Source organism: Strigops habroptila, chromosome 8, assembly GCF_004027225.2.
Source record: "Strigops habroptila isolate Jane chromosome 8, bStrHab1.2.pri, whole genome shotgun sequence".
Lineage (NCBI taxonomy): Eukaryota > Metazoa > Chordata > Aves > Psittaciformes > Psittacidae > Strigops > Strigops habroptila.
Genome location: NC_044284.2, coordinates 63076952 through 63217731, shown reverse-complemented (window position 1 = coordinate 63217731; position 140780 = coordinate 63076952). Strand labels below are relative to the sequence as shown.

The following is a 140780-nucleotide window of genomic DNA, read 5'->3' as shown; positions in this document are numbered from 1 at the left end:
ATTGAAAGGGAATAAAGCCGTTCTCGCCTGGAGAGCTATGACAGTGATATATAGCCAAACGAAGGATGGGTTAAAGCCATAGGCTGTCTTCTGCCTTTGTCCTACCTTGGTATTTCACAGAGCAGTCCTATGCAGGTCACATACAGACCCTCTCCCTGCCGCTGTCCCGGCACTGCCCTAGGGGAAGGTGCCTGTTGGTGCTCTGCAGGAACATGCTGTAAATACAGCTTTAAGAAAGCCAGTGAAGCCAGTCACTGCATTTTGGCTTCACTGAGCATTCCCTCTGAGTCCAACATGGGGTTTTCTCTGAATAATGCTGAAATAGAGTCTTCCCTTTTCCAGAGTAATTCCTTTCTTTGAGTCGTCCATTACCTCATTCACTTAAGTTGCTAATTGGGCTGAGGCATGAGCTGCTCGTGTAGCTAATTTTCCCCTTGATATCCTGGACCCTCCAAAATAATGGCTTTGGAAAAAAAATGACTGCTAAATAGAGAGTTACAGATCTGTGCTAAAATACCCGCTCTGCTGCATTTGCAGCCTCTAGCAGCAGAAGACATTAGTTCTGTTATTTTTACTCTTCCTGCCTTTACACACAGTAGCAAGTACCACCTTTCTAACGCAGCATTACATTGCATAGCACACGCTGGGTAGTGCACTGCCAGGGCTTGTCTCACTGTTGCACTTGTGGATTTAGGAGCGTTTCAGTGCTAAACTGCTGGGTTTAGGGATCTACCGGTGGACCATGGAAGTATGGTTTATTTGGTTAGTTGACATTTCTGCCTGCAAATGTACAAAAACCACAGCAGGGGGTTGGAACCAGGTGATCTTTCAGGTCCCTCCCAACCCAAACCATCCTGCGATTTTATGATTCTATAAATACAAGTTATTGGCTTGAATCTTCAAACAAAGCTCAAGCCTCAAGCACCCAGACAGCAGCCAGTGCTTTGGGTGGACTTCAGCCATTGGTGCAAGTCACTTCACCCCTGTTCCTCATGTAACTGCAGGTTTGTCCTGTCTGGATGACACCCAGCTTCAGCTTCAGCTGCCTCCTTCCAGCTTCAGTTTAGAATTAAAGTTCACACAATGTTTCTTCCCACCGTCCAAAAAAAGGATGGAAAGAGAAAAAAAAAAAAAGAGAGAAGGAAAAGGTGAGGAAGGAAACGGGGGGGGGGGGGAGACAAATACAAAGTGCAGCTCACTTAGAATATCTCTCCTTGATGGAGGCTAAAAGGTGGCAGCTGTGCCAAAGTAGTGGACCCTGAATTGCTGAGCAAAGAAGGAGCTGGGAGTGCTGTGATTGCTCGGTGCCGGCGTGAATGTGGCTGAGGCACAAATCAAGCAGGCTTAAAAAACAGGCGAAGAAAAAAAAAGACTCAATCAAGGCAATAATGGCTCCACTTCACAATCAGACAAGTGCTTCTACTTCAGAAATCCGACCATTTATGGCTGATTGCTAACCCCGGCCTCATTTCTAATCTAAAGGGCGAGTAATAATTTGGAAAAGGAATTATAACAACTTCCCAACCGTTTGGTAAATCGTCATTATTTTAAAGGGGTCTTGGGAGGCTGTTGCTGTTTGTCAGAGGTTTTTTTTCCTGCCGCTGCTCTGCCACTTCCGCCACATTGATTCTCACTGATGTCATTCCAGAAGGGAAGCAATGCACAGTGGAAAGATGTGGGAAAGAAAAGCCCAGAATGATGCTCTGATCGTGGGGCTTCGGTGTGATAGAAGTCTATAGGTAGGCACACACAGAGCAATGAAAAGGCTCTTCCCCTTTGCTGCTCTGCCTGGAGCCTGGTGTCAGAATGGGTGCCTGTGATGAGTAGGGATGCTGTTCCCTCCCTGGGAGCTCCTGCATGAATCGCCTCCAGTGGGAACATTCCTGCCCCAGAAACTTCTGGAACTCAAGTGTGAGAGGTGCGTGGTGCTGCTCTGGGGTGCTGGGGTGGCGAGGGGCTCACCACAGAGATGTGCACCCATGGCAGAACCGGTGCTGTGCTGTCCTCACCTTACCTGTGCTGCCTCGCTGCAGGCAGCAACATGAGAGGCAACATCAAGCATCCAAGACCGGGTTGGATGGGGCTTGGAGCAACTGCTCTAGTGGAAGGTGTCCCTGCCTGTGGCAGGGGGTTGAGACTGGATGAGATTTGAGGTCCCTTCCAACACAAACCATTCCATGAGTCTATGATTGATTGTTTAACCCACAGGTCATCATGATGGGAAATGTGTTAATCTAGAACCCCGATACCTTGACTGCAGTTATTTGTGCTTATTCTCCTGCCCCAAGCATGGAGAACTGCATATGTAAATATTTCAATCTCTATATAAATATTTGTTCCAACGTCTAATGCAAGGGTTTTTGTGATTTTTGCAGTGTTTTCTAGGGAGAAAACACTGAAGTGGAGGGCTCAGACAACATCCCTTCCCACTGGGAACTGGGAGAGCCACAGTTGCCCTGGGTCAGAACATGCGATTTTGCCTGATGTGTCTGTTCCAAATGACAAAGCATTTAAAACCAGATGCAGAGCAAAATAACCAAGCGGGGGGGCCCATGTGAGGCTTCACCCGGTTAGCTAGCCCTGCTGAAATCATGACAGTGTTTTGATGATAGCAGTCACTGGGATCAAAATACCTGTTATTTTAGTGAATCGAGGATAAAATGGGATGCCATCACTTCCCCAGGGGAATGTGCTGTGTGCTGTGAAGGGGATGATCAGTGTGTTTTGGAGGACAGCAAAATTCCATTCACTGCCTCGGGAGATAAATGCAGCGGCAGCTTCAGTGTGGTGTTATCTCCCTTGTTCCTGGGTGCGTGGTGGAGTATCTGGTGCCACAGTTATGGAAATCCATATTTTAAATACGGTGGGAAGAGAGACTGATTCAGAACTTTCTGATGACCCCATGAAATCTGAACTATTCGTTGCACGACAAAAAGAATAACGTTCAATCGGAGCAACAACTTGGAATGTGTTTTATTAAATGGAGTCCATTTAATGCTACCCTGGAGTGCTGTGGATTTGAAAGCACATTCTTGAGTTTGATCTTTCCTATCTCAGCAACAGGAATGAGGTAAAACCTACTGTAACAGAGCACATTTGGGGGCAAGTTCTGATCCTCATAGAGCTGCCCACGGCGTTTCTGCAGGTATTTTCCGAACGTGGCGTGTCCCTGGGTGCTGCCTGTTGTTCCGAGGTGCAGACGATGCAGGGAGAACAGCAGACCCTGCGCAGGACTCTACAAAACGCTGCTGTGTTCTGCTCTCCCGTCACTGCTCCATTTGTTTCTGAGGGGAGCGCGTGTTCAGTGAAACAAAACCGGGTTCAGCCTCAGTGGAATCAAAGATAATTCTGTCTAAAATAAGGATGTGAAGTAATGGCAAACAGTAGATGATGTGCACAAATTCTGAGTGCCTTTCATCTGCAAATATTCCTTGAGCTTTGTCAGCAGTGTTATGCAAAAACATTTACTTCAGCAGATTATAAAAGTGTTAACAAAAGATTCATTTATAAAACAGCATTTATTTATAAAATTTAGAACATTTATTTATGAGAGTACTGCCAGTTTAACACGGATCCAGAATTGATCACTTCTTAAGGGAATACTCCTTAGAAAGCAAAGGGATCCATTTGCATCTCTATTAGTGTGGTCATTCCAAGGAAAACAGGTTTTCCCAGACCAGCTGTTTGGTATTTCAGGAGTTCAGATGGCTCCTACTGTGGGAAAAGCGTGTGTGAGACCAATCACAAGCACTGATTTTTCGGGTGGGAGATGGCGGTGCGGGTGAAACCCGCTCGGACGGACAGCTGATAACGGTGGGGCTGCCCGGAACGGTGGCCGGGAAGCTGCGTGCTCGGGGGTGAGTGGCCCCGTGGTGCTGGGTCTATCTTCCTGGGCTCGCAGCTTCCCTCCCGAGCCCGGTGCCGCAACCGGGCTCAGCGACGCGGCTCGGCCCTGCCACGGGACGTCGGGCTCCGCATCCCGCCGGGCATCGCAGCGGTTCAGCGTGTTGTGCCAGGCACAGCCGTGCAGATTGTTTAGAGCTCGGTGAGTTACAAACCCCGGGAGCCTCCGTGTGCGGCTCCAGCGCCACTCCTGAGCCTGTTCAACGGAGAAACGTCGAGGGCACGTCCGGTACCGAAATGAGCCCCGCAGGGGCCACGGCTCCGTCTGGAGCCGCTCGCGCGTTACCGGTACCGTTTGTCACACACACACTGCAGCCTCCGCAGCGCTGCGACCCTGGGGGGGTACCGCGGCTCTGTGATACCGGGACGGAGAGGGATTGGCCGGGCAGAGGCGGCGAGCTTCCGCCTGCGGCCCGCGGCGGGGCCGAACACCGGCGTGAGGCGGCCGAAGACCCGCGGCGGATGCTCGCCCCGCGCAGCCCGGAGCGCTTCGCCGGCGGCCGCGGGACCGAGCGAAGGTCCCCGAGCCCGCGGCGGGGCCGCATCGCCGCGATGAGCGGGGCCGGACCGGCAGGACCCGGCGGAGCGAAGGGTTCGGCCGCTGCACGGGCGGCTGCGAGCTCCGGGCGCTCTCCTTCGGAAACCTCATGACAGCAACGCACAACCTGGCTACAGCCGCGCCTGAGCGGAGGAATGGCGCTCCTTTTGATGAAAAATCAGTTGGTTTTGACAGCAATGCTTCTCTTCCCACGGGGCAGTGCAGAAAAAGAAAACAAAATAAGGTTTATTTTTCCCCCCAGTATAAAATTGAGCAAAGCACCGTTTCTGCTCAGTTACACAAATAAACTGAGTGCAGAAAGCAGAGTAAAAGCGCGTGTGTAATTTCTGCATGGAATGTGGACGTTGCTCTCTGGTTTTAAAGCGGAGCTGAAGATGCTCTGGCCCTGATATCTGAATAGCTTCTGCTGTGCCAGAGCAGCGGGTGTGAGGCAGCGATTCCTACAGGCTGCACATTCCTCGTGTGAAGAAATTGCTCGGGTAGCCGGATGAATCCGGCACGTGAATGTTATCCATTTGTTTTGAAGGCTCAAATCTGCTCTCACGGGTTCTCTTAGAAAACACACCATGTGCTGCACGGGCGTTAGTTTCATCTGCTGGTACATCGGGAGTTAAACATTCTCCTTGATATCACAGAATGTAAAATCGAACTGACACAATATCGCAAAGTAACTGTGTATTTTTTAGTAACCAAAAGTACCAAAACCCTTCCCAAACTCCCGTGCATGGCCTATTTAATAGTACAAAGGTACTTATGAAAATGAGACTAAATTTTATACAGTTTCACATTGTTAAATGCACAGACTAGGGCAGAGTGAGGTGCAGCACGCACAGGAGCAGTGGTGGGAAATGATGATCTCTCCCTATTCTGAGGGTTTTAACTCCAGCAATTCCCACTGCAGCCTGATGCTGTTACTGCTCTGTTCTTGTGAACTAGTTGAAGTGCTCCAGGCCCAGGGGAAGAAGCTGTTCCAAGCAAGCGCTCATGCTTGTGGCCCACACTGTGGTCTGCACGTAGAGACTTGCCTGGGCGCCCCAGCCCAGGGCCCGTCCTGCTGCAGGGCCTCTGCGCGCTGATCGGAGCACGGCCGCCGGTGGCTGTGCTCCAGTGCGAGGAGGGAGGACCTGGAGTGACCTTCTGGTATGATGCTAAATGTTATGGCTGGGAAAGACCATCAGTCACCAGAGTGAACAAATGCAAAGGGAAGGAAACTGTGATTGTAAGCATTCCAATATTTCGACATAGAATCAACTCGGTTGGAAAAGACCTTTAAGATCATCAAACAGCAAAAGCAAGTATGAAAATTGTGCTGAAAATACCCTTTTGTGCCCAAACGAAGTGCCCAAACACACTTACAAAATGAAAAGCTTTGCCACTTCTAGGAATGTTGCTGCTTATCAGTACCTCTTTCCCTGCTGTGTAGCCCAGAGTTGCTTTTCCAGGGGCTGAAGCCTCCTGTTGCACGAAGCCTTTTCTGTCCCGGGGGCTCCTGCGGCCAAGTGCTGGAAGTGTAATAGAATTGGCTATAGGGGCTGGAAATAGGAGCTGGGCCTTCAGGAGGTGAAAAATCAGGAGAATCTTGTAAAACTGTTCCGTATTTTAGGCACTGCAGTAACACGATTCCCTGATCATGGAGAATCACGGGCTTCTTGCTCTTGTTGTAGGCTTTTGTTTTGTTTTCCTGTATGAGGTCCCCAGCAGTGTTCAGTAATTGGAGTTAGCAGGTATGAAGTAATGAGATGCAGTGCTCTGGGTCACCTTTCTGGGTCAAGACTGTCAAAAATTCTCCTTGAATTTGGCATCATTTTTAAGAGGAATGTGGGATTGTATCACACATCAGTTCCTGACAAACCCTATTTCTAAGGACGCAAATCCTGTGCGTGCTGTTACACACTGTAAGGGTTCAGGACATTATTGTAGTGCTTGGATTGCATTAAAAAAGAAAAAGGTAAAAGGAAAAAGCAGCTTCCCCCAAAAATGAAGTAGTTGCATTGAATACTCTTCCCTCCCAACATGTGGCCCCTTGAAAGCATCCCAAAGTCCCGGTTTCTACACAGAACCAGTGTCAGCGATCCCTCTCCCACCTCACACGGGTGCATTCATGACTGTACGGACCTGGGCGTTATCCCAGCCTGAACTCTGAAACAGGCTGCTGGGCTCAACAATACAGACTCTTTGGGCTGGGGTTGAAGTCTGATGCGGTTCCTTCGCACCTCAGCTTTTTCTGTGCTGAATTTTACCTTCCTGTGTGTGGTGGAAGAGCAGAGCACTGCGAAGAGTGTGGCAAGTGCTCATGTCCATTAACAGCATCTACAGCCTCCTGCAGCCATGTCTAACAGAGCAGAGCCTCACAGCATTCACCACCCTGCCCTTCACTTGACACCACTGCGAGGACCAACTGTTCCACAGCCAGTGGTTTGCTGCCTGGTACCAGAACTTGCTGGGGCTGCTTTAAATGCAGCAGAGAGGTCAGGCTGTTCTAAACTAGCTCTCTGAAATCCACCCCCTGCCTTTAAAAGCAACACCGGCCTCCTCTGCATGGAGCTGCCTGCTGGGTGGTGAGGAGGGGCCTGCGGGATGGTGGGACCCCACCAGTGGGGATGGGACAGGGACAGCCAGTGAGTCCCACCAGTAGGGATAGGGATGGGGACTGGGGTGGGAACAGCCAGTCATCAGCTCACCAGGGCTTTGCTGGGGTAGCAAAGATCCAGTGAGATCCACTCACCCCTCTGCAACAAAGCAGATGTTGCTGTTTGTTGCTGGAAGTTTTGGGGCATTGGTTCAAAGAAACATGGTTGTGCCTCAGAATGGAAAGGAAGGTCCATGAAAACCTACTGTTGTGAAGGTCTGAAGCAAATGCCTGCCCTGGCTCTGCTCTGCTAACGCAGGGGCAGCCATGTGTCCCAAGGACCCCTGGCTGCTCCCGCCTGCTGTAGCACAGGCTGTGGGATGGTTAGACTCAAACAAGGGTCAGTCCACCCAAATACATGAGGTTTGGGAACAGCTTATAGAGCGTATCACTGTTTCTTGTGGTATTTCAACATCTTATGTACTTGGTCACCTCACAACCTGATGCTCTTTAATCTTCCACATGTGCCACCAGTGTCTTGCCCCTCCATGAAGGAGGGAAATAGCAGAGCCCGCTCCTTCTCCCCTTTGCTTGACTGCAGTCTTCTTGCAGGGATGGAAATGTGTTGGCTGCTAACTTTCCCATGCCCCAACCAGGTCCTGAGCCCTTTCAAGCCACCAGAAATAGCGTGAAAGCAAGTGCACAGGGCTATTCAAGCTGCAAGTCACTAACATAGACAAGAACACAAAAGGCTCAAGTTTATTTTTTCTGGCATGCCTGCTACTGGACATGCAGCCCAACAGGTCTTCCAGAATCTATTTAAAGCCCCCAATCACTTTTCCCTTTGCCTGCCACCTCCTGTGCCAAGTTTTTACAGTGGAGTTTAAATGCCCCCAACACTTGGGCTCACGTAGTGGAAACAATGACGGCTCCCTCCCCCTGTGAACTGGGACTGCTGCACCAGAGACATTTCCTTCAGGCAGGGCCTTGCTCTGCAGTGTTAGCCATCACTCTGCCATACAAGGCTGGGCTCAGAATTCCCTGTTCTAAGGTTTACAAGTTCACCATTTTCCCCAAAAACACACTCTGAGTAGAGTGCCTTTTCCAGTGGTCCCATACAGGAACACACAGAGCATCACACTGTTTCACAGCTAACATTGCATGTCAGTGGTTCACAGTGGTACCAAAGCACACTGCTGTACACTTGACTTTCTGCCCAAGGGCTGGAACTGAAGCTGGGTGCTGGCCATGTAGGATACCATGTAAGTGAGGTAAGGAACTGCCAGCACAAAGGGCTGGCTAAAAGGTGCGAAGAAAAATAACAACCGCCACTGGCCAAGGGAAGCAGACACGAGCACAGCGGGGCTGGGGCCTGAAGCAGTGAGGAGCAGGAGAACAGCATCAACTGTGCTGCCCAGTGCACAGCTCAGGAAGGGTCCTGGATGCACCCACCATGGCCAGCACAGAGCAGGACACAGCTTCTGCTCTCCTTACCTCCACAGCACGTACTGCTCTTCCACTGACTGACACGTGGCTTTGTGCGGTCTGAAAGGGCCACCTGTATTGGTGCATGCTGCTCTGAAGAGGTCCTGCAGGGATTAAAAGCCTTCAAGGACAACCACCCAGTTTTCAGGGTTTCTCTGCTCTGCCAGACAGCCTAAACCCAGGATTTGGAAGTGAAATGCTTCCACGGAGAACATGACCAAAGGAGGCAGCAAACCAGTTATTTCTGTGATAACCGACAGAGTAAGAGATTGTTAGTTCAACAGTGCTGTTAAAACCCCCACAGCATTCTAAGGTTTTGTTCTCTGTGCTTCTGTGGCATTAATCCTGTTCACAATTCGGTTTAATTACCTTTCTTCCTGGTAAATGTCCACGAGGGTGTTACTACTTAGAACAGAGCAGTTTGTATGTCTTACAAAGAGCATTACAATGCTTATTCAGTTTGCCATTTGCTTTCAAATGTCTTAGTCTATATCATCAGTTCAGAAAAAATACCGAGATCGGTTTCTGCATCATCCTCAGGCTCTGGTTCTTCACTGTGATCCTTTGGGAAGGTGTGTGCACCTTGTTCCTGAATGGTCTTCCTCTTTCTCCTGTGAGTGTACACGGCATGGTTCTTCTCTGTCTCCTCAGGTGAGGTGTCAGCACTGGTGGCAGCTTCCAAAGCCAACTCCAAGCATTTGTAGAATCTAGAAACAAACAACTGTGTAGTTGTTATTTTTGTAGGTTTGCTCAGGATCTGCTCTGAGAAACTGATGCTTCTGTGCTATATCCAAACGTGCTACGAGAAGAAAATCTCAAATTTCAATGTTCCAGCCAACACTGGGAGAAAAATCAGAACTATCAGCACACGCCTTGTGTATGCTTTTTGTAATGCTGTGTTAGAAATCAGCCAGTGCATGTGCTCATGTGCCATTAAGTCCCTGTTAGTCTTACAGAAACCATACACTGGGACAAGGGTAAATGTCTGATGAATGATGACATTAATGATCAGACGGACTGCTGCTATTAGCAATTCCTTTTAACAACCAGAGGGATTTCAAACCTACACACAATGAAATACTTGTTTAATTCAGTATCAAGGCCATACAAAAAGAAACTGGTCTTAGGCCAGTAGGTGTTTCTCCTTTGGGCCCTCACACACTTTGGCTCTTCAGCTTGTTCTGTTCCTCAGCTGGAGACAAATGCAAAGAGCCGAAGCGCCTGTAACCTTCCACCGCCTTCATGAGACACCGGTTTGGAAACTACACAGAGGGTTTGGTGGATTAAAGTTTGTGTTGCAATCTGAATGCTTCTGAAACAGTTACTGTGTCAGAGTAACAGAGGCTGTTATCATTACACAAAGTAACTTAAACTACTACTACTCAGTAACAGACAGTCTACAAACACGTTGTTTGTGGGTTTTTGCTTAAGTGGTTTAGTCGGAGCTCAAAAAATCAACTGACCTTGCATTTGAGACTTCGGGAAGCTGTCTGGTTTGGTGGTTGGTTTTATCTTTTCACACCTGACAGACAGGACCAGTGTCATCTCACAAACCTGTCAATCCTCCGGGAGTTTTCTTCCATCTTCCGATTAGCAATGTCTATCAGAAATTCCATGTATTCCTCAGAGACCATCAATTTGCCCTTGTGGCTCAAGGGAACTTCCAAGCAGTGAGTGCTCCGGACGGCCTAAACACACACACAGAAGGAGTTATCTAGAGTAAAGGGTTTTATTTTCTGAAGGTCATTTAAATAATATGGGGAGTTCATTACAGGAAAGAGCCCACTTATCCACAGGATTGGTTAGTCTGCTGTCAACCAAAGCAGAAAGCTATTTCTTTGCTACAGCACGCCCTGTGACAGCTGTCTATCACTGTCCAGTTCATATCTTGGCTTTTATAAACCCAGGTTAACAGCAATGATACGATTTGGTTACATTCCTCACAGGGAAGTAGAAAAGTCCTTACCATCATAATTTTTCCTCCTCTGCCAACTGTAATACCAGAGTTCCTGAACCCAGAATTGACAGCCACTGAATGCTGCAGAACAAAAAAATGCTTTAAACAGGTCTTGCACACTTTCACAGCAAGAAATAATTATGATGGGTTGCAATCTCAGATTTGCAAAGACACTTATTCAATGCCATCTCCCACATGAGTACAATAATAGTTACACTAACGTGTTTTTAAGATCAAACCCACACAAATTGTGGCCGGTTTTCCAAGAACCACAGTCACTCCCGAGTGTCTAATCTTAATCCGTCAGCGCAGACGGGACATGAACGTCTCTCGGGAGCTCCACTGTTTCAGCATGAAGAGCTGGGAACCCCACAGACATCGGTGCAACACTTTTACAGCTAGAAGTGCAGCAGCACTATAAAAGAAGCTAATTAGCTCCCTTCTATGTTAATGAAGGAACAAACCCATCAAGCACCACTCTCCAGAGCCATTCTGGGGGAGCAGAAGGCAAAGGTACTGCTCAATTAGTTTAAAGACTGGAGACAAAACGCACGTAGAAGCCCATCACTTTCAGCCAGCCAAAGCGACTCAGGCTCGCTGGGGAAAATTTTGGAATAATTTTGTTTTCTAAAAGTTCAGCAAAATCTCTGCTAAGTTTAAAGCTGCGTTTTCTTCATCAGCTTGCTTTTCCTACCCTAGTTATGAAACATACAGCACATCTGGGACTACTCTCAAGTGCTGAAGCTTACTCGGGAGCAGATACTTTACGTTTACAGCCAGGAATAGAACAGAACAACAGTGCAAGGTTGTTACTGGTGTAGTTTTACCACAAGCTGAGCATCTTGCAGCTCTTGACATAGCACGTGAAGAACAAATGGTTCAAACTTGAGCACAACGTCACCAGTGGCTTTCTCTAGGGCTGTCATCTGGAAAAGACACCAAAATGTTTATATTAATACTGCAAGTGTGTACTGTTACTACAGAGAAAAGAAGAAAATAACAGCAAGTCAGTGTGTGAAACAAGCACTAAAAATGCAGCAAATGAATCCAAGTGATCAGGTTTGTTCAGCTGCTTTTGATTTTTGATTGCTCATAATACATAGAAATGTCATGGATTGCCAGTATTCTGTTTGCTAAACTGATGAGATTTGATAGATTTATCACGAGATAGACTTTAAAAACTTGGAAAAGTGTGTTTCCCTGTTTCTTTCTTTGTACATTCAAACAAATGGATACAGTCAGTCCAGCGTGGGAAGAGCAGAGCCTTACTGCAACCAGGGGAAACCTGAGCAGGGGTTCCTGCGGGCTTGTATAGATGTTTTTTAAACTGTTCTATAAACTGAGAGACATTGAGTTTCTGGTACATTCCTCAGGTTCAGAAAGCTTCTGGGGGTTCAGCAGATTAAATTCATGGCCTGACATACTTGATCACATTTTATTCCTAGTTTAAATAGCAATGCGTAGCCTGCTCTGTAAGGGTTACAAGTATAAAATAAATCAGAGGTTGAAATTAGAGGCAGAAACTCACCAGACAAGGAAAAAAAAAGGGAAGTAACTTCCCAATTGTAACATTCAATAGATCACCTTCAGAGCCCTCAGCTCCAGAGAGGACTGAGCTGCTAGAGGCAATTCTTCCTGGGTGTGAGAGTGTGCAGGCAGCTGGGTGACATCCCACATGGGTCACTATCACCGTTTCTCTACTGTTCTATGCCATCTTTATGCAGAGAAATCTTAAGAGAATATTACTTTCTTCCCCTCAGAAAGGTTGCTTTGAGGGAGGGAGTTATATTACTTATTTCTTTGTATGATTATTTAATCATAAGCACTATTTGCCTTCCCCCCCCCCCCCCCGCTTCTCATTTGCCTTCACTTGCTTTATTCACAACACTGAAACATTTGCTAAATTAACCTGAGGAATTCCAGCTTCTCCTTTCAGTTTTCTCATGCTTTGCTATTTTGAATAGTCTCTCTCATCTCTCTTGTAAAATGAAAATGTGCAATCAAATCCTCAGGAAATATAATCAAATTCATATACTTTTTTAAGACATGATAGCAGAAAACATGGAAAAGTATTTAAAGGTATTTAGGCAGCATCTCCTCCATAAATGTTCTCATTTTAAGTGGAAAGCAGCTCTCTGAATGGCCAAGTTTATCATTTGTGTGCCAGATTTAAAAAACGCCCCAGTAACCGCAGCTGTGCTGGAGCTGATGGGAAACAGGAACGGTCCACATCCCATAATGAGCGCTGTGCAAGGAATACCTGAGCTAGCCCCCGTAGCGCCTGCCTCCGCCTGGCAGCGAGCTGTTTGACACAGCGCTCCACGGAGGAGCACGGTCAGGCACTTGCTCAGGCAGAGCCGGGCTCGCAGCGGCAGTGCGGTGCCTCCCCCCCGGCACCAGGCAGCAGGACACGGGCACACGCAGCGGTGACGGTGCCCGGCACGGCGGGGACCTGCCACGGGCACCGCGATCCCAGCCCGCCTGTTCCGTGACCCCTTTTTCCCCGCGTCCAAGAACTCTGTTCCAGCGAGAGTGTCCCGCCTCAGCACCTCCGCACCCCGCTACGGCTGCAGGCCGGTCAGCGCCTCCGAGACACGGGTGGTAACAGGACACACCGTGAGCTGTGAGCAGTGTGTGTGACGGGGTGAGGGGGATCTGGAGGGTTTCTGCCCTCTGGAGTAATTCAGCAGATACTCCAGAGGCAGCTTTTCAGCGAGAATACAACTAAAGTCACACTGACCAAGATCTCTGTGTGCGGCACTGCACCCTGAGCTGCTCTACAGCACTTGTTTCCTCAAAAGGCTCATTAGTATTTTCAGTAAAGGTTTTTTATTACCTTACTGTGTCTAAATCATTAGTTTCCTGCAAACAAAATTTAATAGAGAACCACTGAAAGCAATTACCTCGCAAGGAGGTACTTTGTCAAACATGAGGCTCTTTCTCTAAGCAGTGGGAGGATAAAGGGATAAAAATAAATTCCCAAACAAATATCCTGTGTTCATATTGTTGAAGTTAATATGGGCAGTGAGGTCAAACGAGCTGACAGCCAAAAAGCACAATGAACAGCACACAGCATCCTGACTTCCCTTCTCACTTCCTAACTACTACACTAGCAAAGCTTTACCACACATGCGTACAGTAGCTTCAAAACTAACCACAGACATTTTTCTTACACTTGCAATTCATGCATTAAAAACAAAAGTCCCTTCTACCTGCTATGGGGGACAGGAAAACCCAGAGTGTTTTCTTTTGTAAGAGTCAGCAGGAACCAGCTGTGCCCTCCCCAGCCTGAGCTCTGCTCATGGCAATTTCACGGAGCTCTGCTCTGCTACAACAAACATTAACGAAGGCAAATACTCGGAGCAGATTTCTCTGTGCACGTGTGAGAATGTATGCATATGGCAAGGTGAGCTATGCATTGAGAGAGAATTCTGACCTTGTAACTGCTGCTTTTTGGGACAAGCCCCAGAGATGCTTGCAAAGAGAGGATCATTCTGAAGTCACACTAAAAAAAATACACTATATATATTTTTTTTTTTAAATTTGGGGAATTTAAAGATACGAAATTTAAAATGCAGTGTAAGAGCCACTGTTACTCTAGTTTCAGGTGTCTAACTGAAAGGCTGTCAGCACAGCAGGCTGGGCTCCAGGCAGCCTTAAATTCAAGTCAGTTTTGACTGTCTTGAAAGAGTTAGTTATTCCGTACAAAATGAACATGCTCCCTGGCACATGCTCACCTGAGCACATCTACCTTTAATGGAAACAAAGGAACTTGGTTCTTCTGGAATTGCTGACCAGAACAGCAAAGCAAGAGTGTCCCTCGCTTATGGACAGTTAATGAGGACAACACTGATATTTGTTAATCAGAGGTGACCCATTCTGAAAGAGGTATTGCAATTCCTGGAGGTTCTAACTGTTGAAGAATGGGATAAAGCGCACATTGCCCTGCCTCTCTCCTGCAGGAATGCTGCTGCTTGAGTAAGATTCATCCCAGATGCTGCCTGACACAGAACTCTTGCCAGGCAAACACCCAGCTCCACACAGTGACTGTTAATTACATGGGTATTAACAGGAAATAAATACATTTAGCCCAGGATGGTCTGCACTGTCAGCACTGTCCAAAGCCCTGCAAGCACGTTACAGGAATTAAGCTTGTTTTACTTTAGGATAGGAAGGCTTTCAAATTAAACCTAGTCTCCTGTTGACACCTTGCTGGCCATCCAGCAAAGAGGGAAAACAAAGAGCAGATAAAAAGAGCAGAAGTGAAAAATACAGTGTTATACTAAAAGTAATCCTCTGGGAAAGGAAGAACACACTTAGAAAAGTGTTATTCCTGCTTATTCTGATTAAGGTCTTGGAAAAAATAAGAATCACTGTACTAGAATTGTTTTTGGAAAGGCAGTCTCCTGCTACAGGAGCTACAGTAACCCCTGATTTCTTGTTGAGCAAGTGAGTGATGGTGAGATTATGTGGCTCCAGATAGTAAGAAATTATAAAGTTCCTTATTAGCTGCATTTATAACTATGCCAAGAATTTGGTATTGCACTTAAAAACATTCTGTTCAAAGCAGGGTTTGAGAAGAACACCTGGAGAAAAGCTTATTTGGAAATGAGAGTGCCAATTCACCTTAGGAACAGCACTAATAAATGTGAGAGTTTCTTTCTATTTCACATGACGTGGATTGTTCCCCCACGTGTTTTCCACGGCACCGGGAGCATCGATCGCACTGAATAAACACAAACGAGTGTCCTCTCACCACATCGTCCTTCGCGCACGCCTCGTGTGTCACCAGCAGCCACGTGCAGTTTGTCTTCTGGATCCCGCAGCTCTGCGTGTCCTGCGGATGGAGGGAAGGACTGAGCTGACCCGCGGGGAGCTGCGCCGGGCTCTTGTGCTGCACAAACCGGCTCCTTCAGAGCAAGCAAACCGCCCGTCCACGGGCACGGCGCACTCACAGCAGCGGTTCAGACCCGCCCGTGCCCGCCCCCCGCCGCAGGACCCCCGGGCTCACCGCGGCGCCGCCCTGCGCCAGGACCAGGCGGCCCGAGCAGGAGCTGGTGGTGCAGAACCGCGACCGCCCGTTGAGCAGCTGCACGACGGCGGCGGCGCGCTCGTCCAGGCCGCCCTTCCTGCTGGCGTCAGCCCGCGCCAGGCGCTGCGCCTTCCGCTGCATGAACGCCGCCATCGGCGGGAACGGGACCGGGAGCGCGGACGGGACCGGGATCGGGGACGGGACCGGGATCGGGGACGGGACCGGGATCGGGGACGGGGACAGCCCCACCCCGCGAAGCCGACGGGAGCCTGCTGGGGACAACCCGCACCACGCGGCGGCGACGGCGGGCGGGGCCTGCTGCTGAGGGGGCGAGTTAGGGGGCGGGGCCTGGCGGCGGAGGGCGGGCCTCGGCACGGTGGCGTATCAGGAGCGGGCCTTGCGATGATGGGCGCGCCCGGGGGGGGGGCCTGGCGCCGCTCCGGGCCCACTACCCGTAAAGCGGCCGGTGAGTTCCGGGAGCAGGGTTGAGCTCTTCATACCCGGCGCTGCCCCGGCTTGAGAAGAGCAAGGTTCCGCTTCCGGACAGCCCGGGGCCCGGGCTGCCGGCGGCTGCTCTGAGGTGGGGAGGCCCCGGGCACCTCCGGGCCGTCGCGGCCGCGCTCCTCAGCCCTGCCCTGCGCTCCTCAGCCCTGCCCTGCGCTCCTCAGCCCTGCCCTGCGCTCCTCAGCCCTGCCCTGCGCTCCTCAGCCCTGCCCTGCGCTCCTCAGCCCTGCCCTGCGCTCCTCAGCCCTGCCCTGCGCTCCTCAGCCCTGCCCTGCGCTCCTCAGCCCTGCCCTGCGCTCCTCAGCCCTGCCCTGCGCTCCTCAGCCCTGCCCTGCGCTCCTCAGCCCTGCCCTGCGCTCCTCAGCCCTGCCCTGCGCTCCTCAGCCCTGCCCTGCGCTCCTCAGCCCTGCCCTGCGCTGCGCTCCTCAGCCCTGCCCTGCGCTCCTCAGCCCTGCCCTGCGCTCCTCAGCCCTGCCCTGCGCTCCTCAGCCCTGCCCTGCGCTCCTCAGCCCTGCCCTGCGCTCCTCAGCCCTGCCCTGCGCTCCTCAGCCCTGCCCTGCGCTCCTCAGCCCTGCCCTGCGCTCCTCAGCCCTGCCCTGCGCTCCTCAGCCCTGCCCTGCGCTCCTCAGCCCTGCCCTGCGCTCCTCAGCCCTGCCCTGCGCTCCTCAGCCCTGCCCTGCGCTCCTCAGCCCTGCCCTGCGCTCCTCAGCCCTGCCCTGCGCTCCTCAGCCCTGCCCTGCGCTCCTCAGCCCTGCCCTGCGCTCCTCAGCCCTGCCCTGCGCTCCTCAGCCCTGCCCTGCCTTACCTCGCCCTGCCCTGGCTGCCGGGCTCTCGCAGAAGCCCGCCTCGGTGCGCTGCACTTCAGCCCCAGCTGCCCGCGGCCCTCCTGGCGCTGGGGGTGCCTCCCGCCTCGTCGCTGCCCGCCCGGTTCCTGCCCGGTGCTGCGCGTCCCGGGGAGCGCCGGGCCCGGGGAGAGGCGTCTGCGGCTCTGAACTAGCCCAGCTCTCAGCGCCGCTCAGCCCCGGCCCGCGGCCCTGCTGCTCGTCCGCTCCCTCCTCCCCGTCGCGGTAGCCGTGGCCGCCGCAGCCTCCGCCCTCCTCCCGTCCTTCCCAGCTCCGGGGTGCGAGGGCTCTTCTCCTCTCCTCCCGGCTCCTGGATCGCCCGTGCCGCTATGTGTCGCCGAGGCACTCGGGAGCCGCCGGGACGCTTGTGCTGCCGCTGCCCCTCCGGCAGGCACCGGCTTGTGCCCAGGTCTATGTAGCAGGCCTCTTCCTACCCGTCAAGTCACAGTGCAGGGTCACTTAGCAAAGCTTACGGGTCCAGCTGTCGGCCGAGCAGAATAGAAACCTTTTCATTTCGTTTGTTACTACGTATAGAAGTGACCTGAGCTTCAGGAGTTACTTCGCAGTGCAGGTTTTTGTCGTGTCTGAAGGGAAGTGTTAGTGTGTATCCTTGTGGCTGATACTGTCCCTGACTTGAACAGGTAACCACAGATGGGAAGACTGTATCAGTCAGGAGAAAACCAACAGTGATTAAGTCAGGTGCTTTTAAAAGCTGTGATCATCGCTGGGATAAAGCCTCCCTCTGGCTACAGCCCAGGAGTTCTTTGGCTGGAGTTGGCCAAAAGTGTGATCTCTTGGTATCTTTGAGGTTCCCGTGTGCCTTGTGATCATTTGCTGTGTACCCTGTAGGATCAGATCCCTGGAAGAATTGTGTATAACTTCTGTAGCAGGAGTAACTTGCTCCTGGTGTTCTGTGAGAATACTGCATGTTTGCAATTGGAATGGTGATAGCTTTGCATGTTGGTACATGGCATCGCTCCAGTGGGGCAGGCGAAGCTGTGAGCTGCAATGTGGTCCATATCACTGTTGCATGTGGCTGCAGTGGCAAAATCTAGCTGGAGTTAAGGATCGGGATCTCAGCTATCTGCTCTTTGTTTTAATGTCCTGTGATACCTTCTATTTCTGACAGCAGATAAGGAGGGCTTTTTGTTGCCTTTTTTAACGTGTAAATTTAATGGGAAGCAGGAGCAGCGACTGGCATGTCCCTGAGTTGCTGACCCTGTCAGGCAGTGTACCACAGGCTGTTTTGCCAGCATGGAACAGTAAATTGTCACAGCTTTTCCCCAAAGCACTGTACATATCTGCCCATGTAATAGCAGTGCAGTGGTCACAGCAGCTGCTGTAGAAAGGCTTCTGCGGATAAATTATTTGCACATGATTCTCTTCACACCCACAAAGTCCTGCAAATGGTAGAGTTGGTTTTCTGCCTTTTTCAAGGTTTGGGGAAAAAACAACCCAGCAAACAGAGCCCTACCTACCCCCATTGAAATGAGGAGTGAGGGTCTGTTTAATCAGGTGCTTAGTAGGTGGGGGTTGGATTTCTTTATTTTGAAGATGCAGAATGAATTATAAAGGCAATACAATACTATTGTGTCTTTTGTTTTTTCCCCAGGTACTCGGATCACTATGGCAGCCACGAGGAATGTGATGAGAGCTGTCAGAGTTTTTGAGTTTGGTGGCCCTGAGGTGCTTAAGCTCCAGTCAGATGTCCTAATTCCTGATCCAAAAGAAAATCAGGTAATAAGAGTTCTGTGATCTGAAACAATGATACTGAATGATAATGGGTACACTCAGAAGAGAATGAACAACACACAACTTTTCATCTTGCATACATAGGGTTTGATGAGTGTCTTTGTACTACCTGAGGCATCACGTTTAACAAATGGGGCTACATATTCCATATAAAGGATTTCCCGAAAATAGCCTCAGTTCAGCACTGGATTTTTGCTGACTCTGTTTAAGAATTTACTTAAAATGCCCTGGTACTGTGCTGTGAATTAGCATCCTGAATCCTTTCAATGATTGCTCAAGAAGCATCTTTTCTTTCAGGTGTTAATTAAAGTCCATGCCTGTGGGGTAAATCCTGTTGAGACATATATTCGTTCTGGAAATTATGCCAGAAAACCAGCTCTGCCCTACACTCCTGGCTCAGATGTGGCTGGGGTGGTGGAAAGTGTTGGGGAACATGTGACTGCGTTCAAGGTATTTACCCATCAGGTTTAACTCCCTGTTTAGTGTATCATCTTGGTGTGATTGCTCCTGTTTTATGTGTATGATCAGGTAATCTACTGAGGGGGGAAAACCTGGGCTGGTAAAAGCGAGCAGCGAGGTCATGCTGGCAGTCCAGCCTGCAGGGGGAACTGGAGGGAAGTCTCGAACGCTGTAACCCTCCCAGAGTTGAAAGATCTCAGAAGAGCCTTTGCTCTGCAGTTTGTCTGCTGGCAGCAATCCTGTCAGGTGCACAAAAGTTGTGGTTCAGAACTGTTTGATGGCATTGCAGAAGTTCACATTTTCATTGTCCTGTAAAATGGAGGAGACCAATGAATGGGAAATGTTTAAAACACTTTGGTTCAGTTTGTTATCCTGGTGGAATCCAGAATTGTAATCGTGATGATGCCTGTATTTTCTTCTAAAGTATACTTGTGTTTGAGGTAACGACTTCATATGGAACTGAAACCTTTTCTGCAAAGCTTTTTGGGAAATGGAAATTGCTTTCATTTTACTTACTTTTAAAGCCCCATAAATTCCACATTTGTTGTTAAAACTGTTCAAATACTTTATTACTCCAGTCTAGTAATTTTCCGTAGGTTTTCTCAGGGGAAAGCCTTGGGACAGGAGAAGGCAATTATCAGTTTGCTAAAAGATATCTGTGAAATGTATTTGGTTTTTAACTCTGTTTTTCCTTTCAAGTCACTAGACTGATGGTCTTGAGCAAACATAAGAATTGTAGTTAAAATTGTGTTGGAATCTCCTGACTTGGAATTTATGTAACTGTTTGGGGAGAGATGAGAGGTTCGGTTGTCTAGAGAGAAGAATCATGTTTATTCATCCTTTCTTACCAGTGTTTGCTGTACCTGCTGTGTGTGCTTTGTGTTTCTTATGGCAATGGTGCTGCTCTTTGCTCGAGCGAGCGTGGGCTGATGAGATCAGTGTGTGCCCTGGTCAGACCCCCTGGAGACGCTGATGATGGAGATGCTCACTCTGTGCGTGCTCCCAATGCTTGGGAGCCGCTGCGCTCCGTGCACCCCTCTGCAGTTAGTTAATAAACACCCAGTGTCCGCAAACCAAACCCATGCCCTCCACATGCTACCTATCACCGAGATCAATGTCCAAACAGGAGAGAAATTGGAGCTCGGGGGGAGAAATGCTGACGTGAGAGCAGCAGCAATACTGAGTTTCCTCAGAGTATATTAAAGGTGTATCTTTCTTGCCATGTTTAAACAAAAACAATTGAGAAATGACTCTCTTATGTTTGTAAAAGCTTTCGAGATTTTGCATTTGGCGTCTGTGGGTGGAATTCTTTAATGTTCAACTTCATTAAGGTTAATAAGTTAATTAATAAGACAGTAGGTTTGTGTTACACTGTAGAGTGGTTTATAATTATGACGCTTAAATACAAGTATATGAAATGATATGGTTTGTGGTGCATTGGTTGTAGGTATCAACACTTCTAAAAATCTTCTCTGTGACAAATGTAACTGGTTATTTTTAATAGGGGAGCTGTTAGAAATCACTTAAACTTCTGTGGGCTGGTTCTTAATGTATATTAAGGAAAAAACAAGAGAAGTGATTGATTTCTGTATTTTCTTTCCTTGTTTCTAGAAAGGTGACAGGGTTTTTACCATCGCTACGATCTCGGGAGGATACGCAGACTATGCGGTTGCTGCGGCTAATAAAGTCTTTCCTTTGTCGGATAAACTGGACTTCAGGCAAGGGGCAGCGATTGGAGTACCCTACTTCACTGCTTACCGTGCTCTTTTCCAAAAGTAAGGTGTCAGATCTACTTTTGTGCATTTTACTTTTGAGTGTTTAAAATCTTGAAATTCGTGTTTTCATTGTCCTGTGAAATGGGGGAGATCAATGAGTGGAAGATGTTTAAAACACCAGTTCCATTTGTTATCCTGATGGAACAGTCAGGTAACTGTTACCTAGAAGCTGTATTTTCCTATTTTAATATTTCTTCTTAAGAGAACAGACCTCAAAAGGCTTCTCTGGTAAGTACCATGTAACAAAAGGTGTAACTCTTCCATAGCTCATTGGTATTTTAGCTAGGGAAGATACAGAGGAACAGTTCTAATTTCTTAATTAAACGGTTTTCTGTAGGGCAGAGCCACATCTGCCCTTCACCAGAGACTTTGCACAGCCTGGGCTGTTGCCCTAGACTAGCATAAGGAGTAAAAGTCTTATGTGTCTGCTCAGTGAGAGCTTAGGACTGGAAACCTGGTTTGGTTTGACAGAACAAATGATTAGAACTAGTGGGGTTTGGTTTAAGATCTGTAACAGGCGAAGATCTTGTACTGATGTTCAGCACCAGCCTGTTCCCCCATGTTGACATTATTACCTAAATTCATAAATGATGCAGCGTATTTTGCCTCCTCATTTTCCCAAAGAGGCTGATGATACCTGTTTAGCCATAACATATATTGGAAATAATGCTGTGTGCAAGGTGAGATTTGATGTCAGTATGTGCAGTCTGATAATACTGGTCCCGTGCTGCAGTCACAATGCCAATATTTTCTCTTTTCCATGCAGAGGCTGTGCCAAAGCAGGGGAAAGTGTGCTAGTGCATGGTGCGAGTGGGGGAGTAAGTATTTTGAGACGGCAAGTTGTAAGAAATGCTGCTTTCTATCCTGAATCTGCTTTTGCCTGTGGTACCATGTGGTCACATTTGTATCAACAAATGGATTACCAAAATCAGGATTTTATACTCTAGATACATTTTTCTTAGAGCAAGCCCTGTTATTCCAAAGGAGTATGAAAGTGCAGGAGTGGTTGTGTAAGGTCCCGGCACAGAGGGCGCAGAGGAAGCACATTGCTGCAGTCAGAAGTTGGTCTGGAAGCTTCATACCCAGTCATGCTCAGGTGAAATGAAGAAGCAGGAAGCTGTGATTTTAATATCTGTGCACGTTTCAGGTTTCCTGTGCAATGTGTAACGCTGGTATCGTAGCAGGTGGTTCCTTGGGTTTGTATCAAATGTATGTGGCCCACCTGTAACAGACAGACAACGTTCCACATGGATTTATAGCAAATGCTGATAGCTACTAAAAAACCCTCAGAACTTTGCTATGCCTCTGCAAATATATATATATTTTAAAAGACTGGCTATTTTTAGTATCCAAATCACTTACTATGGCTAAAAAACTGTTACTAGGCCAACTTCTTAAAGGGGTAAGTTCCAAGTTGCTGGTAGAATCTGTAAAACTTAATATGCTAAGAAGAAAAGACTGATTTTTTGAAATGATTTTCTCTTTTCTCCTCCCTCAGGTGGGAATAGCAGCATGCCAGATTGCCAGAGCTTGTGGTTTAAAGGTTTTGGGTACAGCAGGAACCGAGGAAGGCATGAACATGGTCCTGAGAAACGGTGCTGACCAGGCATTTAATCACAGAGAGGCTAATTACATTGATAAAATTAAGGTAAGCCTGTACCAAGGCTAGGTGGTGCAGTGTGTGTGTTTCTAACTAACAAAATGTGAACAGTTGCTGGCAGAAGTTTTTTAAAGTAGATCTATGTGGGAGCAATCATGTGCTGCCTTCTTCATTTCTGCACAACTTTTCCAGGCTGGAAGAGCTGAGCTTTCTTCACAGGCAGTGGCATTCAGAAACTTGCATTCCAGCACATTCCAGTGTGGTAGCATGTCATGATTCAGCATACCAGAATATGCTGAAATTCAACTTTGCTGTTAGCCTTAGTACAAAGGTTGTATTCACAATTCAAACACTAATCCATGAAGTGTGTTATCTGTAGCGCACAGGATAAACAGTGGCACCCAACACTAGCTGGAGTGATTGAAATAACATCTGATGTCCTGCAGGAGTACACAGGGATGGGAGGAGTTGATATAATAATAGAAATGCTCTCCAATGTCAATCTTGCCGCTGACCTGCAACTGCTGAACTACAGAGGAAGGGTGATGGTGAGTGGGTTTTGTTCCTGACTTCAGTTTGTGCATCGTAGTTCGGCAGTTACAGCTTGAACCATCTTTTAACTCATTTGTAACAGATTGTGGGCTGCAGAGGTTCCATTGAGATAAATCCAAGAGACACTATGAGTAAGGAATCCAGCATAATTGGAGTTGGCCTCTTCCTTGCAACCGAGGTAAGAAACGCTTTTATTTTACAGCATGTTTTGTTGGCTTATTCCAACACCTCCTTCCAGTTGAATCGTGTGTAGGGATGAAAGCAGAGTCACTGTAACTGGTTTGTTCATTCCTTTACATCTAGATTTAATCTCAGAACATCACAAAATACATCTGGGTTGTGAAATGTGGTTTAACATTTGCATAAATAGTCAGTAATTTCCTGAAAAGTGAAGACCTTCTGGTAAATGCTGTTTTGTTGCACACAGGAGGAGAAGCATGAATGTGCAACAGCACTTCTTGATGGCATAGAAGCTGGCTGGCTGAAACCTGTTGTAGGCTCTGAATATCCACTAGAGAAAGTGGCGAAGGCCCATGAAGACATTATTCATGGTGGTGGTGCTCGGGGGAAGATGGTGCTCCTTCCATAGAGTCTTTTTCCAGTTCTGTTGTAGCTGTTCCAGCTGCACCTTTGCTTACCTGATTCATTGACTGTATGTTACAAAACATACTTTTGATCAGGTTTGCCAGTAACAGCAAAGGCTAACTTACATTAATGACATTAACGATCAGTCTATTTTCTTCTTGTAATAAGCAGAGTTTCCGATACTTTAATTTTTGTAGATTTTTTTGGCTAATGTGGAAATAATGGACTTCTGCTGCTGGTGTGGCCTTGTGGTGCGGGGGAACCTCACATCTAAAGCAGGATTTGATATCCTGCTCTGTGTAGATCAAGCAGATAAGCAAATGAACATAATTAACTCTATGTATACAGCTGGGACTCTGAAAATTCCTTAGCCACAAAATTTGTCGTCTTACTTATTTTTTGTCACATAATTTACATGGAATAAAAGCTTTTACTGCCAAAATAAGTTCACTTTCCAGCTTGAAAAATGGGCAAAGAACCTCTCAAATATGAACTCTTTGGAAGCAGAGGCAGTTTCATGTTGCTGCACCTGACTTCATATCCGAGGTCCCAAAGCATTACCCAAAGGGATGATGACTCTGGAGCTGCACGCTAATAGCTGCTGCTCTGCAGTAGCTATCCAGCCCTCACGGTGAATGGCTGGGTAGCAGGATTTCAATTCTGCCTGTGACCTTTGTCAAATTTAAAGTCCCCTGAATCCCTGGCTACAGTGAGGAGACAGGGGCTGCACTGGGTGCTGAGAAGTCATCTTACTTCATAAACGAATGTGTTTACATGGTTGACTTGTTCTAAATACAAACTGATTAAGGAAGGGCAATTTCTTTGCTATGTTGACAGTTCTTACCTAAGAGCTCATCTCAGTCTCCCCTCTGGCAGGTTAAAGCCATTCCCCTTGTCCTGTCCCTACAGGCCCTTGTCCAAAGCCCCTCTCCAGGTTTCCTGGAGCCCCTTTAGGCACTGGAGCTGCTCTAAGGTCTCCCCTTCAGGAGCCTTCTCTTCTCCAGGCTGCCCCAGCCCAGCTCTCTCAGCCTGGCTCCAGAGGTGGCTGTTGAGTACATCAGCTTTCTCCATGTCAGTTGTCACCAGCTCTCCTGTCTTATTTACGGGTGGTGGTACATTGTCTTTAATCTTCCTTCTCTGGCCAACATATCTGTAAAGGCTCTTGCCATTCTTTGCATCCCTCTCCAAATTCAGTGCCTTAGCTTTTCTAATCCATCCCTAAATGTCTGGGCAGCGTCCCTACATTCTTTCCTGGAGTTGTTCTTTGCCTGATTTGATGTTGTTATTTTCTGATTGGAGAGAATGTGAGATAAATAATAAACATTGATTTTTGGCTTTTTTTTTCATTAATAACTGAGTGTAGATATTGATCTTTTCCTACATTTTAAAATTAATTCCGATGCTCATGCTCACTCTTGGGTTAGCAGTTGATAGGAAAGGCTGATGTCAGACCTGTTTCTGGCATCTGTCCTTCTATTACACCTGGATCAGTGTTTTGGTTTTATTAAAGGCATTACCAAGGTCTCATGAGGTTTCATCACTTCTTTAAGTTGGGAACTGAGGCTCAGGCCCAGAACAGGTGGCATCCTGGAGGCAAATATTGTGCAAATTATAGTGTGTTGGGGAGGAAATGAGTGTGGATTTCAAGAGTATGAAATTGTGGGCAATAACTGGGCATGTATCACAAGAGAGGAAAGGAGGACTTTACAGTGGGGCTTGTGAAATGGATTCAGTTCATACTTAGAATGAAAGAGCAAGGTCTTGAATAGGGAAGGAATGTTTTTCTAGTGCAAGGTTGAGTCACGTATGGTCCCTGTGGCAGTGCATCTGCTGCGTTTGAAAGAAACTTACTGGGAGGCCACACTGAGTTCTAGATTCAGGTTTGCAACATCAGGCTCTTTCAAGGATGGGAAGGTCTCTCTTGATGCCACGTTCATTTTGTCTGGGACTGCTGCTCAGGCGGTAACTGGAACTTACAGGTAAACATTTTTTTTTAATATACCATAGAGACACATTTTACAAAGATAGATATATATATATAGAGATACTTTTCCTGATTTTATATATATACACACACACAATTTTTTTTCATTGCTATTAATCCTCTACAATCTAAGTATTTGTATTTCTGCTGGGGTGGATGGTGTTGAGATACTAAGCTTTTATTCTCATTACTGAACACAGGACTCTGTGGGACAGAGAAACATGCTGGATCACTGAGCTAAGCCCTCATTCCTTTCAAGCAGTTTATCTCATAACTGGCTTTGTGAACTTCTTACACTCCATCTTCTAAAGGAGGTGGACCACAGCACTACTTGTTCTGTGCACATGTACACGTGAGGTCATTTTGCTGTTATACCGAGTCATTTAATTGTTTTTTTTCTTACAAACCTTAAAACCATTGCACCAAATGGACTGCTTTGCCAGGGAAGAAGACTGAGTGTTTCTGGAGTCTGCGATCTCAAGCTGGTGTTTCAGTACAAACAGTTGCTGGGGTGGACAAGAGCGGGACGAGGCAGGCTGGGGGGGTGGTAACATCTCCATGGCACCGGGGCAGGGGATCCCTCATCCTGCATCCTTCCAGGCTGTGTGATGCCCCTGCGGGGGGCAGCTGGTGTCCTTGTAGCTGCCCTTTCCGTGGGAGCAGGGAGCTGCGTTTCTGTGGAAGGCTGAGGAATGGTTCACCTGGAGCAGGGATGGATGCGGGTCAGGAGCGTCTTGGCTGGTGGTTCAGGTGAAGGTGTGCTTTTTCCGGTTCACTCAGGCAGAATGTGGACTGAGGCAGGGGTGGTGTGGAGAGCATCGGCCATTCCGATTGGGAATGCTGTGAGGAAAAGCAAAACTTCGTCTAATATGAATGAGGTACAAGATTGCGGGTTGAGAGCAGTGGTTAACAGTGGGTATGATCATGGAGATGATGTGCATATAAAAGTATACATCTTCCTTATACTTTATGTGTCTTAAAATATTTAATGATTTGAACTTGGCCTTTGGTCAGGGATATTGTAGGGGTGAGAGGCTTATGATGTCCAGCAGCTCCTTTCCTGCTTGGTGCTGCCTCTTCCTTGTGGCTGATCAGCGACGGAATCCAGAGCAGCTTGTCTGTGCACCGGGGGTGTTTGTTACCAGAAGGTGTCAGGGTCGTTCTTCTGGTTTTATTACATATCAGCTTCTCTATAGCGGCAACCAGAGGGATAAGGCAGCAGGACTCGGGCCGCATTGTGAAGTGTAACATTTCATGTCCAGATGTGATGTACATACAAACGGAAGGGGTTGTTTTACTACAAGTAGGGTGAATAAAACAAGCGCTGGACATGAGGTGCAGGAGGGGCGAGGGGGCCGCGGTGGCGCCTTCAGGCTGCGGCAGGAGGCGGGTCTGGAGCCCCGGGCCGTGCGGCCGGTGCTGCTGCAGGGATGGGGTGGGGGCCGTGTGAAGTCCTGTAACTGCTGTGCTGAGGGCGAGGGCTCCGGCTTGCCCGTGCCCCGGTTACGGGGGTCCGGGCGCGCCCGGTACTGCGCACCCGGCTGTGGCGGGGAGAGGAGCGGTCGGGATGTTCCTGCCCGCAGCGGCCCCGCCCCGCGCAGCTGCCCCGCCCCGCGGGAGCCCCGCCCCCCGTGTCCTAGCGACGGGGACGCGGCGGCGCCGGGACCCTCGCCTGCCCCGAGCCGCGGCCCCCCGAGCCGCCGCCATGAGCGGCCCGCAGCCCGGGTGAGTGCGGCGGGCCGGGGCTGGGGCCGGGGCCGGGGCTGCGGCTGGGGCTGGGGGCGGCGCTCCCGGAGCGGGGGATGGCGGCGGGGGGGTCACCGGTGACCGCAGGGCTGGCTGTCCGCGTGCTGGGGGAGCGGCGGGTCCCTCGGCCCGGCACAGCGGGGCCCGGGCGCCCGGACCGCGGCCTGCGCGGGGGCACCGGGGAGGGACCCGCAGGGACCGGCCGCGGCTGTGCTCTGGCTCTGGTTCATGCCCCCAGCAGGAACCGTGCAAGGTTTCTGTGGCCCTCAACACCAGAGGGACGTGGAGCTGCTGGAGCGAGGCCAGAGGAGGCCCCGGAGCTGCTGCGAGGGCTGGAGCAGCTCTGCTCTGGAGCCAGGCTGAGAGAGCTGGGCTGGGGCAGCCTGGAGAAGAGAAGGCTCCTGAAGGGGACACCTTAGAGCAGCTCCAGTGCCTAAAGGGGCTCCAGGAAACCTGGAGAGGGGCTTTGGACAAGGGCCTGTAGGGACAGGACAAGGGGAATGGCTTTAACCTGCCAGATGGGAGATCTGAGTTCTTCTGCAGGCTGAACAAGCCTGGCGCTCTCAGCCTTCCTCGCAGGAGAGGTGCTCCAGCCCTCTGATCATTCCTGTGGCCTACTCTGGACCCTCTCGAACAGGTCCATGTCTTTTCTGTACTGAGGACTCCAGAGCTGGTCGCGGTACTCCATGGGGGGTTCTCACCAGAGCAGAGTAGAGGTGCAGAATCCTCCAGAGGGATGTGGGACAAGCCCATGCGTAGTACCAATATGGCACACTCCCAGAGTTCTTTCCAATGGTTTAATGGGTCTTAGTTCAGGCCCGGAACATTTTCTTGTTTCCTCCAATACCCTTTTGAACTTTAACTCAGCTTTTTTGAGGACCAGCCTGTTCATAATTCACATGAAAACAATGCATGTAAAGAGGCATCTTTGAATCTAAAGTTGCTGCATTGCTGTGCTCAGGTGGAAGCTGCATTTTAACTAGTTACATGGTCTGTGAAATATTATATGGAAGGCAGTAAATGAAGTGGAATTGAGTTGCGTTTCTCCTCTGCCTCCATATGTGATTGACGGTGATACTATAAATCAATACTTGGTACAATTGATGTGATCTGGTGGTTTCAAATGCAAATGCAAAGAGTGGATTAGAAAATTGACGTAGAACAGTTGCTACAGCACCAGTGTTGAACCAACATGTGCAACAGGGTAAGCTGGACTGTTTGTGTAAGGTTTAATTTAGTGCTGGTAGGCAACCTGTGAGATTACTGTGAAGCCCCAGGCAGAATTCCTGCAAACCCATGATCCCTTCTATTTATTTTTCAATTGTTCTTTCTCTCCTTGAGCACACTTGTTGAATTACCCCATTGGAAGGTACGTAACAGAGGCACAGTGGCATTAAAAGTAAAGCCAAAGGGAAGAAGAGATCAGCCCCTTGTTGTATGATTAAAACCTCATGCCTGGAGAGCCTGGGGCTCAGCTGAACGTGTCAAGCACCATGCATCTGAGTGCATACGTTTTACAAATGTGAATCGATTTAGAGTGTCAAAAACTTGACCTACTGCCACTTACTTCCACTTCTGGACACTTCTGGTCAAAACTAAATGTTCAAGGCCAGGTTGGAACCTGCTGTAGTGGAAGGTGTCCCTGCCTGTGGCAGGGGGTTGGAACTGGATGAGCTTTAAGGTCCCTTCCAACACAAACCATTCCACGATTCTACGATTCTCTGGCCTCTGGAGGTGCCTCCCAGCCCAAGTTATTCCTACAGGTCTCTGCAGAAGCCGCTGTGTCTGTCACCAGTGCGGAAGGGCAGAATGGAGCACTGGCCGTGTGCTGGGGCAGGGTGCCGGTGTGCTGGGACACTGCTCCTGCTGGCATGCTGTATACTCGGGTATCCTGCAGGGCCCGTGGCCAGGGAGCTGGGTCTGTGCCAGCTGGGGTCAGCCAGGACCTGTGTGGCATGATGGAGACCTGCCGAGGGCCAGCTTATTACCAGTCTCGGAGGAGACCTCCAGGGCCAGGCTCTCTGGACCCTGCGCCTTGGCAATGGTCGCTGTTTGATGCTGAGCTCCTGTATCTTATGTAGACATCGCTTGTTTCTGATATGAAGCTTCCAGATGCATAAGATGTTCCTTTTACATAATGCAATGGGCATTTATCTGACAAAGCACTGGGATTCATCAAGGCAGCATTTTGTGCAGCACACTTTTGGGTAGCTCTTTATAACTTCAGCAGTTGTAATTTGGCTGTCAAGGGCATTATATGCATCTGTATTGATTTTATTTCAGGTTTCTTGCAACCTACAACAGCCTTACAGACAAACACCTGGTTGGATATTTCAACAACACCAGGATAAGACGGCATCTTCAGAGATCAGGACTGGTGAGACTGAAAAGTTCCCTTTTCTGAGAAAAAAAAAGAATAGAATAAGGAAAAGCATGCTCTGCTTCTGTTACCATTGCACAGGTGAAACCACAGTGGTTCTGTTGTTCGTTTGTTAGAGGGATGTGTTGTCACTGGTGAGAGTTTGACCAGCCAGCTAAACACATGGCATTATGCTGTGCCAGACCAAAGCCACACGGTCACGATGGGACTGGGGCCGGGTTGGTTTAATCGTAGCGTTTCCCAGTGCACCATCACCGGGGCTGCAGTGCTTGTTGGAGTTTGCCTCTGCAACGTGTTTCCATTTGCAGATACACAGAATCATCTTGATTCTCTCAGTTTCTTTAAACTGTGGAATCAATCTAAACACCTTTGGCTCTATTAGTTCTTTAAAGAGCTTCAGTGTTATTTTCCAAAAGTGTTTAATGGAAAGCTGAAGGATTTGGTAAAGGTGAACCATTCCTAACAATAGCTGTGCACTCCTGGATGTGACTGTTCAGCCCAGGCAGCGCAACCCGTGCACAGCAGGGAGGCAAGCATCCAGTTCCCCTCCACCGACTTGGGCAATGGCCCATGAGGAGTAAGGCTGAGCCCTCCACTGTCAGGAAATGTGCCTGCTGCTGCCGCTCTCTTCATGTGGCTGCTGGAGTCCATGGGGTCAGGGAAAGCCCAGCTCTGTGCTGGGAGGTGAGTTCCAGAGGTGGTGGCTACCTGGGAAGAGAAAGCTGTCTTTGTGGGGAATTGCACTGTGTTAAAAACATTCTTTATTCCGTCCTCTCCCTTTTAGTTACATTATATTTGTTTGTGGCAGATCTCAAGGAGTGGAAGAATAATACCTGAGAAGGAATACCGGCTAAATGCTCTGAGGAAGGATCACCAGAGATACGTACAGGAGTGCCTGGCTCGCGCCATATTTCACAAGGTCCTTGACATAGAGGTTTGTGTTTGCCAGGCATGCATCAGCCTCCACCTGCTTCACTGCTGACAGCCAGTGGCTGTTAACTCATACTGGACTGTTTGCCATAGCTGGGTCCTTGTGCTTCCCCGAAAGGCTCTTTCCTGCTGGGAATAAGGACAGGCTTTGTGCTTGACGTCCCCCACGTGAAACCTTCACTGGCCTGTAACTATTAAACCATAGTGACATTAGAACATACACTGTCCTGGCTCACTTACTGTTCTTTGGCAGTCATTGCATTATTGGATGATATTCACAGGGATCGTTTGCTTAAAAAAACTCTAGTCAAAATTAAATAGTTGGATAAGAGAGTTATCTTGGACAAGATAGTTACATATCTTAGCCAAGTACAAAATTCAGCACATTCCTGGTATGTGTCAAGAATAGAGTTGGTCCCTACAACTTTATAAATGCTCAGTTTTTCCCTAGTCAATGTTAATATCCCCAGGTGTAATGCAAATGCATGGAATCAGTAGTAGTTTTATAGCAGGGCTCAATGAGTGTGATGACCAGGGAGCAGGCAGGTGATAAGCAGAACAGAAGTAAGTGTTTCTACCATCATTTTCATCTCACAATGCCTATTAATGAGATTTCTCTTTCTCTTACATTGATAGCGTCATCATCAACTGGAAATAAAACGGAAACTTGAAAGTTCTGTGAGGAAGGAGAGGGTGCAGAAAGTCAAGGTAAGGCTTGACTGCTCCTGAGTGCTGACAGGACATGGCGCTCTTGTCCTGTGGTAAATAACAGCCATGAGTCAGGCCCGAGAATCACTGCGCCAAGTGTGCTATCCCTGATGTGAGTGGAAAAAGTGCAAGAACCCGGCAAGTAGAGGATGATCCTTCCTCTCTCCAGCAGTTCAGGAACTTCCCTTCTTGCACCTAATTCCTTTTGAATCTACTTATTATTTGGTTCTGCAGTGTTCTTGGCTGTGGAATTTAACGATGAGTTGTATGAAATGGTACTCCCTTGCATTTGTGCACAATTATTAGTGTATCTGCTGACTGACAGTTCTGTTTGATGCTCCATTGTTCTTGTTATGAAAAAAGTTAATAACCGTTCTCCTTTTGCAACGCATGTGTGGTTTCACATACTTTTTTCATATTCCTTCTCAGTTTTCCAAGCCGAAGACCCTCAGTCTGTTGAATCTTTCATACATGAGCCATTCCACGCCCCTCAGTACTGTGTCACTTTTTACCTTTTCTAGTTCTACTGTTTCTGTTTTGAAACAGGGAACAGAAGCAGGATGAATAATTCAAGACATGTGCCGCAGTTCTGGTAATTCTAGACACAATGAGCACTGAGCTCATGTTTTCAGTCCTTTGCCTCTTAACATGACATTTAGCAGAACCAGTGTGTGAATAATGAGAAATAGCTTCAGAAGTCTTCACTTTGGTGTCATGTAGGTAGAGCTTGATTCTGTAGTTGATAGAGGCATGGAAATCCCACAGAGGTCAATGGCTCTTCTCCCCATGAAGTCACTTGGACTTATGGGAAAATTTGTTCTCATCTTGGCTGAAATACACACAACATCCTATTTCTCTATCAGGAGCCTCCATGCATCGAGAAGAGCGCATGGAGAACCGAGCTGCTGCTATGAGCACTTGAAAACCAATGTCAAATCTTTTTCATTTTCAGGAGTGTATTTCTGAGCAATTCACCAGGTAAAGAAAGGAGGAGATTTAAATGAAAGCCACTGGTGACTGTGGTAATTGCAAAGGCACTGTTTACTGACTGCACTGCTGCTGGTAGAGAGTCACCGCAGTGGAAGCAGCAATCAAGGCACCCTGCCAAGGGATGCTGGACTTGGATAGCTTGGGAACATAAACCAAAACTTCCTTCAGTAAGAAGTGTAAGGGAGATGCCTGCAGATAAGTGATCTGTGTCTTTGCTGTGGTGCCACACCGGGAGCAGGAACCTGGCTGGAGTTAGCAGTGTAACTTAATTCTCACCTCATACACTCAGTGAACTGGGCTGAGTAGCTCATCTAAAATGAAAGGAGAAAAGCAGGTGACTGAGCAGGGGAGGATGACAGAGCGAGCTATCTGTTTCCAGAAGGGCAGTCAGCCCAGTGTGGAGCTTTTGAGGAGAAAAGGTAGGAAGGGGCAGCAGCCAGAGCAAGGCAGTGGCGGATGCACTCATGTTGAAGAGACCTTCACTCAAACCAAGAGTTCGGAGATATAGAGAAACAGGCAGATGACCTGAGTCTGGGGGGATCAGCAGCTGGAGGGGGCTACAGGGAAATGAATCAAAGGTGGGAACAAGTCTTCTCCCTCGTCTCTCTCTCATTCTCCTTGTGATTTCCTTTCCTTCGGGTCAGACAAGCTGATCTCACAGCTCTCCATTGAAGGACAGACAGAAAGCAGGCTCAGGCACTGCTGCTAGAGTATGTAGTACCTCAGAGATGTTAACTTCTGTTCTTTCAGGTGGAGCAGCTCAGAAGATCAGTAGAAGGCGCCAGCCCTATGCACTCCCCGCACCCACCACTTGCTCCAAGATATCATTATGGGCTCCATCCTTTGGTGGCTGGAGAACCAGCTGGTCACTCACAACTGGTGAGTTTTCCCACTGCTCCATGTGCTATAGGTACACGCAGTTGGAAGTGTGCAGGTATACCTGGGGCATCTGTGCTGCTTCTAGAGCACTGACTGTCCTGGTTGTTCCAGATTAGGGCCTCATTCTTCACCGCTTGAGGCTGATTTCCTCTTTGCAAGATTGTGCCATTAAAGAGGAATCTCAAGAAGCTGATGTTGCAGGAATGGAACATCAGAACCTTGGAAAAAAATAGCTTTGCTTTGTGATAAATCTGCTTTAATCTTTCCCTTTTATGTGCCTTGCCACCCTAGGTCAGGCCAGTGTCAGTACTTCCAAGTGTTGTCAATGAATGGTTGGCTGTGGGGAAGTTTACACATGGTGTAAGATCCTGAAAGCAATGGGAGTCTTTCAGAAAACAGAGCTGAAGGAGTGAAGTAAGACTAAAGCTTGCTCCAGAAGGCAGTGCTTTGGAGCTCTGGCTCAAAAGCCTCTTGCTGTCTGTTAAGGGGCAGAGAAGGAATGTTGATGTACCCTTGAAATATAATGATACTGAAGTCTAAGGTGAAAGGTGAAAGACATAGTTCAGTTTTAACTGGTTCTCCTTTTCAATAATAATTGATGCACACTGAAGAGAGGTTTTCAGTCCTGACTGACCTTCCCCTCTCCACACAGAGGGCACCTGGACACTGTGATTGCAGTGGTGGACATCCTCCTCTTCCTCATCACCAGTCCATGGAGCCTGACTTTTCTAGGATGGTGAGTTAACTCAGCCAAACAGCATTTCAGTTATAGCATTTGATCTCGGTATTCTGAAGGGTATACAGGGAAGAGATGGAATAAAAAAGCCAGAAAAATGCTGAATGTTGACCAAACCCAGGCATGCTTGTGTCATGCATTCTGTCAGTGTCCATGTGCTGAAGTCACTGAAATAGGCACACTGCTACAGCTTCTGTGAGCTCATGTTTGCTTCAGGGCTGCACTGTGAAGAGCCAGTAGCAAACCCTGTGTTTATGGCCAAGAGTTAATTTGGATGATCCAGTTTTTGAATGCTCAGAGATGTCCCTGCCCATGGCAGGGGGGTTGGAACTAGATGATCTTAAGGTCGTTTCCAGCCCTTACAATTCTATGATTCTATGATTGTATGTCTGAAGGGGTCTAGCTCTTTGGGCACAGCCTAGAAAAGGTAATTTCCTGAAGGTACTTGAGAGTCACTCATCCCGTCCCAAGCTCTTGATTGGTGCTTTCTTGGTTTTCGCTCTTTGCTGCTGCTGTGCACTGGAAACTGCACTGAGATTTCATGGCTGTTTACTTCTTCCTTCTCCAGACTTCGCGGCGACCCAATACAGCTCCAGGAAACATGCAGCAACCCCCTCGCCTCCAGCCGCTCCGCAACGGTGCTACAGTGGTGTCTCTAACAAAGACTTCAAGCTCTAACCAGAAGTGCCATGTTTCAGGATATGACCAGCAGTTTGCCACTGGGGTGAGGCCACATTTCATTCTGAAAATGATCTAATGCTGGGGACAGCTTTATAATACTGCTTTGGTACTGTAATTCTACTGCAGGCAACGTGCCTTCCAAATGGCAATCAGCTTGCATTTAAACCCTCCTTTTTAGCCTCCCCTTAGTTTTCAAGACATTGTTTTACTGGCCTAATGCCTTACTTTTCCTCACTGTTCTTGATCACAGTGAGGAAAAATGTGGTGACTTATCTTTTTATAGCATAAAATCTCTGCATGCAAAATTTTCTCCCTCTACATAGACTTTTTGTTACGTAGAGAGGGAGGCACCTGGTTAACACTAGTGACTCAGGAATATTTTCACACAATCTTACAAGTTTTCACCCTCATCTACAGCTGCAAAGTAGCAAAAAAATCCTTTCTTTTTTTTGCCATTCCTCCTCCCAAGGACACGAGTGGGTCTAGAGAATGAGAGCATGTTGGAGTAGCCAAATAAGATCTCGATGTGCACACAGTTACTTTCAGCTGAGATTTGGCCTTGTCTTCTGTTCTAGAAAAACATTCTGTAGTTAGCTTTGTGTTAGGGGTTCTGTGGGACTGGAGGGCTTTGGAAGGTACCTGTGACCTGGAGCCATTGACTGGCAGACACTGTATGAATAGCTCGCTTCTGCTGTGCATTTGCTCTGTATTGTGGTGGTCATGATCCTTTCTGCAAGAATTTGTTTGGGTACACAGTACTATCTCTGTGTACTCAAATTATGGGTGATTTAAGCAGTTTCTTTAGTGCCCACTACTGACAGTACAGCTGAGTCAGTCATGGATTCTGAAGATGATACAGAGCTCAGATCCAGAGCATGCAGCGCTTGCACTGGAGATGTCTTGCCTCTCAGGGCCCTGGTCCTCTGTTTGCATTTCATCTTGAAAGAGGGCTAAACGTCCACCACAGGTGGGAAAGGCGCGTTTTGAACCACATCTTGTATAATTGATGCCAAACGATGTTACTGCTGGAAGATTCTGGCTACTTTGGAATTTGGGTGCTGAGAGAACGCTGCAGTGCTGTGGAGTTGCGCAGTCTTCTGCCTGCTTGTGGGCAGGACTCTGCATGGTTACAAGCAGTACATGGTTTACGATGTTATAGATATATCTATCTCATCATAGGATGATGTTATATAATCACAGAACCGTAGAATAGTTTGGGTTAGAAGTGACCTTCAAAGGACATCTAGTCCAACCCCCTGCAAAAAGCAGGGACATCTTCAACCAGATACATATCATATATATGTATATCTGAGGGTGACCTTTTCAAGCTGTCTGCCTGTTGCTTTGCAAATTAGAAGGAAGGGTTTTAGCACAGAAATGTTTTCATGAACAAAACTGCAGGCACCAAGTGAAAGAATTGTTCTAGAAGGGTGTGTGTTACTAAATGTAAAGAGCATCGGAGCATGGTTGGTTCACTATGCTCGGTACCTGTTTAACCTGGTTAAATGTTTTGCAGCAGGAGAGGACTGGGCTGAGACTTCTGAATTCAGTGGAGTATGTGACTGGTGTATCCCCATATCAGCTCCCTGCCATCAACAACTATGTGATGCCAGTGCCGCCGCCTCGCCTGCAGAACAGGGGCCCAAACTCAGAGGGGAATGGGATGCCCAAAGGGAGACGATTTCATCTCACTGCTGCACCCAGTGATGCAGAGCAACTTCCAACAAAGGTAAGTCATCTCTGACTGCTTTTCTGTTCATGTAGAGGCATATTACCTTCCTTACTGGTGTATTTGCCCAATGCTGAAAGATGTGTGTAACTAGTTTGCATAAATATTCACTGAATTTTTGAAAGAAAGAGAATTTATAGCTATTAAAATATCTAACTGCCACCCACCTCTCTCTACTAGAACGTTCGGTGTTTTTGACCAGTGGAAGGGTAAAAAGGTGCTTGAACAAAAACCTGTAGGAACTCTTACTTAACCCTTCCATTTTAGTCAGTCTGCTTCTGCTCTTTGTATCTGGTGCCAGAACTTCAGAGGGATATAGGAAATGCCTTCCGTGTACGAAAACTTCATCTGTTACACTATATCTCCAGACAGTTTTGATTCGTGTAAAGGCAATTGTCGGAACCCAGGACTGGGAGGGACAATGTAGGTCATGAAACATGGTCCTGACGTTTTGGGCAACTCAATGCAATGGATTTTCAGTTCAAAACATTTTGCTGCCCTTCAGCACATTACCAAGCACTTCCCAGTTGAAGCAGCTCAAGGCCTGTGTTGCAGACGGGAAGCCTCCCGTGTATGTGGCACGTACACCTCTGTGCTCACCTGTGTCAGAGCCGGAGGCTGATGCACCCTCTGTGTCCTTCCCGCTGCAGACCGCTGGAGGGTTGCCCAGGTCCTCGCCGCGCAGCAACGCCCTTGTTACCATGATCTTCCTGGGAAAAAGCGTGCGTCTATCTCATGATGATGCTGACTACAGGGATGAAATCAAAGTCTATCAGCAGCATTGTGGAGGAGAGAACCTCTGTGTCTACAAAGGCAGGCTGCTGGAAGGAGGTAAGGATGGACAATCAGGCTGCTCGTATTGACGCTGGCAATGTCTTTTTTTGGGGGGCTAGAATACTGATGATGTAGTATCAAACTGATTTCAGCTGAGCTCAGTCAAGATCTATGCTTCCAGGGGGTTTTATACCATCTGCCTCCACACTACATCTGGATCTACTGTTTCATGATTGAGACTGAGGTTACTTTTGCAAATTATGGTGAAGGAATTTAGAGAACTGATGTAAAATGCTCTAGCTTAGATTATTTTTGTACAAAGATGTACTGTTAATAAAGTAGTTATAGCAGTGAACTGCCCTTAAAGAGGGGTTATCTGTTTCTGACTTGCTGTGAAACGTCAGTGGATGTTGCTTATTATTCCACAAGGAAAAGTACATAGTGGGAGACCAATTCCCACCTCTTCTATGTGAGTGCAGTTCCATCACACCAAAAGAAGGTGACTTGTGTTGTGGGAAATTGGAAAGAGGAAATGGCTGGGAGATTTTCACCTACAGGGAAGAGTGATTCCACAGATTGTACCCCTCATTCCAGCTACAGAACCCCCTGTGCCTGTGTTTGCACTTTCACTGGGTGTGGAAGATGGTGCATCGATGGGGCACCTCTGCTGTGGAGACAGGACAGAGAGCTAGTGGGAGGTGTCCCTGCCCGTGGCACGGGGTTGGAACTGGATGAGATTTATGGTCCCTTCCAACACAAACCATTTCATGATTTTATGGCTCTGTGAATCCTGATCATTCTGTGCATAATGTGCACCCTCCTAAGTCAAGAGTTCACTTTTTTTGAGGCGGGAGCTCTGGTCTCTGTTCCACTGTAGCAGTGAGTGGCCAAACTGGGATGTATTTGCTTGTCCCAGCTTGTGTCCAGCTTGATTCTCTGGGTTGGAAAGAGACAAGGCTGTTGTGTAAGGAGGAGGTAGAGTTTTATCAACTACTTAATGCAGCTGAGAACCCGTGTACCTGACCTCAGGAGGCTGTGTGCTTTAGTGGTGATGCAGGTGAGATACAACCATTGCAATACTGACAGTGTTATAGAATCCCAGACTGGTTTGAGTTGGAAGGGACCTTAAAGCTCATCCAGTTCCAATCCTCTGCCACGGGCAGGACACCTTCCACTAGAGCAGGTTGCTCCAAGCCCTATCTAAGTAAGTCCCAGTATAGCACAACCTTTTTCTCTGAACCCTTTCTGTGATTGCAGAGACCTTTCAGTTCATCTCAAAGAGGCACCATGGTTTCCCATTCAGCCTCACCTTTTTTCTCAATGGGATACAAGTGGACAGGTTGAGCTGCTGCTGTGAGTACAAGCATCAGAAGTGTTCCAGGCTGGGAGGCAAACATGGATTCTTCGCGTTTCTCCATGTGGAGGGAGCATCTCCTTGCTACAGGTATGGAGATAAATGCACTTTGCTCACAAGGACTCAGCAGCCCCAGTTTTAGAGAGTTTGTCACTTGTTTCCTCCGGTTTTTTTCCATTTCTCTGGCACCTCAGAGCTCTGTAGAACCTGGTCTGTTTCTCAGTGCCCCTTGAAATGTGCAGAATGGAGCTTATTCCTCAGAGACTCACGGCCCAGGATGTTATCAAAGCCAGCTGCCTCTGTGCAGTCACCCTGTAGAGCACACAGAGCAGTGGGCAGTGGCTGCACTGGGTCTGTCAGCTTGTCAGTCAGCACAGCCTCAAGCCTTCTCTATTGTACCATATTTTTTTTACTCCAGTCTAACACTGAACATGATTTGTGTAAATGTATTACCTAGTATGTTCAAAGCAGTGAAAATAACCTGAGTTCAGAACAGATGTGGTGGCTCCAGAGCTCAGGAAATGCCCAAATCTCCATTTCTGTCTGATTTCTGGAAAGATTTGAGGTGAGTTTTCTGAATTAATGTAGTCTCCAGGAATTGGATAGTTTCCTCCTGAGTTGCCCCCATTTCCTGTCCCACCTCCCCTCTTATTCTTAGTGATATCTCTGTTTTCCTGTCTCTTGTCTGTCCAGCCAACCCTATCTGGTGACTAAAACCCACCTTCATTAACCAGATTCTCCCTGTACATGACAACTATTTTTACATCTCCTTCAGATCAAATGCCCTTGTATTTGTTTCTGCTTCAAATATGACACCACATCCACACATTTGGTACCCACTCTGATTCTCAGCAAAGATCCCAGCTCATCTGCCTTGTTGGGTTCAGGCTTTGGTTCACAAAGAGGTGACACCGCAGTGATTTCTACACTGATGGTGTGGTCCTTGCACTGGGAGTTTTGTGCTGGCCTAGGTCCAGCAGAAGTGCTTCAGTCCCTGAGCAAAATACAGGAATGAATAACTACAAGGTAGGACCCTCCAGAAATCGTCAGGTTTACATTTTATGCCCTCACTCAGAACTAAAACATTTCTGGACTGGATGACTGTAGGATGTCTCACAGTAGTTCATAAACAGCTGGAATGTGAGTGGAATGGCAATCAGGGAAAGGAAACAAAAATGGTTCTAAGACACAGTTGTCTGTGAGGAAAACATGGTTTTCCAGAGAGACTTGTGATTAGCTACAGTGAAATTTCCAGTTTCAGCTTCATCCTCTGCTTGTTGATTTGAGTCTCTGTACTACATACAGCACAATGTCCTGGCACCCATGGGTGCTGTAGGGTGGCTCTTGGTGTCTGCAGTTGACATTAATTAGGATTAGGGACTCTGGTCTCTTGAATGAGCCTCCTAACCATAAGACACAGAGGCTGTCACTCCATTTTATACAGGAGGAGCAGTCTCAACAGGTCATCCAAAATGCTTTGTTTTCCAGCTATTTGGGTTGCTGTTAGGTAGGAAAAACAGAACAGAAACTGCAAATAACTCAGTTTCAATCTCCGCAGGTGTTAGACCCAGCAGACAAATAAAAAACCCCAAACACAGTCTTATCCACAAAACCTGAGTTCCCACTTTACTGAGTTCCCGCTTTATGAGTGTTACAGCAGGATCTGGAGCCAGCACACATCTGACTTGGAGCTTGTCTGCCTTTCCCAGTGGTTCTATCTATCTTTGTACTTGGTGTAGCTTGAAATCAATGGACACTTATATTTTGACTTTAATCTGCTTATACTTTAGTTGTCTTCTCTTTCGAGAAGGACTGCATCTGTGTAAGTGGAGCTCCTGAGGGTTTCAGGGTGCTTCTCCAAGTGAGTCGTTACCTCTGTTGTGTAAGGGGCAGTGCAGGGGCACAGAGGTAGCAGGTTTCACTGTTGGTAATGGCTGAACAGCTCACTGCATCTGCTGCCCTTCCATTCTTCACAGAAAGAAAAGCGTGATACTTCTTGGTTTTTTATAGGTGCATCATTGCAATGGGTCTGGACAAAAAGCCATCCCCTCCCAAGAGGAAGGTAAAGGAGGACCATGAGGAAAAGCATGTGGGTTTCTGGGGAGGTGGAGCATGCAGTGAGCCAAGCAAAAGCAGTGTTGAGCAGAAATCAAGAAGAAATTCAGTGTTAGTCATCCTGCCAAGTCATGAAGCAAGTGTGGAAACTGCTAAGGATGAAATGAAGACCAAACAGGAGTATGGAAAACAAGAAATGAAAAAGCCAGCTGATCGTAAGAGCGAAGACAGTCAGGAAGACACCATTAAAAATGGTACAGTATTCCAAGACACAAGCAGGGGGTGAAAAATGGGTGACTCTGGAGAAGGCGTGAGGCTGTGGGCCTCCAACTTTGCCTGAGGCATCCTCTCTTAGGATGCCTTATGTGTGAGAAAAGTGGTGATGCCCGTGTCTGGCCAATAAAACTAGTGGGGTTCCTTTTGGCCAAGCACCAGGACGAGAGGGTTTTGCAGAGCCAGGAAGGTGGGTAAGGAGGGTCTGAGGGGCTGAAACGGAAGCCTGAGGTGGATGAGAAAGCAGGAGGAACGTGGGGCACGGTGAGGGAGGAGGTGGCAGCTAGTGGAGGACACGTGGAGTGGAAAAGAGGGCTTGGGCTGGGTGAGCTCTGAAGGGGTACGGGACATCGGTGAATGGAGAGGAGACGGTGGCCCCGGCGGCAGGAGGTGGGAGAGCCTCCTGCTGCTGGTGCGGATGGGCTGTGGAGGGAGGAGGGCGAGTGCTGGGGCAGAGCAGCAGTGTCAGCACGATGGAGCTCCAGCGGAAACCGTTTGGTCTTCCTCCTGCCCTGGGCAGGGGAGCGCAGCGCCTTGTTCACCAGGGCTCTTCCAGCCCTTTCTCTCCTGTGCTGCCCCAGGCACTGCGACACCAGCCCCAGCCTCCAGCAGCCCATCCCCTCTTCTCCAGCTCTGCAGCTCACCTCTCGCCTTTCCTGCTCCCACTGCAGTGCTGCTGCGCAGCATCCTCGTTATTTCCTGTGGAAGTGTGTGATTAATCGAGCCTTTCTCCCTCAGGAGGCAGGCGCCTTTCTGACAGTTACCTGCGGAGACCTCGCTCCCAACCAGGCAGGTGGAATCTCAACTGATTTTTAACACAGAGAATAAATGTTGTTCCCGTAATTCTCATTGCCTGGGCAATAGTTTATTTGGCTGATTGGTTCTGCATCAGATACTCTTCATTTTTGTCCTCAACATTCTGTTACTCCAGCACTGAAAAGCTCTGATGGAACAAGAGCAGTGAGCAATAAGCTCTGCAGGGTGAGGCTGCGTGGCCGGAGGGACAGCCAGTGGCAGCACTGCAGCACTCCTGCGCTGTCTGGGCCCCTGCTGCATGCAGTGAGCTGGTGGCAGCAGTGGCATTCCTGGATTTCAATGGCATCACACATCTCTGTGCATTCCAACAGCACAGCCTGGGCTGGAACGGGAAGGGCTCTCCAGTACAGGTGCATGAAGACAGGCCTTGCCTATAGACCTGAGTGAAGGTATCTATCAGGTGTTACACCTCAGGCTGGTAGCCTGGGATGAAACCCAGACCTGCTGGTGCAAAACTGCCCTAAGCTTCATCTGTTCTTGGACTTCACCTGGGACCTGCAGGAGTGTGTTAGAACAGTGCGACACAGGTTGTTCCTCTGCAGCACCCTTTGGCTGGATTTAATGAATTCATCTAGTTAGCTTCTTTGCTAACTAGCCATGTCAATCCACGATCACCTTCCTGGACACTACAATGTGTTACCCTTCTCCAGCTTTCTCTAGTGCTTGTGTTCTTTTTTTGTCACAGGTTTCTCTCCTGTAAGGAGACTGTCTTGCATTCTATTTCTGAGTTTGCCCAGCCCTTAATTTTCCCAGCCCTCCCAGTGGCTAATGAATGTGTTTGTTTTGGGTTTAATGTATTAATCATACTTGGTACATCATTCAGTAGCTTTACTGCACTTTTGCTGCTCTACCTATGCAGAACATGATGCTTTTTTATGATAATGTGCTTTTACGATTCCCATCTGTGGCCTTAGATTTTCTCATGTCTTTAAAAGGACTGAGCGAAGGCAAAGGGGGATTAATGAAGTTCTGTCTGCTTGAAAAGAACTTTATTAGTTGTGAAGTTCTTTCCTGTCTCACAGTGTGATTCTTTTATTTCAGAGTATGATGAAGATTTTGAAGCAGATGAAGAAGTTAATGAAGAGGGACAGACAGATGATCAAATGCATGGAATGTCAAAGTCATCCTCGGATGATAAAAAACATAATTTAGACTATGAAAATGAGAGCAAAACCTCATCACAGAAAGTGCTGCAGGCCTCTGACAGTGAGGAGGATGGAAGTGGTGGATATTCTGACAGCGACTCTGAGGATGATGAACAAGGTTAGTGTTTTTCATAATGAGGCTTGGAGAAGCCGACCTGATGTATATCCAGTACATCTGTTGATGGGAAAACCCATGCGGTTCCTATGGAATTGGTAAAAGATAACTATTTTATCTCTTACTAATTCTACCTTCTGTCACTGACATACAGCCAAACCCAGTGGCAGGGGGTGTGTGTGCCAGCTCACAGCAAGCTTTGCTGAACTACTGAAAAATGGAGATGGAGCCAGTCAGCAAATTAGCTCTAAACACTTGGGCAAGTGAGCACTGTTTCTCAAGGTAAATGGAAACACTGCTTTCACGTTTGTATGTAGGTGAGTTAAGCAGAGGTAGTCCAGCTGCTTGTGACAAGGTTGCAGCTGCAAGAAAGATCCAGGCTTTTTAGAGGAAGTATAAAATCCAGCAGGAATTGAAATCGGGTTTGAAACATCCTGGTTTATAAAATCATTGCTGTGGTCAAAGAGAATCTTGATTTTTGTTCTCTGATAATCAGCCACTGATCACTTGTGATCCATGAACAGTCAGTACAATTGAGCTCTCTGCTTCCACTGTCACTTTTGGAGAAAGGGGGCAGAGGAGCTGCCCTTACCTCATTATCCCTGTTGTGTTCGCTGAGGCTGTAGGAAGAGACAGGTAATACTCTAACTTGGCATTTGGTATTTTGCATAAGGAGCAGTTACCAAGTAATGGATGGGGAGCCAGAGGGGCTTTTAGCAGTCTAAACATGCCAGTACAATAAATAATGGGAGAGGCATGGATTAGGAGCTAGGGATACTGGTGGAAGAGCCTTTATGTTATGTTGTGAATGGATCTGTTCCATGCTCTGAGCTGTGTGACTGCTCCCCATGGATGTAAATGTCTGTCAACAAGAGGAGCAGTGCTTCTAACATTTGTCTTCTTGGGACAGGAAGCTTGAAGGGAGTTCCTCAGTCCTTATTTACTACTGGTAAAAGGTAGACTGTAACATCAGATACGGATGGTTTAAGGTCACCGCTAGCTTTGGGTGACATTTCAGATCAGTAGAGCTTTGGATTTCTAGGAACTTTGCATTTAAGTTTGAAGGTCGGGATGATCTTTTGTTCTGGGTGAAGTGATTAATATTCAAAGAGGTTTCTGTGCTCAGGGTGGTAGAAGTATTCAGAAACCAGTTGGTGTCTACTCCTTGGTGCTTGCACAGAATGTGTTACAGCCAGTAAAGAGTGGAACCCAAACTGGTGCAGGGTGTTTCCTTCTGAATAGTGTAGGAAAGGTTCATCATCTCGCAGAGGTCTATTTGCTGTTACCTGGTGGCATTGAGTCCTTATCTAGTTTTATCCAGATTCTTTAAAGAAAAGAAGCTTTTTGCATTGTTTTCCTTAGCCTCTCTGGGCAATGATACCCTGAACACAAATCCCGAGAGTTTTCATCCCTCTTTCCTATCTGTTGATTTTTTTATATTTCCCCCTTGTAATGAAATCTTTCTACTGTTGTTTTCTACCACTGATCAGAAGAGATGGAGAGATGGGCTAAAAAATTTGTGGGCTTTTCCCAGCTGAGCTGTACTAATACATTTATAAAAAGCTAAGGATTCCTTGGTGATTCTGAGGACAAGAAGACCTTTCTGTTTGGATGAAGGACCCTTGCTCTCTGAAAATAGTATACGTGGAAATATTTCAAGCAACTTTAGTAGCAACTTGTAATTCCATTTTTGGGCATATGGAAGTGCCTCGTAGGTCTCAACAGTGGAAGCTTTTCCTGGATATTCATCGTTAAAAAGGATTTTTCTTTAACTCCTTTGGTTTTGGTTCTGCCTTTTCACATAGCCTTAAGCAGTTCTTTTCCCTTCTTACGAGTTCTCCAAGACAGCCCATTCCCTGCTGGAGCCGTCGTTTTCCTAAATCCTACAGAGTTTTTCTTCTATAACTGAATCCATAAACCTCTCTAATACCCACCTCTTCTCCACTTACCTGAATTGCCACTTCCCTGATGCGCCTAATTGTGACAGACAGAAATTAATATGTTGTCTCAGGAGAAACATCTGTACAGGAACTGCCTTCCTCAGCCCCTGAGTTTCCTGGTGCTGGAGGAGTGGTTATCCAAGCAAGATCTTTAAGCTGTGGCTGTAAGGTATCTTTGTGCAACATGTTTTCTGCACATGCTGTTCCATGTGGAATGCGGTTCTGGCATATGGATAGTGCATGAGCAGAAGCCCCAGTTAGAGAAGGAATTCTCATAGAATCACAGACTGGTTTGGGTTGAAGGGGCCTTAAAGCTCACCCAGGCCCATCCCCCTGCCCCGGGCAGGGACACCTTCCACTAGAGCAGGAAATTTAAAACACAAGTGGCAAGAGCCTTCCTCAGAGCCAAGGAGGAGGATGAAGAGGAGGCTGCTGGGAGGTGATGGCTGCAGGGAGAAGTACTGCAGCACAGGTTGGATCCTGCGCTCTGGGAAGAGCTCAACAGGGACAGACCAGGGTCCAAACTCTGCCTCTGGCTTGTGGCCAGCAGCACGTGCCTGGGAAAAGTGTAAGAGCAGGGTGAGAGTCCTGTGCTGTTTCCCAGTGTGTGTTCCCACCCCTGTCAGCAGCACCTCTCAGGGGTGGTCCCTTTTACTGATTAGCCCTAACTGGGCTTTTCCTCCTTGAGTTTGCCCAGTCTCTGCCTGAACCCCTGTGAACTCCGGACACCTGCAATACTTGTGGCAGCAGTTCTACTCTTCCACTGAATGCTAGGTGAAGAATTACTGCTTTATTTTCCTTTCCCCCCCCTCAAATTTTCCATTTATGAATTTCATAACCTGTAGGTTTTTAGAGGAGACAGTGAACTTCACCTCCAGTTCAGCTCGAATGGTTTGCACGTGATTTTGGAGATCTTCATTGTATTCACTGAGTTGACAGGAGGGCACTAAAGGGCTGTTGCTATGGATGAAGTCTTTCATCAGATGGAGCTCAAGAACCTATTCTAAAACCTGTCTGAACCACATTTTAGAGGTGCTTTTGGAAGTGTATTTCTGTGGGATTGATGGAGCTAATCTGGTTCATTTCCATTGTCAGAAAAAATATGTTAAATAGCTTTGACTTTAACCCTTTGATACATCTGGGCAATGTTCTTCCATTCGCTTACTGCGGTTTTGTCACAATATCCTCAGATCGTGTGATTCAGAGGCTGATACCAGATGAGTGTCTGGCCCTTTGTGCACAGCAAAGGGAACTAGTGGCCAGTGAAGGCAGATGTAGTGATAAATGCTACACCAAAGTTCTGTTTGCTGTTTCTAGGTGGGAGGCCTGTGCACCCTCTCTCATCCGTCAGCACCCAGTACAGCAGTGAAGATGACTCTTGTGCTGAAACAGTGAAAGGCAATGTTGAGGGCAAAGAGGAGTATAATGGTGAAAGGGCATCTGACAACACAGCACATGCACAGTGTGGAAATGAGAATGGGGAGAATAAACTGCTCAGAGTGGAGGAAAATCAGGAAACTTCTCTACTTGAAAAGGAAGGAATAGACAAAGCAGAAAAGGCAAAACCAGAAGATCTAACAGCGAGGGGAGACACTTTTCATGAAAATACAACAGCAGTACAGCATCAAAGTCCTGAAGTTAACAGGGAACTCGACCAGGCTTGGTCAGTCCAAAGTGACACAGTGGAAGATGGGGAGAAGAACACCAGTACCAGGAGAGGTGATGGGGAGGAAGGTCTTCTAGTGCCTTTGGAAAGCAGTGTGACAGAAGTGGAGGACAGCAATGACGAGGCTCCTCACAGTGACAAAGGAGGGGGTGAGTACAGTCCCTGGGCACAACTGTGAGTGACTGGTGCATGCAAGGGTTGCTGTGTTTGCCTTTGTACTCTATCATGGTGCAGCATGGGGAATGCCACTGCTGAACTGTTTTCAAGCTTCTACAGTGCTCTGTGCTGCTGTGAGCTAAATAACCACCCAGAATGTTACCTGGTTTATTGTTTCTTTTCTAGTGTTGCCAATGTAAGGCTTTTGCCGTTCTTTTTCACTCCAGTTTGATTTCACATAGCATGCAATCATTATGAAATCCAAACATGATTTATTGCCTATGGGACAATCTGTATGCCAGACAGTTTGTAATGTTGTCATGGTTTGAGCCCAGCCGGTAACTCGGAACCACGCAGCCGCTCGCTCACTCCCCACCTTCTTCCTCCCCCCGCTCCCGGAGGGATGGGGAGGAGAATCGGAAGAATGTAACTCCCACGGGTTGAGATAAGAGCAGTCCCGCAACTAAGGTATAATACAAACCACTACTGCTACCACCAGTGATAATAACGATTAGTGAAATAACAAGGGGAGAGGATACAATTGCTCACCACCCGCCGACCGACACCCAGCCCGACCCGAGCAGTGATCTGGGCCTTCCGGGTAACTCCCCCCGGTTTATATACTGGGCATGACGTGCTGTGGTATGGAATACCCCTTTGGCTAGTTTGGGTCAGGTGTCCTGTCTCTGCTTCCTCCCGGCTTCCCCTCCTCCCTGGCAAAGCATGAGACTGAGAAAGTCCTTGGTTGGAATAAACATTACTTAGCAACAACTAAAAACATCAGTGTTATCAGCATCGTTCCCAGGCTGAAAGTTAAAAACCACAGCACTGCACCAGCTACTAAGAAGGAGAGAAATGACTGCTATAGCTGAACCCAGGACAAATGTCAAAATACTAGATTCAAAAAAACCCACTAAAAATTACCCTGGGAATCATGATGCAGCAGGTGAAAGTCAGAACTATGTCAGTTGATCCACGGTTGTGTTGCTTCACTCTGGCACAGGCTTGTTGACAAGGAGCAAATCAATCAGTTGTGACACCTCGTTTCTACTGTTGACAAAATGGACATGGTGCAGTTTCAACCCTACCTTCCTGGGTAACTTCATGGGCACTTAATGAAAGGTTGGCCACATGAAGCAAGGTTTGCATTATCATATCTGGGGAATAAGGAAAAATATTAGCTTTGCAATGTCACCCGGGTCATGGGGAAATGTCTTGGATGCGGTTAAATCAGGCAGAACAGCGTCTGCACTGTCGCTGACATAGGGACAGCCACAGACCATGGTAGATGGAATCTCCAGGTGTCTTTCTGTGGGCTGGGTTTGCAGTGGAATGTAGAATGCTTTTCCTTTATGTCAGTAGCAGGTTTTGGTTCTGTTTCTATGGCTTTCTGATTACAGCAGTGCATCCAAGATAGCTGTGTGTGGAATAAACAATTTGAATGCTGGTGCTTAATGCTTTGCAAGTCTGTTGCTGCTGGGTTACTTTGTTTTGTGCATTGCTATTGCTTTGCTTATACATTCAGAATTGAGACAGTGACAGTAATATAATAGCTACTGAAGAGTGCTGAACTCTTCAAAGAAGTTTGCTTCTGGAACCCTTATCTTCCCTTGTGGGAAAGAAACTTCCACCTCAGCACCTTCGCCACTAGGCTGAGATGTGCTCAGGAGGAGAAGGAACTTTAAAACCTGGAGTATAGAATGTTGTGGTGTAGTAGAAAACCAAGGAAAGACCCATTGGATGTGCCAGGCTGGTAATTTGGCACTGAGTTAGCCCAAGAGAACAGCGTTGTTCTTTGGTAGCATGAATTCCTGTGTGCCCAGATCCAGCACACGTGGTTCCACGGCTCTAGGTTTGAACAGAAATCCTCTATCACATACAGATAGTCTGAATGCTGTGCAGGTAACGGAATTCACTTCTCAGTCAAGTCCTGCATCATCTCTGCTGCCAGGAGACTACCTGAGACTCAGGGACAGTGCAGATCAAGGGAGGACAAGAAAAATCATTGACTCGTGACAATTACAGATAGGAACATCTTCCTAAGTTGCAGGCAGATTTTTCCCTGTCTACATGAAGGTTGTCCAGGTAAATTTTATAGCAAATAAAGAGTTGCCAAGAAACTGTGTGGAGAGCAGTGAAAGAAAAAGATAATACACTTTTTGAGGTATAATGGGCCTGCTAAAGAAACACTGTGGGGTAACAAAGGCTATATGGGAATTCTGGCTTATCCCAGGCACTTTGCACAGTTGCTGCCATGATAAAGATTCTAATGTGAAATTTAAGGAGGTCTAATGAGGGTGCTGAGGCACTGGCAGAAGAAGCTGTAGCTGCCCCATCCCTGGCAGTGTTCAAGGCCAGGTTGGACACAGGGGCTTGGAGCAACCTGCTCTAGTGGAAGGTGTCCCTGCCCGTGGCAGGGGTTGGGACTGGATGAGCTTTAAGGTCCCTTCCACCCCAAACCAGTCTGGGATTCTATGATGCTATGAAATGCCTGATGGTTACAACTCCCACCACTACAGCGCTGCAAGAGGCTGAGGCTAGAAGCCCCCAGAGACACTGGATTCAAAAGAGCTCAGTCCTTTACTGGGAGTGCAGAACTGGTTCTCGGTCTGTTCTTGGGCCTCCCTGATTTTTTCACATGAACTTCCCTGTGGGACTGGTCATTCCCATCAGCCTGCATTGAGATGCGATGGGTACGGCACTGTTCTGGCTTTGCCCCTGTGAGACCCATCGTGCTCTGCTCATGACAGGGTTTCTCCCAGCCGGTGCTGTCATTAACAGTGCAGAAGGAGTTCACCAGAGAAAACTGGATGTGCTGAAGGAAGCAAAAGGTGCAAAGCGCTCCTCTGGGCGGCTCCATGGAGGGCTGAGCCTGGGCAGGTCAGTGCCGGTGGTGTGACATCTCTGTCAGAAGCACAGACATACCTGCAACAGCCCCTGCTGTGTGTTTTCTGGTCCTGCTGCACTCCTTGTGACAAGGAACTGCTGATCCCAAGAGAGAGAACTGCTGTGAGCAGCATTTGTCATCCTGCCAGGGCCCTGAGCTCTGACATGTCAGCTCCCATTGGCAGAGGCTGCACAGGCAGTAACTGCAGAGCATGCGGCTGCCAGTGAGTCAGCCCTAGAGCCAGGGCAGTAAATGCGCACCACAAAGCACCCACTGGGACGATGTGCTGCCTGTACCTCTGCGGGAGGCAGCCAAGGGGTGTCCTGGAGCAGAAAGCTTCTTGGCTGCTCTGAATGACTGGAGCAGGATGTGCACGACTGATTCACTGCTGCTGCCTTCTCATAGCCCCAAGCTATGGGTACTTTTGTGACATGCTCCACTGCAGAGTGGCCCAAAGCCAGCCAGTTCCTGTGTGGGGGCAGCATTAGCTTCGTTCTCATGGCTCCCTGGTTTTGTTTTCAGAGAAATCAAAACCAGGTGCTGCTGGCAAGTCAAGGTATCATAGCATGTCACACTCCTACCTAGGCTGTGAGGCACGTTCTAGCCAGGGACACGCGGGTGCCGTGTGCTGGCACACGGGTTTCAGTCTCTGTTTCTCTAAAAGAAGGCCAGGTCAGGATTCAGATCTTCTTTTCTTGCTGGCTCAAGCCCCACTTTTCTAGAACGAAGTATTTTGTCTAACTAAAATGCCATCGGCTGATTCTGGGATGATCATTGGTGAAGATACTGAAAAGTGTCTGTATTCTCACTGAGCCTGGAGAAGAACTTGTCTTCTAGAAACATCTAGAAACTGGAACATGGAACAAGTGTCTCTGCAGCACTTCTGCTGTGTAGATGAAGCTGGCGAGTGTACACCCTCATGTCACATACAGTAATAAGATCTGAAATGTTGCGATTGTCTCCTCTAAGACCTGAAGGTTGTGCTTGGCCTAAGCCTCAAGTACAAGCAATTGATGGAGTTTCTCCCTTTCGGACAAGGACTTGGTTGTTCCATATTTGGATCATACGAGCACTGGCACCATCCTGGCAGCAACAGGGATTACCCAGGTCTGACACTGGCAGTCACAACACAAACAAGAGCAGCAGCTATTGCAGAGATGTACCTGAAGGGCTGTGGTTCCTCGTGGGCATAGTCTGCAGTAAAACCAAAAGCAAGGTTTGGTTTTAGCTGCCAGTCAATGTCAGTGGCAAACTAGCAAGTGATCTGTGTGAAAGACTAAGCCAGTAACTGCAATAGGAAAGGAAAGATATAGAAAGCTGGTAGAACTTGAAGGGAGAAGCCTGCGCTGCTGGAAGGGAGAGCTCTTGGAAGAGATTCGAAAGGGACTGGACTGTATATGTAGCTGGAGCATAAAGAACTTGTTTAGCATTGCTAGCTTGAAAGCCACCTGCATGATCATCCAGCAAGGCATAAGCAAGAGTGGGAGTGATGCACAGTCTTAACAATAATGCTGAATGCGTGGCTTGGCTGTGAAGGATCATGGCATGTACAGAGGAGAATAATTCCCACTTAGTTGTAGCTAAGCATAGGTCTTTGGTCACTTGTGTTAGTTTGAGGGATTGGGGAATCATCAGAACTGCAGCTGGGAGCTTAATGTAGAATTCTAAAACCATACTCATAAACCAATGATGATTTTATGTCTATAAACTCATGTTGTTGCTTGAGTGTTGACCCTCTCAGAGAAAAGCAACCTCCCTGTTCATGAAATGTTGTGCAAGGTTGCTGCTGTGGGCTTCAGTGGAGCCCCTGCATGACTCTTCCCTTGGATTTTGAATGGTTGTCTCCTTTTGAGTTTAATCTTTTATGTAATTTTAATTAAAACCCTACTGCTGGTGAAGGTTCACACGGCTCCGATCAGGCCTGCCCCAGCATTCCAGCTCTGGAGCCAAGCTGAGATGGCTGGGTGTCTTCTACTCTCCTCTTGCTTTTTAATGGTTTCTCTTGCTTGCTGTCTTGTAACCTTGTGCTAGTTGTTGACGGTTGCAAACCAGCCCAGGAGGAAATGGCAAAGGCAATTGGAAATGGTCACCATGTGAATTCCGAACCTGAACCTGGCGATTCCCATGTGGATGAGGAAGAACACATAACACATGCAGAGCATGATGCCAGCGAAGGTGAGGTCAGCTGTCCATCGAGGACATGGATTAAATCTTCTTCATCTGAAGTCTCCTTATAGAAGTGTTCACCCTTTCCTTTCCAGGCTACACACCCTCCTTGTGCTCTTTTCTTTCCTCACTTGTGTACGAAGGGGTGATGCCTAGCTGCCTTCTGTACTCATATATCATTAATGCTTTCTTTGGCAGTTACAATGGTCCCAGGTAAAGAATCCAGGCCATGGAAAAACTGGCTGCCAGTCAAGAAACAGCTGGGGGAAGGAGGAATCTAGTGAGCTTCCCTTTGCTTCCAGGTGGCACAGGGCTGCCTTGGGAAAGGAAAGGATGGGAGTGACAGACTGGGAGTGAAGCTGAATGGCAGACTTGGTCTCCAGGCTTTCCCCTCTTAGCAGTCGGCATAATTGGCAGGGAGGAGATTTCAGCTTGATCGTGGTTCCCTCTGAGAACATTTCTGGTCCAGCCACCCTGGCAGTTTACTGCTGGAGACAGCAGAGCTTTGCACATTGTACATTAAAGCCGCCCTGCTGCAGTGAGCCACAGTGACAGGACATGGTAAGATTCTACTCCACAGTAGCGATGAGGCTGACAAGAGCAGAAAACCAGAGGTTAAAAGTAACTTCAGTCTGCACTGTGCTCTTCCACTCCCTTCCTCCATCGTCTAAGTGTCTAACAGCCGGAACAGGTCATATATATTGTTTTAAAGTGCTGGTTGGGCACTGTCTTCTACTTTGGTACCTTCATCCAGGGTATTCCAAGTTTTTGATGGTCAGCTGGGAGACTTTTAATCATCTTCTTCCTTTATGTAGTCCAAGAACATAGGCTCTTAATGTTTGTTGTCTTTCATTCAGGAGGTGTATGCAGGAGGCTGGAGGTTCATTCTCGTCTCTGGTCTGTCAGTAATAGTTGTCCCTCAGTAATTCTTTCTCAGATAAGATTGCTTCATCTGACAGCAAACAACTGTCTATAACATTTAATTTCCAAGTCCAGTGGTCTTTGTGTGTTGGTCTCCACAAGGATCTATGTTTCTGATGATGAACACATTGTTCCTGATCTGAGGCAAGACAGGCTCAGTTTGAGAGAGGGTGGCTTGGGAAAGACATTGCTCCTTCCTCCTTTCAGTGGCACAAAACTTCTCAGCTCCTTAAGAATAGGAACCTGCCAGGTTTGTATGGAACATGAGTGCAGCAGCGCAGGGTGCTGGGGTGCCAGCCCAGGGACACATCCTGGAGCACCGGATTCCCAGCGGGTGGGAATCGTGTGCTATTGCCCTGGTGTAATTACAGCACCCATGGGAAGCAGTTCCCCATTCTGCAGGAGCAGCTGAGGATTCTTCCTGTGTGTGCCTATTTCACATGCGCAGTTTACCACCTATTTCTGCACGTTTGAATGTCACTGTAGCCTGCAGCTATTTGCTCACACACCCGAGCTCCCAGAGAGGCGGGTCAGGGAGGAGGGGGCACAGGCAGGACCATCGGAGCTGGAGACTGGTCATGCACCAATGTCTTTGCTTCAATGAGTTATGCCAGAAGAACAGCACTGGCAGCACAGCCAGAGCACAGTGGGTGATGAGAAGCAGCACAGCAAGTTTTCTTCTCGTCACCATGCTGCTGTCCCTTCATCGCTCGGGAGAGATCGCATCTTTAATGATAACCTTGTAAACAGCATTAACACTAACACAGTTCTCAGCAAAACTAATGTTTGATTGTTTCCTGACAGCACCAGATGCAACCTCCTCGGCCAAAAGAGCAAGAACACTTGATGTGCAGAAAGCAGCAGAACAAGTGATACGAGAAGGGCAGATGGAAGGGGAGAGACAAGCACTTGAGGAGGAAGAGTCTGTGGCTGAGGGAGGAGAAGCTCGCACCAAAGAGGCAGAAGAAGAAGTGGCACGGGTGGGAGATCTGCTGCCCAAGGAGGACACGGTGGCTGTGCTCCTGGTGGAGGGTCTCCTTGCGATGCGGGAATCTGCACCCGAGGAGAGTGACAGGGCAGAAGGAGATCCCAATGGAAAGAAGACAGGGAAGGCAATGGAATCTGGTGCAGAAGTGGCACCCAAGGAGCAGGAGGGTGTGATGGACGTGACAGGGAGCCTGGCAGCACGGGGACAGCAGAAATCGAAGACCGTGAAGGAGGGAGGGTCTCAAGGGAAGGATGTTGTGGTGGGTGAGACGGTGTCTGAGGCCATACAGGAGGGAGGGTCTCAAGGGAATGATGTTGTGGGTGAGATGTTGTCTGAGGACATGCAGGAGGGAGGGTCTGAAGGGAAGGATATTGTGGTGGGTGAGAAGGTGCCTGAGGTTGTGCAGGAGGGAGGTTCTGCAGGGAAGGATCTTGTGGAGATGGGTGAGAAGGTGTCTGGGGCCATTCAGGAGGGAGGATCTGCAGGGAAGGATCTTGTGGAGATTGGTGAGAAGGTGTCTGAGGTTGTGCAGGAGGGAGGTTCTGCAGGGAGAGATATTGTGGAGATGAATGAGAAGGTGACTGAGGTTGTGCAGGAGGGAAGTTCTGCAGAGAAGGATGTTGTGGAGATGGGTGAGATGGTGTCTGTGGCTGTGCAGGTGGGAGGTTCTGCAGGAAAAGATGTTGTGGAGATGGGTGAGATGGTATCTGTGGCTGTGCAGGTAGGAGGGTCTGGAGGGAAGGATGTTGTGGAGATGAGTGAGATGGTGTCTGTGGCTGTGCAGGTGGGAGATTCTGCATGGAAGGATGTTGTGGAGATGAGTGAGAAGGTGTCTGAGGTTGTGCAGGAGGAAGGTTCTGCAGGGAAGGATGTTGTGGAGATGGGTGAGAAGGTTTCTGAGCTTGTGCAAGAGGGAGGTTCTGCAGATAAGGATGTTGTAGGTGAGACGGTGTCTGAAACCGTTCAGGAGGGATGTTCTGCAGGGAAGGATTTTGTGGAGATGGGTGAGAAGGTGTCTGAGGCCGTTCAGGAGGGAGGTTCAGGAGGGACAGATATTGTGGAGATGAAAGAGAAGGTGGCCGAGGCCATTCAGGAGGGAGGTTCTGCAGGGAGGGATGTTGTGGAGATGGGTGAGAAGGTGACTGAGGTTGTGCAGGAGGGAGGTTCTACAGAGAAAGATGTTGTGGAGATGAGTGAAATGATCTCTGAGATTCTGCAGGCAGGACTTTCAACAGGGAAAGATGTTTTGGAGATGAGTGAGAAGGTGTCTGAGGTTGTGCAGGAGGCAGGTTCTCGAGGGAAGGATGTTGTGGAGATGAGTGAGAAGGTGTCTGAGGCCATAAAGGAGGAAGGTTCTGCAGGGAAGGATGTTGTGGAGACGGGTGAGAAGGTGTCTGAGGCCGTGCAGGAGGAAGGTTCTACAGAGAAAGATCTTGTGGACATGGGTGAGAAGGTGTCTGAGGTTGTGCAGGAGGGAGGTTCTGCAGGGAAGGATGTTGTAGAGATGGGTGAGAAGGTGTCTGAGGCCATTCAGGAGGGAGGTTCAGGAGGGAGAGATATTGCGGAGATGAATGAGAAGGTGACTGAGGCCATTCAGGAGGGAGGTTCTGCAGGGAGGGATGTTGTGGAGATGGGTGAGAAGGTGTCTGAGGTTGTGCAGGAGGGAGGTTCTACAGAGAAGGATGTTGTGGAGATGGGTGAGATGATCTCGGAGATTCTGCAGGCAGGAGCTTCAACAGGGAAAGATGTTTTGGAGATGGGTGAGAAGGTGTCTGAGGTGCAAGAGGGAGGTTCTCGACAGAAGTATGTTGTGGAGATGAGTGAGAAGGTGTCTGAGGTTGTGCAGGAGGAAGGTTCTGCAGGGAAGGATGTTGTGGAGATGGGTGAGAAGGTGTCTGAGGTTGTGCAGGAGGGAAGTTCTGCAGAGAAGGATGTTGTGGAGATGAGTGAGAAGGTGTCTGAGGTGCAGGAGGAAGGTTCTGCAGAGAAGGATGTTGTTGAAATGGGTGAGAAGGTGTCTGAGGTTGTGCAGGAGGAAGGTTCTCGAGGGAAGGATGTTGTGGAGATGAGTGAGAAGGTGTCTGAGGTTGTACAGGAGGGAAGTTCTGCAGAGAAGGATGTTGTGGAGATGAGTGAGAAGGTGTCTGAGGTTGTGCAGGAGGGAAGTTCTGCAGAGAAGAATGTTGTGGAGATGAGTGAGAAGGTGTCTGAGGTTGTGCAGGAGGAAGGTTCTGCAGGGAAGGATGTTGTGGAGATGAGTGAGAAGGTGTCTGAGGTTGTGCAGGAGGAAGGTTCTGCAGGGAATGATGTTGTGGAGATGAGTGAGAAGGTGTCTGAGGCCATTCAGGAGGGAGCTTCTGCAGGGAGGGATGTTGTGGAGATGGGTGAGAAGGTGTCTGAGCTTGTGCAAGAGGGACGTTCTGCAGATAAGGATGTTGTGGAGATGAGTGAGAAGGTGTCTGAGGTTGTGCAAGAGGGAGGGTCTCGAGGGAAGGATGTTGTGGAAATGGGTGAGAAGGTGTCTGAGGTTGTGCAGAAGGAAGGTTCTGGAGGGAAGGATGTTGTGGAGATGAGTGAGAAGGTGTCTGAGGTTGTGCAAGAGGGAGGGTCTCGAGGGAAGGATGTTGTGGAAATGGGTGAGAAGGTGTCTGAGGTTGTGCAGAAGGAAGGTTCTGGAGGGAAGGATGTTGTGGAGATGAGTGAGAAGGTGTCTGAGGTTGTGCAGGAGGGAAGTTCTGCAGAGAAGGATGTTGTGGAGATGAGTGAGAAGGTGTCTAAGGTTGTGCAGGAGGGAAGTTCTGCAGAGAAGGATGTTGTGGAGATGAGTGAGAAGGTGTCTGAGGTTGTGCAGGAGGGAGGTTCTACAGAGAAAGATGTTGTGGAGATGAGTGAGAAGGTGTCTGAGGTTGTGCAGGAGGAAGGTTCTCGAGGGAAGGATGTTGTGGAGATGAGTGAGAAGGTGTCTGAGGTTGTGCAGGGGGAAGGTTCTGCAGAGAAGGATGTTGTGGAGATGGGTGAGAAGGTGTCTGAGGTTGTGCAGAAGGAAGGTTCTGGAGGGAAGGATGTTGTGGAGATGGGTGAGAAGGTGTCTGAGCTTGTGCAAGAGGGAGGGTCTCGAGGGAAGGATGTTGTGGAAATGGGTGAGAAGGTGTCTGAGGTTGTGCAGAAGGAAGGTTCTGGAGGGAAGGATGTTGTGGAGATGAGTGAGAAGGTGTCTGAGGTTGTGCAGGAGGGAAGTTCTGCAGAGAAGGATGTTGTGGAGATGAGTGAGAAGGTGTCTAAGGTTGTGCAGGAGGGAAGTTCTGCAGAGAAGGATGTTGTGGAGATGAGTGAGAAGGTGTCTGAGGTTGTGCAGGAGGGAGGTTCTACAGAGAAAGATGTTGTGGAGATGAGTGAGAAGGTGTCTGAGGTTGTGCAGGAGGAAGGTTCTCGAGGGAAGGATGTTGTGGAGATGAGTGAGAAGGTGTCTGAGGTTGTGCAGGGGGAAGGTTCTGCAGAGAAGGATGTTGTGGAGATGGGTGAGAAGGTGTCTGAGGCCATTCAGGAGGGAGCTTCTGCAGGGAGGGATGTTGTGGAGATGGGTGAGAAGGTGTCTGAGCTTGTGCAAGAGGGAGGGTCTCGAGGGAAGGATGTTGTGGAAATGGGTGAGAAGGTGTCTGAGGTTGTGCAGGAGGGAAGTTCTGCAGAGAAGGATGTTGTGGAGATGAGTGAGAAGGTGTCTGAGGTTGTGCAGGAGGAAGGTTCTCGAGGGAAGGATGTTGTGGAGATGAGTGAGAAGGTGTCTAAGGTTGTGCAGGAGGGAGGTTCTACAGAGAAAGATGTTGTGGAGATGAGTGAGAAGGTGTCTGAGGTTGTGCAGGAGGAAGGTTCTGCAGGGAAGGATGTTGTGGAGATGGGTGAGAAGGTGTCTGAGGTTGTGCAGGAGGGAGGTTCTACAGAGAAAGATGTTGTGGAGATGAGTGAGAAGGTGTCTGAGGTTGTGCAGGAGGAAGGTTCTCGAGGGAAGGATGTTGTGGAGATGGGTGAGAAGGTGTCTGAGGTTGTGCAGGAGGGAGGTTCTGCAGGGAAAGATGTTTTGGAGATGGGTGAGAGGGTGTCTGAGGCCATGCAGGAGGGATGTTCTGGAGGGAAGGATGTTGTGGTTGAAAAGGTGTCTGAGGTTGTGCAGCAGGGAGGTTCTGCAGGGAACGGTGGTGTTGTGGGGGCTATTCCTGAGGCAGAGGAGGCTGTGGTGGAAGCCGTCTTGGCAGGATCAGGGTTTGCCGGGGCAGCCGGCTCTGAAGGAGAAGAGGCTCTCAAGGAAACTATTTCTGAAGGGGAGGAGGCTGTGGGGAAGCCTGTTGCTCTCCTGGAGACCTTGGGGGATACGGATATGTGCACAGGAGAGGCAGTGCCTGGAGGAGAAGACTTTGTAAAGCCAAATGAGTTTTCACAGCTGAAAGCATCAGGAGAAGAGTGGATGGAGATGGGGAAAGCAGCAACACCTGGGGCTGCTGAGGCATTGGAGGTGGAGTGGAGCTTTCTCCTGAGAGCACAGGAGGCAGCGGAGGAGTCTGTGGAGCCTGGCAAGGGTCCCATTCCTCAAGAAGCACCTGCACTGGAGTCACTGGTGGGTGCTGGGGGGGATCCGCTAAGTGAAGGGTCACCTAGGCTGGAGGAGACCCCAGCAGTGGTGGAAGAGGAGGGCTCAGCAGAAGCACTCTTGTGTGGAAACCCATTTCCAGGCAGCAAGGCAAAGACAGAGGAAGCAGTGGAAGGGAAAGAGGACGGAGGGGTGGGGGGGACGCGCGTGGAGGTGGCCAGAGCAGAGCCAGGGGCAACAGGTCCGGGGGAGCGGGCAGGCGGGATGGAGGGACCCGCGGGGTGTGCTGAGGGGACAGGGAAGGAGCAGCCTGTTGGCGATGGGGCGGTGGATGGGGCAGCACTGTCTGCGCCGGGGCGGTGTGCGGGCGCGGCGGGGGCCCGGGCGCAGTCAGCGGGGCAGGAGAGGACAGCGCATGGGGCTGCCGGGGCCGAGGCGCTGCGCTCCCCGCCGCAGCAGCGGGGACATCCCGGCACGGGCGCAGCGGGCAGCAAGGACGGGTCAGAGCAGGCGGCGGCGGGAGCGCAGCGGGAGCAGAGCGGCCTCCATGGGAGCACTGCAGAGGGAGCAGCAGCCCGTGTCCCTGCGAGTGCACAGAGCCGGGCTGGGGCCGGGGAGCAGGGAATGGACCGTCCCATCGGAGGGAGCATGGACACCCCAGGAGCTGCTGATGGGGGTGAGAGGAGCCACAGTCCCTGTGAGGTGAGTCCTGTGCAAGTCAGCCCCTGACCCACACACTGTCCCTGCGCTGTCCCTGTCACGAGCGGAGGGTGCACCACTTCATCCCGTTTGTTACACCTGAGTGTCTGCTGCTGGTATCTGGGGTGAGGGATCATAGAATCACAGAATCCCAGGCTGGTTTGGGTTGAAGGGACCTCAAAGTTCATCCAGCTCCAACCCCCTGCCACGGGCAGGGACACCTTCCACTAGAGCAGGTTGCTCCAAGCCCCTGTGTCCAACCTGGCCTTGAACACTGCCAGGGATGGGGCAGCCACAGCTTCTCTGGGAAAAGTCTGTGCCAGCGCCTCAGCACCCTCACAGGGAAGAGCTTCTGCCTAAGAGCTCATCTCAGTCTCCCCTCTGGCAGGTTAAAGCCATTCCCCTTGTCCTGTCCCTACAGGCCCTTGTCCAAAGCCCCTCTCCAGGTTTCTTGTCAGCCCCTTTAGGCACTGGGAGCTGTCCTAAGGTCTCCCTGGAGCTTTCTCAAGACCAGACAAGCCCAGCTCTCTCAGCCTGTCTCCATAGGATGATGAATCCTTTTGAGTGTCAGCTTCTGCATTCTTCCTTGCTCCCAAAAATCTCATAGCAAACATTTTTGCTCTGTCTCTAACACTTGCTATCCCTCAGCTGTTGCCATGTGGAGCAGCTCCCAACGCCCAGCATCCTGCTCCCCTGCCTGGCTCCTCTGCCGCAGCGGCAGCACTTGGCTTCTCTGGTTACTCCAACATCAGCTTGTAGGAAGATGTTGCAGCAGCATCTCAGTAGCTCAAACTTCAGCACGTTTTCTGTAAGCTGACATTTTTCTCCCTGTTCCATAGGATCCTGCAATCCCAGACACCGCTGTTGTGCCCCCAGTACAGCCCCAGGGGGGGCAAGAAAGCTGCCTCTAAGCTTTTTCTGCAGCTCCTTCCTGCAACACTGGCACAAGTCGCTGTAGATTTGTGCTGGTTAGAATGTTCCCTCCTTTATTTCACTCCACGAGTACTACAACAGTCTGCCGCATTTTACCAGACCAGCTTCTCCATGTGCAGCAGACAACCGAAGCAAGCCTGAACCCGCCAGCCCAGGGAGCAGCACACCCTCGGAATGACGAAGACGACAATCACAAGGGTTGTTCCAGTGCTTGTTTTTCCCCAGACACAGGGAAATACTGGACTGGCTGAACCTTCTCCCCCAGCACCGCTGCCGCTGCAGGCTGAGCGTGGCTGTGCTGTGCGTGCTCACGGCACAGGAGGTGTCTGCACCCAGTGCCTTTGGCGGTGGCTGTGTCTGTGTCCTGACCGCTCTTCCCTGTGTGTCATTTCCTGTTCGGAACTGCGGGCTCTTCGCTGTGAGCCAGGGCTGTGTCCCCACTGCAGCCACGGGCACCTGCGGATGCTCCGATTCCATAGAGCAGCCGGGGGTCACGGGATGCGGTGTTTGCTTGGGGGGTGCTGGGCTGCTGCGGGGTGGGGGGTGTCTCTGTCCTCGGGGTCCAGGCTTGCTGCTAGTCCATGCTTCAAGGCATTCTTGGCACTTGGCAGTGTTGAAGATCATTAGATAAGAGCAGCTCTACCATGCGTTTGCGAATGAATAAAACCTTTTGCTTCTGCTTGTGCCAGTCAGGAGTGACTCCTTGGCCCGTGGGGCTGTGCTGGGTGGGCAGCAGCGTGAAGCTGGCTGCAGATCTCCACTGCTGGAGTCTCCATTCCAGCTCTGTTGCGTCTCCTGGTGCGTGAAGGGTGCAGAATGGAAAGTCGTGCTAAGGGCTGTCTCCAGGGGGGGCACTGCACATCCGCCTGGGGTATCAAAGTCTCTGGGCCAGTCTGTGCAGTTCCTTCATTCTTTGCAATGAATCCACAGAATGATATATCTTGAATCTTGTTCAAGAGTAACTCTTGCCAGTCAAGCAGGGCCTGGTCTTCAATACTGATCTCTGCTTTCTAACACAATGGCTAATGTTGAGTTGAATGCTGTAACTGCATCATGCATGTACCCATGCAGAGCAGATGCCTGCGACTTGCGAGCGTGGCTGCACCAGCACCATTTACAATAGCATGTTCATACACTTGGTTGCAATTCAAGTGTTGGAGCTGAGCAAGGGCAGAGAGAGGAGGGCAGGAATTTGCCTTTGCAGGGGTTCTCTGGAAGGGTCAGGACTAAAACTAAGGCTGTATTTGGGCATGTTGTGAGCCACACTGCTGTATCTGACATTGAGCTGCTTTATTGAACGCAGGATGAAAACACAAGAGGTTTGATTCCTTGGTGGTAGGCACCAGGCACACGGTGCTGCAGTGCTTGGGAGGAACTGGGAAGCTGACAATTCATTATTCAGAATACTTGACATATTTATAAAAGACACTCGTGTGTGTGATTTTAACCATTATGGGAATGAATCCTTTGGTTTGGAACATGCCAATTGTACAACTTCTTGTACTGTTCTAACCCGCTCTCCCATTCCAAATACTCTGGTTTTATAGACTGGGAGAAAAAAAATCCACTTTCCCCAGAACACTCCATGATTTCTGAGATCATATTGATGGGATGATCTGTTCTCTCTTGTGCTTTGTTCTCTTCTCTCACATACAGGGCAGGTGTGGGTGAGCTTTGATCTGTGATATGAAGCAGCCCTTGCCCCATCCCACCTTTTCCCCTGACATGGACCAGATGGTTCCCTTGCTCCCATGCTCACCTTCTCCCTCCCCTGTTCTGTGCTGGTGAAGCCACTGGCAGCTCGCTGAGGGATGTAATCTGGAGCTGTGCTGGGGCATGTTTGTGTGTCCACGTCCTTCAATGGAGCTGACATCTAATGTGGCCAGAGGGCTGGAACCAGGTACAGAATTGAGCTGAATTTGGCAGTTTCAGTGAATGGCCCTGCTGCTGCTGGGGTGGCTGTTAAAGATGGGCTTCCAGCTAGACCTTGCTCATCTGACAAATAGCCCCAGTGCAATGAACTCCATCAGCTGCCTCTGGAACCAGTGTTCAGCTTCCCCTCCCCACCCCCCCGACCTGTTTGGGATGTCTTTAGTTTATATTTATTATGTTTACTGTCCAGCAACCAGAGGTGCTGTGGCCCAGCCCGTGTGTGGTGCTCAGCAGGCTCCAGAGAGCATCCTGCGGCAGGTCTGCTTTGAGGCCAAACTGCACTGTGCCCTGTGTTGAGGTTATTTGTGGCACAGTTCTAAAAATTTCCCTTGTGGTTTAAAGTTTGTTGTGGGTTCCTGTGGCTTCTTGTAAGCAAAGGCCTGGGTGGAAGGTTACACTGTTTGTCAAAAATAATCACTCCAATCAAAACAAGCAAGTGGGTAAGAAAACACCGACGGCTGGAAGAGAGCAGTTAATGTGGCCACCTGAATACCTTTATTCTCAGCAAGTACAAAGCACCCAAGGACCAGGCTCTGGTGAGCTGCAGCCGGGGGCTGCTGTGCTGGGGCTGTGCGAGCCCATGGTGCGGAACATGAGATGGGATGTGTCTGGGATTGCGGGAGCTCAGACAGAAAACAGATCTCAGAAAGTTAACAGGACAAGGGGGAATGGCTTTAACCTGCCAGAGGGGAGATTGAGATGAGCTCTTAGGCAGAAGCTCTTCCCTGTAAGGGTGCTGAGGCGCTGGCACAGGGTGCCCAGAGAAGCTGTGGCTGCCCCATCCCTGGCAGTGTTCAAGGCCAGGTTGGACACAGGGGCTTGGAGCAACCTGCTCTAGTGGAAGGTGTCCCTGCCCGTGGCAGCGGTTGGAGCTGGAGGAGCTTTAAGGTCCCTTCAACCAAAACCAGTCTGGGATTCTGTGATTGATTTAGTTCAGAAGCTGGCAGCAGGAAAATCTTCAGCTCTGCATGATCTGGGTGGTGGCGGGCAGCAAGCTGCTGTTCTTCCTGGCCAGGACAGACCGGTGGCTCCCAGCACCTTCCAGTCAGCACGGGGCCAGTAGCCCCTCAACTTCAGGCAGTCCCAGCTAAAAACATCTTGCTTCAAAGCTCTGAGACTGCAACAGATGTGTTTTTACTTTTACCTCATCGTAGTATTAAAGCTCAAGATGCGAGTGCAGCCTTCCTTGTGGACATTAGAATCACAGAATCATTTAGGTGGGAAAAGACCTTCAAGATCATCGAGGCCAACTGTTAACCCAGCCCTGCCAAGTCCACCATTAACCGTATCCCTCAGTGCCACATCTACACGTCTTTTAAATCCCTCATTTAACATTAACATTCATTTGTTAAAGAAAAAATGCCCACCACCAAAACCCCCTAACCCTCAAGCAGGTCAGCAGAGAAAGCTGCTAAAGCAGGACTTGTGACAGGGGCATTTGCCACCAGCACATGGAGCTGTTGAGGGGTCCTCAGCACAGCACCCGGAGCCTGGATTGATGCTGACGTTGTGATGGGTCTGTCTGCAGACGGACACTTCATGCTGTCAGCTGCTTTCTTCGAAGCTGCCACTGCTGCTGCAGGAGTGAAACCTCATGGTACTCATGGGGTCCGACACGTAGCCTGTGGAACACAGAGAGAGGTTCACTGGGGCTCAGCACAGCAGCAACTCCCCTCCAGCCTTCCCTGCAGTGAGAGCCTCAACCACGTAACATGCACATCAGTTTTGGGGTGAGCAGGATCATGCCAATATCTTTTCCCTTGCTGCACATTTCCCTTCAATATCCTCTGCTGAGGAGAAGTTTAAACCGGAAATAAACAGACCCTGTCACTCGTGTGAAGAATTCACAATAAGCAACACAAAGCAGCTTCGGTTACTGACATAAAAGCACCAATCTCGATGTTTTAATAGCACAGTGGAAATTTGCCATTAGAAATTACCTTTTGCCCTTTCAGCTAGAGCTTCAGGGGGCTTTGATGGAGCATTCTGATCGGGGTTTGTAAGGTATTTTAATTCCTGACACTACCAAACAGAAAGTGACCGCTCCCGCCAGCCCTGTATCTCCAGTGCACGCTCCAACAGTGACAAAGAAACCGGTTCCCCTTTGCACGGAGCCACTGGTCACCTGCTCCCACTCCTCTGATTTTACTGGACTAATATCAACAATCCCGTGGAGCCAGCTCGGGTCTCCTGCTAACTTGGCATGGTACAAGAGGCACAGAGACGCTCAGGAAACAGGAGAGCTGAGAATCCAGAACCCAGAAACTTTCTGGGGTGAGGGTGGGGTGGCAGAAGGGTTAGAAACCATTGCCAGGGCTCCTGCATGCCGAAGTCCTATTGCCAGACACAAAGCCACTCAGCTGCACAGAAATAAGGCTCTGGCAGTTGCAACAGGACTGACCATGGCACCCCCAAACCGTAATCCACCCATAAGCAGTCCTGGTTCATCTCCTGGTCATGGAACGGTTTGGTCACAACACACAATGCTTTGAAAGCCGGCAGCAAAGTTTTTCCTTAGGGGACTCTCACTCATATCCTGCCTTGGACAATTCCAGGGATGGAGTATTCACAGTGTCCTTGGGCAACTATGAGGATGCTTGGCTTGGTTCACTCCCATGGGACCGGACCCTTCCTGCCTGCAGGGATGCAGCTCTTCCCGGTTGGATGGCACCCTTCCACATGCGCAGAGGGATGATGCCATGCTGCACCACAGCGGCTTGCATCGTCATCATCATCGTCATTAACCCCCATTTTCAAGAAGGGGAAGGTGGAAGACCCGGGGAACTACACACCAGTCAGTCTCACCTCTGTGCCTGGCAAAATCTTGGAACAGTTTCTCCTGGAAAACATGCTAAGGCACATGAAAAACAACGAGGTGGTTGGTGACAGCCAACATGGCTTCACTAAGGGGAAATCCTGCCTGACCAATTTGGTGGCCTTCTATGATGGAGCCACGGAACTGATGGACAGCGGCAGAGCAGTTGATGTCATCTACCTGGACTTGTGCAAAGCATTTGACACTGTCCCGCATGACATCCTTGTCTCTAAATTGGAGAGACATCAATTTGATAGATGGACCACTCGGTGGATAAAAAACTGGCTCAATGGCCGCACGCAGAGTTGTGGTAAATGGCTCGATGTCCAGTTGGAAACCTGTAACGAGTGGTGTCCCTCAGGGATCGGTGTTGGGACCGGTCCTGTTCAACATCTTTGTCGGTGACATGGACAGTGGGATTGAGTGCGCCCTCAGCAAGTTTGCCGATGACACCAAGCTGTGTGGTTCGGTTGATACGCTGGAGGGAAGGGATGCCATCCAGAGGGACCTTGACACGCTTGTGAGGTGGGCCGATGCCAACCTTATGAAGTTTAACCAAGCCAAGTGCAAGGTCCTACACCTGGGTCGGGGCAACCCCAGGCACTGCTACAGGTTGGACAGAGAAGAGATTCAGAGCAGCCCTGCAGAAAAGGACTTGGGGGTGTTGGTTGACGAGAAGCTTAACATGAGCCGGCAGTGTGCGCTTGCAGCCCAGAAACCAACCGCATCCTGGGCTGCATCAAAAGAAGCGTGACCAGCAGGTCGAAGGAGGTGATCCTGCCCCTCTACTCTGCTCTTGTGAGACCCCACTTGGAGTACTGCGTACAGTTCTGGTGTCCTCAACATAAAAAGGACATGGAGCTGTTGGAGCGAGTCCAGAGGAGGGCCACGAGGATGATAAGAGGGCTGGAGCACCTCCCATATGAAGACAGGCTGAGAAAGTTGGGGCTGTTCAGCCTGGAGAAGAGAAGGCTGCGTGGAGACCTCATAGCAGCCTTCCAGTATCTGAAGGGGGTCTACAAGGATGCTGGGGAGGGACTCTTCCTTAGGGACTGTAGTGGTAGGACAAGGGGTAATGGGTTCAAACTTAAACAGAGGAAGTTTAGATTAGATAGAAGGAAGAAGTTCTTTACAGTGAGGGTGGTGAAGCACTGGAATGGGTTGCCCAGGGAGGTTGTGGATGCTCCATCCCTGGCGGTGTTCAAGGCCAGGTTGGACAGAGCCTTGAGCCACGTGGTTTAGGGCAAGGTGTCCCTGCCCATGGCAGGGGGGTTGGAACTAGATGATCTTAAGGTCCTTTCCAACCCTTACGATTCTATGATTCTATGATTCTATCACCACCACCACCACCAGGTAAGGGCTCCGTGAGTCCGTGCACTGCCTGTGCCACAGGACAGCTTTGTGCTGTGAGCTTTGCAGCTGGGAAGCCTTGGTGACCATTGCAGCAGCATCATGAGCTTGTGTGCCAGGGACTGAGAGCTGCAGTGAGCAAGAGAAGCCAAAGTCCAACTCCAATTCTTTTACAGCGATCTTGCATTTCGAGGCTGCAGAGCTTGCTTTGGGCAGCACACATCTGGCTGCTTTCAAGGCACTGTTAACGCCCAGCTTGTGATGCTGCCCGTGAGGAGCAGGTGCTTTGCTTTCACTGAAGAAGCCAAGTGCTTACTTGTAGTTCTGTTTTCGAATCCACTCGATGGAGAAAACCATTACTGGCCCAAAGTTTCTTTCAGGAATGGGAGGGGGTGCTGGGGGTGGCTCTTACTGGGAAAGGAAAACAGTGAATGCAGTCCCTGTTGTTCACAGGCTGCAAGTGCACATGAGGATAATGGAAAACATCATTAGGCAAAAAGCAAACAAAGAAAAGAGATCATAATGGACATGGATGGGGAGTGGCAGCAGTGAAATTGGCTTATGTGCTATAAACAGAGTGCAAATATTTGCAATCATTAGATAAAGCACTCTAATGAAAAGGAACTCAGGGCTTTTGCCTTCTGGTGTGCTGCTCTGCGTCGTGATGGCTTGATGATCCCTCTGCCAGGATCTTGAGCCTTGGGATGCAGCTGGAGCCATGGTACCTCCCGAGCAGCTGGGATTGGTGCTTTGAACAAGAGATGGTGATGCTGCCATTCCTCGAGATGCTGCAGGATGCAGCCTGGAGCTGCATAACCCTGCTGCAGTGGAGTCCATGGCAAGGAGCAGCTTTCTCAGTCCTGTTGTGTCTAGCAGGCAGGATCTTCACCTTCCTCCATGCCAGCCTGGCTCTTGCTGCTGTTACTGTTGCTGTTACTGTGCTGTGCTCAAGCTGTGCTGCACTATGGTCCCGGTACCCTGCCCAGCATTGTGGGGTCTGGCTTCAGGGTACCCCTAACCTTGCTCACATGTTTTGGTCCCCTCTGTGGAAACTGTGATTCAAGGAACAGGTATGTGTGAAAACAGAGCTTGAGGTGTTGTGAGTGGAGCCTCAAAGCCCTCCTCAACCCCCCAGCTTAAATGCAGCCCTGGAGAGTCTCTTCTCTACGAGCCCTTCATTACCTTTTGTTCCTCTCTAACACAGACCTGAGAAGCCCCCTCCAGCCTTGCCTGGATGTTCTCACCAGAGAGGTTCACTAAACATTCCTGTTTCACTCTTGTTTTCTTCCTCCCCGAGTTTCCCAGGTGCTGGGTACCTGATGAAATCTGTGCCTGAGGAGCTGCTCCCTGCGTGCTCCCTGCAGCTCTGCAGTCACGTACAGAGAAATAACAACAGAGCTTCTGTTCTGTTTCAGTTTCAGAGGCCAGCACCTCACCGCTCGTGACAGCAGCGCTGCTTCTCGCGTTGCACACAGCACATGGGGAGGTTTTCTCTTCTTCTCACCCCATGTGCTCTGTTCAGAGGCAGGGAGGGAGTGCAAGAGCCATGGTGGGGCCCGTGAAAAGCTGCAAAGATGCAGAGTGTTGGATAGATGCTTCTGGTAGAACAAAACACTGAATTCTCCTAATGACGGAACAGGTTGGGAAGTGGCAGAGAAGGGAACGGGCACCAGGAGAGGAGTGGGGAGGCCCCAGGGCAGGGGATGGCAGAAGACTCTCAGTGAGGATGGTGGAGTTGCTCCACACGGCTGCCATTGGAACACACAGGAAAAGGCGTCTCCTTGTACATGCTCAGCAGCTGTGCCTGGGAGGAGCAGACATCGCACAGCACCCCTGCCCGCAGCAGCAGCGGCACCTTCCTGCTGCTGCTCCCATGGTGTGCATGTCCCTGCCTGTGCGTGCTGCCTGCCAGAGCCCAGCCCCGCTCCTGGTGCTGAGGATGCTGCTGTCATTCTCTGCCATGTAAGGCTTGCAGCTCCTGCCATTGTTTGGCTCCTTTGTCCATCACATCCCAAAGTCTGGATACAAGGGTTTATAACAAAACCCGTACCCAGCTTTAGAACAGAAGTGGCTGGTGCAGGCAGTGCCAAAGCCTCGGCTCCTGCCTGCTCTGTGGTGCTTTTGTAAGCGGGCACCAGAGCCTGGTTTTGCATTGGTGAACTGCAGTGCTCGGCACAGCGGTGGCTCCAGCAGTGGCTTCAGAAGATGCCTCTTGCGCTGCTCTGTCTGCAGGCCCCCTGCCTTCCCCCTGAGCTCCAGCACACTGCATGGGGGCAGGCACAAGGTGGGTCCATGGTGCTGCCATCGGGCTCAGCAAACACAGCAGGCGCAGCGGGTGAACCCCTGTGTGTCAGTGCTGCGGTGAGTGACCCCCACAGCCCCAGCCCACCCCATCCAGCCCCTGCACTGAGCACCAGTTCTCTCAGGAGGTGTTCTGGTGCCTCAGGAGGCAGCAGCATTGCGGGTTAACCACGCTGAGGGCTGTTCTGCACCAACTCACCGTTCTTGTCGATCGGCGGGTACTGGAAGTTTCTTCTCATGTCATCCAAAGATAGGCTCTGAGAAGGGTGTTGCCCAGTGCTGCAAATGAAACAGGAGTGGTCAGTTTAGATAAGACCGACCAGGTCACATCTCAGATCATAAGAACTTTTTCTACAGAGTTGGAAGGAAAAGACCAACATGAAGTACACCAGCCTGATGTCCAACCACTGGCGTTTGCAGTAACCAAAAAGCAAGAAGTTATGAAGCAAGAACATGGCTCACATGCATGCTCACACTGCATCCATTCTCAGCGTAACATCCCTCAAATAGACTGGGGCTTTATAACTGTTTGTATGTTGCCATTTTAGAAGCAACTCTAGGCATCAATCCAAGATCAGTGTAGTGTGTTTTATGCATCACTGCTAACAGATCCCCACAAGTAAGTTCACTGAATTATCTTCCAGTCCTTGACCAAACCCACTGTCCTGCCAAGAGCTTGCTCATCCCTGGTCCCAAGGAGCTGCCATGTACAGGACTGTCCTCTACCAGCTCTCCTCAGACCACAGGAAGGCAGAAACCCAGTGCCCACAAACCCAAGGAGCCCAGACTGGGCTCATGTGGCCCTTTGTTCATTTATTTCCAAGGAACTATTAGAAGAATAAAGAAGGGATGGTGGTTGCAGTGATGCAGCCACTGGCACAGGAAGCAGTGCAACACAGAGGTGCCTCAGGACAGTTTAGATACGATGGAGAGCCCAGATCTATCAGACCTTGTCTGGTCCTTGGTTGGGGACTAAAGAAGGCCTACTAGATTTAAGCACTTCATGAAAGTCACACCTTAATGTTGTTCTTGAAAAAGAGGCTCTTTTCCTTTGGCCTTCACTTCACATGTGCACATAAACCTTCAGAAGCCTTTTAACTGAAAACACCATTAGCCACAGTTCTCCAGCTCTTCACAGTCCAGGCAGAAGGCACAGTACTAAACAGAACTTTATATCAACTGAATTAGACCCTGTGGATATTATTTATTTCCCAAGATATAAAAACCCAAAGGTCTGTCCCCACTAGATAATTTAAACTTGCAGGTGTATTCATGGCTTCTATTGAGGAGTCACCAAGATATTCTTTTCATTGTCTGCTTGTGCAGTTTTGAGAGGATAACAGGATGAGGTTTACTGAATTCCACCAACTGCAAAGCAATGTGCCATCATCTTCACTTGCTCTTCAAGTATTTTCCTTGGCAAAACTGACTAATCTGCCTTTCCAACCTCAAGAATGTGAAGCCATGAAAGGGGAAGGGCAGGTCAGTGAATCGGCCGAGCGGCAGAACACGGATTGTTGATGCAGCTCCAACAGCTGGACACAGGCTGTTGCTTCAGCTTCCTGGGGTTCTCTGCCCGCACACAGCTATGACTGTACCCCTGGTGCACGGGCTGGAGCTCAGCACAGGCCCTGCGGCTCGGGCTGCCCAGCTGCGTTAACACACGTCTTTAGGAAGGATGGATCAGAGGGGAAAGGCTGCGGAAGGGCTGTCCCGGGCTGTGTCTGTGCTGCTGCCGTCCCCCGAGCCACGTCCCCTGCCCTGCTGCCCGTGCCAGGCACATGAGCAGCGAAGCCCTGGGATGAGCGGATCCATCCCCGCGCAGGCAGGGCCCCGCTCAGCGCTGGCGCGGGCGGTACCTACCTCTGTGACCACACGGCGTATGCCCGCGCGTTCAAGGCGTATTCCAGCTCGAAGCGGCTCCGCAGCGCTGCGACGTGGCTGCGGCCGGGACCTCCCCGAGCAACCAGGCAGTCTGAGGATGAGGAGGGGGACAGAGAGCCGCTGCTGTTGCTGGAGGCTGGAGACATCAGCTGGGTTTAAAGACAAAAACAAGGCATTGTTGTTACGTATTTACAAGCCTTTCATCTTTATTGTGTCCCACATTTCATAGAATCACAGAATGGTTTCTGTTGGAAAGGACCTTAAGATCATCCAGCTCCAACCCCCTGCCACAGGCAGAGACACCTTCCACTAGAGCAGGTTGCTCCAAGCCCCTGTGTCCAACCTGGCCTTGAACACTGCCAGGGATGGGGCAGCCACAGCTTCTCTGGGCACCCTGTGCCAGCGCCTCAGCACCCTCACAGGGAAGAGCTTCTGCCTCAGAGCTCATCTCAATCTCCCCTCTGGCAGGTTAAAGCCATTCCCCTTGTCCTGTCTCTACATTTCCTTCAAAGTTTGGTGCACAAAAGCCTCCTGGCTTTGACCAGCTGAGGAGATGAAAAAAGGGAGGAAATAGAGGAGGTGGAGAGAGAAAACTTGTCATTGACTGCAGTGCTTAACTGAGTTCACCAAGTTCCTTAAGGCTCCTCTCAAACGAGGCTGTGCCCTGGCTACAGCACAGCTTAGGTCTAACTCCCCAGCTAAGTAACGCTTTCTCTTTTTCTTTTCATGTACAAGCTCTTGCCTCAGATGTCTTCCTGCACACGCTGCTGCCCATGTACCATAGCAGCCCAGTCTCCCATGAGGTGACATGGTTCCTTGTGATATAGCGCTTCACCTGCTTTTCTGCACTGAAAAGCTTCCACCTCACCTGGAGCAACCTGCTGCAGTCAGAGCATGAGGAATGCAGTGGGTTACAGGTGTCTTCTCTGACCACTAAGCTCAAGAGCAGTGATCCATTGTAAAAGGAGTTCTTTGGTTTGGTTTGTTTTTAAAGACTGACATGCACACACAAACACACAGAGAAAATACCACTTCCGGAATTGCAGCCCTGAGTCAACCACTTTGACCACTCATCTTACATCAGGGTGAAGGCTGATACATGCATCTGTGTCATAGCCACAGCCCAAAGCAGGAATTGCCTTTGCATTCCTTCTTATGCTGTCTGGTTTTACCTTTCTCTCAAGGGTCTTGGCCAGTCTATCTTTGATTCTTTTTAACCCGAGCAGTCTGGGGTGGGATGAATGGGGTCATAAAATCCTGCGTGGCCCCAGCACTGGGGGGCTCTCCCTTCAGTGTACCTCTCCAGGCAGCTCCTGGTACTCACAGCAATAGGTGGGTCCTGCCTCCTCCTCCCAGCACCCGTATAAACCACTACTGACAGCGTGCCTCCACCAGCCAGCACACTGGGTAGTGATGGGGTGAAAAGGCTGCAGGCTCTGCCCTCGTCTGCTCCTCTCCCCAGTTGTACCACACAGCTCACACACAGACTCTCCCTTACCTCAATGTTGCACAGACACTCCTCTAGTTTTGTGACTACTTCTGAGAACTCTGGTCTCCCCTGTGAACACAAGAAGAGGCAGAGCTGTGTTAAAACAGATGACGCTGGCCCATAGATTACGTGAAAGATCCCAGGTCCCTCCTGTTCCCCTTTCCTTGAGTTCCACGGTGTTGCTCTCAGTCTGCTGGGAACCTGACGGGAGCGGCAAGCTCAGTGCTAAGCTACGAACCTGGCAGGTGTGTGTATAACAACTTGAACTGCACCATTCTATTGCTGAAGAAGTTAGATTTGAGCTAATAATGATCATAAGATGACAAAAATACTGATACATTCCTGTCTCTGCCTATACATCAGGTATCTTCCTCTCTGCCCATAAACAGGACATTGAACACAGCAGCAGCTGTGAAGAGCTTCTGACCTGTACTGTAAGTGCCTATGGCCACCACCTCCTTCCCTTGTTGCTGTACCTGCATCACCCCACATGCAGTGTCTGCCACTGCCTGCCCGACCTACCCCTGGACACGTGTTCCCATCTCTGTGTGCGTTACAGAATCCCAGACTGGTTTGTGTTGGAAGGGAGCTTAAAGCTCATCCAGTCCCAACCCCCTGCCACGGGCAGGGACACCTTCCACTAGAGCAGGTTGCTCCAAGCCCCTGTGTCCAACCTGGCCTTGAACACTGCCAGGGATGGGGCAGCCACAGCTTCACAGAATGGAGGGGAACAACAAACACTTCTTGTTAGTGCTGCTCCACACCCTGTTCCAGTTCACAGCATGGTCTCCCCAGGGGAGTCCAGGCCTAACTAAAGCATTGCATGCAATGGTGTTTGGCAGAGAAGGACTGGGAATACCTAATTGACTTAAACAAGCTCCTCATTCCCATCACTGCATCTTCCTCAACCAAACTGCCTGCAAGAGGTAGGCATAATATAAGAGTTTTAGGACAAGGTCCTGCAGCGCTCATATCTATGAGTGATAGCAGGGGGACAACACACACAAATAAGGCTTTGGGTTTCAGCCCTTTGTGAGAAAGTGCCGTAGCAAACTGGGTCTTAAATGCTTTCCTTTCTCAAGAGGGTGAGAAAGAAAATGACGGGTCCATTTTAAACTCCATAGCTTTGTCCTTGTCTGCAGTTGGATAGGAAAGGGAGGGAGAAACGTGGGTTTATTGGTGTGTACAGGAGAGTCCCAGCTGACATGTGCTCCTTGTGGCAGTGGGACAGCCCACATACTTCTGAACACAGGGTCCTTCACACGGACAAGGAGTCCTCAGGGCTGGCTCTTCTTCAGCTGGGTGAAAGCTGATGGGAAGGAGGGAGATCCCAGTGGATGAATGCACAGAAACTTGATTGTGGGGCAATTTCAGTGGTTCCTTTTCTAAAGGATTCTGTTATAAAGCAGCATATGATCACACTAGAGTACCCCTGAGCTCTAGTCTACAAAGTGGTCAAGAAAAACTGCAGGTATTGCATGTGGTAGGCTCCATCACCTTCAGGGAAACTTGATCAGAGTCCACTGGAGCCCATGGAAGAACTGACTGTAACATTAAAGTTGTACTTAATAAAACTAAAACAATATTGATCTTCTTTACGGAACTCAGCCCCAGGTCCTGTGACAAATATGTTGACTCCAATTAAAGCTTGAAAATTACAATAGCTGATGAAAAATGCTGTTGAGAGACACTGTCTGATTTTCTAGCCATCAGTTTGCCGTTGGAAACAACTCCTGTCAGAAGCTTCTGGAAAGCAGATGTTGAAGTACCTGATAAATAGTGCAGTGACATGACCCATGGGAATTAGTTTTCAGTTGGGATGAACCTTGAATGAAATTGAAGACAGATAAAAGGATAAATTGTCAAACCTGGAGGCATTTCCTAGAATGCAGCAAGATCCACACAGACAGACTCCATCTTCTGTCTCTTTTTTTTTTTTTCCTTAAACTGAGCAAATCTCCTGGAGAATTCTGACCTCTGAACACTCACTGAGCCCCAGAATGCACCATTTTCACCTCAGAAATAATCTCTCTTAAATAAACGTCTTTGTTGATGCACCTACAGTGCGATGCTCTAAGATGCATCTCGATGTGGGGATGCTTTAAGCCTGTAGGTGTTTTGCTCACTCTGGTGTTTCACTACCAGCATCCCGTCCCCTCTCGAGTGGCTCAGGAGCCCCCCTGTGTCCAGGACTTACACAAACTAGGTGAGTGACACTCTGTGGAAGAGCTGCTGCCAATGTGCAGTGAGTTTCAGTGGATCCCTATGGACTGCCCGGGATGTGCTGCACAGCAAACCTGGCGAGCGGGTGGTGACTCCGCTTCATCTCCCACTGCCCAGCAGCCCTCCTGAACCTACTCCAGGGCCCTCAGAACCCCCTTGTTTCTGAGAACAGGAGCAAAACACCTTTAATAAAGCTCATTTTAGTAAGTTTTTGCCCACATCTTCTGCAAAGTTCAAGCCGATTGAACCATCAATTGCCTTATAATTCTATCACGCAGCTCTAAGACATCAGCAAGATTAAGTGGTGCTGGAGTGATACTGATGAGTAACAAAGTGCATTAGGATTCTGAGAAGAGTTTCTTTTCACTGGGGCTAAATGAGCTGTGGAGATGCTGACAAGATACAGTGACTGTATCCATTGCATTGTGCTTGCTGAAGTCAACAATTTAATATGACATCTTCTTAATACATTTAAACAGAATGCGAGTTACATGCTGATGAGTATCAGCAACTACTTTATAGTTGCGGGAAACAAACCAACACCCCCTGCCCTAACATGAGCTCCTGCAGTGCACAGACAAGAGCGTATCCAAGAACCCAGGAAACACTAATGACAATAAATGAACCAGCGATGAGACAAACCAGCTGTGCCCTGTGCTGCAGGTACGTTGGACAGGGCTTGCAGTAACTTAGAATAGTGGAAGGTGTTCCTGCCCATGGCAGGGGGTTGGGACTGGAGGAGCTTTAAGGTCCCTTCACAGCCCAAACCAGTCCAAGATATGATTCTATGATATGATACACATTTAATCCACAACCCTCACACTGATACATTATGTACATAACCAGTAAGTAATACAGGAAGGGGGCAAAGCTCTCTGTGGTCAATTGGTTGCCTAAAGTCAGATAAACCTCCCTCTTTCCTTGTCTTGGTAGATCACTTGAGCATGTGTTTTAGTTCACTACACCAGGTAAGAAAGCTCTCAGGTACCCAGGACAAGGGGAGGTTCAGGCACATGATAACCCATCTTTCCGTGCTAGGCTAACTAGGCAAGGGACTCCAGGGCCCAAATCCAGGTCCCAGTTTCCAGTAGGAAATTCGAAGTCCGAGTATCTGGTTCAGTACTATGAAGCTGTAACATGAAACAAGGCCTGTGTAACACCAGGAAGTGACACAGGTTCCCAAATCCATTCCCATTCATCAGAAATGAGGCTTCCACAGTGTTCGATTAACAATCAGTTAACAACCAGAAGAGCACCAGAACCCAACCAGATTCCAAACCCGAAGCCTTCCCTGCAGTGTGCTCCACAGAGCAGTATCCCACTCTGTGGAACACTTTCTAAGCAAACTGAATTCCCAGGCTCTGGAGGATGTATCTCAGGCAGTTCAGAGCCATGTGCCTGGGGAATTGCTGCCGTGGCACACACAAGGATGGTGTGATTGATGGACCACCAGGTTCCCCTGCCTGGCTGGCACACAGAAGCATATAAAGGACCAGCCCATCTCCATAGCCCTCTGTGCGAGAGATGCTTCACGGAGATGACATTCATCTGGCTGCTTTCTATTTTCCATCCCCAGGGAACACTGCCAAAGCCCAGGAGTTAGGGACAACCTCATCATTCTTGTGCTCTACAAATGCCAGAGCAGTAATACACAGGGTCCAAAATCTGCATCATTTTCATGTGCACACACACAGACCTGTGCAGAACCCAGCCAGGCAGGAGTTACAGCTGGGATGCAGCATCAGCAAAGTGCAGCCTTTGGGAGATCTGACCCTCACTATAAGGACAGGGATAGAAAGACCTGTTAGGGGAGGGCTACCTACCTCTACCCTGGATGCTCTCAAACACCATTAAATCCTGCTGTGGCCACTACGAGAATGATGAGGTTTTTGCAATCTTGCTTTAGTTAGTTCATGTTTCCTTTAGTGCAGAAATAGCAACAGGCTGCAGGAGCCAACACAAACCAATCTTCCTTTAACTCTGATTTCATAACCTCAGAAGGGAACACTTGTGTGTTTTATTTTCTTTAATGCTGTTGCTATTGAGTTAGTAGGGATAATCAGATGGACTTCTCCAGCCATCAACAACACCCTGACTGCAACAGCTCCTGGTCAACTCAGGCTCCTGTCCTGCAGGCATTGCTGGGCTCCAAAAGACAGGAATTCCAGCCAATGCAACACACGTTTTGACATTCACAGAACAGTTACTTTCTATCCTAAAGGAGAGACTACTAATTGCAGCACATATCTGAGTTTATCTGTAGCAGCATTAATCAGTCCCAGGGGAAAATTCTCAGCTGGGGAAAAATACTCATTGTGTTCACTATTTTAAGCCTCTGGAAATTAAATTCAATATCATATGGGGGAAAAATTGAAATAATAGGAAGAGCCATAAAGAGTTTAGATAGATCATAGAATAGTTAGGGTTGGAAAGGACCGAAAGATCATCCAGTTCCAACCCCCCTGCCATGGGCAGGAACACCTCGCACTAAACCACGTCACCCAAGAGTCCATCCAGCCTGGCCCTGGAATAGGAGAGGTCCAGGTTAGGATTAGCAGTGCTCTCCCACTTCCCTGAGCAATGTAAAATGCATCCCAAACCAACAGCAGTGCTGCTGAGCAGCAGTGTGATCACAGAGCAGACGGCTGCCAGTGTTTCCAACAGGTACATCATGTCACAGCAAGAACTAACTTGTTCCCTGCATGGCCCTTGCCCCCTGGCTCTGGGCAGTCAGGGGTGGCTGCCCCAGCACCCCTGTGAGCACTCACCTCGGGACAGGCGTTCCAGCCCCTCATCAGCAGCGTGGAGATGGGCTTGGGGATGGAGTACCCGATGGGCGGGCGGATGTGGTGGTATGCCATGTCCGCAGCTGCCGCTGCTGAAGAACAGACACAGACCCATGTGGTCAGCCACAGACACTGTGGTCAGCACACAAAGCCAGGGACACGCATGGTACCACTGAAACACCCCACCTACAGGCACAGGGACATGGAGCCACCAGGCTGCACGGGAAGGCTTGGGGCATAAAGAGGCTTCCCAGCACACACTGTTTGTAGAGACAGCTAAGGCAGCCCACAGCCCTGGTGGGAAACATGGTGCTGTTAAGCCTGGGCATGGGTAAAGAGAACCTGACTGTGCTTAAACCCAAAAGAAAAAACACCCCCACGCAAAAAAGGCCTTTGGGTGGTAAAATGAGTTAATGTTCTACTCACTTCAAAAAAAGTATCTTTATTATTAGGACAGGGTGATGGGTATACTCCACTTGTGGGTAAACTGGTAACAGACCCAGGTCTCCTAAAACAACCCCAGTCTAAGAATCACAGAACCACCTAGGCTGGAAAAGCGTCTTACCTGGTTTGAGGTGAGCAAATGGGATTTCACCGGTTAACAGCTCCCAGAGGCACAAGGCATAGCTGAAAACATCAGCTTTTATGGTGTACCTCGTACACTGGGTGAACACCTCAGGGGCCATCCAGCGTAGGTTCTGTGCATCAGGAAACATCAATAGTACACGTTAGTGTTTACTTCCTCATGTGTGCATCTTTGCCTGTATTTGTATGGGTTTTCCCTTTCTTTACTTCCTTGCCTTCATTGCTCCATCAAATAACTGGTAAATTTGCCAGGAAACATTTTCACCCAGCTTGCAAAGCCTGGGCAGCACACTACTGCACATCACACAGAACAGCATTAGCACAGCAGCTGTCTCAACCATAAAGCCGGAGTGATCAGGCTTTAAAAATGAGAGCAGTGCAAGACTAAAAGCAGGACACCCAGCATCAAGGTCTGGAGACCACATTGTAAGGTCTGACAATGCCATGTAACACCAATCAGCTGCTAGGAGCTAGAAGATGGAGAAACTGGCTACAGCTGCATTGGGCTGGTGCCTTCTCCCCTGGGATCCCCCTGATGCTGCAGAAGCCCTGTCCTGAGGCTGCCTCACAAGCAACCAGCCTCTGACCAGGGTGACGGGTACAGGGTGATGGGTTTGGGGTGATGGGTACAGGGTCATGGGTTCAGGATGACGGGTTCAGGGTGCTGGGCTCAGGGTGCTGGTGCAGGTTCCTCCTCACAGCACAGACCTTCTCAGTGGGCTCCATCACAGCGTGGTGGCACCCAGCTCTGCCGCAGCAGTGCCCACTCCTCACCAGCCAGTGCCCATCACCAGTGGTGGAAAGGTGGTTGTCAGCCCCTGGTCTGGCATCTCCAGCCGATTCCACCATCAGTCGTTATGATGGTGCAAACTTCGTGACCATGGGGTGATGCACAGAACGCATCTGGTCTGAAACTCATGAGAACAATACTGTCTTGTCAAGCTGACTCTGAGCAATAGGATTGTAATGGAGAGAAGAAAAGCAGTGTGGAATAACTAATTCCCTGTTAGGAATAGGAAGCACCTGCCAGCACCCTGTGTGTGAGTGGCATGGGTGGATTAACAAATGACACTTCTCTAAGGGTTTGGGGGGCAATAGAGCTCCAAAGACAACCCTATAAAGCATTGTTTTCAGTTGCAGATATTCTATATTCACTCATCTCTGCTAGTAAAGAGGTTTAAATGGAAAAAAAAGCCCACAAAGAAACATTAAGAGAGATAAAAAGCTATATGGGTTCATCTTTTCCAGCACAAATGCTTCGGATGTCATTTGCTCCTGAACTGAGTTTGCCTGTATGTTTTGTACTAATGATGTGGAACAAAGCAAGAAACAAACCCCAGGTTGTTTTGTCATGTTGTCTTCATCCAGCGACTGCAAAAATCTAGATTCTGAAACACACAGAACAACAACAAGACAAATTACTGTCAAGCCAATGCAGACAGAACTTGTGATACAAAAGCGTTAGTAAAAAGTGGGTGTTTTTAGTAAGTAATCTGGGTTTATTTTGTCCAGGAGAACAGTGATAGCAGTTTTCCAACCAGGCTGTGTATAGACAATGAGGTTCCTGCAACCCACACACCAGATTGAGCTCTGGCATCAAAGCTCCATCAATGTTAGCAGCAGTTGACAGCAGCTGAGGGTCCAGCTCAGTGTCACCTCATGGCTATTTGTGTGGGTTACTATAACCGCACCTAGGCTGACAACAGACTGTCACTGAGCCCTGCTTTACAACGAGCCACAGGCACCCATCAATCTCATTTAGTGTCGGAAAAGCTTCCCACTTGAAAATGAGAGATCCTGCATGAACATGGTGGAGGTGGCGGCATGTGCCACATGTTGTGATACATGAATCAGTCCCTGAGCAGGACTTAGATGCCTTCACCATACCGGAAGAATACACTTCAGCATGCATGTGCACGAACAAGAGTATTGCCAGCATCGCCCCAGATGAGCAGCTCCTCCTTGCCTCGGCAGGGCTGATAACAGCAGGGCTGGGTCAGCCCTGGGTCCATCACAGGCACGGTGCTGCTGCCACCACCCTCCTCCTTTGTTAAGCAGATGTTCATGTATCTCTGCTGGTCACATATGTGGTGACATGCATGGTGGCAATGGCCAAGTCTAAAGTAGTTCTGAGGAGCTGGGTCAAACTCAGCTCCCTGCACTCCCCCCTTGCACCAACATTACCGCATTCTGTAGAGTTTGGCTGACAAACACCAGGACAGGTCACGAAGTACAGGTTCTTACAGTGCAGCCTGCTCTGGTTTGGACACAGAATTACTGGGGTCTGTGACTGAAGGGATGAGCTGCATTCTGCTCTGGCAACTAGAGTGGAAGAAACTGGTCCTGTAGCCACAGGGCTCGGCTGCCAGCAGGCAGACCTGCACCACCATAGACTCATAGAATCAGCCGGGTTGGAAAAGACCTTTAAGATCATGAAGCCAAATCATTCCCCAGCACTGCCAAGGCCATCACTAACCCATGTCACTGACACCACCCTCAGATCCTGAGCACTAGCTGAGAGTGAGGAGGACACATCTTCTCTTATAGGCATTTTCACTCAACTTCTTCCTTTAACCTGCCACTAGAACCTACTCAAACTGAGCGCATCATCTCACCAGCACCTGGGCTTCCTGCTCAGGTAAATGGTGGGGTACTCCACAGGCTGGATAGCTTAGATGAGATGAAAACCGGGGGTATTCTCATCTCTAAAAGCCTTTTGTGTCCTCTCACAATAACAAAACAAGGAGCAAACTCCTCAGCATTTCCTCAGCCAGCACGTGTTTAGTTAGAGAGAATCTGAGGTTCATTTCTAAATGTTTCATAAAAACTCCTTACCTCCAAAATCAGCAACAACCGCGTGGCCGTCCTCATACAGCAGAATGTTGTGACTGGGAGGGAATACAGAATTGTTTAATAGTGTCATAAAGGTAGTGAAAATTTCACAGGTTTTGGTTCATAGCTGAGCTTTTGTGGGGTTCAAATCACCTGCTTAAGTAGATAAAGGTCTATAGATAAACCACTTTGAACTACATCTCATATTTACTGTAATAAAGTACACATGAACTCCAAGGAGGCAAACCCAGTAGCTTCACAAATGAGAACATCCGTTCTGAATCAATACTAGAGCACAAGAATGTCTGTAATTAGTTACAGATCAAGTGTAACAGCTTTATTCTGTGTGTGCACTGAATCCCAGTGATGAGGTGAAAAAGGTGACATTTGAATACAAACAGGGATGGCCTCTAAATGAAATTACAATCTTTTCTCTTTTAAAGCTTTTGCAAGTGTAAATTCATACTGGTAATTCCTAATTGATGCCAACAGGAAGAAGGGAAGGACAGATCTCATGCAGGACTATGGTATGTGTTTGGTATAGCTGTACCTGCTCACCTGCAATCAGCTCAGGAATCCTTCACATGGGGTTGGCATTTGGAAATGCGGCCTCTTGACTTGGAAATTCATGTTTGAAACAGTATGTGCTGCTAGAAATAAACTATTGATCAACTACCTGAGAACACAACCACGCAGGAATGAGCAGGAACTCAAGGGCTTCCTGCTCAGATTACCCAGAAGCTGCACATGCAGAAGTGCTGGACTAATTAAAAAAGGACATTGGGACAGAGATGGTTGCAGAAAATGGATAATATACAACTAGAGACTAGGTTAATGTCCAAAGAAAAGATAAGCCATAAGGGTCTTGGCAGTAAACTCATTTAGCAGTGGGCTGGGAATAAGCCCTGGTATTGCCAGGAATGTTCAAGACTGCAACTTCCAATTTTGTCCTGAATTAAGATGGAATCAGACATTTCATTGTGTGCTGTGCAAAGAAAATGACATTTTCCCTTGTAAGTAACTGACTGACCTAACTGAAGTGTTCCACCTGGAATTTATCCTCTAAGCTGGTCTGCGTTATAATGACAGTAAATCCTAGGAGCCAACCTTCAGCTGTCCAAAACCTGCACGTAGAAAGGAGAATTCCCAGGGCGAATTTCGGTGACCTGCATGCCCTGCTGACACCAAACCCAAACGGTCATTTCCCTGACAGCAAACACAGGAGAACAGGGAGCTTCCAGTCCTGCCTGCCAGGTTTATGCTCAGACTGGTCACTAGAGGGGGAGCAATGCACGGTTTGCAGCATGTCACACTCACTCTGTGCTTTCCTTGCGGGTCTCTGCGATACAGACCAATTACACCCTTTGGCAACACCTGTTTTAACTTAAATGCACCAGTTAATTCTGGAGAGATGATTCAGATTATAGTTATTTTGCCAAGAGTATAGAGAAAAAGAGCAAATAGACACAAGGGAACTGTTGGAGTAGATCATCCCTTCCTTTTGCCAGCTCTGCTATCGTACAAAACCTTAATCTGAAAATCTATCTTTCTCCTAATACCGGTCCTATTCCGTGGCTTTTGGCTGGGCAGTGGAACCTGAAGTTAAAGCTGTTGGCAGCAGTCCTTCCCCTTCTGTGCTATTTCTTGACAGAGGGGTAGAGAAGTAAAGGACTGAAGCTCTGTCCATCAAAATAACCCAAATTGAATCTAGTCCAAGATGTCCTCTCTTGTGTGTTTTGTAAGGGGCTCAGTCTAATCTGCCGGTAGGTTTTGCCATATGATATGAAATACTCAGCCAGAGGTAAGGTCTGAAGCAGCATTGTGTGTTACTGCTGGATTTGACAGAAAATTTCCTTTGAATTCAGCCAAAATGAAGGGGGAGGTTTTGGACCAGATGATCTCGGAGGTCCCTCCCAGCTTAGCTGCTCTGTGATTTTATTAACTGCAGCTCTCCAGTGGCCTCTGTTTAATCTCTCAGCAGCAAGCAGCTCTTCATGCAACAAACTACATAGGGGTTTGCAGAGGGAGTTCAATAATCCCTCAAGCACTGAGTAAACACCTATAGGCATATTTATACACATACGGGCTTTTGCTTCTGTGGATCCATAAATGCCTTTCAAATGCACTTATTTCCTGCTCCTCTTCTTCTTCATGCTATATTGAATACAGAAAACGATGTGTCATTTTACTACACTGCTGACACATTGGACAGCATAGAGTTACCAGGGCTGAAGTGTTCCCTCCTCATACACAAATGCATTTTAGCTACTCATGCTCAGAACTGGCTAGAGAATAACTCTTCTTTTCATGCCAGCGTAGCAAATGTGAGTCCTTTTGCAGAAGGCAGCTGACCAACAACAAGGAACCAGCCTTGGAAGTGCCAGGGCAGTGATTTCAGAGCACTGAGAGGATGCATTCAGTGTCACAGCATCTTGGTGCAGCCTGGGCACTACCGATTGAGGTATCCTATAACCACAGTCTTCTTGCAGCTGCATTCCTAGGACTGCAATGTTTTCACACTGCCATCCACCTGAACTACAGGCTGGCACTTGGGAAAACTCCTGGTGGGACTCAGGTTCACAAGGTTTGATGGAAATGTTTACCATTTGGAAAGCTGAACACAAACACACAACGTTCGTTTCATACAACAACACTGGGGTCACTAAGCTGGGAACATAAGCCACACTCCCAATACTATGTGACTTCAAATTGGAACTTGGGTTTGCAGTGGCTAAGAACTATGGTGAACACCTACACTGTCATCAGTGGGACAGAAAACTCAAAGCTTGTCTAAAGACAGAGAACACAGTGGTTTTGGAAAGCACCTGCTTTACATGGAGATAATAAAAGTCCTATGGTAATCCAAGAGAAGGTGAAGAGACCAGTCGATAGGTGCTGGTACATCTCAGCCCCTCACAGCTTTCAAAGTGCAGGTGGGCTATGAAAAGTTTGATGGATTACCTGCTCCTTGAAGTCTTGGATATGTCATGGTGCTCCAGCTGAAATGCATGCAGAGTCAACCCCAGATACAGCCCATATTTTACATATCAGACTGAATGGGTGGCTCTAACAGCAGAGTACTGGGCTTGTTGACTCACACTGTTGTCTCACAGCCTAAGCTGAGGAACGACTAAAATGATTCTTTTGGTCTTATCTGCAGAGTGGGATGAAAAAGAGACTAAACAGAGTGTTTGAAAACATACCCCTCACGTGAGGAGGATGGTGTGCTTTCATCCCTGGGCGTGTAGGAACAGACTCTTTTGAATCTAAGTGTGTTTTCCAGTCTTCAGGATTAGCTCAGGTTCATGTCTTGTCCAACATGACACTCTCAATTGAAGGTTTTTTAGAGAAGAAGCTGAACTGTGAGATTTGATGGTTTGGGAAACCATAGCTTGAGGTTAATGAACTGCAAAACATAAGAGTAACAGTTGTCAAGTCAGGATAGCTGCAGTTAGTTAGACTAAAGGTGATCTGACTCACTTCCCTCTATTTACAGCTCCTGAGATCATGCTTTATTCTTAACCTCACAGTGGATTATTGCAAAATCCATGTGAAATTATCAATGGTTGAGTCCTGCAGTGGGCATTGATTTCAGGGATGTTACTCCACACACACTTCTGATGCAAGCCATCTCTCTCATTGATTTCATCAGTGTCCGAATTCCTTTTCTTCTAATATTGGCTGAAAACGCACATACATGTGAGCAGAAGAGTCTTCACACTGAAGTTAAACCAGCTTCACAACAGTTAAAAGCATTTCTGTGCTGCCCTGCCGAACCCTGAGCAGTGACTGTGAATCGTGTGACTAGGCTGTGAGCAGCAGAGCAAGGGGACATGGTTGTCCCATCCTTGCAGTGTTCAAGGCCAGGTTGGATGGGGTCTGGAGCAACTTGCTCTAGTGGAAAATGTCCCTGCCCACATCAGTCAGCCACCACTATACGGAGTAAACGTGTTCAGAGAAGAGGAACATGGATCTAGTTCAGGGTGTACAGGAGAGGTCACATTTATTTCTGGGTTCTCCAAAAGGGCTCAATAAAATCCCTCTATTGTGACAGAACAGCAACGATGGATCAAAAGTCAATATTACACCAGAAGGAAGTCTGGACATGGAAGCTTTCCATTCAAACTTTGAAAAAGCTTTACGGATCTCAACTTCCTGGGAGAGATCTTGCAGTAAGTACACAGAGTGGAAAATGGAAGGCAAACTTGTGAAGAAATGATACGAGGAGTTCATAAAACTGAAGCTTTGATTGCTTTCCTTTGTTTCTATGTTTGATGAAGATGAAGTGCAGCCAGCAGGCAAGTGAAGCAGGAACTCAACACGTGTGCTCTAAACAAAGCATCACATGTGCTCCAGTTTGGAAAGATCGGCTCAAGTGTGTCAAGATGTTGTGAAGGCAGCAACACTGAGGTAGTGATGCAGCAGGAATTAGGATTGTTTAGAAGGTCCCTGTGACACTCTCATCAGCAGGGAAGGATCGACATGCCTCAGAGGACTTAAAACATCCCTGGGTTCAGCTCTGCCCAGGGACACAGTCCCTCATGTCCCAAACCCAGCAGCCTCCCTAGTCTTTTATCCTAACAGTTCCACAGCTTAGGAATCAGCTGTACTTTCCCAGCCAGCTCAGAAATAGGCTGAAGCATGGTGAGCATCACTTGTTCTAGAAGAAGAAAACCCTGAATTTTTACACACTAATTCATGTGCTTTTCAGAGCACTGTGATATGATCACAGAATGCAAATACAAACTGCTGCAGGCACAAGACATCTGCCGTAGATGACAGCAAACTGGGAAAGAGCTGGAATAATATCCCTCGCTTTGGTGCCTTGCTGGGCCTGGCTGCGTATCCAACTGAAACAGCAAGCGCTGCTTAGCTCCTGCTAGAGGGAAGAGAAGGTTCTGTGCCTGGTGCAGGAACATGATGTGAGAGGAAACCTTTAAAAACAACTGTGGAGGTGACCTATGGCCACATTTACAGCTCTGCAGATGTTAGATAGAATCAAGCTTAGAGGCAAAGACAAAATACTTGTGATTTAAACATTGACTAGTGAAAGACATGCTCTGTATCCAGGGTGCAGTACAAGGATACAGATTGTGACCATGCAGGCAAAGAATCTTTTGTCTATTGCAAAATGTTGTTTAGCAGGAAAATTGTGTATAAAATCCATTGAAAATGGATTTACTAATCCAAGGAAGCTACTGCAATTAATTTAATTTTCAGCAAAGAGCACACAGGAGGAAGCAGAAAAACACTAATTCCATGTGAGAATGAAGAGCAAGGCTTTTAGAAATCAGCATCACAAACACTGGTTTTCACACAAAGTGGGGATGTGGGAAAGCTGCACAACAAGCTCTAGCTAGGCCAGAGGCTTCCAGGAACTCTGGAGATGAAGGTTTCCTGCAGCAGTCACTAGGCATTCATGGTGCATGGCTTTGGAAAGGGCTGAGCAGGTTACACTGAGAAGGTGTGTGAATGTGAACACCCCAATGCTGGCACGGTATTTGTCAAAGTGTTGAACGGTTGGAGTGAATTCAGGAGTGTAGAGTACAGGAGAAGAAGAAATGAAAAACTTGGCAATGGCTTACATGATGAAGGGGAAATGAAAGTAATATTGATGGCCTCAACCAAAAAGCCCAACTTGCCCATGTTAGAGGTGTAGACATAAGCAAAAACAGCCACATGAGGAACACAGATTTCACCAGATAACAGTGTTTAGGACAGAAAAAAGTTAAGCTCTGCCAACCAGGACTCCCACAAATCACTGTCTTCAAGGTTTCTGGCTTCACCTAAACCCAAACCTTGGGATGATAAATTAAATCATAGAAGTGTAATGGGCTCATACAACATGGCCACAGCTCTTTCAGTTTATAGTTAACCTGACTTCAGCTCCCGTAGATACTTTCCATCAAAATATTTAAGTGATTTGAGTACAACATAGAATCCTAGAATCACAGAGTGGTTTGGTTTGGGAGGGACCTTAAGATTATCCAGTTCCAACCCCCTGCCACAGGGATGGTGGAATTGTTTGGAGACACCCACCAGGTGTTAAATGAAAATGTTAATCCAGCACAAGGCTAAACTAGAGACTCCTGAAGGCTGAACCCTGGGCTGAATGCAGGATCATACAGAACTAGACTCCTCTGTGGTCTTGGTTCAGATTTGAGCTCTGTCACTAGGGACAGAAATGATCACCATTTCTCAATGTGAATAAATGCATTAAGCCCCAGCTTCAACTTCAACCTACTCAGGGATAGTACAGACCCTGAATACACCCAAGTTGGCAATATACACAGTCTAGTCCTGGCTTGACAGTTTTTGTGGAGAAACCAAGAAATCGACAATGGACCCTTTCTGTGCATGGACTCTTTCCATACCCGAAACAATGCCGAATGCTCCTCTTGGTGCTGTGTGTATGGACATAGCTGAAAGCAGGAGGTAACCTCTGGAAGGGTTTGTCAGTCTGGTACCACCACTGAACACTACAGCTACTGATTTTTCTTATCTAAAGGAAAAAAAATAACCCACAGAAATAAGGCTTGGAAGGTGCAGTTCCAAAACACTATTGTTGCTTCAATGGCACTCAGAGATTGGAAAGCCACAGATGAGAAAGGAACTTGTAAGCCTCTGTTTTGAAAAATACAGCAAGAAAAATGTGAGCTGAGCTGACAGAAGGTTAATGGTGAGTTCAGCAGAATCAGAAATTAATTGTCTTGTGTTAAAGCCATACACAGTTTGCAAAGGTGAGACCAGGCAGCGTTCTCTTCATGAAACCGCGGAAGGAAAGCAGGAGGAAAGAATGAGGAGTGTGTGATCATCCGGCTGCCGCAGGCACACACGGTGCTGTGGGCCTCACATGTGCAAGGGCTGCTCCATCCCAGGGCAAGAACTCACGGAGCACATTCGCTGTGAATCCCTTTCCCAGGGAACAGGCCATTGAAAGAACCTTCTGCCTTTAGCACGCTGTGGGCCTAATGAAAGGCAACTGCTATTTTAAGGTTTCACGAGGAGTTTTATAACAAAGAGGAGTTGCAGACACCATCCCCATTACCGCCAGGCTTCCATCCTCGCTTTCATCTTCCTCACTAAACCGACTCTCAGGATCTTTTACAGACAGTAGGAGCCATCAAATGAAGGTGAGTCACTCAAAGGCTTGGCCCAACCTGTTCAGCTGCTGTGGCTTAAATTAAATAGCTACTAAAATGGTCTCTTTTTTATTAAAGTGCTATAATCATTGTGGCTACAATCCCTCACTGCGGTGTTAGTAGTAATAAGCTGATATGTGTCACTGTTGCTGATAGCTGTCAGAACTGGAAAGCAAAAGAAAACTCCCAATTATTCTCCAAGTGGAAGGATAACCCCTTTTCCAGGGCAGAGACATGAAAGATTCATTTTCTCTCAGTTCTTTCAAGCCATATTGCAGATTTATTGAATGCATTATGTGCATTGCATTGGATTTCAGAACTCACAAAGAGGGTTACAAGCTATGTAAGACTTAAGGTAAAAAATGCGAGGCTCCTGTGAAGCCACTGGCAAAACTTAACACAGAGTTTCCCTCTTGGTCTTTGTCTTCAATTGTCCTGAAGGTTTTCATCCTGTAATAGTGCCCGTGGCTGGCTGGGACTCGCGCTGCAAACACGACTTCTGCTCTTGCACTGGAAACCTTCAACAGTTAAGCTACTCCCCGCACCACTGATCACATCAGCCACACTGATGCCCCTACAGCAAATTATCTTGTGACCCCACAAGTTGGATCTGGTAAAAGTTCTGTGAGACAACGATGCGCTTGTTGGCTCTCTGGGGAGAGAATGTTTTGCCTTTTCTTTTGTGGAACACACGATTTAAACCCTTCAGAGCAGAACTATTCTCCTAACAGCCAGCAGGAACAAGGCACATCCGGGTCTTTGCTGTCCTAAACCAGTCACACAGGCTGCAGCATTCAGACATGGGCTCTTGGCTTGCACCACGACTGAGGCAGGGGCTACAGCTTCAGAACAAAGCATCTCCCTCCTCTGAGCCTCACCATTTGGTGGCCCAAAAGGGAGCTGTGAACGGGTGGAGGTGTATGGGGAGACCCAGGGAGAAGTGGAGGATGTGCGAAGGCAGGGTGAGGAGGAGGAGGAGAGAACCTTGGCTATAAGAGGAACACATCAGCAACATCCTCCTACTCGCCGCTGATCACAGCCATACATGTGGCTGCACAGCCCAACGCAGCAGCAGGGCCTGTGAATGCAGTGCCGGATGCAGCCATTCCTCTGTGCTCGTGGCAGTTTCAGCGTGAGCTGATAGATGCTCTTGGACAAATACAGCAAAGTGTGCTAAAATCTGCAGTCAGCATATAGAGCAGAATTCGTGCCACTATTGCTAACCTGGGGCACATAAATCCCAGATTATGGTTTGCAGGCTGCATTTTTCAGCCTAAAATAAAGAAGGGTGGTGTTTTCTTTAGTATCAGTGCTGTGATTTGCTTCCTCAGCCTGCAAGGGTATGTTTTTCTTTTGTAACCACAATGGAGTTATTCTTTCATTTAAAAAATCACTTCAAGAGCAGGTACTGCTTCCTGCAGTGCCCTTTTGAACCCAAAGTTCTTGGGCACTGAGGAGAACTCAAGATGTTATCATTACACACATGCCTGGCTCTCCAGTTCCCTCCCTGCCTGCAGGCCGTGCTGTTCCCCTGGAGGTGCCAGCAACATGCTCGAAAACTGCTGCTGCCTCATATTCCCTCAGAATCCCATGCCAGAACTGGGAACAGCCCAACAGCCAGTTTAATGCTTAGCTCAGCAAAGGGGAAAAACAGCTCTACAAGGGGCGGTAGGGACAGGACAAGGAGAATGGCTTTAACCTGCCAGAGGGGAGATTGAGATGAGCTCTGAGGCAGAAGCTCTTCCCTGTGAGAGTGCTGAGGCCCTGGCACAGGGTGCCCAGAGAAGGGATCTATTGAATATGTCCCTGCTCACTGCAGAGGCTTGGACTAGATGAGCTTTGAACATCCCTTCCAGCCCAAACTATTCTATGATTCTATGAAAACAGGTGAAATTAATTAATGTTTTGGATTCAAAAACTCATACTGGAGAAATGCCCTAAACAGCAGGGAGCGTGGAAAAGCCATCCCACAGGAGCTCTTGTGCAGGTGGGGTGCAAGCAGTAGTGTTCAGACAAGCTACCAGTCAGGGAAATCACTACACAGACAAGGCTGTCTGCTGTCTGCTCAGTCAACTAAAATGTGCTAGAGCCTCCATTGGATGTGGAAGCCTCGTGTTACAGCTCCCAGCCCAACTGGTGCAAGCAGACCTTCCTCCAAGCTCCACCAGCGGTACTGAGGTACCACTCAGGTACCAGAGCCTATGGGTGCAGGGGAGGCTGCAGAGCTTCGCTGCTGCTTGAGGCTTCGCATTCCCGGAATGGTTAAAGGAAGAGACTTACCTGTTCAAGTCGCGATGTATGATGGGCTGGGTGAGGTTGTGGAGGTACTCCATGCCTTTGGCAACGTCTACAGCAATGATTAACTTAGACTGCAGATCCAGGGTTCTGTATGTTGAAAAAGAACAACCAAAAGAAATCACTCAAAATGAATAAACAGACATAAATTACCTGTAAATTATTCTTACCTGTACATCATGGAACCTTTGCAATTGCTTTAAATACAAAATCACGTTACATAAGCCATGTAACATAACTGTAGATAATGTGAAATAATGACAATAATATTTTTGTGATGACTTATGAATTTCCCTTGTACATCAATAATCTGCATCACAGCTAACATTTTTCTCATGTGTTCCTTCCCCTATTGCTTCGTACTGAAATGAACATTTACATGGGCACAGGTTTACCAGTCACCCCAATCTGTACCCCCAGCCCCAGCAGGGATGGAGAGGATACCTCTTCTGTTCATGGAGCAGGGAGAAGAGCGATCCCCCTGAGATGTACTGAGTGACAATAGCGAACTGGCTGGGGTCGTCCAGGCAGGCTCCCACAAACTGGATCACACACGGGTGGTTCAGGCGGCAGAGGATGGAAACTTCGCGGCAGAACATGTCCACGTCAGATTTGGAGCAGTACGTGTTGGCTCGGTAGCTGAGAGTTCACACGAGGGAGACAGTAAGGCATAAATAGCACAAAACAGGGGGTGTCAAGGCTTCAAGGTGGGTCACTGCCCAACCAGGTGGAAACCTCTGATGAACTCACCGTTTGATTGCCACTATTTTATTTCTGCATCGCCCCTTGTACACTTTTCCAAAAGACCCTAAAATGGTTTAAAAGAAATAAGCACAAAGTTATTGATCATGAGCATCAGACATTTCGAATGGGTGCACCAGGCATTTCAAACAGGTGCACCAGGCATTTTGAATGGGTGCATCAGGCATTTCAAATGGGTACATCAGGTACATCAGGCATTTCAAAGGGAAGCATGCTTCCTCAGGTACCTGAGCCGATGATCTCATGGAACTCTAGCTCTGAGAGCTGCAGATGGAAGTGCGATGGCAAACCAGCGCGGAGGAGGAGGACATCTGCCTTCTCTGCAAGGGAAAACACTTGTCCTGTTGCACAGCGCGGGTCGTGGGGAAGGGCAGAGCATGAGGATTTACCCTCACACACGTGCTGTGCTGTGAAAGGTGGTTTCCTCCTGTAAATCCTGTTCCCTTTTCTTTCAGTAACCACAGCAAAACCAGTGACAGACCAATACTCACAATGCCTCAGCTGCTTGGGACTTTCTTGGCTCTCAACCCTTATCCCTGGGCATATTCTGCCTTCCCATCTGATGATTGTGTAAAACTCTTTATACACAGAATTAGCTCCTGTTTTCCTGTACAGCTCATCACTAATGCAGTGAATGCTATTCCAGATCTGACCGACTCTTTCGTGTCAGGGGGAATCTAACTTTTGCGGCTTCATTTCGTTAGCAAACATCTCTACCTTGCTGATCTTTTCAGTCTATTATATAAAGTTTATCAGAACATTTCTAAATGGAATATTTCAGCACTGCTGTGTAAGGGATGTCAGGATTTCATTATACCCACAGTGCATATTTGAAGTGGAAAATTCAAAGCACCACAAAAAATGAAATATTTTAAAGTACAAATATTCATCTGGACATTTTATCTATTTGTGTTTCAGGTTAACACCAATTATTTTTAGATAGGACTTTTCTTGTAAAGATAATCCAGGCATTTTACAGCAGAATTCAATATGATATTTGCTTGCATTCACAGGTGTGTGTGTATTGCTTTGGTGCTAGATTACAATCACATCCTTTTCTCCAAAGAAATAAAAATAAATGTTTTTTTTAAAGTAAACGAAAATAAGATGAATGCAGGAATTATCGTGATGTTGAGCAACAAAGGTAAGTATATTGTTTCCTACAATTACCCTGGGGAAATATTGCTGCTGCTTATGCCCATCATTACATTTCTGACCACTTAAAATCCCAGAAGTAATGAATCCTGTGCAGTGCGTTAAGGCTGACAAACCCCTTGGGTAAAATGACCATAAAAGTTCAAGTTTTCCATTGCCATTAAAATACCTTTTGTCATGCTTTTAATCTTCCCTAGAGGGGATGGAACTGACACATAGGAACCATCTGAAACAGAAGAACAGAATGAGTTTTGTGGAGCTCAAAGACAGCAGAAGCATCTGTACTGATAAATTAATCAGGCAGTGATTGCCAAAGAATGAAAAATAAAGGGGTGGACATACACATAAGCACACTGACACATGTGATTGTGTGCCGGGCCGGGCTGGGCTGGAGTTAATCTTCACTGTAGCTGCTGTGAGGCTGGTTTGGATTTATGCTGGGAACAGAACACACTGCAGTGGTTTATTTATCGAACTCCTTGCTTTAACATTCTTCTCAGCACTTGTCATTTAGTTGCCAATACAAATGAGTGTTTTTGTAGCAAAAAGGGTGATTAATTCTTCCCAAGGGGGAATTAGATAGTCACAGGTATTAAAAAACACAAAGGGGACTAAACATAGAAATCTACCGAGTGTCAGCAATCAGAAACATCAGAGCTAAGCACCACGAGGAGAATGGCTAGACAAGGTATTATGACGGGAAAAGGCAGGAGTAATGATTACAAGGGATTGATCTTCATCTCATAGCTTTAGCTTTTCTTTCTAGCGAGTGATACAAAGTGACAACTCTATTTTGAGATAAAGGAAGACTTTTGACACATATAGAGTACCTGGGAAATGGTGATTCTCATGATGCTGATTTTATAGTGAGATAAATATATATATCTTGCAGAGAGAGAGACGGGTCTGCAAGAGTGGGTGTCAAAAGGATGGGGCCAGACTTTTTTCAATGATGCCCAGCAACAGGCACAAACTGAGACACAGGAAGTTCCACTGGAATATGAGGAAAAACTTCCTTACTTTGGGAGTGGTGGAGCACTGGGACAGGTTCCCCAGAGAGGCTGAGGAGCCCCCCTCTCTGGAGATAAACCTGCCTGGATATGATGCTCTGCAACCTGCTCCAGGTGAGCTCTAGCAGGGGGTTGGAGTGGATGATCTCCAGAGGTCCCTCCCAGCCCCAACCACTCCGTGATTCTGCGACTTCAGTGGTCTTTAGACCAGACCCTTCAGTTAGAGAATAAAGTGATTTCTCAGACCATACCTCCTCCAGGTTGTGAGTATTCATTGCAGGGGGATTCATCTTGAGGTCTCTTATAATGCTTCAGAAGGGTCACAATGGCATCGTGACCTAAGGAAGAAAGAGGAAGTCTAAAGATGTGCAGGTAAACTCAATAGTCTTTTTTTAATTGATTTATACAAAATTGGGGGATTTCTAAAAAATGGTACAATGTGCCCATAAAACATGTAGACACAGATAAGGCTGTGCTCATCAGAACCATCCTGTGATCCTTAACTACAGAAATATAGGGAAACACCTGCCAAGAAAAATAAGGATCATATTGTCACTAGTCCATCTAATCCTAAAATGTGAAGTATGGTGATAGAACAAACCCTCCTACAGAAAGCCTACAGTGGAAGTTGACAATGCTCTTCAATAGGCCTTACAAGGAAAACCAGCGCCTGAAAGTATTTCCATTTTGGTGTCCTAAACTGGACTAAATATTTTGCCAGGCCTTTGAAATCCACAGTTCTTTGTTAGTCATTCTCATAATAAATGGTGCTACTTTTGGAGGAGGGGGAAGGTCCTGAAGTCATGGAGTCAAAAACAGGACAGAAGATTGGCCCATGTAGGATGGTAAAACAGGAACCATGGAAACTGCCTTGCTGTGATCCATATCTGCAAGAATTTAAGACTCTGCTTCATCACCCTTTCAGTAAAAAAACTACAACTCGTGCACATACAGAGGGAGAAACAGCCTCTCCTGAACAGGCTGCGTGTTTTCTATTTTAGCAGCACAGAAACACTCCCGTCCTTGAGTTTGTGCTGAATCAGACTAACGCTTAACAGAGTGTCTCAGAAGATAAACAAAAGGGCTGGGTTTTATAACCCTTCATGCCAGGAACCAGAAAGCAGATGGATGAGAGCTCTTATTCTACAGGGACTGAGGGGTTTTTCTGTAGTGTTCCTTCCTCTGCTGTTCTCTCCTCCCTGTGCTGTTCCTATGGATTTTCATAGAATCATAGAATAGTTAGGGTTGGAAAGGACCTTAAGATCATCTAGTTTCAACCCCACTGCCATGGGCAGGGGCGCCTCGCACTGAACCATGTCATTTTGTAGCAGAAACTAGAAAGGCAAAATACCTTTCTCATAGGCCCACATCAAACAGGTCTGCTCATCCTTTTCTCCACTGGACCTGCTGGGATCACAAGCTACCAGGTTCATATCAGCTCCATTATCCAGTAAAAACTGTACAAGTCGAATATGGCCATGGTAGCAAGCACTATGTAGTCCTAGAGCATCAGAGAAGTGTGGTAAGCACAGCTGTCAGAACATCAGAACAGGACTTGCAGCAACAACTATAAAGCACAAATAGGTTTCCTACATAAAGGAATATATTATCAAAAAAGTACCCGAAGCTATAGGTGAAAATGAAATAGGAATGTCGCAGGAACCCCTATACTGCCTGCACACAAGATGTCAGCATTTACTCTCCCACCTGCAAATCACACTGAACAACTTTGTATGTGAGGAAAAGCAAATGGAAACAAAGGCGGCTCTTTTGCTGTTGCCTGTGGCAGGAGCATGGAGGTGTGCTGCCCTTCAGACACCAGATCCTTCATGCCTGGTCCCTAGCAGAATAATACTTGGGCCCAACTCCTGAACCTACTTAGAAGCCCAACCATTGGAGAATCAGTTTACATCAGGTTTGTTACCCATATACAAGCTAATGAGCCTGGCACATCCTCACCGAAGTCTTATTACTGCTACTACGCATGTCTGCAAATGTATTCCAAAAGAGCTGAGATCTGTCTGAAAGGTAACTGGGTGGTGACCATCAAATCACCATGAAAATTACATGGAAATCCTCACTGTGTGTGGCTTCACGATTGTTTGGAGCTGGAACATACCCTCATACCCCATAAGGATGACAATGTTACCTGTGTGCCCATCTCTTCCCTGGTGGTTGATGCTTACAATGTTCTGGTCCAGAAGAAATTTTACAAGTTCTATGTTCTTCCCATAAGTGCAAGCACTGTAAAATAAAGGGAAATGTGAATGCTGTAGTCCATAAAAGGCAGCCCAAAAAATCATTACACAGAGATAAAACTGTAGAAATAGAATAAAGGATCTTTAGAACTGTGCAAATGCATGGTTCACCCACCAAAGCACGTTCATTCTGTTGTTTCAGGGACATTATAGTTATTGCTGTGTAAATCCATTTTGCACAGCTATACAAAGTCTGTTTTGCAAAGTGCCTCTTAAATGATGCTTTACAAACTTAGAGCATCAGAATCAAACTGTTCAGCCACCTCGTTTCTCATTCAGGGCATCTGGACTACCTGGTTCTACCTTCACGTGCTTTCCTGTATCCCCAGATGTAATCTTGCCATCCACACTGAGCTCACTGCTTGCTTTGTTCCTCGCCTGGCTGCTGGTGAGACAGTTGCAATTCTGGGTGTTGTACCGCATGCAAGTGTAAGTGGAATGCTGCTGACAACGGCATTTAAACATCTCACCTGTGGAAAGCCGTTTCACTGAAAATGTTTTCTTTAGTGAGACTTTCTGTTCCCGAGAGCTGAATCATTTCCTTCACAACCTCGAACTTCCCGTTGTAGCAGGCACTAGAGGTGAAGTAAAGAGCTGTTAACACCACCAACTTTCCCATTATCCTAACTTCCCAATTGTAAATCAGGTAACCCAGAGCTCACAGGTGTAAAGGGGTGTCTCCATAGATATTCACCACATGGGGCTGAACTTCAAAGCTGCTCTGCAGTAAGAACTTCACGATTTCATGGTGTCCAAATCGACAGCAGAAGTGCAGAGGGACATGGTCTTCGTTGTCCTGAGCATTCACTGCCGTTGGACCCAGAAAGAGACCAAAGGAAGTATTTTATACTTAACATAGCTTGTTTGGGGCATTTAGTAATGTTTTAGGTGTTCTGCCTATATGTGCCCATATGTTTGAAACGTCCTGCTGAAATGTTTATGGTCCTATTTCTTTTAACTGGATATTTCTGTGAGGTTTCATATATCAAACCCACACTACTCAATGTCATCTGTAGTAGTCTGCCACGGTGGTTTTTTGGACTTGAGGTGGAATTGCTTTCTTCCAGTAGCAGATGTATTGAATGTTTTGATGTAGCTTTCCATGAATGATTCACGAGTTATAAGTGGCCCTTAGAAAGAGCAGTTGTGAAGCAAAAGTAAGATACGTAGCTACTCTGTGTAAGAAAGCAATCCATGGAGTTACTCCAAATGCATGGAACAATAGTTATTGATTACAAATACTATTAATAAAAATACTTTGTTGTTGCTCACAGGAAGGAAAATGCGGTTGGTTTTAAGGTTTATGTTAGCTTCCTTGAGCAGCAGGATCAACGCTTGTGGGAGAGGATGGAAACTATTTGATTATTGCCAAAGAGAAGTAACTGCTTGGCTGGAGAAGAAAGAGTTAAAGAAGAAGCAAAGTACACTGTGTGATTAAGCAGAGCAACCCAGCTGGGCAGGAGCAGGAGAACAGAAAGATAAGGAACTGGTTATTTTGGGACTGTTTGTGAAACGACGAAGAATGTTGAAAAAACAAAACTGTAAACCAGGAACTAAACATGATGTGCTAAAACTAGCTTGGTATAAAAGGTAGAGCAATAGGCTAAAAATATCTTTTGCTAGAATGGTATAAAAGCTAGAGCAATAGGCAAGAAAGTGATTCGCTGCATGAAGATGCTTTTAGTCCATGCCATTCATACGCCACAAAGGCTTCTGAATGTAGTTATACAGTGACAAAACAGAAACAAAAAATGAAGGTAACACAATAAGGATGTATTTATCATAGTCACTATTAAAATGTAAATACATATAAGGCAAGAAAGGAAGAGGAGAATTCATTCAAACATCCAGATTTCCAGTGCTCACTGGTGTCCAGTGACAGATAACTCCAAAGGTGAATTCTGTTTCAGACCACAGAAGAAAACAAAAAGGAATTCCTTTAACTTATATCAAGCTTGTGGCCCCAATTTCACTAACTGGTTCCACCAACCTTCCTCGCAGTTGTATTTTAAAGGGAGTAAAGAAAAGTAAATTGTTTTGTTTCTCTATTCTAAAATAATTCTTCACTTTACAGATTCATGTGACATGTTAGCATTTGATTTTTATTATGCTGCGGTAGCAGACACAGCTTCATTCTGAGGTGCAATAAATAAGAGGGGAATAAATGTCAGAGTTTTATAATAATACATGTCAGTGTGTTGGAATATGTACCTACAGAATGGCCTGAAGGACATTGGGGGTCCCAGGGCCATGAGCTTCTTCGACATGATGAGGTGTGAGGTGGAGCAGGGAAGGAAACATGAATCTTCTCTGTTTATGCAGTTGGAAAGGACGTCAAATACTTGAAGCCATTTCCTCTGCCTCTGGAAGGAGATACAGCTCTATGTGGCATGATGGGTCTCTTTAATTGATAGCTTTTTGATTTCACAATGAACCACAGCACAGAGAGTGGAAGGTTTCCAAGGACAGAAAACAGGCACCGCAAGTCTGGTTTAAACAACCAAGGGAAACTGCCTGGGACCCAGCTAGTGGGAACTGGTTGAGACTGGGAGACGCACAACTGAACGTGCAGGATTCTCAATGTCAGGCTCTGGCTTTAGATTTAAAATTGCTTGTATTCGGCAGAGGTGACAATGATTTTCAAAGACACTTGAGAGAAGAAGACGAGCAAGGCCAGGCAGCTCAGTGCTCCTGAGAGCACCAGATTTCATTAAGAGACTATAGGAATTACACAGACAAAGAATGCATTTTGTATCACGTGGTCCCTGAAAGAAACTTCCAGGACCAGCAGTTTGAAGAATAATAAAATACAGCAGTTGGCTCACATGAAGCAAAGAAAGTGTTTGTTTCCTGGCCACCAACTAGTTCTCTGAGTTCACAGATACTCTGTTTCTTAGTGACCCCATCAGGCTATACAGTATTTAAACATGATTTTTTTCTTTCATTGGGAAGGAGCAGTTTTGGAGTCATGCAAACACCTGCCCTGGGAGTCCTACTTCTACAGTCAAGCATCCGAAAGTGCTTATTGCCAGGCCCTCCCTGATCTCAAAGAAGTGGAGCATAAAGGAAGGGTGAAGCACACTCACATTCTAAATCACCATCACTTCGTAAGCCACCTTCAGCTCTCAGTCACCCATTCCTTTCTCTGCTGGAGGGCTGGGACACCAGCAGGAGTGTGGCTGCACCATCAACCCAGCTGATAACACAACAACAGGACATCACCTCAGCTCTTTATTTTCAATAATCAGGTTACCTTTAACCATTCTGTGATTCCTCCATGGAACTGGCAGGTGGGACTGATGACCAACAAATAACTAGATGACTTGGGCTCTGGTTCACAAATGAGCTCCTGACACCTAAACATAAACCCTTCTGCTTACCTAAAAGGCTCAGCAGCTCAACAACACTCTTCCCAAGGTCAAGGCCATAACCAGGCAACTGCTAAAGGCAGCAAGACATCAGGATCTAACATCTACTGCTGAATATTCATTCTCTCGAAACTATACAGAGAGAAGCTGGGTCTGGACATGAGTATAGTGAAGCTACCAGGAAAACAAGAAGGAGACAAAAGGCATTCAGGCAGATGAAAGGAGGGAAGAGGATGGCTATTGAGGAACACTGATGGCTTCTCATTGTAACAATCTTCCTTTTCTATTTTAAGGAAAAACCCTTCCCTTCGTTTTATTTATTACAATTATCCTAGAAAAAAACTGCCAGATTACAAGAATGAATCAAAAGTTATGAATTGACACTTCATAATTGTACCCCGATTACTGCCACATTCTACCACTGGATATTCTACAACGTAAACTTGAATTTCCTGACAGAATAAAAAATGCAAGTTGGTAGCAATCATATTGACTCAATAATGCAAAAAAATCGCTAGGAGTTGGGAAGGCGTGAAAAAAGAAAGAAGGAAACTGAAGCTGTTAAAGACAGAAATGAGAAATCCCATGTTAAACCAGTTTGTGAAAATCTCAAGGCAGTTACAGCGCTGTAAGGGACAGCAGCTTGTGATGGTGTACTGGGCTTGCAGATCTATTAATGGTCTCAAAATCAATTTGGAGCTTAAAGGAGTCTGATCAATGCCTCAAGAATTGTGCCTGAAAGTCCTTATGTGACTTGTGGAAATGCACAGAATTTACTTAGTCCTTCCCTACAGAGTTTGTGTCAAAACAAACTGAGATCAGCACCTGCGGAACAGCTGTGCTTGAGAGATGCTGGTTTTACACACATGCTGGTGTGAAACACAGGCATCTGTGATAATGTACTCATGGGCACTGCATTCCTTCCACAGGTTTTGCACCTCTGTCGTGGTTGGGTTGAAGCAGAACTTTGGCTGTTGTCAGTGCTGCTGTATTTCAGCAGTCTGACCCTTGTGCGCTGCTGCAGTGGCCACTGGTTTCCCCCAGCAGCCACAGGCTTGGAGCTGCTCAGTGACTCAGGTTATGTTAAGAGAAACATCTCAGGTTGTGTCACCGATGGTGCTCTGCACAGAGCACTGCCAGGTTCCTCCAGGTGATTTCACCACTCACTCTCATTCCCAGGCATTGAGGAGATGCTCCTCCATCTGTACCATGTTTCAAAGTGTGCTACTTTTCCAGTGAAAGACTTCCCACCTGCAGCTTCCCTTTTCTTTTCCCAGGGCTGAAGATTCTGATCTTAAAGAAAAGAATGTGAAATGGTGTCCCATATTCTTTCTTTTTGGATTAAGTGAGCTGACAGTGAACCTCCCCTGCTCTTCTTTCCCCCTCTTTATTACAATTACATCAGCTCAGTGCTACACGATGAGACTGAAACATCAAGAGCTCACTACTGAAAAAGGTACTTACAAACCTGAGCCAGGCTGTGTCCCTTCACACTTGTTTAATGCACTGTAGGCAAGACTTACAGGGAATATGGTAAATTTATGCTGTTAAAATCCAGCAAAGAAGTGGAAACTGGGCAGAAACACAGTCTTTGTGCCACTACCAGAGTAGGAACAGGCACAGGGGAATTCTGCTGCTTTTGGCACTACCTCCACCTGCTATGCTCTGTTGGTTTTGATTCCCGCATGGCTGTGTGCACAGACTGGAACCAGACATCAAATGGGATACTAGATTGTGAAGCAACACCTGAAGAACTCTGATAACTTTTTGTTCCTTCTATAACATGCAAGATTCTTGTAGCAAATGGTTTTCTTATTTGGTTGTTTCTTGCTTTTCCAGTTCTCCTTTTCCAAGGTCAAACTGTGATATCCGCAGGCAGAATCCCAACCCCATTGAAATTAATGCAAATTTGCCATGGACTTCAAGGGGACTTTGATTTTACCCTGTATATTGTAGAAAAAGAATAATCATAGAATCATGAATTATGGGATAGTTTGGGTTGGAAGGGACCTTAAAGCTCATTCAGTTCCAACCCCTTGCCACAGGCAGGGACACCTTCCACTAGAGCAGGTTGCTCCAAGCCCCTGTGTCCAACCTGGCCTTGAACATTCCCAGGGATGGGGCATGTAGGTGAACAAGAGTGATGATGTACTCCAAAGATACATTAAAGAGCAGCACTTTGGCAAGTGATGTACTGTTCCTTTTCAAAATAATATTTTTTCTCTTATTCTGAGGATAAGAAAATAATTTCCAAATAATTTTAATGTGGTTTAGTATTTAAGAATCTCTGCATTAATAATCATAATATGCATAAAATGTGACCTCTAAGTTTTAACATTTATAAGACTACAGGATGTGGCCACAAGTGTGTATGCACATGGTGCAAGTGTCACAGTGATGGAAAAGTGAGGCTGGAGTGTGGTATGTTTTGTGCCTTCTCCATTACTGAAGCAGCATAAGGAGAGGGAACAAAAGAGCAAGCATAAGCATTCAGCAGTTGCATGCTAATATTAATTACAATGGAAATTAATTGCAATGTAATATTAATTACAATGGAAAATATTTTGAACTGGGGCACATGCAAACTCCACAGCACTGAGCCGTGATGTGAGAGTCTTACTGGCACCAGTATGGGATCACCTGGGAAAAGAATTCCCAGGTTCCTAACTTTCACACAGCTTCAAGAGGATGCTAATGGACTTTGTCCAACCCGTGATATCTCTCACACACATGCTTCCTCTTATGGACTATGTCCCACAATGAAGTGTACGAAGCCTGTGAAGCATGATAAAGCATGTGCTGAGAAGATTTTATTGTCCATGGAACTGTTTGTGAACCATTTCAATTTCTCATCTGAACTATCTTAAATCACTTGCTGTATAACTCTGACTTGAAATTCTTCATCTGTACCTCACCACTGGGAGTTCACCACATGTTTGTGTCATTCCGATCGCAACCACACACCACACGACCACGGGTCCTCTGCCTGGATGCATGTCTCAGTAGTAAGCTACCTCTGCATATTAATCTTTATTTTGTTTTCTGCTGCTGTTTTTCACCTCTAAGTTACCCATGGAAACAGAATGCATGTGAGGTGACAGACCAACAAGTGAAGAGAACTCTCCAACTCCTATTTGTATGTTTCAGTTGCCCAAAGCTGATACACGAACAGACACAGAGTACGTGTCAGGAAGCTAAATTCAAGATTTGAGACCCGACTCTGTCTATAAAATACAATGTTCAAGTTGATTTTTCAAAACATCCTTTCTTACCGTCAGCTTTGCTCCCCTCTTCCATCAGGAGCTTTGTAATGTTGAGAAAGCCTTTGGCGGAAGCGAGATGGAGAGGTCTGTCTCCAACTTCACCACTCGCGTTCACATCAGCTCCAAACTTCAGTAAGAGGTGGGTTACCTGAATAGTTCATCAAATTATCCCATCAAAGTAAAGCTTTTGACAAAATCAGACAGAATATTGCACTATGCAGTGAAGGGGGCATCTCTTTAAAGCTAAATCAGGTGAGATTCAGTAGAAAACTTATTTTTAAGCTGTATAATCTATATAAATATTTAAATTCTCAATAGCAAGGACTCATTCACTCTCTGAAGTGTTATGTATGGTAAAAGGCTTGACAGAAGACACATGTATTTGTTTAACTGACCAGTCAGCAAAATAAAGCAAATGCCCTCCAAGCCCTCAAATGCCAGAGCCTTTGTTTCCTTCCTGATCCGAGCCTCTTCTCACGGGAGCACCATAGGAGCTTTTAGCACAGTTTGGCAAGACCGTGACTACTTGTTCAGAAGTGGCTCATGGTAAATAAACACACTCCTCTCTCAAGCCAGCATTCCAGGAGTTCCTTAATGTGACTGGATGATGAGGCGCATGTATAGGGAAAGCAGCACCTCGGGAGCACATCCCTGGTTCACCCCCTTGCTGCCCCCAGCCACAGATGTAGAGCATCTTCACTTATCTGTGCATCTGGGCTCTGTGCTTTCAAAAGCTTTTCCTACAGCACCTCCTTGGTGCACTCAAAGTAATGTGTCACTGGAATGAGGACTGCACTCTGCCTAGAGGTCATCCTTTGAAACTTGAACATACCCCAGAATATGTGCTTTTAGCGAAAGAAGGGTATGGGGAATGACGTGCATACCCCAAAATAGACCCATTGTCACATTTCACATAACAGGGCTATTGAAGGCAAAGGGCTGGACTGCTACATTAACCGTATATCAATTATAGACTGTTAAAAGAAAGAGAATTGGGAGGGTCAGTGCATCTTTGGTCAGAACTTCAGCTTATGTTTCAGTAAGTCCATGATCTGTGTGAATGAAGCAAGCACAGTTGGACTTGTCGCGCGCATGGACCTCATGCAAACCCTGCTCTCTAAATAATCCTTTTTTCTGTTAACTTCAAGTGGCCACAAGCTAGTTTGTGCATTCCAGGGAACACCAATGGAATTGCCATTTAATTATTATTCCTTGGAGAGGTTTAAGAACATCTACTCACATTTCTTATGCAATCTCTGAAATGTGGGATGAATAAACATCAAATGGATTATGCCTCTGGGTCCAAGCATGTTCACAGGTTACCAAACCTATTTTTGCTGGGGTCTAGCACAGAGAATAAAGTGTATAAATTTCCTGTTGATACTCGGACTGTTCGAACAACTAGGGATTGACTTCAGAAGTGTAACTTCTGTATATGAGGCCTTTTCATGGTGGGATCCTCTGGAATGTAAAGCAAAACTAACACCAAACCTGTAGCTTTAGTTACCTGTTCATGGCCATAATATGCAGCAATATGCAGTGGGGTGAAAAAAACTGCATCCTGGACATTCACGTAAGCTCCATGCTGCAAAAGAATATCAACAGCCTGGAAAGAAACAAGCAGAAAATTCCAGTTGGAAGCACTGTAGACATGTGGGCAGCTCATAAAACAAGGTTTCCAAACCTCACATCACCAGCTTAACAAAAAGCCCCAAACCAGCAAGCCATGAAGGTGAAGAACTGCATCCAGCATGCAGAAGTGATTGACTTACAGTACTTACACTGAACACTGAATGTCACTGATGCTTTATAAATAAGCTTGAAAATCTGTTTGCCAGTGAAAAGCCTGAGTTATGAAGTAAGAGGCACAGAAATGAATGTCTGGATTTTCAGAGAATAACCTTTAATTTTCTTTTAGCCATTACGAACAGAGAGCAGTAAACAAATCAGTTTTTAGAAGGAGAAAAAAGAACCAAAATGAAAGATCCTTTGGAATATAAATGTGTGAAGGCAAATCCTCACGCATAATTCCCTCAGTGGGTAAAGGTTTCTTTGTATTTTAGATGATAATAGCCCTTTGGCTTCAATAAATAACCTGAAGTATTTGCTTTCTAATTGCTCCTTTCTTTCAGGAGGCTGCTGTTTACCCGGACAGTGATGGATTATCAGGCACTGGCTTCCTGAGTAACTGTCAGGATAGAAGTCAGAATGATCCACTGTGGATTATGCACTGGAGCCGAAGTGCTGCTGAGCTTTATGAAGTACCAGGGACTCTTTAGGCACGCTCAGGGGCTTGTACCACGGACTACCTGAGTAGTTCTACATGTTATTTGGATGAATGCTAGTTTTGAGTCTAATGATGGTGAAAGATGCTGGCCCATGAATCAAAGAGGAAATGGCCAGCTTCAAAGCTGTGCCACTGATACCTGCCCTCCCTGCTGAGACCTCCTCTGAGGGTGCCCGTGGTTAATGTTCGTGGTGATGATGCCCATTTCTGACAACCACTGCCTAAGCTGAAATCACCAAATCATTTCAACATGCAGGAGCAGGGCCAGCCATTCCCACCCATGCCCTTCTCCAGCGCTCAGAGAACGAAAACCTGTTACCAAGCAACATCAGTGCACAGGGATTAGCTCTTTACACAATTTAAATTGAAATAATTTCTTTCCAGGTGACTGCCTGAATACGCTTTCTGCATAATGTCCCTTCTCTGGCATATTCAAACGTGGCTGTTTCCCATCAGTTTAACCATTCCCCATGGTCCCAGCCATAAGCCTCCCTGGGAGCAGCGTTGCAGTGCCAGTTCTGTCCCTCCAGAGCCCAGGGGCTTCAACAGGTCCAGCACATTACAGGCGGCACCTGGGTGTTGCAAGGACTAAGCCATCAATTGGAGACAGGCTGGAGGAGGTAAGGATTGCTGTGGTCCTATGGAATTGTCTATCAGTACCTCTCTGGATACAAATGATGGGCAGTGCTGGCATTCTACATCCAATATTATTTTCCAGAAGCTGGAAGTATCCTGGAGCATACTGAGCATTCCAGATCATACATACATACTACTGATCAAAGCAAGGACCAGTTTCAAAGATCAGGTTGCTCAGGGCCTTGTCCAATTGAGTTTTGATGATTTCCAAGGATGGAGGTTCTGCATCCTCTCTGGAAAGCTTTCAGTGCTGCACCACCCTCATTTTGATCTCTCCAGCCCCTTTCTATAGAGTCAGAATTTCCCTTGATAAATCTCATGTGTGTTGACATCCTTTTGCTGTGCATCCTTTTGCTACAGAGCCCGGAAAAGATTTTGACTCCATTAATAAAAGTTTATGAAAGATCCCTGAAGATGCTTACAGAAGCTGCCTACACTTCTACCAGCTGAGGAGCACCTCAGCAGCAGCCTCTGCACATGCATTTACTGGAGGAGTGTTAATGTGCTCAGGTTGTAAATAATGAACTTGCTCAGTCACTGGTTAATGCACTCGACTCCATCCGTGCATCCCACATCCAGACAACTTTCAGTATACGAGTAGCCTGGTGGACCAGAGGTGAGGAACACAGAGCCAGGTCCTCTGTGATTTAATGGCTCGGTGGGTTTTGAGTGATTCATCTTAGACATTTTTCAGCAAACTACCATCCTAAAACTGAAGTTGTAGCTGTTGGCTCTGGAAAGAGCTGTTTGGACCTGTAGCTTTTACAAGAATAGGATTGAGTGTTCTTTGGATCAGTTTGGTTTTGATTTAGGCATGCAACTGTGAGGCTGGAATGCACTCAGCTCTGTGACCAGTCAAAGATGGAATTCAGAATTTAGATTCATCTACAAGCTCCAAGATGGATCTTCAAGCTGCAAAAACCCATGTTGAGAAATGTGGATCCACCTCTGATGATGAACGTCAAACTAGATGAGTTTTAACACAATGTCCAGTCTGCAGAAAAGACAACCGTGGAAGTGATTTTGTGATCTCCACATAAAAAGGATTTTGTGAGTCACATTAAGCAAACTCCACTCAGCTGTGAACGATGAGAGGACTACAGAGACAATCATCACAGTTTCACAGACAAGCTTTCCTTCTAAGAGAGAAGAAAGGAACCTTAGGAAACACTGCAAGTTGGCATAGCCAGTACAAGTGGGTGAGTATGGGTAAAGTGACTGCAGGAAGTAAGGGAGAAATTTCTGATGCAGAAAGAGCTTTAAGCTGTTATAGAAAGACCAGAAAAAGATTTTCATCCTCAGGAGACAGCTGGTGACTCACGGTGCAGCTCAGAGCCTGGGGGATGTTCTCAACCTGCAGAGACAGCAGCTCCCAGCACCTCGATGTACGGCTGTTTCTAACTCAGAACGATGCTTTGAGCACCCTGAACAACACTCACTTTGTGAGCTGTCTCAAAACTCTCTTAGGAAAGGCTTACTCAGAAGCTCTTTGAACATTCAAGTCCATTACATTCACTTCAAAGATAATTATGCTGAAGGTCAGGAGGAGTCAACAAAATAAAACCTAAGACAGATCACATAAGGACTCTGCCTCTTGGACAAGGGCAAGGGGTAAGAAATCCTATAAGAACACAAGATCAGAGATTATTGACTCTTTAGCGGTTAAAATTTAAATGAGCAGACAACTTCAACAGTTCAGGCCTTTGGTCCAGCAGTAGCCTCTGCACAGCCTTACACTAACTAACCAGCTAAAGAATCTATCATGAGCTTCAGTTCCTTTGTTAATAAAGCTGTTATAACAAAAACATGATTAGTGGCAAGCATTTGCCTAATTCCCTCCAAGTGAGGAATGTAGCTATGATCAGTCACATTCTGCAAAGGGGCTTTACATTAAATTATGACAACTCCTATCGTAAGAATGTTAGAGCAAACTCTATGAGACTGAATTAAGAAACTGCTGAAGGGGGTTCTGAACGCTTTAAATACAATTTGCCAATGAATGCACAATTAATTGTCAGTCTTAGGATAAGAAAGATTTAATACTTTACTTAATACACGCTCTTCTGTCAGATGCGGGCTCAGACATCAGCCCAGCAACAAGCCCGTGCATGTCCTTTTATCTTGGCTGTTCCAATCAGATGAAACACAGGTCACAGAGAAATTGCTAATGAAAGATGCAGGTACTGGTGCCTGGAAGTAGGAAGCTCTCCCCAGGATTGCTGTTGCCCCAGGGTCGCCGAAGAATGGGATTTTGAAAATGTTTTGCTGATAGTGGTATTTGCTGGACACAGAATCTCTTTGGGCACTATTACTGGATCTTGGAGTCCCCATTACCTTGCAGCTTGTGCAGTCATGTACAGTGGTGCTGAATGAATGCCATTTCTGTGTTCCTGGGTCTAGAATGGTTCTGAAAAGGTCTGAAAAATCAGTGTCAGATGAAAGAGCAGGCTGGGAAGATGCAGCACTGGCATAAAGTGCAGGGAATGAAGGTAGAAAATGGGGACTTCGTGAACCACTCGAACAGGCTCACACGAATTCTAGTTTTTAAGGCTTTTAAAATCATTTGAACATGCTCCTTGTTCAGCCTGGAGAAGAGAAGGCTCCTTAAAGGGGGACCTTAGAGCAGCTTCCATGCTAAAAGGGGCTGCAAGAAACCTGGAGAGGGGCTTTGGACAAGGAACTGTAGGTACAGGACAAGGGGGAATGGCTTTAACCTGCCAGAGGGGAGATTGAGATGAGCTCTTAGGAAGACACATGAGAGAAAGAGCAGGGCCTGCCTTGGCATTTGCAGGGCAAGGCCCAGGGGCTTTAAAAAGCCCCAGTGCAGAGAAGAGTACTTTGTACTTCCCACAGAGGAAACATTAAATACATACCCCGTAAAAGTGATAAGGATCATTAAAGTGCTACAACTCTGGTTAACATCTCCACTGTAATTCCTGCACAGAACAATTAGATGTGGTGGTTCCTGAGCTGGTTTTTAGTAACAGGATACACAAGGAAAGATTTCCATCACTAGTAAGAAGAGCTATATGTGTACCTGCAAGCTCAGGGGTGTAATGCTGCAACACCAAGGCCCCCGTCCCTGCTCACACCTTGTGCTTCCACCCGGAGGTCTGACCTTTGCAATGAAAGGCTTTGGCTTGTGCTGCTGGCACTTCTCCTCACTCACCACTGCAACAGATGCACCAGATTGATTTGTCCCCTGATATCTGCTGGAGCTGCTGACTGAAACACTGAAGGTTAACAGCTTTTTAATTGAGTTCCTTGGTATGACCACCCATAAATTGTTTTAACCTTCCTCCAGCTTAACCTTCTACACACACGCAGCCTCTCTGGGCAACGTGAGGTTGTCACCAGCTGCGTCTTGATGCTTTAACAACATTAAACATAACAACATAAAAAAACCAACAATAAACATTAACAACTCTTTAACAACAAAAGCAAACATTCCTATTGGATTTAAATCACTTTGGAACCATTCTGGAGGCTGCAATGTAAAGATAAATTGACCAGTAGCCTCGCTGGTGGCCACAAGCCTGGGAAGGTCCTTAGCAGTGTACATACACACACACATATATACTTATTCACAATCGTATACATACAGACTACATATATAGCCCTTAGGAGGAGTGAAAACCTGAGGAGGGTGGAAGAGCATGATGTATATTTCCATTGGAAATGGGGGAACTCTTCACTGACAAAACATTTATGAGGGTGAGCAGCTCTTACTGGTGCTTGCAGAAGTGCTGGGATGTGGCTGTTCTGAGCTGTGTTTGCAAATCACAGCTTCTTTCTCCCAGTGACCACTCTGCTGTTTGCTGGTATCATTATTTCATCAGTGTCCACAGACTCTAGAGCATTCTGAGCCCTGCTATGACTTGAGGTACTGTCTCTATGCACATACATATGTCTCTCACACATACACGTGCAGTTAATTGCACGGGGTGCGATACTCAGAGGTATTCAGTGCATAAAATTCCAGTGGGTGCCTGGTGCAATTTCCAAAATCTTCAGAGTAATTCAGGTATGGGATTAGCTTCACTGGAAGCTAAAACCTGGTTGCAAATTCCAGCAAAGATCTATCAGCTTCTTCTAAAGCCTAAATAAAATAGAAAATGTAGCATATTGCTACTGGTGCAGAGATCTCACAGTTTTTTCAGACTAACCAGAAACAGGAACTTAAAGACAACCTAAACAGCATAAATGAGGAAGTGTCACCTTGCCTCAGCTAACCCTCAGTGTCCGGCCATATCAGTCCTCAGAGCAGGTATGTGAGTGGTAGCAGATTTCGGAGATAGCACAGAGAATTTCTGGAGGTCACCAATTACCCAACAAAAGTGCCTCTTTTCTCTCTTTCCACATACACTGTGTAACTATTTCTATATGCACATGTATAGTAACTAGTGTGTAAGTTGGGTGACTGAAAGCGCAGCAGCAGCAGGGCTGGCTTTCTTTATATCAGCAAGCACAGTGACTGCTGTAACTTGGGAGTTCCTAAGACGTGTCTTCTTTCTTGCCTTGCGCATAGATAGAGGTGGTTCTTCTCTGCTGCACACATGCCTTGTTCTAGTCCGGCCAAACTCTTCTACTTGAAGGGAATTTCTAAGTCTAAAATGAACAACTAAATTCACAGCGTAAAGGCAAGTATTAACATCACCTCTATTTCCTTCCTTGTCCTTAATTATTCTTTTCTTGCTGCTTCTCTCTCTTTAAAGAACTTGCTGTTCCTGTCTCCAAATTAGTCCAACCCCTGTGTAAGTTTAAACCTTTACTTTAGCAGAGGACAAAATCTTTGCTTGCTTAACAGACCCAAAGGAAATAAAAAGCGAAGTACCTGAACTCATGAGTCCTTTTACGGCTATGAACCTCCCAGCACCAAGGTAACTGCATACCCAGTACTTGAAGAGATTAAAATAATAAATAAATTATACTGAATGAGCTGTTGCCAGGGTGACAGAAATGAGACGAAGTGTGAAATGGCTGAGCTGGGGTGGTAAGTGATAAGAAAACAGATTCATGACTGACAGCACGTCTAGAAAGGGAAGGGCTTGATTATAGGTATCTAGGGAATCTCATCCCTCTTCCACCCTCTGCTCCCCATAGTGATAAGTCTCCAAAGGAGGTTTATCACTCTGGATGTTTGAGATTCACACTAGACCTACCCTGACAACAGCTTTCTCTGCACCAATCCGAACTATGAAATAGCTCTGAAGGGAGAACTTCTGTCTCCTCCTGAAGTGAAAATCACAGAGCTCTGAAGCAGAGCCCGTGACACCTAGAAGAGGAAGTGAGACTTCTACTGTGCTTCCTGCACACTCAGAGACAGTGTTTGGAAGCCTTGCTCCATATCCAGGTTCAGAAATCCCAACGTATGAGCAAGTGTGTTTCATCATCTATCTGTTAGTTAACACTTCTGATATTTAGAAAGCAGTGCCATTTATTGCCAAGACTTTAAAGCACTTACATACAGGTAAGAGGTGTACAAACAGATCTATGTCCTCTGCGCATATTTGCTCAAGGTAAAAACACATGCACAGGGGTGGGTTTCCCCAAAGGTACAAACCATTCAATACAGCTCAGTTGTACTCAACCAGCTTGAGCTTTGGAACAGCGCCAACCTGAAACACAGCGACCTGCTGCTATCTGCGCTCACGAAGGAGGCTTCCAGCAGCAGAGGAGCAGCATACCTTGTGGTGGCCAGTGATGGTAGCGATGTGCAGGGCTGTCAGCGCTCCGTATCCGACCTGCTGGATGTCAGCTCCGCCATGCAGCAGCGCTGTTAGCAGCTCCGAGTTGTCCTGAAAGGCAGTGAGTCCAACACGTTAGTGCTGGGCATGGCTCTCACAGTGAGCCCTGGAGAGCTGTATGTGTGTGTTGAGACCTCCAAGACCCTGAGGGAGACCTTACTGCGGTCTTTCAATACTTAAAGGGGTCTATTAGAATGATGGGGAGAGACTTTTTAGCCTGTTGTGACAGGATAAGGGGTGATGTGTTTAAACTAAAAGAGAGAGACTCAGGCTGGACACAAGGCAAAAACTCTTTACAATGAGGGTGGTAAAACCCTGACACAGGTTGCCCAGAGAGACGGTGGCTGCCCCACCCCTAGCGACATTCCAGGCCAGGCTGGATGTGGTTCTGAGCAACCTGCTCTAGTTGAAGATGTCCCTGCCCATGGCAGGGGGTTGGAACTGGATGAGCTTTAAGGTCCCTTCCAACCCGAACCAGTCTGGGGTTCTATTTCAAGCAAAGGGACTGACCATGACACCAGGAGCACAGGAGTGCAAGGAAAGGGTGGAGGGAGGATTTGTCCTGGGCACCAGAAGTCTTTCCTTTGCCAAACTAAAGCCTGCATCTAAAGTCTTTATTGTGATTACATATATCTTTAAAGATCTCTGCCTCCAAGCCTCTGTCTCCATTACCAAGTGCTAACACAGACTATTCTCCATGTCGAAACATTACAGCAGCTAACATAGCAGAAGGGCACCTGAGGAGCTCCCAGGATAGCATGAGTGCCACATTCTGAACTGTGAGCTTGTTTTCCATATCATTTCACTCCTGTCATGCACAGTTTTAGCTATGACTTCTTGCGGGTATAACAGCAGCAATGGGCACTATCAAATGGCAGTAATAAAAATCAACTTGAGAAACAAATAAGTCTCAATGCCCAGGCAATGTGACCAGCAATAAATTCTGCTTCACAAATAGTGACACTAAACACAGAGAAGTGAAATAATGGGGGCAGTGACAGAAGTGGCAGGAGAAACCAGACCAGCTTGCTCACCATCACTAGCTCTAACTGCACCAACCAGAGCTACAATTATTCTCCCTTCTTGGGGATCTGCCCAGACGAGCCTTCTCCAATCCATTTTCATTGTCTCCTGGGAGGACATGCACACAGCTCAAGAGGGAAGGAGGTGCTAGAGGCTCCAAACTTCTTCATTGTTCTCTACCTCTTTGAAATAGTCACTAGAAGAAGGGCAAGAAGGAACCAATGCCAGAGAAGTGGCAGCTGAAATATGTCTGTGAAAGCATAACAAGTGTTCATAGTGAAATGGGTTTCCTGCTTTCAGGAAATATTTGCAATTTCTCTTTGATAACAACGGACAGTTAAAGTTTACATTATTTTCCCTATCGAATAGTTTTAGACCTTGAAACATGGTTCTTGGGTGGATAATGGACGGGATATTGTGCAGCCTGGGAAGACAGGCTGAGTCTGAATTATCTTGAAATGTTCTGTTCTGATCAGTGACTCATCCCAGCTCTCCCAGCTCTGTTATACCCCAAGGAAATGCCACAGAAAAACCCAGAATGCAGGTAAGAAGCAGGCAAGGAGTTTCTTAAGAAGTTGCCCTGCCTCAATATACACCACTGTTGTTATGAGGTATCTTTAGGCTCCTTTGTATTTTACTTAGAAAAGAACTAGAATACAACAAAATCTGCCATTTAAAGTCTCAAAATGTCACTTTTGGGAGAAACATTATATTGCATTCTATTCTACATCCCCAAATTCACACTAGTTTGCTTTGCTTTGCAGAACCTGCAAAAGATATTGGATATTGCATCACATTACTTGAGAGATTAAAGAAGTTTCTGATATAGGTCTGTGCCTAAGTGGATGGAAGAGATTTATCAACTATACAGTGCAGGGCAACCAGATAAAACAAGATTTGATAGCAAAATCAAAACTATTCCCAAGTAATGAAAACACCCGGGAAATCTGATATAAAATTCCTTTTAAACAAAGGAATGTTTTTTCAGCAAAATTATTGATTGGAAACCAGTCACTGAGACTGACATTAAAGAAAGCAGAGAAATTCTTCCAGGCAATTGGCTAAAAATGCAACACTGAGCATGGGGGAAGTTTCTTTTATGACTGCAGTAAACCACCACCTCATCCCATGATGTATAAGATTGGATGCTTGTCATCGGTTTATAGCTTGCATAGCTAACGGGTACCAGTGGCTGTAAAATTAAACTAACATAGGAATTCCAAGACATAATGCAAGATACAGCAAGTGCTCATAGCACAGTAACTAGGAGAGGAGGTGGCTCATGGGCAAATGTACAGAGTTAAGCACGGAGCTGCAGAGCATCCTCAGCATCCTCAGCATCCACAGCATCCTCAGCATCCTCAGCATCCACAGCACGTTGTGAGTTTCAGGTATCCAACTCCATGATGGAGTCTTCAGCCTATTTAATGACCACCTCTCTGAACACACCTGGGGCAAGGTCATTGTTCTAGAGATGGGATTAGTGAAATCCAGCATCTGGAGCAGGAAATGGGTTTAGCTGGTCCACAGCAAATACTGGATACAGGGCAGTGTCTTTCTTCCCACCTTTGGACAAAAACATAAACACTGCTGCTTGCATCTCTTCTTCCCTTCCCCTCCTACTGCCCCCTCTAAAAAGCAAAACCATCACTGCATTGGGGGTCCAGTGTCTGCTTTGCACAGATAATACCAAGGACTGTGTGCCATGTGCCCCAGGGAATACTGTCCCTACACAACCTGTGTTAGGCTTTCCCTTGACTCTCCCCATGGGGAAGCTGACTGCATGCTCACACTGGGACAGCCATAGGTGCTGACTGGCAATATGAGTTGAAATGTCTCCAGGAGACACTTTGGTTGTCTTCTCTTTGGACAAATATTCTAATCACTGCATTATTTCCCAACAGAAGGCAAACCATTTCCTCTCCTACAAGTGAGCTTTTGGAGAGGAATGATAGAGACTGTGAGGATTCCTGCTGCCTCTGGAATTGCGTGTTTGGATTAAAGACCATCTATCACATCCATGTCCTCTGGCAACACCACTTATGGATCAAGAGTGGCACACAGGTGCCATCCTGCTTAACCAGCTTTGGACACACAGCAAATGGGAGCTGCATCTGCCATGAGAGCTCTGCAGAGGAAAGAGGCTGTATGAGTTTGTGGCATCTATGGGACACCTAAGTGTGGCACATTACAGCCTATAAAAGCTCCTAAATGTGATCTGAGTTTCCCCTAAAAAGCCAAGTGCTTTGGGGGCTGGTCTATACATGGATTTAGTCTCTAAGATGCTCCATCTCAAAATAAGGATTGTAACAATTCTTTAGGAAAGTGCTGTCTTTGCCCTCTTTATTCCTCGCTGCAGTTATTGTTGAGTCTCAAAAGATAAATATAATAGTGAAGAAAATTATTACTGAAGCTGAATGAGGAATCTGAGGAGGAACAACAAAGAAGCAGCAAACAAGAGAAAAATTGCAAAATGAATTCTTTTGAGACTGCTTCTATTACCAGCTATAATAATGAAAAGAACACGGCTCTATATTTGGTTGCATTGCATGATTTAATCAATATTTCTAAAGCAGTATCATACGCTCATGGATGACACTGCAAAAGCACCTGCTGATTCCCTGTGGTGGGCTCTTCACAGGCCATCTTCCCATGCACTGTAAATGTGAAACCTGTATTTTCACCAGAAGTAGCAACTAGAGACTCCAACCAGGTAGTTCACACAAATAAACTGCTCAGTTCTGATTTCTTTTCACCAGTTCCATTTACCTTATAAGCTGCCAGGTGCAGAGCTGTAAACCCATTTCTGGTTAATCTGGATGGGCGCAGTCCTTTCAGCATAAGAGTTCTAATGTGGGACTTGTTACCTTCAGGAAGAAAAGGGAAACAAAGTCATGTATGGAGAGGAACGTGCAGATGAGGTAGGAAAGTCCTGTGTGAGTTTGAAAGTAAAGAGCAGTAGTGGCTCAGCTGCTGACCTGAGGCAAGACGTGAAACAGATCTGAAACCTCTGAATGGCAATGGCACCATGTCCTGGACCAGTCCGGGGCAGCAGCAGACCTGGCCATGGCCCAGCCATTTGCTCACACTTTAATGGGGATTTGTTAAGGACAGATGAACCTCTACATGAGCAGACCCCTGTGTCACATCCCAACCACGCTGCACTCCACAGAGCAGCAGATACTGCCAGACTCTGGCTTCTCAGCCACTGCCCTCCTCTGCCCCTTCAGAACTGAAACGTCTCTCTCCCCCTCCACGTGACATTGTCACAGGGACAGTCATAGAATCATAGAGTGGTTTGGGTTGGAAAGGACCTTAAGATCATCCAGTTCCAACCCCTCTGCCATGGGCAGGGACACCACACACTAAACCATGTCACCTAGGACTCCATTCAACCTGGCCTTGAATGCTGCCAGGGATGGAGTCGGTCTGGGGGACGGTGCTGAATGTCACCGTGGGCATTAGCCTTCCTATGACCTTTCTGATGCACAGTGGTGACCTCAAAAACGTACCTGCCTTCTCACTGAGAGAAATCAAGGGCAGTGTCAGTTCTAGTATGTTCTCTCCCTTCTTCCAGTGTTCACACACCATACAGAGTTAATAAACAGTGCCTGCTTTCTTGCATGTCCTCTCAGCAATCCCCAGTGGCTCTAATGTTACCAGACGCTGGTGTCACCTCTGGGTATGACCTTGCACTCTGAGAGTAAAGATCCACTGAGTTTTCAGCAGCGCAAGATCAGGCCCTCCTTCATGATGGCATCTAACTGAGATGGAGCAAATCCTTTACGTGTGTTATTAGTCAGGATTTGGAGAGCTGAAACCTGAGGGTAAAATTCTCTTTGCTTCTCAGCTGATTTCAGCTCTTGTATAACAAAAGCATAGTGCGTGCATGAACTAACGACCCACTGTGGATAACAGAGCAGCAGTGTGGATCGGAGTGGAAAATTCCACCATCAGTGTGTTTTTATGACCATCCCAGCAGCCATCCTGCACTCTTCCCTCATGTACCCTCATTTGCTGTCTGCAAAAATCCTATCAGCTGCTATTTGCCACTAAAGCATTTGGGTTGTTCTTCTTCTAACCATCGTGAAATGAAATACAGGTCTTTCAATTGCACTGGATAAATAAGTGGTGTAGGTATGGCAAAGGATTGCTAAAGGAGGTGCCTATCCTGGAGTCTGTGCCATGTGCAGAATACAGTGGTGTAGAGCAACACTGCGTGAGTGTGGATTGAGGAGCCAATGAGTACAGCAAGTTGTGAATTAGTTGAACACTTGCAGCAAAACACACTGCATTATCAACCAAAACTTTTGCTGGACTGAAGCATCAGCCACATTGTGGCTCAGTGTAGCTTGATTCACCTCTTTTGGCAATGTGGTCAGAGTGATAGAGTGATGCTGCGAGGTGCTTACCCAGCTGTCAGCAAAGGCAGCACGGAAGGAAGCTCCCTGAAAACACCCTCTTCCTGACAGTTACCACATCCCAAACCAGGAGCTGTGTAAAGAACATTGGATTTCAAATACCTACCCCCACATATGCAGCATAAATGGAGAAGAGAGAGCCCATTTTCTGTGCGGTAATTCAGATTGACTTTGCAGAAGGCTTCATCAGAGCTGCAAAAAGAGGGTTTACAAATGATCACTGTTTTCATCTCTCGCACATCCCCTGTCATTTGGAAAAACTTTCAAACAGAAATATCAGTGCAGTTTTCGAGACCTGGGATGCAATTTACACCCCATTTGCACTCTGTAAGACTGGAAACACTTGGCAGACATCAAATGAGAGTCCAGATTTACTGTTTTCTGAACAACCCTGCGATTCAGTCACAACAGAGCCTGAATTCAAGTCAATTAGAGAAAAAAAGAGGAAAGACTCCTTAGCAATAGAAATGATCCATGCAAAGCCAGTTCTGTGTTGATGAAATAATAGCTGAGAAATAGTTAAAATCTGTGTGTTTGGTCTAAAGCGATGCACTGGGCACGCACAGAGCTGGAGGCAAAAGAGCCCAGTAATGAGAATACCCACAACAGGCCTTTCAGAAAGTAAGTTGATGTTCCCCAAACGCGGTCACAGAAACACCATCAACACACGATCTATGGGAACACTACAGGAGAACGTACATGGAAGGAGGGCAAGCCAAGCTCAAACCAAAATCTGGCAATGATTAAAGGCAAAAGGAATGAAGGAGTCTTTCCAGAGCCACATTTCTGGTGAAGGATTTGCAGCTTCAGTGGCACACCAGCTCCTGATATCCACACGTGCCTGGGACCTGTGGGGACTATGGAAAGGCATCTCTGCACTTACAGTTCTCAGGCAACTGAACGTCACATCTTGTGACACTGACAAAGTGAAGGTCCATTTATTGTTTAATTTTCTTCCACATTATCGGTAGAGTGTTACATTTGAATACAGCTTCATGATTTCATAGTGCTTCCCAGGCCACACAAAGATGAAATGAATAGTTACAATGAAGCCATTGTTATTAATGCATTTCCAATAAAATAACTCTTAAATAGGATCCATGTCACGCCTGACTCATTGAAAAAGGCATGCAGCATTTGTATTTGATGCTCTATTCTTTTTTACAAAAAAAGAACATACTTAAAGCTATTAAAACCTATGATTTTATAGTTCATTAATTTCCATGCCTCTTGTCATGGAATCCCAGACTGGTTTGTGTTGGAAGGGACCTTAAAGCTCATCCAGTTCCAACCCCCTGCCACGGGCAGGGACACCTTCCACTAGAGCAGGTTGCTCCAAGCCCCTGTGTCCAACCTGGCCTTGAACACTGCCAGGGATGGGGCAGCCACAGCTGCTCTGGGCACCCTGTGCCAGCGCCTCAGCACCCTCACAGGGAAGAGCTTCTGCCTCAGAGCTCATCTCAGTCTCCCCTCTGGCAGGTTAAAGCCGTTCCCCTTGGCCTGACCCTACAGGCCCTTGTCAAATCAATGTCCTGTCATACAACACCTGCCAAAGCTCAGAAATGAAGTGCTTCATGGAATAAATCTAGAAGAGCCAGCAGCCAAGGGAATTGCAATAAATGTTTAAATAATTTATTCTTTAAACAAAATTTCAAGTGAAGACAAAGCCAGAGACTTCCCTTTTCTTCTTGCAGGATCCTACAGGAAATCCTGCTTGTTCAATGTGTGTTGTCATTCTAAACCAGGAATAAATCCTGTGTTTTCCAATTCTTTTTCATGAAGAGTGACAAAGTTCATTTAGAAATGTTGAACCACCCCATTTTTCTGGGGTTTATGTTGAAAGTGTGTCCTGGGTTCAGCTGTAACACTGAACCCAGGACAAAGAGACAGTTCTAACCTCCAGAATGTGAAAGTTCCTTAAGCTGGATACTGAAATCTTCCTCTTCTCCCAGATTGAAATATAATAAAAAGTTTCAGTTTGCTTCTTTAATGCTGTGCGATTTGAACATGTTTTGAGTTCTTACGAGCAGGTAAAATGATAATGGTTTCATGGGAAAATATTGCAAGGACAGTTTTATATATTAAAAGCTGTGATTAAAAGGCCCTTATTGAAAAGGAAAACTTGCTCAAATGACTCCACTCAGGGCTGGTTTTACCTCAGTGCCCTCCTAGTTCATTCCCTTAAGAGTTAATCACGTAGTTTAGGAAAACAAAATCCCAACTTTTCATTTTTAGGGTGTATTTTTAGTTAAACCATTGCACTCAGAGCTCCGAGCTCCAGGAACATAACAGGGACAGCTTTTACCCAGGCCCTGACACGTGCTGTGCTACTTATACATGTACTTCTCACTATTGCAACTGTTGGGTTTTCTGTGGCACGGGACAGATGCCCGTTGAGTGCAGTGGGTATGGTGGGGGGTGCCGGCAGCTCACTGCCAGGCTGCGTCACTTTTACTCTGCTTATGTTCTAAACCTTCCAGAGCAGAGACTCGAACAGCTTCTGATTTCATCTCCCCCGGGTGAACTCCCTGCGTTGCCTTCGCTCCAACAACCACCCATGTTCTCACTCCCAAATCTTTTGAATAAACAAATTTGGTTTAATAATGGGGAAAAACTATGAATTCCTCTGCTGCTTCAGCAATGAGCAGTGCTCCCAAAATAGCCACTGCTGCTGCAGAACAGGTTTCATATAGTCAAGACTGATTTTTAACACTGGCCATGTTTGGATTTCAGATACTCACAAAACCTGATTTCATAGCCATGGGTGAAGGAGTGCAGTGCTCTTTATGTAAGAAGCAGAGTTTGGCTGGCATCTTATTGAGACTTAGATGGGGCCCTACGACAGACTGATAAGCTGTACCGCCAATGCCTGCTAACCTCAAAGTTTGGGTTTTATTTATTCTTACGCCTAACGCAGGAGTTGAGCACTGTTACCATACACTTAGATGTTTTGCTTATCTAAAATAAAGAGAACTCTAGCTCCACTTTGTTAAGATATTAGTTTTACTACTAAACAGGCTTAAAATGAGGCAAGTATTGAAGTACTTTAATGGATCACAGCCAAAGTGGTGCATGAAAGCCCAATGTCCTCTTTCACTTCCCAGGCTCCATCAGTGCCAATTGTGCTGGCAGTGAGCACAGTGAATGATTTATGAGACCAGTTGGGCTTTTTTGAGCTTGTAATTTATTTCTGATTAGAATCCCCTGGTTTTCCAAGGGGGCTTCATGTCTGGAATTATTCACCTGATCATGATCTTCACGTCCTCACAGTCACTGAGCTGCGTGGCTTCTGCATTTCAGCTTTTCAGATAATGAGCACATAAATATATATTACCTCGTTGGGTGACCTTGGTTGGTGGCAAGCGCTGCCCTGAGAAAGCAATTACAAACATGAACTTGAAAGGCACTTTCAGAAGATAACGTGCTTGTGTTTGTTGAAAATCTGTGATTTCAGCAATATTCCTGCCTGAAGAAACACATCAGCAGAACTAGGAAATACCCAACACAGTTCAACAGCCCGTTAGAGCTGACTAACTTACACAAGTATATAGGCATTTGCTGTGAGATGCTGGCATCAGTAACTAACAGCCACTACCTCTGGCACTGTGTTGCAGGACTCTGGCTCAGAGCTATAATGACATAGTCCCAGAAATAGACATTAAAGAACATGCATTTGTACATGACAAAGTCCTTCCATGAGGAAACACCTGAAACTGAAATTGCAGTTTAATGGCAGATACTCCTTTGAAAGAAATTAATAAAGGGTTACCAGAGTATTTTACCTAAAAACGTGCTTCAGTTCTGCCAGCTCCTTCTCTTTGATTTGCAGGTCATCCTCTAACCGCTCTATGATGATAGCATAGGATTCACTCACTTTTTTCTTCCATTCATCTGCCAACAAAAAATCCCCAATTCATAAAACACTCCAAAACACATCAAACCCAGGAACTCAAACCATAATGTCCTAGTAACCAAAGCACTTGATGTTTAAACACCCAGTTGCACAGTTTCCTATAGTTTTCTATTGAAGTGTGGAACTTTAAATACTGCAGCTAGTAAGCTGTTCTTGCTGCAACCAATATAGACACACATACACTGATTTCACAGACAACTACTACATCTGAATCCTTACCAGGAATATTCTAACTGGAGCAAGAGCAAACTTAAACCTTAGGTTGCATTTGTTAGCTCTTAGTTCCTAAATCTGAGCGTAGACACACAGCATAAAAGAGTTGAAAGTTTAAAGGTTTTCCTAATGAAGTACAAGCTAAAACAACATAATAATCCAAGTTAATATGATCTTCCTAAAGAAATCTACTTTACTGGCTTTCTGCCTTCTTTCCCAGGCTGTACACGCAGTTTGGGTTAAGCCTTTCTCTTGTAAACCAAGAACAATACAATACCACAGCCTTGAACCCAAGAGTAAATTACTAATGAGTTATTTCCTGAAATACCATTTGCTTCTCACAAATGAATGTTTGGTAGACAGCATTAAAAAAGCAGCATTCATTACCAGTGCAAGTTTGGGTTGGTCTAGACTTGTAATTTCCCATTTGTCCAATATATCTTCTTTGTTTCAGCAAAGCTCTCGCAGTAACGTGATTCCTTGGTCAGGAGCAGGGACAGTCCTCCTGAAAAATGCTTTTGATAGTCGCTGGCTAAAAATAAACCCTGTGCCAAGTGGAATGTCATGCAACAATGACAGGGAGAGAAACAGCCTGTGCGATGGTCAGCTGCACAAAACAACGCTGGTACCTGCTCAGCTTCCTTCACCACCCATGCCTGTTTCAACAGAAACAAAACCATCTCCTTCCACCTGCTCAGCACCCAGTGCTGGTGTCGAGGTGGGTAGTTCGGCAGCTTGCTACCAGCTCTGTAGAGGAAGAGGAATTTAGGAAGCGGACTCCCCAGGGTGCTTCCAGGATCCCCAAGAGGTGCTGAGGTCCCCACTCTGCGGAGGCCAGAGATGATCTCAACTCCTAACAGCAAAAGTCTCTGCTTCAGAATGGTGAAAGATTGCTTAGAAGGAGAATAACCTGCTTGTCACCCACACAAACTGAATGTCCTCAGCACAGGTCTGCTCAGCCACAGCCTACCCTCCTCACATCCATTTCCTTCCCTTTTCTACCAAATGGAATGAACTATTTCACAGCTACTGTCCCAGCCAGCTGTGGGGTTCACACTGGTCTCTGTAGGTGTCTCATTTCCTCCTTCTGTTGCTTTTCAAAATTGTATTTGGTACATATATACATGTACAAATATACACAGATATAGATTCATAGATTTGTAAATATTTATATATTTGTATCTGTGTATATATCTATTTCTATATTTAACGTGTGTTGACTGACCTTGGCAGCTGCTCTGTGTTGAAGTTAGTAGTTTTATCAGTGAAGGATTTCAGGCAAGAAGACAAGTCTATATAACTCACACATGCACATCCTCACCATGTTGCATCCTGTTGTAAACAAACCCGCACTCTGAGAGCTCCTGACACAGCACGAGCTCATCCCTTTATTTGCACTGGTCTACATGCAAACTCAGGATGTGTTTAAGAAGACTTTGACAATACCTCTGAGATACTCAACCAGACATTTGCAAGAAGGAACCATCCTGGTGGCAGATCCTCCGCATCCAGTTGCCAAGCAACCGACTGCACTGGTGATGCGCACCCAAGTGATAGATGCAGCACCCAGGGAGGTATCTCCTCTCCCACTGCCATCATTAGCCAAACGATGATTGTTTTCCTTCCAGTCCCTAAAGGGGGCTTGCAAGAAAGCTGGAGAGGGGCTTTGGACAAGGGCCTGTAGGGACAGGACAAGGGGAATGGCTTTAACCTGCCAGAGGGGAGACTGAGATGAGCTCTGAGGCAGAAGCTCTTCCCTGTGAGGGTGCTGAGGCGCTGGCACAGGGTGCCCAGAGAAGCTGTGGCTGCCCCATCCCTGGCAGTGTTCAAGGCCAGGTTGGACACAGGGGTTTGGAGCAACCTGCTCTAGTGGAAGGTGTCCCTGCCCGTGGCAGGGGGTTGGAACTGGATGAGCTTTAAGGGCCCTTCCCGCCCAAACCAGGCTGGGATTCTGGGAAATACCAGGAAAAATAATGTAGAAGTGACAAAATAGTTTCTGGTGCTCCTGGATGCCTGAGGAACAGTTTTCTTCCATCCAGACCAAGCAAATCATGACAGGGACAGGACAGACTCCAAAACCCAGGAAAACTTCTGTTCACTTTTGCACAGAAAACACATTTTAATACAACAGCTTTATAAAGTAAATGCATTAAATTTCCATGAGATAGAGATAAAATTATTTGCTTTAAAAGCAGCAAATACCTTGTTTTTGGTATACTTGTTTTACATACCTTGTATGTTGTTTATATTCTAGTACCATCTACTTCATGAAAATCTATCAAAAAGAAGCCATCAGTTTTATGCCATATTTTCCTCACTTTTTGCATACATTTGTGTGCGTGAAGATTCATTCCTATGGACACTCAGGGAGAGCTCTGGAAGCTACAGCACAGGAGGATCATCCAGTCAGTCAGCAGAGCCAACGCAACACCATGAAAGCAGCTTCCAGGCGAATTCTGCACATTCACACCCCAGCTGTGAGGCAGCTGCAGAATAACTGAGAACAGGGGGAGAAAAGGACAAAAGGAGTAATTGCAGAGCCTGTTTGCAGAGCGTTTGCAAAACAGAAGGAGGGAACAACTGCTCTGTTGGGCCAGTTCTAATCCACATCTGCACCAGAAGCACTACAATGCCAGAGCAGCACTTCTCAGTGAGCAGAGCCCTCAGCTGCAGTGGTCACACAACACTGAGCTGTACAAATGCCTCTAGCTGATTGTTCAGCAGATTCACTGCAGTTTCATGGTTGGCACTTGCCGCTGAGATGTCCAATCCTGCAAGAGAAACATGTGAAGGGTTCCTTTCCCACCTCTGATTTCCAGTGTCCTCCACGGGAAGGCTTTACAGGATCAAGCCTTTTGAGCTGGTCTTTATTTCAAGTTAGTTAGAAGATACCCATACCTGCCATTCACTTTGGGAGGTGGGAAGTTGCTCCCATACATTTCTATTTATTCTGGTGACATTCTGACCTGTCACAGGAAATGCAAAGGGCACTAAAAGAAAATGCACCGTTATGAAAATGAAATATGAGGAATTGGTTGGAACTGGATGATCTTTAAGGTCCCTTCCAACCCAAACCGTTCTATGATTCTATGGTTCTATGAATTCCGTGGCCCAGATAAGGAGCAGGTGGTCCCATGGCTTCCCTGGGAGGGGATTAAAAGGCATGTATACAGCAGTGCTGCTGGTTCTGCTCTCACAACACTGCAGTGGCGTTTGCACAGGATTCATGTTCCATGTGTGCAGCGATCAGAGTGTGAAGCTGCTGCACCAGGGGTTTAGGAACAAGCTTGCCTGGGGATCCCAGCCCAGGCAAACTGCCTGTCCAGGACAAGGACACTCCCGGTGGATCCGGGTGGTTGTTGGTGCTCACCTTCTTCCATTGGTCCCCCAGGTCCTGCTGGCACAGATCCTCTCAGCTGCTCGCTCTGGTTCCAGCCGCCTCCCTCCTGTTCTCTTTTAAGGGCCTAATTCCTCAGATTTCAGTTTCCTGCCCAAAAGGTGACTGAAAGAACCCTCCTCTCCACTTGCACAGTGTAACACACACAGAAGGGCTAAATCCCTGTTCATTAGAGCATGCTCCCAAAGCGTTCAGGGAAATCATTGAGACGATGTTCATTATGAGGCCCATTATTGCACTACACAAACCTAATTAAATAAAGCAAGCTGACATGAATAAAATCATTAAACACTCATCTTGGTTTATTTGAGATTGTACCAGCCTGAGATGCATTTCAGGAGAGATGGAGCTAGGCACTGGTCTAGAGGCCTGTATGGAAACTGTGTCCAGCCAGGAAACTCAGGAGCCTTATCAAAGCCAGACTCCAGATTTCAACAGATGCTCCTGTTCCTCCTGCTCTGGCCTGACAGGCATTTGGAGCACTGCATCCTTTACTGCTCAGACTGGAGGGAATCCCTGGACCAGGATGCCATAAATCAGAATCTGATACTAGAAACCAGTAACCACACAATTACTATTATCTTGCTGTTAGATTTTATGGCATGGCCTTGCACAAGTCTCTCAATTCCCCTGGGACAAGATTATCCCAGCTGGTTGCATGAGAAAATTGTTGTCACCTACCTTTACAGCACATTGTGAAAACGATGGGCTGAAGTTTGTACCATGCAACATGAATAGAATACACACAGATACTGTGTACACCAACCTGAGATCATTGTCATCAGGAAGCGTCCAGGCTGAAGCCTTTTGGGTTTTAGTAAGATTTGGTCACACTATAACATAGCTCTTCTTGTAAGGGCTAAATTTGTTATAGCTGAAAACCACAAACGCTTCATAAATCACTGCAAAAGATTTACCCAGTCCCTAAATAGACATTATTTTTCAAACGTGCCATCAAGGATACATACAAACCATAGAACCCCAGACTGGTTTGGGTTGGAAGGGAGCTTAAAGCTCATCCAGCTCCAACCCCCTGCCACGGACAGGGACACCTTCCACTAGAGCAGGTTGCTCCAAGCCCCTGTGTCCAGCCTGGCCTTGAACACTGCCAGGGATGGGGCAGCCACAGCTTCTCTGGGCAGCCTGTGCCAGCGCCTCAGCACCCTCACAGGGAAGAGCTCTGGTGCAACACTCACCACTTCACAGGAACTTGGGTCATTCCGACACCAGGGCAGGGCTAAGGAATGACAGCAAAGGACAGAACATCCCAGAGGACAACGCTTTCTGCAGGGACACGAGTACCTGTTTCTGACCCACCCCGGGTGCAGCTGGGTCAGTAGGTTGGAGCAGTCTCGGGCAGGACAGACATGGGAGCAGCACACCAGGAACTCTGAAACACTCTAAGACATACCCCTTCCCCCTCCTTGTGCCCTCCATGGACTGAGAGAGCCTGGGGCAGCCTGCTGACACCAGGATTCCACTCCAGATCCTTTCTCTTCCTGGAAGGAACACCACTTCCAAGACCATAGCAGCTGCTATTCAATCACATCTAGCAAAAACACTTCCCACAGGCTGTTCAGTCAGACTGCTTTTCCTCATCACTTTTCCCCACTACTTAGGTCTCGGAAGCAAACCCATTTTCTCCTCATACCAGACCGCCTGAAGCTCTGAAACCCACACGTGGGACTTGGGGAACTTAGAGTAAACACAACTAACAGTTAAAGCGAATAATCATGTTAAAAGAATGCAACTCCCTTGCACTGTCACTGAACATCCAGAAAGCTTCTCCGGCAGCAAAGCCACCACCAGGGAAGTCTTCTCGGAACAGTTTGGTCTCCAGCTGAAGATGCAAAATCTGTATCAAACATAAGCTTTTCCTAAGATGTTCTGTATGCTCTAACACAGGTTTTGCAGATGGGATAATGCACAAACCACAACTCCACGCTCTGAGTTCTATGACTATTTTTACTTTGTGACTTCAGATGTTTCCCTTGAACCTCAGTGTTCTCAAACCTGCTGCTCTTTCCACTGTTAAACTAGTATTTTAGAATGATCTTTAAAACCTCTATTTGCTCTGAAATTCTCCTTATTCCTTCGAGGTCAACCTAAGCAATTCCTGACCTCCATAACTCGCTCCTTTGTGCTGCTTCTTGCTCAGGAGATCCTCAGGAAAAATCGTATGTCTCTTGAAAGGTTTCTTTATCACTGAGGAAGGAACCTGATGAAGGCTAAACCAGCTTGGGTAAGATTCAGGAGATATTACACTGCTACCTTGGAGGTGGCATAAGAAAGGTGCTATTCAGTCAGCATACCGAAACATTCAATAAAACATGAAAGCCCATACACAAATGCAAGAGAAAGAGATGTGTGTGTTTGCAGTCAAATTGCACCATGGAATACATGGCACATTCCAAAAACCAGCATGAAATGGCCAGAACAGAGTATAAAAATCACACTCACCTGTCTGGAGCTGGATCTCTGGCACCTCAACTAGGAGCAAGAGGACATTTTATTAGTGAAGGATGGAGAAGGGGATGAGACAACAGACCCCATGTGTTCTCTGGAGGTGTGCTGTGGTACCACTCACACCAGAGAGCCTCTGTCCTCTGCTCCACTGGTCTGTGTGAGCACTGAGCATCGATGGGCAAACCTGTGCTACGTGTGGCTCCATGGAAATTAGCAGAAGTTCTTCTCCAAGGATTCCAACAGTTCAGTTCAGAGAAACACCGGATGCAGGGTTTCCTGTGGCACACATCAGTGAACCTGTGGCTAATAGAGCTGCGAGCTGCTCAGTCAAACTACCAGCTTCCAAACAACTAACAGTAAAACCCCAAAACAATCAGTATGCCTCGATGCCAGGTTTTGACCCCAATGTTACCAGTCCCAAAGGAAAGAACGACCCCTCATGCAAAGTTTTTTCCTCTGATGAAAACCAAGGAAGTATAAAAAAATTACAAAACCAATAGAGAAAGAAAATTATTAATGCTTGAGACAGGATGTCTGGATTTAAAAAGTACTTTTAATAGATGTATCTGTATCTCTCTGACACATCACTGTATAAAGACAGCATGAAAAGAGAGAAACACAAGTTATTGCTACATCATGCTATGTTGCTGCAGCTAATAGTCTACTCTGAAAAACTTCTAAAGCAGTTTTCAGTCAAATTTCCATGAACCAGTTCTGTATCACATTCTTCCTGACAAAGGCCATAGAACACAGTAACGTGCACCCCAGGAAGAGTCACCAATCACAGTTTGCAGAGATCTGAAATAGTTCAGTACTTCTCTCGTCAGAAGAACCGTTTATCTGCATTTGCTGCATCATTCATGTCATGCTACAACAATGCTGCTAACGCAGTTTCATTATTCCTCCTCTAATGAAATCAGAGACAAGATCTGTGTGCTTTTCTCTTATGATTTTCACAAGCTGGGCAGTACCAGCCATTCACAAACCAACACCGGCGATTTGTTCAAGCATTGTTTGTTCTACAGATCAGACTTCTCTTTTCGCCTTCGTAGATGGATTTCATCGTGAATTTGCTTCCTGAACTTCATCATGTCTCCCACCTCTTTGCAGCTGAGCATTTCTTGCACAGATAAGCACCTGAAGCCGTGCAATGTGAGAGGTGACATGTGCTGCACAGAACGCACCATCTGTAGTGACACGCTGACCGATTCCCCCAGCGTGGAGCAGACAGGGAAAAGCCTCGCAGTCCACAAGCCCAAACCTGTGCTCTCACTGGAGAAGAGCTGCTCCGACACCTCCACACCCCAGAGCTTCAGGCACTCCAGCAAGCTGACTCCAAAAAACCGCAATGAACCGATGTCTGACAGCAGTTTCACACTGCTCTTCAAGTTATCTTCCACACCAAACACCATGCTCACGTACTGCACCTCATGGTCAGCTTTTACACTCAGTGAGCTCAGGAAGCAGTTTGAAGGAACATCTACTTTCCCATTTATGTCTGACCCACTGATAATGCTGCCCTCCCCTACAGAGACCTCGGGTCCAATCCTGGAGTACTCGATGATGGATCCAGGTCCTACAAGACAGCCTGGCTCCAGTATACTGTGCATGACACTCGCTGATTGAGGCAAGGCCCTGTCAGAAAAGATGCTGAAGGCCACAGGCAATAATCCAAGCTCAAACTTCAGTTTGCTGTCAGATGTAAAATGAAACAAATACTCCTCAGTAGTTCCAATGTGGTAGAACTTGGAATTGCTTAAGACTACAACATTAAGTGCAGTTCCTTTGAGGAGAGAGTACAGCTTCTGCCGCACCTCTACCAACTGTGATCCTTCTTTTGTGATGCTACTTGTGTTTGTGGTGTAGTCTTGCGTGGCTCCGGGTCCCAGGGCCTGGAGGAAGTCACCATAAGCATCTATTTCACAGCAAAGAGTGCCCATCTGCTTATAAAATGCCAGCAGTCGCTTTGCAGTGCTATGGTCCATGTAAAATATACTGTCTGTGTACACACACTCGGAGCCCGTTTCCGAGTCCCCGCGGTCTCCAGGGGCAGTTGGCAGAGAACCATTCCCTCTCACACACACGGCCCCGTGCTGCCGCATGGTCTCAACAGCAGGTTTGTGCAGGAAATGATGGCAAGACGCGTATTCGAGTCCTCCCTTTCCTGAAAAACTGGCTGGATCTAAAACAAACACTCCATGAGTGGTCCCCACTGTCAGGTCCGAAGGGTGAGCCAAGGCGGTGAATCCAGGCTTATCAAACGTGACTGTCTCTGTAACTCCAGTGCTGTACAGCTCAATGTCATCCGCACACGTAACCAGAACTCCTGGTTTCATGTGGCTGGGGAAATCGATGTACATGGCCAGCTTCAGGTCCAGCATCTGGTACATGGGATCACCCAGCGGCAGAGCTGTGAAAGCTTTTCCAAGGGCACTCGCATTGGGCAAACGCTGACTGTAACCGCCTTGAGGAAAAGGACAGTTTTAGTTATACAGAGACACTGTGCACGTGAGCAAAAGCTAAACCTCTGCAGCTATTTTATGTAGGCACAAGGGTTTAAAGCCCAGCTTGGTCATATACTGAGTACGCACCAAAAAATTATAGATGTAAGAATACGTCAGTCATTCTCCAAACATTTCTCAAAGCAGATCTGACCTGATGCCCACAATTTAACATGCCTTAAATAACTTATGTTACAATCGTGGTTCACTTCATTTTGCCTTTACTTTGGAACATGGGCCACTTGTCTGTAACTCAAGTGAAGCAAGCAAATGATGCCTGATTTTAGCTTGAGAATAAGGAAGTCCCCCACACCCACCGGGAATTTTAAGTCAGAGCCGAGGCAAAGCAGCAGTGATTTGGGCAGGGGACATGTTACCTGGTTCCTTTCTGCTCTGCAAAACTGATGCCCCTTTTGGAAGTGTTCTACTTGGATAAGGTGGCGAGTGCTCCGCCTGCCCGTAGTACCAAGGGCCTCTAGGTCGCCCCAAGGGGGCCACATGTTCCTTATGAGGTATTTCAGGGCAGCAGCTAAATTCAGACACTCCGAATTACACTTCTTCCTTCACAGCTTGATCGAACAACGCAAGTACGGAGAAGAAATGCTCAAGTGACAGTGGTATCTTCCAACTAGCAATCTAAATTCAAATAACCAGATCACAGAATCCCAGCCTGGTTTGGGTTGAAGGGACCTTAAAGCTCCTCCAGTTCCACCCCCCTGCCGCAGGCAAGGACACCTTCCACTAGAGCAGGTTGCTCCAAGCCCCTGTGTCCAACCTGGCCTTGAACACTGCCAGGGATGGGGCAGCCACAGCTTCTCTGGGAAAAGTCTGTGCCAGCGCCTCAGCACCCTCACAGGGAAGAACATGTGTTAATATATTACTCAAATCACATACAATTGCAGTGTGAAATGTAAACCAGAATTTACCAGAATGAATTAGCAGCACAATAAAAGATGTCCATTTGTCACCATACAGGTCTTCCAGGCACTGAAGAACATGAAGAGTTGATCCACCATTTCCTAAAGAAAAAGTATTTTAGTATCTGCCAGAAAGCAATTCTCTGAGAAGCTCGATGCTCTCCCTGCCAGCTGCCCTTTGAGCACCCCCAGCATTGGACACAACCCAACCACAACTCCAGCACTGCTGACTTTTGCAATATGGATATCAGGAAAAATGTTTGGGATATGAGGAAATGGTTTGGGATGTTTTTATGTGCTCCTAGAACTTAAAATTGCTACATTTCTGAAAATCAATCTCTGCCTGTTACTCTACACCGCAGACAGACTGCTGAGATTAGTTTCTTTCTACAGCAACGTGAGCAGGAATGAAGAATTACAGGTTGATGTTATGGACACTCAGACTACTTTCTTCTAGGCTTTTGCTGCGCATCAGGTAAAATACTAAAATACATCCTTCCCTGTGAGGGTGCTGAGGCACCAGCACAGGGTCCCCAGGGAAGCTGTGGCTGCCCCATCCCTGGCAATGTTCAAGGCCAGGTTGGACACAGGGGCTTGGAGCAACCTGCTCTAGTGGAAGGTGTCCCTGCCCGTGGCAGGGGGTTGGAGCAAGATGAGTTTTAAGGTTCCTTCCACTCTGTGATTCTATGGACATTCAAATTATTTAAACAGTCAGGTTAAAGTAAGTAGCACTAATTTACAAAAAGCATGAGTTCGTGTTACTTGTATTCTGTATGATGCGCTTGGCAGAACCAGGCAAGGCAACATTCACACCACCCTGACAGGGCCCCAGGTATTAAAGCGGGAAGTGCCATGGCCAAAATGAAAGTGTCAAACACAGCCACCCCTGGTGCCAGCAGCTGCACAACTGAATCAAAGCTACATCCTATTTAATGGTTTTAGACCATTAGACTTGTGGCTTAATTAACACTTCTGCAGCACTTTGGAGCCCTTGCTCTGCAGGAGGCAGCTGCCATGCTCCATAAGCACAAAGCCTGCTTCCACCTGACTGAAAGCGAGCGTGATTACGTATTATGTGGCTATCAGTATATCAAATTAGCATATCGGGTAGTTGTAAACCCATACAGCAGCATACAAGATGCTGTGCTATGCAGACAGATCCTTCGGCCGCTCCCCGCCGTGCCCCGCACCAGTGCTGGTGTCACTCCGGGCTCCCCCCGCGGCTCCCCGCGCCGTTCCCACGGGAGCGGCCGGTACCCACCGGCTTTGTGTCCGGGCGGGTCGGCGAACACGAGGTACCGCGCCCCGAGCGGCAGCTCCTTCCTGCGCAGCTTCGCTTCCAGCTGCTGCCGGTAGGCGAGTGCCTGCCCCGCGTCCGCGGCCGTCAGCGCCACCACGTCCCAGAACTCGCCGGGGCGGGCGGGTCTCCCTGCGGGCAGAGCGGCAGCGCCTCAGTCAGCGCGGCCAGGCCGGGAGCACCGACCTGCGGCGCCCCGCTGCAGCCGGGCCCCGGCCCCCACTGGTTCCCACCTCGGAGCGCCGCGAACCGCGCCAGCCGCCGCTCCGTGGCCTCCCGCCGCGCCGCGCTCCGCTCGCCTGCCGCCGGCATGGCCGCGCTGTCCGACAGGGACCGAGACCAGGACCTAGTGTTGCTGCTAGTGCTGCTGCCACTACCGCTGCTGCTGTGCCCGAGGCCCAAGGCGGCCCCGGCGCGCCCGACCCGGAAGAGCCGGGCGGGGAGGGGCGGGGCGGGGCGGTCGGTCGGGAGCTCTTAGCCCGGGTCGGCTCCGCCGCGCCGGCGCGGAGCTTGGTGCTTGGGTATGTTGGGGCGGCTCTGCTGCAGACGCGCTTTGGAGGCACCGTGAGCTTGGGCTGCCGGCCCGAGTGGTGCCTGCGCCTACTCTACCCGTTGGAAGCTTTCTGCGGCTCGGCTTCCCCGTGGGGTGATGCCGGGCCGGGGCATGGGCGTGGGGGGCCGGGTTGGGAGGGGCTCTCCCGCTCTGCTACTGACTTCGCCTGCGCGCTGTGCTTTGCTTCCTTCCCCTCTCTGTTATTTTCAACAGCTCCCGTGGTCTGAGTTCCTGGGTTAGAGGTGTTTCAAGTGGTATTTTGTTCTAGCAGAAGACACGGGGCTCCTGCTGGCTGCCCTCGCCGAGGCTCTAGTTGTGCATGCCGGTGTGTCTTCACATGTGTTTTGTCTTGGGTCGCGTACTGCAAACGGGGACTGCTAACTAAATGAGTTTCTTCCCTATCATCTGTACTTCTACAAGCTGTAGAAATCGTGTGTAGGCTCCGTTTGGGAGTGCTTTGCTGCCTCAACACGCTGGTCCCACGTGGATCAGCTGATGGCTCTGGGCTGTGTTTGTGGAACAGATCAGCGTTTTGAGGCTTGGGGCGCATCTCGGCTCCGCGGCGGTCACAGGAGGGAGCAGGACGAGTTAGATTGCTGTTTTGGTAATCTAATTAGGAGCGGAGTCCTCAGTGTACATAAATTAGACCGCTTAAGTCTTCCTTGTCTGTAGCTGACCCGTTTGTGTTTGCACTCCCTGGCTGTACCTGGAGCTCGCTTGCTGGGCAGGGTTTGGTGTGGTGAACTGATTCTGCAAGGGCTCACTGCAGCTCTTTCACTGTGTGTCACTACCTGCAGTCTGCTGGTAGCATTCACCCTGCTGAGTCCTTCCCACTGCAGTTCTTTGCCTTGGATGTAGTGATTTCTGATCTGTGGGCTTCATCTATCCTTCTGAACCTAGAGTCTGCTGAGACTGCAGGTTCCAAATACAGATGGAAATGAGGGTTTGTCTTGGTGAGAGTTTGATGCAGGTTTGTCTCATTATGCCTAAATTTTGTAATAAAAAGTAGCTGTAAAGGCAGTGTAGGAGCTACTGAAAAAAGAATTTAGGAAGTTAAAAAGTTACAAAATAGTTTTTCATGGTTGTAAAACACTGACAGGGGAGATTAAAGAAAAAAGATGAATACTTCACCGCTTCAGGTTTGAGGCTTCCCTGTGATGCAGGTGACAGCTTTAATTGGGGTGGTGCCCACCACAGATGTGTTTGATCCTGCTGTATGTTCTTGGCTTACTCAAGGAGGGAACATGGTCTGTGTGGTTGGAGCTGTGTTTGCTCTTTGCATTAAGTGTTCATGGTTGACAACAACTCTGTGATCTTGATGAGAAAAGCTCCTGGCTCCCAAGCCCAGCTTTAGAGATGTAAGGTTTGTTATGTTCCTGTGTTTCTCTTTTTAGGTCTTGGTTGATGTAGTGTCAGTGGTGAATCCAGTCAGCTGGCTGGGTTTCATGAACCTGATGAGAATCTGCCTGACCTTAAAAAGGGCCCTAGGTATTAAGCAAACATTTTCTGTTTTAAGTCAGAAGAATGAGGGATTTTAGCAGAGCTGGGAGCCCTCACTCCTTGGCCAGCACGTTTTCATAGAATCATATTTTCTCCTGTCCCATCCATTATGAGTGATTTATTTGCGAAGGGAGAACTCCTAGCTTTCTGATTTGGAAAAGAGGAACTGAGGTTGGGAAATCCTTTAATGGTGTGATGGTGGGTACCCCCTTATTGACTGTGTGTGTCTTGATCTGTCTCGGAGTTGTGTATATACTATATACAGCTTGTCTATCTGAGTCACTGTATATAATAAATACGGTTTGGGAGAGGTGTTTGTTGTAACTCACATGTTCCCCTCAATAGTGACACAGTTTTCACAGTGGGATCAAAAATCTGTACTAATTTACAAGTCCTGTAGGGAGCTACTCAAGGTACAAAGTAGTTAATGCTTTACTGACAATAATACTAATTTATTTGTAACTGCAGCAAGTCTTTGAAGCTGTAATTGAGTCCCCAGTGCCTGCAGTGAGATATTGCTGCAGTTCAACAGAACTTTTGCTTGGAGCTTTTCATCTCTAGTCAGACATCCCAATGCGCCCCAGAAGATCATCCAAGTCAGGAGTCACTATTGATCCAACTGGTCATCGTAATCACTTCTTTTAAAAATATTGCCATTGGATGGTTACTCATACTTTTATCAGTATTTACAATGATAGAACCATAGAGTGGTTTGAGTTGGAAGGGACCTTAAAGCTCATCCCTGGCAGTGTTCAAGGCCAGGTTGGATGGGGCTTGGAGCAACCTGCTCTAGTGGAAGGTGTCCCTGCCCGTGGCAGGGGGTTGGAACTGAGTGAGCTGTAAGGTCTCTTCCAACCCAAACCAGTCTGGGATTCTATGATTCTTTCAGATTGCTGTTTTCTATGGGAACTGTAGTGACAAACCAGTAGAAGACACATGCTATTGTGTGTCTCTGAATGCTGCCCACCTCTGTTAGGTCCTGCTGCTGTCCTTGGGTCACGTAGGGCAAGTGGGTTGATACCAATCCCTTGTATCTGTGAGGAGCAGTTGGCTGAGTCAGTAGAAGGTGAGTGCTATGGGATCATGCCAGTGGTAGTAGGGTCCTTTCTGTGACTCTTTTGTGTGCTGTTAACACAAGACTTTCTTGTTGCAGCTGTTAGTGCCATGGGAGGGCTTTCTGCCCTGTGGGTGTATGGCATTTTGTAAGTAGTGTTACAACAAATACCTGGATGTTTTCTTCAGTTATCCGAAATGCTGCTTTTGAAGCTGAGCACACAGCCCTTTACATAGTCTTTGTATTCTTTCCCTGGATCTCTGAGGGGTGAATCAAAGAAGAGAGTTATCATGAGGAAGTTAACTGAATACTGAGTATCTTGTTTCTAATCCAAAAGATTCGATACTTGAATGTCGACAAACTATTGTTCAGAGTCCTTTGTACAAACGTTGGAGGGTCTGGTGAGTTCAGTTCAATGGGCTGTATCTGAGGAATGTGGGGTGTTTGCAGCATTGTTTTCTGCTTCATCCTCTCCATAATCCTGTTATTGGTACTGGTTCCCTAGGTAATGTGCTGGAGCTCCACACACCTCGGGTAAATAATACTACTTTGTGAAGAGGCAAAACCCAAGTCTATTTATCTTTAGGCTTGTGTAATTGTATTCCTTGGGAGCACTGTATATTCTGAATAAAGCTGATTTCTTCAGAGAGAAAGCTCCTCTCCTTGTGTACAGTCATTCTTTTCCCTAGGAACAGGCAGTTACATCCTGGGCTGGCAGATTTTTTGCCATTTGTGCTAAAAAGACAAGCGCTTTTCCTTGCCTCCCTGCTGTCTGGGGGGAGGCTGGAACCAGCTGAACCAATGCTTCAGGTTTCCCCTCTGTTATGAAGGAGTGGAGAGGATGACGATGATGATAACAGTGGTTTGTTACATGTGAATTCCAGAGATTTCAGCATTGAAATGGATTTGGCTTAAGGGCTGTAGTTTGAAAAAAAATAAATAAAATAAATGTTTGCTATACAGAGAAAATGGTGACTCACCTGCCTGTGAGTGTTCTGTGCGTGTTCTAAATGGAATAAATAAGCAATAGATGAGTGGTATGACAGCTTGCATGGTGCAGGTTGGTGGGCTATTGTTCCTACTGCTGATGAAATGCTTCATCTGTCTCTGTAAATGGTTAAACCAGGATAGCATCTGCTGCTTCCCCTGTCCCACACGTCCTGGGAGGGCTTTTCCATAGGTATTTATGTTCTTCAGTTCTCAGTTTTAATTTCCTGTTGCTATTTAATCCTTCGGTTCCGGGAGTGGAAGGTGAACTTTAATCAGCAGTTTCACATTAGCCCTTCTGAGCTCTCTATGTGCTGGAGAGGGAATGAGGTGGAACAAGCCAGAAAAGGAAGAATGCTGCAACACTGCTTGGAACACCCTACTCCAGAAAACTCCCGTCAGGTGGGTGGATTGCAGCAGGTCCGGATCTGTTACATGTGTAAAACGATGGTGCTGCACTGAACAGCTCCAAGAGTGCCTGGTTTGAGTTGGTGTGACCATCCTGAAGGCCAGGCTCAGCCCTTGTCTAGTTGATACATTATTCCAGTATTGAGCTGGCCTGTGGGATGGTTTGTAATCTTAGGTGTTAATAAATTGTATTTTCCCAAAGGATGAATTGTCATCATTATTTCAGATAAGGCACCTTCCAAGTCCAGTGTGTTGGGAAGCATGAAGGAATTCAGTCTACTGTATCCTCATGATAATGAAATGGGAGACATGACTCATGCATTCATTATCTTTCAGTCTGAATGTGACAGACCTTGCCCTGTCTGATGCAGCACTGAGCCTGCAGGCAGCCTGTGAGCACATTGTGGTGAGCAGCATCTGCTCCCTCCAAGCACTGGGTGTTTCTGATGAGGGAGTTGTTGGGAGGTGGAAACTTCCTGCCAAATAGAAGTGTTTCTGCCACTGTCATCTCCTTGAGGTCTCTGCTGGTGCTAAAGAGGTGGCCAGGTCATGCATGCTGTTCTCTGAAGGGCTTGGTCATGAGAGTGGTTTTTCTGATTGCCTGGCTTTGTTTGACTAGTCATTAATACAATATTTGATTGAACTGTATTCAGTCTGATAGATTGGGGATCGGTTGCTGAAAATGGGTGTTTATTGTGGCTGCATAACAGTGTTTTTAAGGTGATGAAGTGGAGCTGTGTGGTGTCCTTCAGAATGAAACAGTAAGAACAATGCTTCACTGAAAGCATGCAGCCCACTCGGCTTGCACCGAGTTCTGAATTCTCTTGCCCTTCATGTTTGTCAGCACCTCTGGGTGCATCCTGTGGCTGAACACACAGGAGACCGCGTGTGACTTCTTTGTATGTGTTCAACCAGCTGAGCTTCCCAGTGTGGGAAGACAGAACGTTTACAGAACTCATGTTGGGTTCCAGTGCGGCATCCTCTCTACACACCAAGAAATGGTCCATCCTTGGCTCTCTGTGGTGCCACATGCAGAAGGTATCTTATTTAATGCTTACCTCTGCTTTTACTCCAGGCTTTCCCCTGGCTTTCCAAAACCTCCCCATTTATTCTTTATGTGAGTTCCTTCTAGGCATTTTCATTATCATTTCTGTTACTTTGTCTTTGGAAACCCATGGCCTTTACCTGAAAGCAGATAGGGAGAAGCTCCTTCTCCTGCTTCTGACCATGCTCTAAGCCTAGTAGTTATTGTGGAATGTTTTCCGTTTGCCAGGCCAGTGGGCATATGATAAATCTTTCATCAGAACTGGCTGCCTGGAGACATTTCATAGTGAAGTTGGTTTTAATTACAAATGTTCCTCAAAATCCATGACTTAAATACAGATGGGCTCTCACCTGGCTCACTGTGCCCAGGACAGTACTTTTCCATAGGCTTATTTGTAACTGGATGGTGGCTGAGAACAGCAAAGCCACCACCAGGAACATCGAAACTGTCTGTTGAAATTTCCAACCCCATTTTTGTGAATGATCACTCAGCTTCACCAAGGTCCCTTTTGATGGAACAAAACTATTGCTTATGGAGATAATTCCGAGATCCTGTTAATAGCCAATAGATGTTTAATCCATAGTTTGAAACATACTATTTATTTAAAAATACTTTCAGAAGTAAAAAAAAGAGTATGAATAATTCAGTGCATAGAGCAGAGCATCTTAACATGGCATAACGTGATTTTATAGGCTATGCGAATCCACCAATGTTATGAGATATGTAAATCTGTGCTATTTGCTTTTCCCAAAAGACATGAGAAACCAGCTCGAATCAGAAATACTCAGTGACTGTGCTGTGAGGCAGAACATTGGATCTGCACAGCTCTGGGCTCAGTATCTTTCATGCTGATGCATTCAAGGGTGTTGGAGCTGTAGGTATTGGAATGATGTGCACACTGCGTTCAATAAGATACCTCCTTTGCCACTGAGGATGAACTTGTGGAGTCTCAGCATTTATGTACTAAAATAATGAGTTTAATTTGTTAAAGTCAGGTGAATGGCAGAAAACAAGCACTGCAAAGAGCATCTCAGAAATCATTTCTGCCTTTTCATTTCCCCACTTACATTGTTAAGAACTTGATTCTGTTTCATGGGGAAGATGTGAAATAACTTCATTTGCATGTAAACCTGCCCATACTTCATAACTACAGGAGCAATCACTGCAGTAATAGTATTAAAAAGCAGAAAGCATCTGATATCTATATTTATTCCATTGGATAACTGTATCAGAAAGTTTGTACATCAGGATGTTAGTGTTTTGTTGGGGCTGGAGCTGTTCTCAGAAGTTACTCCACTTCATGTGGTTTTACTGCTTGAAGTCAATGGATGTTATACCTGCTGCTTTGTTGGTCAATACACTTCCTTGTTGAAGCCTTTTCTGATCAGTCAGTGTAGTGCATCTGGGCTCTATGGGTGACGTGGTTTATTTGGTGTGCTTTTCTTGCAAGCTTGTGTGTTTAACTGTGTGTTTACCAGATACTGGTTCCCCACCATCGCTGGTGTGCTTGGACTGGAGTAACGTTCTGGGCCCTGAGGCTCTGCAGTTTGATGTTTGAACGTACAGTTGTTGTCTTATTTCAATGAAATAGGCTATTTCCTTGCAGCTTTCCAGACCAGGGTTGTACCTATGTTTTTTCTGTACCATCTCTGCTGTCTAGTGTAAGGATGTGTTAGTGGAACATCAAAGTGTCTGTATTGTTCAGAAGGGGAGGAGGGGGGCTAAATGCATTTGACAGAATTTACTTCTTTTGATTCTCCCAAGCTTTGATAACCTGTGTTATATACATGGACTTCTTCTTGGCATGAAAGTGTGTTCTTGTGAGCAAGTGAGGCAGAAATGCAGCATCAGAATCCCAGCCTGGTTTGGGTTGAAGGGACCTTAAAGCTGCAGCTCCATCCCCCTACCAGGGGCAGGGACACCTTCCACTAGAACAGGTTGCTCCAAGCCCCTGTGTCCAACCTGGCCTTGAACACTGCCAGGGATGGGGCAGCCACAGCTTCTCTGGGAAAAGTCTGTGCCAGCGCCTCAGCACCCTCACAGGGAAGAGCTTCTGCCTCAGAGCTCATCTCATCTCCCCTCTGGTAGACTAAAGCCATTCCCTTTGTCCTGTCCCTACAGGCCCTTGTCCAAAGCCCCTCTCCAGGTTTCTTATAGCCCCTTTAGGCACTGGAAGACTGTTATAAGGTCTCCTGTGGAGGAGATGGAACATACAGTCACTCAACATCGTGCGCCACAGACAATACGAGGTTGGTTTTGAGGTTAGATTACTCCTTCCTGAAATAGGTGGTGGTTTAGGTGCAGCCTCAGCTTTGGTTACCAGTTGCTTGCAGAACAGTATTTGCGAGCACAGCAAGGTCAGTTCTGGCCCTTTCCTTCCCGTAGTGAGGGCCAAGGTCCATGGACTCCACCCTGCAGAGGTGGTTCTCCCGTCTTCAGATGGTATCTGGTGAAAAGCTCTTGAGGTTATTTTTTCCAGGGCAAGACTTGCCTTTTGGGTGATCTTGTGACAAATTCCCTGTTGATGCTGCCATTGGATTGTTCTGGCATTTTTTGTACTCGCTCAACTCACATTGCTGTCCTAAGGATCATTTTATGTGTGTTCTGTCCATCAGTTTCCATCACGACAGACAGCGGAACATGACATTTCTTTTCTGCTTATTGATCTTTCTGATTTCCATTTGCTGCAGTGATATTTTCCTCTATTTTCCTTAGTGGATAAATGACAAAGATTAGAGAAATGAGTTCCCCAGTGACAGTGTCCTTGAACCACTGAGCCCATGAAGAGTGACAGTGTCTGTGCTATTTTGAAAGCTCAGGTTTTTCTCAGGGAGAAAGTGCCATTTTCTCACTCCAGATACACAATTAAAGCCTCAGGGCAGGAATGTTGTGTGTCTCCGAGGGGCAGGCTGGGTGAGGCTGAAGGGGCAGGTTGTTAAATACCACGCCATGGTGGGACATGGTGTGGGGACCTGGAGGACCCAAAGGTGCCTTCAGTGTCTCAGCAGCTGTGTTGGAAATGATGGATCGGGCTGTTTGGTGGGTGGTGTCTGAAGAGCCTGGCAGCATGGGCCGCCTCACCAGACCATGAACCACTGCAGCTCTCACAAGTGTCTTCTGGGTGTCTAAGGGGAAAAAGGTTAAAATGGAGAAATATCATCTCTGGAATGTTCTGTTCCTCTGTAGTGGGCTGCTGGATTTTGCTTGTTCATTTGTACAATAAGAGGGTAGATTTAGATTAGATATTAGGAAGAAATTACTTAGGAAGGTACAAGGAAGAAACCTGGAGAGGGGCTTTGGACAAGGGCCTGTAGGGACAGGCCAAGGGGAATGGCTTTAACCTGTCAGAGGGGAGATTGAGATGAGCTCTGAGGCATAAGCTCTTCCCTGTGAGGGTGCTGAGGCGCTGGCACAGACTTTTCCCAGAGAAGCTGTGGCTGCCCCATCCCTGGCAGTGTTCAAGGCCAGGTTGGACACAGGGGCTTGGAGCAACCTGCTCTAGTGGAAGGTGTCCCTGCCCGCGGCAGGGGTTGGAGCTGGTTTAGCTGTAAGGTCCCTTCCAACACGAACCATTCCATGGTTCTATGATCCTGTGAAATAGGACATAAGCAGGTTGCCCTCTATGTTCTGTCCCAGTCTTGTGTTCCCATTCTGGGAGAGGAGGGGAATGGTGCCGGTGCCCGCATCGCTTTCAGGCCGAGGCAAGTAGCAGCAGTTCCTCACCACAGCTGTACTTGGAGCAAACCTGCTCACCGCAGGGACCTTCAGCATTTTTGTTCTTCATGCTTGTCCATTTTGCAGTGTTTTATTGCCATGTTACACGTTACCATAAAAACCTCCATGTCTCCATAAAGGCTCAAACCCAGTTCATTATTATGTTAATATCAAGTCCTTTACAGATAATGTTTTGTCAATTTTTTGAAGTATTGTACATCACATTCAAAGAATTACACACTTATTCTATGTACTTCCAGAACAATAATTGTGTCTGGCCAGGGCTTCCTTGGAAACTGAACATCTCTTCCAGACCATGTTTCATTTGATTAAACTTCTGTTTTTGCAACAGAGACAAAGCTTTCGGAACAAAAAAATGTATTTTATAAAGAACATCCTATTTCTTCTCATTTGTAATACATTGAAATCAGTCCCTACGTGTAAGCAGGGGATAGCTTTGTAAATGAATTGAGAATGACTGATGCTCCTTCAGTAGGAACCCCACATTTAAACTAAGCCGTGGGTGAACCTGTACCATGTGGTTTTAGTTTTGAACGGCCAGCTGTGTGAGGAGTAGGAGAAGTCACAGAAGATTGTAATTTTAGAATTGAACTTATTTTCGTATGCTAAACATATGGAACATGAAGTACATGGAAGCCCATGTTTAATGTTTCAGATGTTAAGAACCTGTGCCAGCGCCTCCCAGGGAAGAACTTCTGCCTAAGATCTCATCTGGAAAAATCTTGATTTTCCCTAATACCTAATCTGGAAAATCAATCTTTTCCTAATACCTACTGAGGAAAACCTGCTCCTGTTGGTGATATGTCATGGATTTGGTTCTGGTTATCACTGCCACCATTGCTTGGGCTGTATGAGGGACTGGTCATGTCTAATGCTGATCAAGGGAGAATAAATACACAACTCATGAAACCCAGGTAGAACTCTTGACTGTAAACAGCTGAAGAGAGGGAAGGCTGAGTCGTGTTTACAGAATGCTGCATTGCTCATGTTAACATCCGTGAAAAGGAGGTAAACTGCAGGACCAGGCAAGCAGGAACGCTGGGACGGGTTCCCTGTCTCAGGGTCACCATACAAGGGGCTGCACATGTCCTACCCTGGATGGGTCTGGCTCTGACTGTCACAAGCAGAGAGCTTCCCGTAGCCTGTTTTGCTTGTTCCTGCTGGCTGGCAGTGCCCTCAATCAGTGCCTCCTGGTTTGCAGCCTTGGTGCCCAAAGGGCCTGAGAAGATGCTTGTGTTTATATTGGCTCTTCATAAATCTCTGCATATTGCATGTGAAACTCCCCTTCATTAGTCATCCGCCTCACTGAGGTGTGTTAAACAACCCTTAAGGGGGTGAAATAATCATTTTCTTAGTTTTGTCTAAAATTTCAGACTAGGTATTTCATTAAATGAATGTTTTTGTGCGGTGGTTCACGGAGTTT

The 140780-nt window shown here is 47.3% G+C and overlaps 5 protein-coding genes across 35 annotated transcripts; 2 read left to right on the top strand and 3 right to left on the bottom strand.

The window, feature by feature from the left end:
• Positions 1–4880: 4880 nt before the first annotated feature.
• CRYZ (crystallin zeta) lies at positions 4881–25101 on the top strand. Of its 3 annotated transcripts, none has more exons than XM_030494402.1 (9): positions 4881–4885; positions 18464–18588; positions 18901–19053; positions 20674–20837; positions 21604–21655; positions 22336–22485; positions 22884–22985; positions 23072–23167; positions 23417–24924. In XM_030494402.1, the coding sequence occupies exons 2-9, from the start codon at positions 18478–18480 to the stop codon at positions 23576–23578; spliced, it is 990 nt and encodes a 329-aa protein (XP_030350262.1). In that variant the 5' UTR covers positions 4881–4885; positions 18464–18477; the 3' UTR covers positions 23579–24924. The 3 variants fall into 3 exon arrangements, with proteins under 3 accessions (XP_030350262.1, XP_030350260.1, XP_030350261.1); XM_030494400.2 differs by lacking the exon at positions 4881–4885 and adding an exon at positions 15892–15971 and having other exon boundaries at positions 23417–25101; XM_030494401.1 differs by lacking the exon at positions 4881–4885 and adding an exon at positions 15934–16085.
• TYW3 (tRNA-yW synthesizing protein 3 homolog) lies at positions 7767–15816 on the bottom strand. Its single transcript, XM_030494409.1, has 6 exons — positions 15485–15816; positions 15230–15310; positions 11301–11399; positions 10483–10554; positions 10071–10204; positions 7767–9223 (listed from the first exon to the last, which is right to left on the bottom strand). The coding sequence occupies exons 1-6, from the start codon at positions 15656–15658 to the stop codon at positions 9004–9006; spliced, it is 780 nt and encodes a 259-aa protein (XP_030350269.1). The 5' UTR covers positions 15659–15816; the 3' UTR covers positions 7767–9003.
• A 1933-nt stretch (positions 25102–27034) lies between the features above and the next one.
• On the top strand, positions 27035–60486 carry ERICH3 (glutamate rich 3). 29 transcript variants are annotated; one of them, XM_030494390.1, is made up of 19 exons: positions 27035–27283; positions 29588–29681; positions 30493–30618; positions 31251–31322; positions 33063–33191; positions 33844–33927; positions 34496–34651; positions 36125–36337; positions 36988–37168; positions 38369–38555; positions 40476–40774; positions 41532–41582; positions 42651–42872; positions 46127–46624; positions 51550–51693; positions 53410–54782; positions 54909–54945; positions 55261–58877; positions 59714–60486. In XM_030494390.1, the coding sequence occupies exons 1-19, from the start codon at positions 27126–27128 to the stop codon at positions 59783–59785; spliced, it is 7713 nt and encodes a 2570-aa protein (XP_030350250.1). In that variant the 5' UTR covers positions 27035–27125; the 3' UTR covers positions 59786–60486. The 29 variants fall into 29 exon arrangements, with proteins under 29 accessions (XP_030350250.1, XP_030350248.1, XP_030350245.1 ...); XM_030494388.1 differs by having other exon boundaries at positions 53410–54044; positions 54423–58877; XM_030494385.1 differs by having other exon boundaries at positions 53410–54221; positions 54411–58877.
• A 1728-nt stretch (positions 60487–62214) lies between these two features.
• LOC115611963 (serine/threonine-protein kinase TNNI3K) lies at positions 62215–119924 on the bottom strand. The gene is made up of 25 exons (XM_030495707.1): positions 119885–119924; positions 119154–119262; positions 115478–115563; positions 113720–113817; positions 109868–109978; positions 102765–102863; positions 101267–101405; positions 95289–95433; positions 95097–95201; positions 94518–94612; positions 93720–93869; positions 92620–92706; positions 91528–91584; positions 90431–90523; positions 90192–90249; positions 89886–90080; positions 89427–89531; positions 80008–80060; positions 78508–78560; positions 77153–77285; positions 76570–76679; positions 71588–71647; positions 70069–70238; positions 68405–68484; positions 62215–63361 (listed from the first exon to the last, which is right to left on the bottom strand). The coding sequence occupies exons 1-25, from the start codon at positions 119922–119924 to the stop codon at positions 63285–63287; spliced, it is 2508 nt and encodes an 835-aa protein (XP_030351567.1). The 3' UTR covers positions 62215–63284.
• A 5969-nt stretch (positions 119925–125893) lies between these two features.
• Positions 125894–130520, bottom strand: FPGT (fucose-1-phosphate guanylyltransferase). The gene is made up of 4 exons (XM_030495708.2): positions 130309–130520; positions 130040–130207; positions 128788–128880; positions 125894–127824 (listed from the first exon to the last, which is right to left on the bottom strand). The coding sequence occupies exons 1-4, from the start codon at positions 130385–130387 to the stop codon at positions 126380–126382; spliced, it is 1785 nt and encodes a 594-aa protein (XP_030351568.1). The 5' UTR covers positions 130388–130520; the 3' UTR covers positions 125894–126379.
• Between the last annotated feature and the right edge of the window lie 10260 nt (positions 130521–140780).

Excerpts from the sequence above, each read along its gene's own strand:
- TYW3 (XM_030494409.1), bottom strand. The coding sequence starts at position 15,658 with ATGGCGGCGTTCATGCAGCGGAAGGCGCAGCGCCTGGCGCGGGCTGAC. Across the intron at positions 10,205-10,482 it reads GAGGAGGAAAAATTATGATG|GCCGTCCGGAGCACTCACTG; the intron begins GTAAGGACTTTT and ends GTGTGTGTTTAG. Across the intron at positions 9,224-10,070 it reads AACTCCCGGAGGATTGACAG|ATTCTACAAATGCTTGGAGT; the intron begins GTTTGTGAGATG and ends GTTTGTTTCTAG.
- CRYZ (XM_030494400.2), top strand. The coding sequence starts at position 15,908 with ATGATGGGCGCGCCCGGGGGGGGGGCCTGGCGCCGCTCCGGGCCCACT. Across the intron at positions 19,054-20,673 it reads AACATGTGACTGCGTTCAAG|AAAGGTGACAGGGTTTTTAC; the intron begins GTATTTACCCAT and ends CCTTGTTTCTAG. Across the intron at positions 22,486-22,883 it reads ATTACATTGATAAAATTAAG|GAGTACACAGGGATGGGAGG; the intron begins GTAAGCCTGTAC and ends GATGTCCTGCAG.
- ERICH3 (XM_030494368.1), top strand. The coding sequence starts at position 27,126 with ATGTTCCTGCCCGCAGCGGCCCCGCCCCGCGCAGCTGCCCCGCCCCGC. Across the intron at positions 37,169-38,368 it reads AGGCAGGCTGCTGGAAGGAG|AGACCTTTCAGTTCATCTCA; the intron begins GTAAGGATGGAC and ends CTGTGATTGCAG. Across the intron at positions 38,556-40,475 it reads GGAGCATCTCCTTGCTACAG|GTGCATCATTGCAATGGGTC; the intron begins GTATGGAGATAA and ends GGTTTTTTATAG.
- LOC115611963 (XM_030495707.1), bottom strand. The coding sequence starts at position 119,924 with ATGGGAAATTACAAGTCTAGACCAACCCAAACTTGCACTG. Across the intron at positions 93,870-94,517 it reads GGGAAGAGATGGGCACACAG|GACTACATAGTGCTTGCTAC; the intron begins GTAACATTGTCA and ends CTGATGCTCTAG. Across the intron at positions 63,362-68,404 it reads CCCGCCGATCGACAAGAACG|GCTACGTGTCGGACCCCATG; the intron begins GTGAGTTGGTGC and ends TGTGTTCCACAG.
- FPGT (XM_030495708.2), bottom strand. The coding sequence starts at position 130,387 with ATGCCGGCGGCAGGCGAGCGGAGCGCGGCGCGGCGGGAGGCCACGGAG. Across the intron at positions 130,208-130,308 it reads GCGGTTCGCGGCGCTCCGAG|GGAGACCCGCCCGCCCCGGC; the intron begins GTGGGAACCAGT and ends CTCTGCCCGCAG. Across the intron at positions 127,825-128,787 it reads TGTGCTGCTAATTCATTCTG|GCGGTTACAGTCAGCGTTTG; the intron begins GTAAATTCTGGT and ends CTTTTCCTCAAG.